General features: G+C 48.9%; 32 protein-coding genes across 32 annotated transcripts; 19 read left to right on the top strand and 13 right to left on the bottom strand.

Moving 5' to 3' along the window:
- Positions 1 to 82,822: 82,822 nt before the first annotated feature.
- On the top strand, positions 82,823 to 83,170 carry CLAFUR5_05943 (uncharacterized protein; the record flags this gene model as incomplete). Its single annotated transcript, XM_047905091.1, has 1 exon — positions 82,823 to 83,170. One exon carries the CDS (start codon positions 82,823 to 82,825, stop codon positions 83,168 to 83,170), a length of 348 nt encoding a protein of 115 aa, XP_047762323.1.
- Positions 83,171 to 83,668: 498 nt separating this feature from the next.
- CLAFUR5_05942 (uncharacterized protein) lies at positions 83,669 to 85,273 on the top strand (the record flags this gene model as incomplete). Its single annotated transcript, XM_047905090.1, has 1 exon — positions 83,669 to 85,273. One exon carries the CDS (start codon positions 83,669 to 83,671, stop codon positions 85,271 to 85,273), a length of 1,605 nt encoding a protein of 534 aa, XP_047762322.1.
- A 1,521-nt stretch (positions 85,274 to 86,794) lies between these two features.
- CLAFUR5_05941 (uncharacterized protein) lies at positions 86,795 to 87,720 on the bottom strand (the record flags this gene model as incomplete). The annotated part of the gene is made up of 3 exons (XM_047905089.1): positions 86,795 to 87,061; positions 87,151 to 87,375; positions 87,481 to 87,720. 3 exons carry the CDS (start codon positions 87,718 to 87,720, stop codon positions 86,795 to 86,797), a joined length of 732 nt encoding a protein of 243 aa, XP_047762317.1.
- A 1,006-nt stretch (positions 87,721 to 88,726) lies between these two features.
- On the bottom strand, positions 88,727 to 90,769 carry CLAFUR5_05940 (N-acetyltransferase eso1; the record flags this gene model as incomplete). The annotated part of the gene is made up of 1 exon (XM_047905088.1): positions 88,727 to 90,769. One exon carries the CDS (start codon positions 90,767 to 90,769, stop codon positions 88,727 to 88,729), a length of 2,043 nt encoding a protein of 680 aa, XP_047762316.1.
- Positions 90,770 to 91,642: 873 nt separating this feature from the next.
- On the top strand, positions 91,643 to 92,996 carry CLAFUR5_05939 (uncharacterized protein; the record flags this gene model as incomplete). The annotated part of the gene is made up of 3 exons (XM_047905087.1): positions 91,643 to 92,665; positions 92,721 to 92,745; positions 92,860 to 92,996. The coding sequence occupies 3 exons, from the start codon at positions 91,643 to 91,645 to the stop codon at positions 92,994 to 92,996; spliced, it is 1,185 nt and encodes a 394-aa protein (XP_047762746.1).
- Positions 92,997 to 93,149: 153 nt separating this feature from the next.
- On the top strand, positions 93,150 to 93,962 carry CLAFUR5_05938 (uncharacterized protein; the record flags this gene model as incomplete). Its single annotated transcript, XM_047905086.1, has 1 exon — positions 93,150 to 93,962. One exon carries the CDS (start codon positions 93,150 to 93,152, stop codon positions 93,960 to 93,962), a length of 813 nt encoding a protein of 270 aa, XP_047762415.1.
- A 100-nt stretch (positions 93,963 to 94,062) lies between these two features.
- CLAFUR5_05937 (Carboxylesterase Culp1) lies at positions 94,063 to 94,734 on the bottom strand (the record flags this gene model as incomplete). Its single annotated transcript, XM_047905085.1, has 1 exon — positions 94,063 to 94,734. One exon carries the CDS (start codon positions 94,732 to 94,734, stop codon positions 94,063 to 94,065), a length of 672 nt encoding a protein of 223 aa, XP_047762574.1.
- A 426-nt stretch (positions 94,735 to 95,160) lies between these two features.
- Positions 95,161 to 96,732, bottom strand: CLAFUR5_05936 (uncharacterized protein; the record flags this gene model as incomplete). The annotated part of the gene is made up of 2 exons (XM_047905084.1): positions 95,161 to 96,480; positions 96,532 to 96,732. 2 exons carry the CDS (start codon positions 96,730 to 96,732, stop codon positions 95,161 to 95,163), a joined length of 1,521 nt encoding a protein of 506 aa, XP_047762407.1.
- Positions 96,733 to 98,457: 1,725 nt separating this feature from the next.
- CLAFUR5_05935 (uncharacterized protein) lies at positions 98,458 to 99,234 on the top strand (the record flags this gene model as incomplete). The annotated part of the gene is made up of 1 exon (XM_047905083.1): positions 98,458 to 99,234. One exon carries the CDS (start codon positions 98,458 to 98,460, stop codon positions 99,232 to 99,234), a length of 777 nt encoding a protein of 258 aa, XP_047762550.1.
- A 408-nt stretch (positions 99,235 to 99,642) lies between these two features.
- On the bottom strand, positions 99,643 to 100,155 carry CLAFUR5_20045 (uncharacterized protein; the record flags this gene model as incomplete). The annotated part of the gene is made up of 1 exon (XM_059462896.1): positions 99,643 to 100,155. The coding sequence occupies one exon, from the start codon at positions 100,153 to 100,155 to the stop codon at positions 99,643 to 99,645; it is 513 nt and encodes a 170-aa protein (XP_059319006.1).
- Positions 100,156 to 100,595: 440 nt separating this feature from the next.
- On the top strand, positions 100,596 to 100,930 carry CLAFUR5_05934 (uncharacterized protein; the record flags this gene model as incomplete). Its single annotated transcript, XM_047905082.1, has 2 exons — positions 100,596 to 100,652; positions 100,709 to 100,930. 2 exons carry the CDS (start codon positions 100,596 to 100,598, stop codon positions 100,928 to 100,930), a joined length of 279 nt encoding a protein of 92 aa, XP_047762405.1.
- A 57-nt stretch (positions 100,931 to 100,987) lies between these two features.
- CLAFUR5_05933 (C-terminal-binding protein) lies at positions 100,988 to 101,779 on the top strand (the record flags this gene model as incomplete). The annotated part of the gene is made up of 1 exon (XM_047905081.1): positions 100,988 to 101,779. One exon carries the CDS (start codon positions 100,988 to 100,990, stop codon positions 101,777 to 101,779), a length of 792 nt encoding a protein of 263 aa, XP_047761627.1.
- Positions 101,780 to 102,044: 265 nt separating this feature from the next.
- On the top strand, positions 102,045 to 102,708 carry CLAFUR5_05932 (uncharacterized protein; the record flags this gene model as incomplete). The annotated part of the gene is made up of 2 exons (XM_047905080.1): positions 102,045 to 102,127; positions 102,231 to 102,708. 2 exons carry the CDS (start codon positions 102,045 to 102,047, stop codon positions 102,706 to 102,708), a joined length of 561 nt encoding a protein of 186 aa, XP_047761654.1.
- Positions 102,709 to 102,838: 130 nt separating this feature from the next.
- Positions 102,839 to 103,336, top strand: CLAFUR5_05931 (uncharacterized protein; the record flags this gene model as incomplete). Its single annotated transcript, XM_047905079.1, has 1 exon — positions 102,839 to 103,336. The coding sequence occupies one exon, from the start codon at positions 102,839 to 102,841 to the stop codon at positions 103,334 to 103,336; it is 498 nt and encodes a 165-aa protein (XP_047762409.1).
- Positions 103,337 to 103,404: 68 nt separating this feature from the next.
- CLAFUR5_05930 (Tissue alpha-L-fucosidase) lies at positions 103,405 to 106,133 on the bottom strand (the record flags this gene model as incomplete). Its single annotated transcript, XM_047905078.1, has 2 exons — positions 103,405 to 104,428; positions 104,482 to 106,133. 2 exons carry the CDS (start codon positions 106,131 to 106,133, stop codon positions 103,405 to 103,407), a joined length of 2,676 nt encoding a protein of 891 aa, XP_047762564.1.
- Positions 106,134 to 106,427: 294 nt separating this feature from the next.
- On the top strand, positions 106,428 to 108,439 carry CLAFUR5_05929 (Coronin-like protein crn1; the record flags this gene model as incomplete). The annotated part of the gene is made up of 2 exons (XM_047905077.1): positions 106,428 to 106,840; positions 106,906 to 108,439. The coding sequence occupies 2 exons, from the start codon at positions 106,428 to 106,430 to the stop codon at positions 108,437 to 108,439; spliced, it is 1,947 nt and encodes a 648-aa protein (XP_047761948.1).
- Positions 108,440 to 109,346: 907 nt separating this feature from the next.
- CLAFUR5_05928 (uncharacterized protein) lies at positions 109,347 to 109,877 on the top strand (the record flags this gene model as incomplete). The annotated part of the gene is made up of 3 exons (XM_047905076.1): positions 109,347 to 109,442; positions 109,496 to 109,615; positions 109,689 to 109,877. 3 exons carry the CDS (start codon positions 109,347 to 109,349, stop codon positions 109,875 to 109,877), a joined length of 405 nt encoding a protein of 134 aa, XP_047761946.1.
- Positions 109,878 to 109,957: 80 nt separating this feature from the next.
- Positions 109,958 to 110,500, bottom strand: CLAFUR5_05927 (Dimethylsulfonioproprionate lyase DddW; the record flags this gene model as incomplete). Its single annotated transcript, XM_047905075.1, has 2 exons — positions 109,958 to 110,271; positions 110,332 to 110,500. The coding sequence occupies 2 exons, from the start codon at positions 110,498 to 110,500 to the stop codon at positions 109,958 to 109,960; spliced, it is 483 nt and encodes a 160-aa protein (XP_047761876.1).
- A 1,479-nt stretch (positions 110,501 to 111,979) lies between these two features.
- Positions 111,980 to 112,570, top strand: CLAFUR5_05926 (uncharacterized protein; the record flags this gene model as incomplete). The annotated part of the gene is made up of 1 exon (XM_047905074.1): positions 111,980 to 112,570. One exon carries the CDS (start codon positions 111,980 to 111,982, stop codon positions 112,568 to 112,570), a length of 591 nt encoding a protein of 196 aa, XP_047761694.1.
- A 107-nt stretch (positions 112,571 to 112,677) lies between these two features.
- On the bottom strand, positions 112,678 to 113,439 carry CLAFUR5_05925 (Pre-mRNA-splicing factor cwc15; the record flags this gene model as incomplete). Its single annotated transcript, XM_047905073.1, has 1 exon — positions 112,678 to 113,439. One exon carries the CDS (start codon positions 113,437 to 113,439, stop codon positions 112,678 to 112,680), a length of 762 nt encoding a protein of 253 aa, XP_047762720.1.
- A 261-nt stretch (positions 113,440 to 113,700) lies between these two features.
- Positions 113,701 to 114,441, bottom strand: CLAFUR5_05924 (uncharacterized protein; the record flags this gene model as incomplete). The annotated part of the gene is made up of 1 exon (XM_047905072.1): positions 113,701 to 114,441. The coding sequence occupies one exon, from the start codon at positions 114,439 to 114,441 to the stop codon at positions 113,701 to 113,703; it is 741 nt and encodes a 246-aa protein (XP_047761729.1).
- Positions 114,442 to 114,851: 410 nt separating this feature from the next.
- Positions 114,852 to 115,325, bottom strand: CLAFUR5_05923 (MFS-type efflux pump MFS2; the record flags this gene model as incomplete). The annotated part of the gene is made up of 1 exon (XM_047905071.1): positions 114,852 to 115,325. The coding sequence occupies one exon, from the start codon at positions 115,323 to 115,325 to the stop codon at positions 114,852 to 114,854; it is 474 nt and encodes a 157-aa protein (XP_047762722.1).
- A 541-nt stretch (positions 115,326 to 115,866) lies between these two features.
- On the top strand, positions 115,867 to 117,106 carry CLAFUR5_05922 (Phosphatase 1 regulatory subunit SDS22; the record flags this gene model as incomplete). Its single annotated transcript, XM_047905070.1, has 3 exons — positions 115,867 to 116,130; positions 116,188 to 117,034; positions 117,087 to 117,106. The coding sequence occupies 3 exons, from the start codon at positions 115,867 to 115,869 to the stop codon at positions 117,104 to 117,106; spliced, it is 1,131 nt and encodes a 376-aa protein (XP_047762721.1).
- A 640-nt stretch (positions 117,107 to 117,746) lies between these two features.
- CLAFUR5_05921 (Polyol transporter 5) lies at positions 117,747 to 120,213 on the bottom strand (the record flags this gene model as incomplete). Its single annotated transcript, XM_047905069.1, has 5 exons — positions 117,747 to 118,473; positions 118,600 to 118,966; positions 119,024 to 119,363; positions 119,518 to 119,811; positions 119,875 to 120,213. The coding sequence occupies 5 exons, from the start codon at positions 120,211 to 120,213 to the stop codon at positions 117,747 to 117,749; spliced, it is 2,067 nt and encodes a 688-aa protein (XP_047762549.1).
- Positions 120,214 to 121,245: 1,032 nt separating this feature from the next.
- CLAFUR5_05920 (uncharacterized protein) lies at positions 121,246 to 121,545 on the top strand (the record flags this gene model as incomplete). The annotated part of the gene is made up of 1 exon (XM_047905068.1): positions 121,246 to 121,545. One exon carries the CDS (start codon positions 121,246 to 121,248, stop codon positions 121,543 to 121,545), a length of 300 nt encoding a protein of 99 aa, XP_047761901.1.
- A 1,128-nt stretch (positions 121,546 to 122,673) lies between these two features.
- CLAFUR5_05919 (Nonribosomal peptide synthetase anaPS) lies at positions 122,674 to 123,198 on the top strand (the record flags this gene model as incomplete). Its single annotated transcript, XM_047905067.1, has 2 exons — positions 122,674 to 122,807; positions 122,835 to 123,198. 2 exons carry the CDS (start codon positions 122,674 to 122,676, stop codon positions 123,196 to 123,198), a joined length of 498 nt encoding a protein of 165 aa, XP_047762185.1.
- A 1,266-nt stretch (positions 123,199 to 124,464) lies between these two features.
- On the top strand, positions 124,465 to 125,671 carry CLAFUR5_05918 (Efflux pump vrtL; the record flags this gene model as incomplete). Its single annotated transcript, XM_047905066.1, has 3 exons — positions 124,465 to 124,869; positions 124,998 to 125,270; positions 125,345 to 125,671. The coding sequence occupies 3 exons, from the start codon at positions 124,465 to 124,467 to the stop codon at positions 125,669 to 125,671; spliced, it is 1,005 nt and encodes a 334-aa protein (XP_047762477.1).
- Positions 125,672 to 126,002: 331 nt separating this feature from the next.
- On the top strand, positions 126,003 to 127,637 carry CLAFUR5_05917 (Succinyl-CoA:3-ketoacid coenzyme A transferase 1, mitochondrial; the record flags this gene model as incomplete). Its single annotated transcript, XM_047905065.1, has 1 exon — positions 126,003 to 127,637. The coding sequence occupies one exon, from the start codon at positions 126,003 to 126,005 to the stop codon at positions 127,635 to 127,637; it is 1,635 nt and encodes a 544-aa protein (XP_047761541.1).
- Positions 127,638 to 127,717: 80 nt separating this feature from the next.
- Positions 127,718 to 128,655, bottom strand: CLAFUR5_05916 (Dol-P-Man:Man(5)GlcNAc(2)-PP-Dol alpha-1,3-mannosyltransferase; the record flags this gene model as incomplete). The annotated part of the gene is made up of 2 exons (XM_047905064.1): positions 127,718 to 128,443; positions 128,497 to 128,655. 2 exons carry the CDS (start codon positions 128,653 to 128,655, stop codon positions 127,718 to 127,720), a joined length of 885 nt encoding a protein of 294 aa, XP_047761542.1.
- Positions 128,656 to 129,448: 793 nt separating this feature from the next.
- Positions 129,449 to 131,387, top strand: CLAFUR5_05915 (uncharacterized protein; the record flags this gene model as incomplete). Its single annotated transcript, XM_047905063.1, has 2 exons — positions 129,449 to 129,547; positions 129,612 to 131,387. 2 exons carry the CDS (start codon positions 129,449 to 129,451, stop codon positions 131,385 to 131,387), a joined length of 1,875 nt encoding a protein of 624 aa, XP_047761543.1.
- Positions 131,388 to 133,754: 2,367 nt separating this feature from the next.
- On the top strand, positions 133,755 to 135,901 carry CLAFUR5_05914 (uncharacterized protein; the record flags this gene model as incomplete). Its single annotated transcript, XM_047905062.1, has 3 exons — positions 133,755 to 134,056; positions 134,116 to 135,481; positions 135,554 to 135,901. 3 exons carry the CDS (start codon positions 133,755 to 133,757, stop codon positions 135,899 to 135,901), a joined length of 2,016 nt encoding a protein of 671 aa, XP_047761628.1.
- Positions 135,902 to 136,058: 157 nt separating this feature from the next.
- CLAFUR5_05913 (putative prolyl 4-hydroxylase 4) lies at positions 136,059 to 136,463 on the bottom strand (the record flags this gene model as incomplete). Its single annotated transcript, XM_047905061.1, has 1 exon — positions 136,059 to 136,463. One exon carries the CDS (start codon positions 136,461 to 136,463, stop codon positions 136,059 to 136,061), a length of 405 nt encoding a protein of 134 aa, XP_047762446.1.
- Between the last annotated feature and the right edge of the window lie 2,158 nt (positions 136,464 to 138,621).

Raw genomic sequence — 138,621 nt, 5'->3', positions numbered from 1 at the left:
ATAGTTATCGGCGGTAGTAGTACTAGATACTAGCCTACTAGTAGTAGGAAGTCGGGATAATCGGCTCGCTAAAGTAACGAAGTATAAAAGTAGTTGTCTAGTCCTACTATAGCGCCCGACAATCTCAGTTTATATAAGAGCTTAGCTAGTATAACTTCTATAATCTAGTACGGGCTAGCGTATCTTCTATCGAGCTTCTTAGATAGTCGAGTCGTACGGATATTCTTAGTACTTAGGTATACCTAGTCGCCTACTTTATAGTCTAGCGGGATGCTTCGGTAGTAGTTTACTACTTTAGCTTAGAGAGCTTATAACATCCGTATATTTTCTTAAAGGTACTTATAAAGGTCGTAAATCCGGCGTACGAAGGTTTTAGCCGATCGCGTATCTAGTCGCTAGAGAGTAGTTAGTCCTCCCTCTTTTCTAGCGCTTAGGTCTACGCGCTCTATAAACTTAGGGTTATAGCCTAAAGTAGCGTAGAATAGCGACATACTAGTAGTTTTAGAAAGGTAGTTATTAATCGCGAACTAAGCTAGACAAAGCTATTCTACCTAGTTATCTTGTGCCTCTTTAGTAAATATACGGAGATACTATTCTATTACTTAGTTAGTACGTTCCGACTGTCTATTAGTTTCTAGGTAGTATAAAGAACTTAGCTTACGACTTGTACGAAGTATCTTACAAAGTTTCTTCTAGAAGGTATTAACCTATTGTTTACCGCGGTCTAAAGTAATAGTATTAGGAAATCCGCGTCGGGAGAATATATACTTTAGTAAAAGTCTTGCCGTATTCTATATAGTTATCGCTCTAATCGGAATTAGCTCGACTTCCTTCGTCAGCCTATCTATTACGGTTATAATGTTATTATAGGTCATACTATCGAGGGTGCTATTAGGAAGTCCGACTACGAAGTCTACCGCGATGTACCTCTAAGGTCGGTCTAGTACTAGAAGTAGGTATAATAATCTAGGTAGCTAGGAGTATAGAGATTTCGTCGTACGGTATATACGGTAATTCGCGGTATATCTACGTACTAATCTTACTAAGCCAGGCCAATAGAATTCTCGTGCTACGAGTTTATAGATTCAAGCTCGTCCTAGATATCCTACTACTAGAGCGTCATAATTTATTCTAATAAGCCGAGTCCGTAGGGCCTAGTTATTAGGTACCTATAGGCTCTAACTATCGTACTAGTTTCGTATATATAACATATTACTATCTACCTTATAGTACGTAGGGTATATCTTCGCCTTCTATAAGAGTAGAGGGATAGTACTATCTTTCCGTAGTATCTTAATTACCGCCTTAAGTTCTTAGTCTAGGGCGTAAGTAGTCGTTATACGGTACTCGAGTTTAGCTTCGACTTCGGCTTTATTCGTAGTCTATACTTCCTAAGCTAGTACTAGCTATATTTATAGTACCTGTTCTAGTTCTAGAATAAACTCGATTACTTTAGGATTTAGGGGAGTCGTCTCTTCTTCTTTAGGCGTATCTTTAATAGTAGCTCGTATAGAGTCGATCTTAAGGAATCGCTCTAGCGGAAGTAATGTCTAATACTAGTGTTAATTTCTCGGATCGTCCACCCTCTACGGAAGGTCCTAGCTACGTCTCGTTAGGCTGTCTAGCTTCGTTCCTTATATTCCTAGGCGGTATATAATCTAGAAGTTAAATTATAATAGAAATTCTACCTATTACGCTTATCGGCGATTTAGCTACTTCGTAGTTATAAAATATTCGAGGTTCTTATAGTCGGTAAACACTTTGACTAGATCGCCGTCCTCGTCTACTTCGTAAGTAAGCTCCGGGCGCTACTCTTCGAATGCTTTAATAATCGCGAGTAGTTCCTTATCGTAGATCTCGTAATTACACTCCTAGGGGCTTAGCTTCTTCGAATAGAAAGCTATAGAATGTAATACTCCCTACTCGTCGTCTTATAAGAGCATACCTATATTAATAAAGTCTAAGGAGTTAGTCTCGACGACGGTCTACCTACCCGGTATATAGTATACTAGTATATCCGCCTTTCTAAACGCTACTTTTAACGCCTCGAATGCCCTCTAGCAATCATTAGTCTAGTTAATTCTACGGTTCTTATAATTACTAGGCCTATCTGACTTTGTCAGGTTAGTTAATAGGAATGTAATATAAGAGAAGGCCTCGATAAACCTACGGTAGAAGTTCGCGAATCCTAGGAAGGCTTAGACATCCTTAAGATTAGTTAGTGCTTCCTAGGTCTATATACATTCCAATTTCTCCGGGTCTATCTCGATACTCTAGGGTATAATAATGAGGCCTAGATATTTTATACGTTCCTAGTAGAACTCGGACTTATCGATATTAATAGTAAGCCCGGCATCTCGTAGCTTAATCAATACCTTTCGTACGTATTCGACGTGTTCCTCTCGAGTGTCGCTAAAGATAAGGACGTTATCTAGATATACTAATACAAAGTTATCTAGATGTTCCTATAGAACCTTATTAATATATAACTAAAAGGTTACGGGTCCGTTATAGAGGCCGAACGGTAATACGAGGCATTTATATATACCGTAGCGTATTACGAAAGCTATTAGCTACTCGTACCCTTCCGCGATACGTAACTTATTAAAGGCTACTATAATATCTAGTTTTATAAAGTACTTCTTTCCGTATATACGGTTAAGCGTTTCCTATATTAATAGAATAGGATAGCGATTCTTAATAGTAATAGCGTTTAGCCTACGGTAGTTCATAGATGATAGATAGATAGATTTGTCATTCCCCTGTTCTAGGACCCTATCCGGCCTATGCAGGTATATATCTATTGTTATATACAAAGGGAAACCCGAATAGGTGAAAACCCTTCCCGCCCCCGACTACTCCTTGTCTAGATTAGCTTTCCCTCTAAACGTACGTAGTCTATGTCACTACCCCGTTAGCCCCCGCTCCTAGCCGGTCTCGTCGCGCTACGTCGTGTCCTCTCTTCCTGCACTACTCCTACTAGGCGGTACTGTTCTAGCCAGCCCTTCTCTAGTATCCAGTTCGTAATGCGCCGTAGGTCTTCAGCGTTGTTAAGAAGTGCCCTAATCGTCCGGTTCCTCGCCTTTGCCATCCACTCCCCCCTTCCTAGCGACTACCTCGGACAGACGAGGAGTACGTGCCGTACGTTCTAGGAGCGATAGCCGTAGGGGCAGCTAGTATGCGTGTATCCTAGAACCTTCCTCTATGATAGGTACCCCTAGAGGCCGATGTGTTCGCTTCGTAGTTAGGTTGCTATGCTACTCTATGCCCTCGTAAGGCGGTAGTAGATGAGCTTCGGGGGGTGCTTGACCGCGGATTTTGTAGCTGACTATTCCTTAGGTTGTCCCGCTAGCTAAGGGCGTCCACTATGCCCTACAACCTAGTTGTTCCACCTCTCTTTCCATAGTTGCTCTACAAACGATTTCTCACCTTCCCATTATATTACTAGCTATTCGTCCCTTGCCCGGTAGTTCGGCTCGTTTCCGGGTCGAATGCCCTTATACGCTAGTACTGATTCGCGGGCCCTTACGACTGCACTAGCGATGACCTTCTATACTAGGTACTGTGCCGACTTGCCTAAGTAGGAGGTCCGTAGTCCCTAGATGTATAGGTCGATCGGCGGTATAGCGGTCTCGTACTTAAGCATCCTCGTTAGTATCGACTTATATGCCCCGGTGACCTTCCTTAGGCATTGGTTTTGGATCTTCGCTAGCGGCGCGACGAGTCCCTTCGATAGGCAGGCCCTCTCGCCTAAGGACCACACTTAGCTGCCATAGGTAAGGACTGGCCGTATAATAGCCGTATATAGAAGTCGTGACTGCCGGAAGTCCGCCCCCTATATAGACGTAGTGAGCCTCTAGCATAATGTTATATTCTGTTCAGCTTTCCGTAATATTGCCTATACGTGCTTCCTCTACCGTAGCGCCGGGTCCACCTATAGTCCGAGGATCCTGAGCTGAGTTGCCGGGTTAGTCGTGTGCCCCTGTATCTAGATAGAAGCTTATATATTGTGGAACCGTGGCCGGCGCGTAAAGTGTATCAGATTGTACTTTTCTGGGGCAAACCGAGCCCCGTGCCTCCTAGCCTAGTCCTCGTAGATCTTGTGCTTCTCTTCTAGTAGCCTACAGTTCTCCTTAGTCGAGGAAGACCACGCTAGGATGTTTGTGTCGTCTACGAAGCCGCTCGCAGCGGTGTTCTAGGATTCTAGGGCTAGGAGTAGCGTCGCTATAAAGAAGAGGAACAGAATAGGTGCTAGCGTTAAGCCTTACGGGATTCTAGTGTGGACTGCTTGAAATGGGCTTCTGTACTAGCCGACTAGGATCGACGTACTGCGGTTTTGGAGGTAGGACCTGTCATGGTCTCCCCACAGAGTGTACAGAAGGTGGGGACAGAAGAGTCTCAGAGCGCTCAGAAGTCGTCAAGAAGTGACAGTCCAGCTTGGTGTGTGAACGCCAAGAATCACATGCCCCGCAACATTCACTACGGGACCCAGCCCTCCAGATTCACCCCTCTACCAAACCTTGAAGCACGTGGAAGACTCGGATCGTAGGGCAGGTTGGAATAAGGTTTTGAGCAAAGCTGCTGAGCGCGGCTTCGCACGGGTTAGCCCTGTTGATGCGGGGACACGCACTCGCGAGGGTCGCGTATAAATATCTGGCCTTCCCCAGGCCTCTCTTGCTTTCTTCGTCTTTTGTTTTGTGTAGCAATCATACCATGCCCTTTTGCATCTGCACTTCGCACCTGCATTCTCGCTTTCACCCTTACATCTCACAGGCCAGGCTCTCGCCCTGACATCACAAAAGACCAACAAACCGTCAACCACTCGAGTCATCCTCATGGGTGACCACGCCACCGATAGAGGTGTCAACCTCGACAACCAAGACACTCCATTCCACTTCAGTGAGTGGACTGACATCCCCTTCTCGAACGCCGCTGCCTTCGGTGCCTGGGCAAACGCCAACCCCGACACCGCCTACGCTCTCATCAACCGCACCGTCTCCTCTTTCCGCGAGACCGCCCAGCAGGTCGAGCAAGCAAACAACCAAGCAACATACCTTCAAGGTATTGTGAACACCTTCCAGAACCTCGCCCCGCACGCCGACGACAACCGCCGCCAGCACTTCTCCAAGAAGGTCAACGACCCAGACGAGTTCGACGGCAACAAGAGCAAGTTTGAGGCATTTGAGACACAGCTCACCATCAAGCTGTTGGCTAATGCCGACCACTTTCCGCAAGAGAAGGACAAAGTCACGTACGTCTTCTCCCTCCTTCGGGGAGACGCCGCGGCTCAGGTACAACACTACATCGACAACGCCACGCAGACTATCGGCTGCCCGGACGTCCTCACCTTGATGCAGGACCTCCGTGCTGCCTTTGGTGATCCAGACCGTAGAGCCACCGCCCAGAACGCCATCCACAACCTCCTCCAGAAGAACAAGAGCTTCGCCGAGTACCTCGCGGCCTTCAACCGCGACATCGGGTTCACCGGCTACAACGAAGAGACCAAGAAGAGCACTCTCCGCCGTGGTTTGTCAGCAGAGCTTCTTCGAGCCCTCGAGGACAAGGACGTTGGTGCTATGAGCTTCCGTGAGCTCGTCGAGACCTGCCAGCGCCTCGACTCCAACATGAAACACACCGCCTCTCTCCTCGCTTCCCGTTCTCAAGGTCGTCAGCCTCGTGGTCCCGGAAGCCACTTCGCTGCTCCACTAGGCGCCGCCGCTCCTACGGCTCTCCCTCCCGTCTCTGTAGGTGACGCTATGGATCTCAGCGCTGGTGCCGCCGTCCCTCGAGTCCAGGGCCTCGTTAACGGTAAGCTTACTCCCGAAGAGAAGCTTCGCCGTCGCCAGGCCGGACTCTGCACCTACTGCGGCGGTCCAGGCCACATCGCAGCTAACTGTCCGCAGCTCGCTGCCCGTAACGCCCGTAACCCGGTTCGCGGCGCTGTCGGCGCTATCGAGCCTGCTACTGCTGCTCCCGCTAAGCAGGAAAAAGCCTAGGTCTTCCTCATCGACGCGATGAAGACCAAGAACAACGTTTACCGAAAGTGAAGAGAGGAAAGAAGTTGAGGATCAATACAGCACAGCTAGACCTGTACGACGAGACGGGCAAGGACCACGCTTGCAAACCGTTCGTCACGAATGTAAATATCGGCTCAAAGAAACTCTCTTCTTCCAATCTCACTCTCATGGACACTGGCGCACTAGGCGAGTCTTTTATGGACTATAAACTCGCGACCTCTCTCAACCTCGAACCCCAGGAACTTAAGTACCCTCGCACCCTTGAACTCTTTGACGGCACGGAGACTACCACTGGTAAGATTACTCATGTTGTACACACGTCAATCACCCTCGGAGGCAAGCGTATGTCGATCACCAGCTTCCTTACGTCCCTACCGCATCAGAAGTTTATCCTCGGCCTCCCCTGGTTCAGACGACACCGACCTATCATCGACTGGACTTCCCTTACTGTCAGCTTCCCTCCAGAAGTTCCTCCGGCACCTCCGCCTTCTCCGCCGCCTCAGCGCGGTCCTGAGTATACCAAGATCTTCCAGGTGAACGCCGCTGCCTTCACCACTGCTGCTAAGCAGCCCAAAGCTCAAGTCTTCGCCGCCTCTCTCCGCGATATCGACATCGCCCTCGAGAAGCTCGACAAGAAGCGTACACCTACCGACCCTGCTACGAAGGTCCCTCCTTGGGCACACCACATCCTCCACGTATTCGATGCTAAAGCCGCAGACGAGCTGCCTCCTCATCGCCCTCACGACCACAAGATTGAGCTAGAAGAAGGTGCAGAGACACCGTTCGGACCGTTATATTCTATGTCCCGAGAAGAGCTTATCGTCCTCAAGAGATACCTCGAAGAGAACCTAAAGAAGGGGTTCATTCGAGCGAGCCGTTCCAGCGCTGGCAGTCCCGTCATGTTCGTCAAGAAGCCCGGCGGTGGTCTACGCTTCTGCGTAGACTACCGAGGCTTGAACGCTGTTACAAAGAAGAACCGCTACCCAATACCGTTGATTCAGGAGACGCTCGAGCGCCTCTCTAAGGCCAAGTACTTCACCAAGCTCGATGTCATCGCTGCGTTTAACAAGTTACGAATGGCAGAAGGACACGAGTATCTCACAGCCTTCCGTACTCGCTACGGGCTGTTCGAGTCGCTCGTTATGCCCTTCGGCGTTTGTAACGGGCCTAGTACCTTCCAGAACTTCATTAACGACATCCTTCAGGAGTTCCTCGATCAGTTCTGCACTGCCTACATCGACGACATCCTAGTCTACAGCGAGACCAAGGAGGAGCACCGCGAGCACGTCTGTAAGGTCCTTCAGAAGCTCGCAGACGCCGGCTTGCAGCTCGATATCGACAAGTGCGAGTTTGAGAAGACCGAAGTCAAGTTCCTTGGTTTGATCATTACCGCAGACGGCATCAAGATGGACCAAGAGAAGATCGACGCTATCGTCGAATGGGATGCTCCTACGAACGTCAAAGAGGTCCAGGGTTTCCTAGGCTTTGCCAACTTCTACCGCCGCTTCATCCACGCATTTTCGGGCGTGGTACGCCCTTTGACGAAGCTCACGCGCAAGGGTGAGAAGTTCGCCTGGACCGACGAATGCCAGGAGGCTTTTGACTTGCTCAAAGCGAAGTTTGTTAAGAACCCGCTTCTACAGCACTTCGATTTCGAACTGGAGACCCGTGTAGAGACCGACGCATCCGACGGCGTGGTGGGCGGTGTCCTGCTACAACGCCGCTCGCCTGAATCCCCCTGGTTACCTGTCGCCTTCCTCTCCAAGAAGTTGACCGCCACGGAGTGTAACTACGAGATCTACGACAAGGAGCTTCTCGCCATCGTCAAAGCTTTCGAAGACTGGCGCCCCGAGCTCGAAGGCTCTGCTATGCCCGTCCAAGTAAGCTCCGACCATAAGAACCTCGTCTACTTTATGAAGAGCAAGCTGCTCAATCGTCGCTAGGCCCGCTGGAGCGAGTTCCTCTCCCGGTTCAACTTCGTGATCTCGTACACGCCCGGCAAGGCCAACTCGATGGCCGACGCCCTTACCCGCCGCCCTGGAGACTCTCCAGTTGATCGAAGAGGGGGCCGGCAAATCGCAGGGCAACAAGTCATCAAAGAGCACAACCTCTCTTCCGAGCTTCGAGAGTACCTATCGAACGGCCAGCCTACGCTCGCCGCTTCCTTTGCTACTCTCGTGCTCGCTCCTGCCTACCTTGACGAGAGTGACGATGAATCCGAGCCTGAAGAATACGCCTCGGACGCTGAGGACTTGAACGACGATGAAGAGGGCTTAGTAACGACCGACGGCTCATCCGAATCAGACTTTGAGGGGTTTGATAATGAGGAGCAGCCCGAAGGCATCATGGCACGAGTACGAACAGCGTACGATGCCGACATAGACGCCCAAGAGTTAGTTCAGGCCCTTAGATCTGGCGCGAGGACATTCCCGGGCTTCTCGCTGTCCGAGTGCGAGCTCTAGGAAGGTGTCGTCTACTTCCGTAAGAAGCTTTACGTACCGCAGCCCGAAGGCTCTAATATCCGAGCTGAGATTCTTCAAATCATCCACGACTCCGCCTCTGGGGGTCACCCAGGCGTAGCCAAGACCCACAAGCTCCTCGCTAGGTATTACTGGTGGCCGCATTCCTGGAAGGACGTCCGCCGCTACGTGCTGAACTGCGCTACTTGCCGAAGAGCCAAAGCTAACCGCCACCGTCCCCACGGTCTCTTGCACCCTCTCCCGGCTCCTGATCGTCCGTGGAAGCACATCACTATGGACTTTATCACCGATCTTCCTCACGGCAAGACCTTCAGCGGCGTGAAAGCAAAGGCCCTTCTAGTGATCGTGGACCGTCACTCCAAGGACCGGTACATGATCCCGTGCTGGAGCATGACCGCAAAGGAGACTGCTCGCTTGTTCTACGAATTCGTCTGGCGCTTTCAAGGCCTCCCGGATAGCATCACCTCTGACAGAGGCACCCAGTTCATCTCGCACTTCTGGAAGCGTCTGTGTGCTATCCTAGGCATCAAGCATAACCTCTCGACCAGTTTTCAGCCACAGACCGACGGCCAGACCGAAATTACGAACGCTATCCTCGAGCAGGTCCTTCGTTGCTTCGTCGACTACCACCAGAAGGATTGGCCTCAGCATATCCCTGCGGTAGAGTTCGCTACTCGTAACTGGGACTCGGAGACTACTGGCTACTCTCCCTTCTATACTACGAGAGGTTACCACCCTCGTACAGGCATGGAACCAGAAGAACCTCTCCCGCCTACCGAAGACGCAAACGAGCAAGCAGCAGACGAGTTCGCTACTATGCTCTCACAGATCCATGAAGAAGTTCACGACGAGATGGTGTACGCACAAGCAATCTACGAGGATCAAGCCAATCGTCGTCGCCAGCCAGCTCCCGACTACCAAGTAGGCGATATGGTCTACCTCAACTCCAAGAACATCAAGACAGACCGCCCCTCCAAGAAGCTGAACTGGAAGAACCTAGGTCCTTTTGAGATCACCGAGCGTATCAGTTCACACGCCTACCGTCTAGCTCTTCCTGCGAACATAAAGATCCACGACGTCTTCCATCCCGTACGCCTTCGGCCGTCGGCTGAGGACCCATTCCCGAACCAAAACCAAGACATGCCAGGTCCTCCCGATGAAGTAGAAGTCGACGAGCCTGTTAACCTACCTTCTGACGACTATGCCGTCCGCAAGATCCGGGGAATCCGCGTAGAGCCCAACGACGTTGAAGGACTACCGCCGATCAAGTATGAAGTCGAATGGCAAGGTTGCCCTGAGTGGGATACCTCATGGGAACCTATCCAACATATCATCTTCAATCGTCAAGCAATCGAAGAATACCACGCCCGCGCAGACGGCCCAGAAGTCAACATCGGCAGGCTCTTCGAATCTGAGCTTTTCGACGGGGCTTACCAATGGTGTATCGACCATGACATCAGGCCTAGGCCTGGTACTGAAGCTGAACATCCTCGATATGTGGAACTACTACGGCTTCGTAGGAACTCAGCTTTGTTCGGGGGGGCTACTGTCATGGTCTCCCCACAGAGTGTACAGAAGGTGGGGACAGAAGAGTCTCAGAGCGCTCAGAAGTCGTCAAGAAGTGACAGTCCAGCTTGGTGTGTGAACGCCAAGAATCACATGCCCCGCAACATTCACTACGGGACCCAGCCCTCCAGATTCACCCCTCTACCAAACCTTGAAGCACGTGGAAGACTCGGATCGTAGGGCAGGTTGGAATAAGGTTTTGAGCAAAGCTGCTGAGCGCGGCTTCGCACGGGTTAGCCCTGTTGATGCGGGGACACGCACTCGCGAGGGTCGCGTATAAATATCTGGCCTTCCCCAGGCCTCTCTTGCTTTCTTCGTCTTTTGTTTTGTGTAGCAATCATACCATGCCCTTTTGCATCTGCACTTCGCACCTGCATTCTCGCTTTCACCCTTACATCTCACAGGCCAGGCTCTCGCCCTGACAGGACCGTACGAAGTTAACAAGCCACTTAGGGAGTCCTTTCGACCTTAGGATATAGAGAAGCCGCGGGTATAACACGTAGTCGAAGGCTCCCGATATGTCTAGGCTAAGTAAGGAAGCCACCTTGTCCCTATTCTTATACTAGATGGCCTTTACCTAAGAGGTGATAAGTTCTATCGCGGATAGCGTCGATCGCTATAGGCGCGTACCTATCTAGGTGTCCGGGAGTAGGGAGTGTTCCTCTACCGCCTCGGAGAGTCTCGTTATAACCAGCTTCTCAAGCGCCTTCCTAAGAGTGTTAAGGAGCGCAATTGGGCGGTACGACTTCACCTACGTATAGTCTTCCTTCTACGGCTTGCGTAGGACCACTGTCGTCGATTGTTTAAAAGCTATCGGGTAGTATCCGGTCTGTAGGCAGGCGTTAAAGATCGCTACAACTGCTAGGGCTAGTTGATCTCTACACTTCTTTAGTAGCTCGTTTGGGATCCTATCCGGCCCCGGGGCTTTCTTCGCCGGCAACTTCCTTAGCATAGCGGTAACTTCTCCCTCGGACACCTCCTATTAGACCGCGATGCTAGGGGCTAGGGGAGTAGAGCTGTTTATGTTGCTTAGATCAGCCTCGACTAGGGGTGGGAAGAACTTGCTAGCTAGTAGACGCGCCTTGGCCTCGGGGTCGCTAACCGGGCCACTAGGCGATTGTAGCGCTAGGATAGAGAAGGAGGGGCCCTGTATAGGGTCCTGTCGGGCCCATTTCGCTAGCTTCCACATCCTCTCTAGCTTGCCGGCGATTTCTTCTACTATAGCCCTCTAGCCGACTGCTTTCTCCCTCCGTATTATAGCTTTCTTCTGTTAGTATGCCTCCCTATATACGTTCTAGGCCTCCTCGCTATAGCTGCTCGTCTACACCCGGCGGGCTCTCCTTGCTTCTCTTACTACCGCAGTGTACTCCGGCGTCCAGTATAGTTTAGACCATGTCGTTAGTTAGGTAAGCGGAACGTGAAGTGAGGTCGCTTTTCTTATTTCGTCTGTCAACCCCTAGACTGCTTCGTCTATCTCGTCTTTACTATTATATTGCTACTACGCGATCTGGACTAGCCTCTTAGAGTCATCGAGGTACGCCTAGATGTTGGCCTAGTGGGCCTTTCCCTAGTTTAGCTTAGGGGTTCTCGCTAGTGTACGTTGTATCTGTGTCGTAATAGAGGTCCTAACTGGTATGTAGTCTGACGACGCCTCGAGTTTATGTTCGATCCTATAGTAGGTTACCGTGTAGTAGTGGCTATCTGAGATCTAGGAGAGGTCGATCGTGCCTTAGAGTCCCCCTCTCTTCTAGGTGCCTAGGTCCTTCGGGGTATTGAGGGCAATTGCGTTGCTCGCTATTAAGTCGAGTACTTCGTCGGCTATAGGGTACGGCTACATAAGGCTTTCCTAGGAAGGGTAGTATATGTTGAAGTCTCCTACTACGATGTGGCACCCTTGTCTCTTAAGCGCACTGTCTAGGTGTCTACAGACCCCTAGGTCGCGGCTAGACCTCGAGGCTAGCGGTTGTATATATAGGTTGTATATCCAGGTGCTACCTACGTGGAGGGAGGTAATATCGCCCCCGCCTTCTTCGTCTACGTAGTACACTACCTCCTAGTCGGATTCTAGTATGTCCTTGCTGACATAGAAGCACGTACGGGGTCTGCCGTCGCCTCGTAGGCATGTCGTGTAGCCTAGTGACTTGTAGGTCGTTAGTCTCTTATAGTACGGGTTAATCTATAGCTCCTAGATTGCAAGGACGTAGTGGACGCGCGGGTCCGCCTCGTGTAGGAAATGGTTCTGGACTATATCCTTGCTATAGTTAACGTTATACTAGATGATGCTAAGCGTGTCGAGGCTAGTTATCGGCATCGATAATCATTTCCTCTATATCGTCCTATGTCCTACTGCCCTATACGTCCTAGTCTACGCCTATCGGCTATATACTAAAGGGGAGCCGGGCCTAGTTAGATTCCCTCGCCGTAGCTAGCAGAGCACGTGGCCTCCCGTACGCCCTAGGCTGCGCATCCTTTATATCGTTCTCGGCCCTAGGGCGCTTATACCCGACCGCCGCTAGTTAGTTCCGGTATAGGCTAGCCTCACGGTCGCCGTAGAATCTTAGGGCGACGGTTCTGTTTATGATTACCTTATTTTTCGCTAGTTTCCGCTATAGGCATTCCGCACTATACGATAGGTAGTGCCCCGGACAGTTCGCGTACCGTCTCGTAGTCGATATATAGTCCCTAGACATATAGTCTCCTATACAGTTCGAGCAGGCCTACTTGTTTGTACACGTATAGGTTTAGTGTCCATACTGTTAGCATTTGAAGCATTAGAGGACACGAAAGGATAAGGAGTGCTTTTCTACTGTCTTGAGGCTATATTGCCAGACTAGGCCTTGTTCTATCGCTAGATCCGCCGCTTTCGCGTCTTGTAGCCATACTATTAGCGCCGAGGCCTTCTTGCCTTCTGGCCATTTCCTATAGAGCCAAGTCGCCTTCTAGATTAGAGAGTTAAGAGTGACCGGGTTGTCCTCTTAGAGAGCGCGTAGGTGACCCTAGTTAGTTAGGTCAAACTCCTTAGACATGTCGTGGACTAGGATCGTAAATTGTTTCGTTAAGACCTTCGCTAATGCCGTAACCTTAGATGCCTACTGTAGCGATGCCTCTAGGTGCCTCCTAGTAGTAGTAGAGCTAGTATAGATCTATAGAGTGCCGTTAGACTATTAGTTCACTACGACCACCCCTAGTTAGTTGATTCGTTAGGCGAGCTCCTTATTCGATAGCTTCGCAACTTCGGCCTAGTCTTCCTTTGCTATAATGCGGATCGTAACTGTATCGTGCGTTAGGCGGGGGCCTAGTATCGATACCGCGACCGATGCCTAGCTATAGGGGTGTTAATTCCGGGTGGCCTTACTAATCGCCTAGGACGTCGTCCTTATTTCTTGTTGCCCTCGGTGATACGACAGTATAAGCGCCGTGCGTAGCTAAGTGATCATTACCTATAGAGACCGGTAAGGGAGCTAATCGTTAGTTTCTATACTTTTTACGTCCTCTATAAGTTGCTGCTAGTTGTCTTAGGGGGGCTTCGCCTATAGGGCCGTAGGCGCCGTTAGTACCGTAGCCTAGGCTACTATTGCCTAGGAGTTGCCTAATGTAGCTAGGCACCTCCGCGGCGTTTAGAGCTGAAGAAACAGGGTGAAGAGAGCTTCAAGCTATCTAGATTAAATAAGGTAGAACTCCCTTAGTCCTAGGGGTAGTGGCCTGCTTTTTATATCGTTAGAATGGCCTTGATAAGAGCTTTCGAATGTGTCGTATTTTGGCGCAGAGATCGATGATTCCCTCTTCCGAGTCCTTGATAGATCTACGGTAGTTAATATATACTCGTAGCCCTCCTCTAGGCTTTCTTACTACTAATACCGGTACCGGTGACTAGCTTGTTTTCTAACTAGCCTTACGTACCTTACCTTCTAAAGTCTATTCGAGTAACCATTTCTTAACGGCTTCATTCTCCTTCTCGGCTAGTCCGTATAGCTTTCGATATAGCGGTTCTTAAGGTCTACCGGGTTTAATATAAATCTCGTAGTCGATACCTAGTTAGTAAGGTAGGAGTCCCTCGTAATCCTTTACTAAGAAAGTATCTATAATGTCGTAGTATATAGGCGGGAGCTTCTCTTTAGGATTGTAGTTGAACTGCTTATTTAAGAACTAATCTAGGTTATTAGCTACTATAGCGCTTAGTTTCAGGCCCTTATCGTTATTATCGTTATCCTCGTACCCCGTAGGTATAATATAGAAGTACTCGGCCCTAGGCCGGTACGCGTATATCTCCTATACGCGCTACGAGACCTTCTAGTAATCTACCTCTTTATCTACCTCTAGAGCGGACATATTCAGCTCCGCCCCTCCGGCTATAAATCCTACTAATTCGCTAGTAAAGGGCTTTAGTCTATGTTTCGTTTGCTAGATTCTACCGATATAGTTTAGAGATTATACTATTATTGATGTCTTATTATATAGATAGTGACCGAAGCAGTAGTTAGATCTAAACGCTACCTCGCTAGTTTCCTAGAAGATATTCGGGTTATACGCGGAGAGCTACGGTAGTTTAAAGACGATGTCGTATTCGAGGTCCGTAACGTAATATAGTATTTACTCGTAATAACCGCCGATAACTACGTCTATAAGGGCTATATATATGATCTAACGCGCTATAGCCGATCTATCTCCTAGTATTAATCGTCTGTTCTTCGTTAAAGGGGTGAAGGGGGTTGTGTATTTACGTATAAATTTCTAATTAAGAAAGAGAGAGGTAGAGGTAGAATCTATAAGGCCGCGAGCCTTTTTATATTATATTATTACGGGTAATACTATATAAGGGTATAGAGCTAGTTATTGTTTATCTAGTATATATACCGATATCTTAAGCTCCTTACTATAGTCCGTCTCTTACATTCTTTATCTCTAAATATTATACTCTTTCTATCTTAGAAAGTTCGGTTACTAATCGCTATCTACTATACTTAGGTAGCGGTCGTGCTATTTTCCTATTACTATAGGTCGGTAGTACTAAGGTTCGGGTTAGCGTTCGCGTTGTTTCGTAGGCGTAGAGGGCGGTAGTCGCCGTTATAACTATATATCGGGTATTCGGGGTTCGTTAATACGTACGAGCCTATACGGTAGCGGTAGTACTTACCCTACTTTATAAGGGCCTCCCGCTACTTACGGTTTAATAAAGGTAGGGTCTATAAGTAAACCGGTAGGTCCTCCTTCTTCTTTATACCTACGTATTATAGTAGTCGCTAGACGATTATAGCGGTCGTACTAGTAGCTACGGCGCCTACGGTATTACTACCGCCCTATACGCCATTATTGTTCGAATTAGGGTTACTACGTAGGCGCTCCTTCTATAGATATAGTCGGTCGGTCTCGTAGAAGCTCTTATCTAATACTATACATTCCTTAATAATATCCTATATGTTGTATAAGCGTCTATCTACTTCTCTATCGCCGAAAGTCTTAATAAAGTACTTACGGTTTAGGCGGTTACGAAACAGTATTAGCTCAGTCTCGTCGGTCTACTCTATCTAAGTATATAGCTTCGAGTAGCGAGCGTAGAAGGTAATAAAGGTCTCGCCCTACTCCTACTTATAGGTAGCGATATTAACTATAGCCTTAGTTCCTTCGTTATAGGTACCGTACTAGCGCGTTATCTAATCTAGTAGTTCTTTACTAGTCTTGAACTCGTTAAATAATCGTTATCTAGGCACGGGGATCCTCGGCTTAATACTTCTCTAAGGGTCACCCTATGTCTATCTATATATAAAACGTAGGCCGTCTACCTCGGAGCGGAAAGTAGTTATAGTTAGCTTAAGAAGCACGCTACTATACTAACTGTCGAAGTGAGGGTCGTTCTCGTTCTTAAAGTGCTTTAGGTTAGGCACGCCCTTACTAACCTTGATACCGCGTATTAGGGTGCGGTTAATAGTAAATAGGCGTTCTAAAAGTTCGGTTAGGGGAGTCTATATACGGGTATTACCCGCTCGAGAGTCGCGACCGTTGTTATTATTAGGTCGTAGACGGTTTCTATTACGTCCTCGGTCGTTATTACTATTACCGTTATTATTATCGTTACTACCGCCTCCGCCGCCGCCTCTACTAGTAGCTTTACGATACTTACGGATTAGCTACTCGAGTAAAGTCTCGCGCGGAGGTAAATAGGAGGGTCGGCGACTAGAGCGGCCCTTACCTCTATTCTATATAGTGTCTTTAGTAGCTTAGAGTCGAGTCTTTAGATCGTTAACCTCCTTCTATAGAGCCTAGTTCTTAGCTTCGGCATCCTATACCTTCTTCTTCTCCTCTTATAACTTTGCTAGGTCGTAGTCCTTCTTACTCTTTAGGTCTACGGCTATCTTCTATATTATAGCTTCCTCGCTTTATAGTATCTTATAGATGCGGTCATACTCGGTATATAGCGTAGTATACTAGGTGTTCTAGAGGTTACTAGCTCGCTCTATTATATCGAGTTATCTACCTTTAGTAACCGCTATGTTCACTACCTATAGCACAAAGTCGTAGGTAGTCTTCGGGTACTAGGATACGAGAGTCGTAAGTTTGTCTAGTATAACATTCTAGTATTCGGATGCGAGAATATGCTCTACCTCGTCGAGTAATAGGTATACCTCGTCTAGGTCGCCGCCTAGGTTCTCTTCGAGCTTAAACTCGAACAGTTCTATAAAGTCAATCTTACTACCTTCTTCTCGCTCGAAGGCTTTCTAGTAAGCTTTATCAATTTCCTATTATAGCGCGATACTAGTTTCTACTATAACCCGCCGGTTATCGTCCTGTCTCGAACTCCGAGGAAAAGAGGAGAGGTCGGGGAAAAGAGATATATACTACTTACCTTTACCCTTAGGCTTTAGTAGCGGTAGTATACCGCCGTTTGTCTATAAAGTTATATTGTCTAGGTTCGGGGGAGGCGTAACGATACCTAGTTCCTAACTGTCTACGAGCGCGCGACTACCTACTAATAATATCGCCGCGTTACGTTCTCTAGGTATTTACGCGCTATACGCCTTACCGTATTCTATATTCTAATACGACTCTACGCGTTCTTCGAGTTCTATAGTTCTGTCTATTCCTATTATTACGCGTCCCTTACCTAGATCCGCGATCTAGGTAGGGAGGTAGAACAAACTATAAGGGCGCGCGTACTATAGGGTCGAATAACAGAGTTATTATTCTACGAAGCTACGAAAGAGGAGCGCGAGGCGCGGCGAAGTTATAAAGTAAAGCTAAGCCGCGCTAACCCGATACGGAAGGTCCGCGGTTCACCCGGGCCGACGTAGCTATAGTAAGGGGTCGCGGGCTACCCGTAACACTTAGTAAGCTTAAAGGTTAATGTTCGTAGTCAGATTAATTTAGAATTAGAGCGTACTTTTATACTTACGTTCTATACGAGCTACCTAATACTACGAGCTTCTAACGATACGGGAAGACGCGAATACGCGTAAGACTCGCGGCGAGGTTATCTAACGGGGTTAGTAAGCTCGTAGTAAGCTTAGGTAGTAGAGTTAAGCCGCGTAAGGTAGTTATATATACGGAGTGAAGTGAGCTTAAGGGTTGTAGGCTAGGAAGCTACGACGAAGGAAGCTAAAGCTTTAGGATCTCTTTTGTTATCGATTTAAGTATATAGGCGATTAGGCTAGCCGCCTTAGGCTAATATAGATATATTAGAGTCTAGTAGGGGAGGATATAACGTTCTTATCCGAACATACCGCCGGCTTAGCGCTTAGCTTTATATTTAGAGTTTTCTTAGGTAGCTTTTCTATATCTTAGATTTATACTCGCTAAGGTTCTTATACTCTACTTACGGAGCTACCGTAACACTACCCCCCCCCTCTTAAGACACGTTCGTCTCGAAGTGTATATCCTTAAACCTTTCTTAATACGTACGCGAAGGCTTTATTATCCTCTATGTCTATAGTGTCCTCTAGTAGCTTAACTATATAAGCCTACGTCGTTAAATCTAGTCCTCCGCGGTTAGCGCCGTTAGCCTATTCCTTACTATAGCTTATATAGCCGGTACGAGCGTACAAAGGTACAGCCGAGCTAGTATTCTCACTTAGACAATTACTAGAAGTAGGCACTAGTATAAGTCCCCTATTATAGCCTATAGTAATATTATAAGGCGTATAGTTAGTCGGAGGTAGAGCTATATCGCCGGTACTATAAAGTAGTCGTACGAATAAATTTACCTAAGACGCTAGATCTATAGCGTATATATCTACTTCGGCTAAGTGTCTATTAAGGTCGCGTAGCATCTCGTTTAGTACCTAGTCCTATAGCGGATAGAAGTTAACTAGTATAGACTTGTCTTAGCTATTATACTTAAAATCTACGACTACCTTTAGTATATCCTTATATATTACGCTCGCGGGCTCCTATATCGGCTTACGATATCCTTACCCTTTCACTAGTATAGTAATACCTCTACCCTTAGGCTTTAAATCTAGAATACGCTCTACTATCTAGGCCTAGAAAGTGTTTCTAGTATTATCGGTAACCTCGATCGGCGGGGATAGAATATTATCTTCCGGGTCTACTAGGTAAAGTAGGTTCGAGTAGAACGAGTTATATACGCGGATAGTGTCTAGTAACGTAATACGGTAAGCGTTCTTACCTAATATAGCTATAACGGTTACTAGGCCGAACTACTTAATATCTAGCTTCTTCGCGGGTCTAGAGGACTTCTAGTTCTTAGTATATATAGACGCGGTCGCCTACCTAGTATCGCGGAGGGACTATACAGTATATATTAGTATTGTCTACTTATAGTGCCTAGTCGTAGCGTAATAGCTTATATAGATAGATAGATAATTCATTTACCCGTTGTGGTGCCCTCCGGCCCATGCGGGTTTATGTCTATATATGTTACTGCATAAGGTAGGAAACCTATTCCTAGGTAAAAACCTCCTCTCCTTCTCTAATAGCTTCCTTGCCATGAGTTCTCAGTTTTCCTTCCATTAGGGTGCACTAGTGTCATGGTGGTTAGCCTCTGACTACCTTGTCTGCAACCCTAGAGTTGTCCCCCTCTTCCTGCTCTCCTCCTCCTTCTTTCTCTCCTCAATCCATCTCTCTGTTTCCCTAGTAAGAGAGAACTGCTCCAAAAATCCTTGGTGGATGATCCACCTTGTAATTCTCTGGAGGTCTCCCTTATTGCTGATCATGGCTTGGAAGTTTCTGTTCCTTGCCCTTGCCCTCCATTCACCTCTCCCTGTACTCCATTCTTTGCAAACCAGAAGTCTATGTTCGACATTCTGGGACAGGTAGCCGCATGGGCAACTCTTGTCTTCGATACCTGGGACTTTTCTCTGATGCAGGTATGCCCTGACTCCGATGTGTTCAGAGCGGATTTGTATTGCTATGCTTGCTTCTGACCTGGTCAGGTCTGAGTACAGTAGGTAGTTGTGGCTACCAAACTGTTGGAGTGCCTTTGGGGTTCCTGGCCTCTGTGGGGTTCTTGTCCATTCAGTCTTCCAGAGGAGTCCTGCCATCCTTTCAGCTAGAGACTGTTGCTTCTTCCCTTGGCTGGCTGCTGATCCTCTCCCTTGAGCCCTTCTGTCCTGTTCCTGCTGGGCTAGGTGCAGCTGTTCTGTTAGTTCTTTGAACTTCTGCAGGTCCTGCTGCTTCTGTGGGGCTGGATTGGGTCTTGCTTGTCTGTGCCTTCTTGTGCACTGGCTCCTGATTTTGTTGACTGCCTTCTGGATTACTAGCTGGGCTGGGTATGCAGACGTCTTTCCTGCATACTGGTATCTCAACCCTTGAAGGTAGAGCTTGGCTGGTGGGGAGCCAGACTCCATTTCGACCACCCTTGTTGGAGTTGACTTGTATGCTCCAAGCACCTTTTTCAGACAGGAGGCTTGGGCTCTGCTGATGGGATCTGCAATTCTTTTTGGGATCTTGTCTTGGGCTGACCAGATCTGGGCTCCATATAGCATGGCTGGCTTCACAATGGCCTTGTACATAACCTTTGCTTTCGCAAATGTGGCTCCCCATGTGGAGGCTGTAAGCCTGTCAATTGATTGCCTGTTGTTGTCTGCTCTTGCCTGTGCTTTCTTGACCTGTGGTCCCCAGCTGAGCTTTGGATCCATCCATATTCCTAGCACCCTTAATTCACTTGAGGGTTCTGTTGTGTGTCCCTGAATAGTGATTGGGGCTTGCATATTGTGTCTGTTTCTGGCTCTACTGAAGTGGATGAGTTGATACTTCTCTGGGGCAAATCTGGCTCCATGTTTCCTGGCCCATTCCTCACATTCCTTGTGTTTCTTCTGCAAGATTCTGCAGTTCTCTTCTGTGCTGTCTGACCAGGCTAGGATGTTTGTGTCATCTACAAACCCTGAGGCTGATGTGTTTCTGGAGTTTAGCTTTGCTGGCAGGTCTGCCATAAAGAGGAGAAACAGGATTGGAGACATTGTTGATCCCTGTGGGATTCCTGTCTCTGTAGGCATGCTGTCAGATTTGTATCTGCCCAGTCTTAGTCTTGTGGTTCTGCCTCTGAGGAAGGACTGGATAAACTGGACTGTCCAGTTGGGGATAGCCTTCTGTTTCAGGATGTGGATCAGCCTCTGGTGTGAGACATTGTCAAAGGCTCCTGATATGTCTAGTGAGAGGAGTGTGGCTGCTTTGTTGTTCCCAAAGTGCCATAGGGTCTTGATCTGCTCTGTGATAAGTTCCACAGCTGTTAGTGTTGATCTTTGTTTCCTGCCTCCCATCTGTTCTTCAGGAAGGATTCCATGTTCTTCAGCTAGGTTTGTCAGCCTTTCTGCTATGATCTTTTCCAGGAGTTTGCCTAGTGTGTTGAGCAAGGCAATAGGTCTGTATGCCTTTAGCTTTGTGTAGTCCTCTTTCTGTGGTTTTCTCAAGACCACAGTCAGTGACTCCTTGAAGTGTTTAGGGCAGTGTCCTTGGGCCATGCACTGTGAAAAGATGTTTGACAGTGCAGGGGAGATCTGGTCCTTGCATGTCTTGATGAACAAGTTTGGAGTCCCATCTGGTCCCGGGGCCTTGTTTCCTGAGAGTGTCTTAATGATGCTCTTGATCTCTCCCTCTCCCACTGTGCAGGATTGCTCTAGTGGTGTTGGATGCACACTGCCCTCCAGATCCTGCAGGTCAGCTTCTACCTGTGTGCCAAAGAAATGTTTCCCCAATGCCTGTGCCTTTCCTGGGAGAGTGTGTTGGATTACTCCTTCCTGGTCTTCAATGTTTGGAAACTGGGGCAGCATGTTTCTGTCCTGTGTGGGTTGTCTTGCCCACTTTGCTAGTTTCCACATCTTCTCAGGATTCTGGGTAATGGATCCAACTGTTGACCTCCACTCCAGCATCTTGTCCCTCTTGATCTGGGCCTTCTTGTCTCTGGTTGCCTGGTTGTATCTGTCCCATGCTTCCTGGGAGTGGCTCTGGGTAAGGGCTCTCCTGGCCTGCCTGGCTGCCTTGACCTTCTCTGAGCATTCCTTTGTCCAGAATGGCTTCTGGTACAGTGACTGTTTCTTTTCTCTGGTGTGGGCTGCCGCAGTTTCCTGCATTGTTCTAACCAGTTCTGCCACTGCTTGGTCTATGTCTAAGGCTGTTTCCAGTCTCCTGGTCTCTAGTCCAGCTAGCTTCTGTTCCAGGTCTTGTCTGATCTGTTCCCAGTTGGCTGCCTTCCAGGCCAGCTGAGGTTCTAGGTCTCCTTCCTGCTGTGTCTGTGTTTCAAACTCCACCTGAATTGGGAGGTGATCTGATGAGGACTCCAAGTCCTGGTTAACCCAGCATCTGGTGACCTTCTGCTGCAGGTCATGTGATGCAAAGCACAGGTCAATGGTGCTTGAGCTTGCTCTCTGTGACCAGGTAGTTAGGCCCTTTGGGGTAACTAGGTGCATGTTGTTGCTTTGGGTAGTGGAGAGGAGTCTGTTAGCTAGGAAGTGATGGGCAGGTGCAAAGTCTGATCCCCATGTAGGATGGTGCAAGTTGAAGTCTCCCAGCACGATGTGTTGGGAGTCACTCTGCAGGATGTCTGGCAGCTGTTGTAGTGTGCCCAGCTGGGTGCTGCTTCTGGAGCTGGGGGGTGGGTTGTATACACTGTGGATGTGGATGCTGCCTTGGTTGGTGTTGAGTCTGACTGAGGTGATGTCTCCCCCTTCCTGTTGGATTTGTTCCCAGCTGTCTGTTGCCATCTCTTTGCTGATGTACATGCATGTTCTAGGGGTGCCTTGTTTGGCTAGGAGTGTGTGATACCTTGGGTCGTTAGCAGTAGATGGTCTGTTAGATTTGCTGTTGATCCAAGGTTCATGGACTGCAATAACTAGGTGTTTCTTTGGGTCCAGTGCTTGGAGAAAGCTTCTCTGGACCTTGTGCTGGCTTTTGTTGACGTTGTACTGGATAGTGGTAAGATTAGGTGTCTCAATCATGACTCATCCATGCTGGTCTCCTGCTGGTCTTCTCGTGCTTCCTGCTGCTGGCTGCTATTTGGGATTGTGGTAAGGTTGAGCCTGCTTTGTGACGGGTCTCTTCCTGCAACCACAATTGATTTTGGTCTACCCATAGCAGGGTGGCCTTGGGCCTGTGTGGTCTCTTCTGTTCTGCCTCTTTTCAGAGGGTTGTAGACAGTCCTTAGGGGTTCTTGGGTGATTGTCCCTGTCTGGAATCTGATAGGGGTGTTGATCCTGGCTTCTCTTGCCCTCCTCTTTGCCTCAATCCTAGCTGTGCAGTCTTGGGACCAGGAAGGGTGTTTCTTTCCACAGCATGCACATCTGGCTTCACTCTTTGGGGCTGTGCAATTCTGTACTTTATGGCTACCAGCACAGTGGGAACAAGTGTCCTTTTGGCTTGGGCATCTAGTAGAGATATGACCATACTGTTGGCACTTGAAGCATTGCAGTAGTCTGTGGGTGCTTCTATGGATTTCTGTGTCCATTCTTTCGCATTCCCAGAAGATGCCCTTGTCAAGCACGGTGTTTGCCTGTTCTACAGTGCCTATCCAGAGCACTAGAGAAGACTCTCTCTTTGTGTCCTTTGTCTTTCTGTTGACCCATGCTGCTTTTGTGATCTGTAGCCCTGGGCATACAGCCTGGTTCTGGTCCTGCAGCCTCTTAAGGTCTCCTTCAATGTCAAACTTTGTGGTCATCCCATGGGCAATAACCATATTTTGTTGGTGTGAGACCTTAGCCGTCTTGCCTAGTTTGACTGTCCACTCCTTCTGTGTCTCTAGCCTCTTCCTGTCTTGCTCCTGTGCTGTGAACAGCTTAAGGACACCTCCCTTCTCTTTCCTGGCTCCAATGATGCCTTGTATCCCAATCTTCTGTATGATCTCCTTGCCTGACAGGCCCTCAATCTCTTTCTGCTCTTGCTGGTCGGAAATGTAGACCTTGATAGCTGTTTTCTGGGGGGGAGGGTTTTGGGCTGCAACTGCTGCCCAGGTTGGTTGGCTTAGTTTCTGGCCTTCCTGTGTCTTCTTCTTTGCTGCTGCTGCTACTGTCCTGTTAATGATCTGTCCTGTTTGGCTCCTTAGTGCCTTTAGCCCTCCAAGGAGCTCCAAAATCATCCCCTTAAGTGCTCTTTCTGGGTGCTCGCCATCTCCTGCCATTGCCATTGTTTCTGCCTTCCTGCAGACCTCCTTCCACTCGTTACTCTCCTGCTCCTGGTCGTTTCCTGCGATCGCTATCATCGTGTCACGCCGTTTTTTGACCGGTTAGACTATATACTTATGTAATAGCTTATATAGGTACTAATATAAGTCCTTTATCTAGTTCACGAAACGTTTAGCTTTCTCTATACTAATCCGCTACTTAGCTAGTATAAGTCGTCTAAGTAGATTATTACTATTAAAGTTGCCGGTTCGTAGATTGCGTCCTAGTTCTATAAAGAAGGGCGAAATACCGGTAGCTTCGGTACCGTAGTTATTCTTCGCAAATTCTACTAGTAGTAACTAGTCTACCTAGTTATTCTAGGCGTAGTTAATAAAGGGGCGTAGATACTTCTCTATTTCCTTATTAGTGTTTTCTAATTAGCCGTTAGTCTTAGGATAGAAGGCTATTAATAGCTTATAGTCTATTCCTACTAATTCGTAGAAACGCCGCTAGAAAGTAGATAACTATTAACTACCTCTATCGGTAACGATTAGAAGCGGGGCCCCGTATAGGCGGTAGTAGTCTCGTACGAATATATAGACGATAAATTTAGCCGTTATCTCTTTAATAGGTATTATATAGGAGCCCTTACCGGTACGATCCGTAGGGGGTAGTCCTACGACGGAGTCTATAGCGACCTTATTCTATAACTCGAAGAAAATAGGTAGGGGCTTTAGTAGTCCCGGGTATTACGTCTAGGAAGGCTTAGAAGATCTATACTTATAGCACTTAAAGATGTTGTTATATAGGTACTATAAGAGGCCGGGCTATATAAAATCCCTTAGAATTAGCTCGTACGTCTAAGCGCGCCCTAGATAACCGGCTAATAGTATAGCGTAATAAGCTTAGAATACGTTAAAGCGTAGATCGGGCTTATTAGGTACAAATACGTTATAGCCGCCGTACCTATTCTTAATATAGATTTGACCTCCTATCGCTACTACGTTATTATCGTCTATTCGATATTAGCGAAGTAGCGCGTAGGGCTTTCCTATATCGAGCTACCGTATTACTTACTACATTTCGGTAGTACCGTATACTATATAGATCTCTATTATAAGGTCGTTATCCTACCGGCCTAGGCGGATTTCTAATAGGGAGATACTTAGGAAACGATCTTCTAGTAGTAGGGTCTGTTCCTAATATAGTCTTCGTATGTTACGGATCGAGTCGTCTGGACCCTACGAGCCAACCGATTTCGGATCACGTGGTGCCGAGCCAACTAGTGGGCACTCCCGCTGCAGCTCGCTCGCAGCGATTTCTACGCTCGGTACGCCTTCTAGAGAAAGCACAGAAATGATGGAAAGCAAAGAAAGCAATACCCCTGGGCATAAGGGGATCTCCTTTGTATTTAGGAACGCTGAGAATCCCTTATGGCTTCGAGGCGTTCAACTCACTGTTTAATATCACTGTTTGGAATACACCACAACACAACCTCTGCCTCACTGCTACTTGATCTCTGCGAGACAAGACAGCTACTGCTTCATCACCCTCCCTCAACTTCCCATCGGCCCGAGAACAAACCCGATTGAGCTTGGTCTTCTGATCTTGTGATATCATTAGGTTATACCAAACCTAACAGCTTTGAACGCCCTCTACGATGGGAGACCGACAGAGTGACCGGGGAACACCCGCCCCCAGTGAAGCAAGCAGAGCCCGACGACCTCAGACCGCGAACGATGCTATCAATGCCTTGGCTACTCATACAGGCAACGACACCCTCAAGATTGGCAAGCCAGATTTCTACTATGGCGACCGAGACAAGTTCGACACTTGGGTTGCTCAGATGGACATGTACTTCTTGTTCAACTCCATGGCTGAGAACCTCAAGCCTGTCTTTGCCACTACCTTTCTTCGAGGACGAGCACAGCATTGGGTCAAACCATTCCTTAGGAAGTACCTGGACAGCAATGGAGAAGATAATGCCGACGGAGTCTTCAAGTCTTACAATCATCTCAAGCATGCTATGAAGAGCGTCTTTGGGGTCTCCAACGAGATTGCCACTGCCGTTCGTGTAATTCAGCACTTGACTCAGAAGACATCCACCGCCGAATACGCTGCCAAATTCCAGGAGTACGCACAACTTACCGATTGGGACGACGAAGCACTTCAGGTCATGTACCGACGAGGACTGAAGGAGCATGTCAAGGATGAGTTAATGAGGGACGGTCGGAGGATCGATGGCTTAGGCGACCTAGTCCAAGTCACGATTGATCTTGACGACAAGCTCTACGAAAGAGCTATGGAACGACGATACGACTCCAAGGTATCCGGAAAGGCCGGATACACACCAGGCTACGACAACCATAACAAAGGCTTCAACGACAACTACAACCACAAGCCTAACAACAAACCATATTACGGACCTCAACCAATGGAGCTCGACGTTACCGAAAAAGGTCGCAAGATCAGGAACAGCAAGGGGAAAGGAAGACCCCCGAGTTCAGGAAGAGAAACACGAACCTGCTATGGATGTGGCAAACCTGGCCACCTAGCAAGGGACTGCCGCGGTAAGAATATGGTGCGCCGCGAACAGTTCAACATGATGCAACCCCGAACTAGTAAATCTGAGAGCAGTGTTGGATCTCCGGGAGATACCGACTATACTCAGAGAGTGGAGGAGAGAGCTAGCAACAGAAGCACGAAGCCTCTCCTGGACCCCTCACGAGGACGAGGAGGATACCATGGGCAGCGAATGGAGGTCATTCCATTCGGACTGCAGAACCGACCACAACAGTTCAACATGATGGCACGAAGAGTCGATTACGAGATCGAATCCGAATCTCGAAATGGTCATGGAAGCCTTCATTGGCGATTCTGTTACCAAGACTCGTGTCAAGTTCACTACTCCGCAAAGGCTGGAGCAGGGTATTGGCCTCAGCAACCGCGAGGAACCCTGGGAGCGACGCATAGGCAAGACGCTACGCTCCGAGAAGTGGACATCGACGAATCCTGCTTCGACGACGACGACAAGGAAAACCAGGACCCAGGATGGAATGGATCGTGGTCACCGGAACCACAAGAACGTCAAGAAACCACCGGGCTGGATACGATCGAAGAAGACCAGGATCCGGAAGAATCAAGCCAAGAAGATTCCTCCGAAGGAGAAGAGAGCGACACTGACGACGACAACGAACAGTTGACCTTCACGATTGATGCACCTAAGAAGCTATTCGACATGATCGTACATCTACAGAGAAGGCATGAAGAATTCCTACCGAAAGTATCGGGACGGCGAATGCTACACCCAATTGAGTTCGACAAGACCCTCGACACGCTATGGGCAATGGTATGGACATACCCAGCTGTGAGCGTCACCGAGAACCTAGCAACAGCTGTCATCGAGAGACCACCGATAGGAAGCCATATGATAGGACCAGGATACCTTACACCGTCAGGAACATTCGTATCGAACGAATTACGACACGCCGTACAACACGTACGATCTCTCTACTCAGAAACGCAGAAGATCCAGGAACGTCACCGACTACAGGTGTGGACACAGAAAGGCTCGCGCCAGGTTCAAGCGGAGGCCTCGAGACACGAAGCACGACGTTCCACATACGAACAGGGAAAAGGATCGACTCCTCAGGAATGAGCGACCGAAAGGAGTTATGCAACACAGAAAAGGCTCAAGCATCGACTACAGTGTTTCGAACGAAGATTATCGTCAATGGGCATCGGACATATGCCATGATAGATTCCGGAGCGAGCGGGAACTTCGCCTCCGAATCATTTGTCAAACGACACGGGCTAGCTACCCGCAGAAAGAAAGAGGGTTATGAATTGATCGCGGTAGACGGATCATCCTTACCCAGTGTGGAGCGCGAGACGATACCGCTACCACTTGCAATCCAACAGCACCACGAGGAAATTACCCTGGATGTCACTGACATGGCCAGTCATGACATTGTACTCGGTACACCTTGGTTGAGAAAGCACAACCCAGTAATCGACTGGAGAACAGGAGTACTCAGATTTGAACAATGCGATTGCGTTATCGCTATTGAACCTACGCAGCGGCAGCGTTCGCTGGTGGATGAGGTAAGACAGCTAAACAGGATACAGCTTGCACCGACCAGAAGGACAGAAGAACCACCTTCGACTGGGATAGACACCGACTTGGGGCAGTTGGGTCACGAGATCACCGGAACGGATGGAAGTAACGCACCATCGAAGATGACTGGAAAATCGGAGCCAGACATCCCTCAGGAATATCGCAGATGGTCACGACTATTCCGAGAAGAGGAAGGCAAGAACGCCTTACCTAAACACGCACCATGGGATCACAAGATAAACATTCAGCCAGGAAAAGAGCCTCCATGGGGACCCCTATACCAAATGTCCGAGAAAGAGCTCCAAACCTTACGAGAATGGCTGAAGGAGAAGCTGGCCAAAGGATGGATACGACGATCCACCTCGAGCGCAGGAACTCCATGCATGTTCGTTCCAAAACCGAACGGGAAACTACGACTCGTACAAGACTACCGAAAGTTGAACGAGATCACAATCAAGAACCGATATCCGCTACCCAACATCGAAGAAGCACAAGACAGATTAACCGGATCGGACTGGTACACGAAGATTGACCTACGAGATGCCTTCTACGCGATACGAATGGCAGCTGGAGAAGAATGGAAAACCGCCTTCAGAACAAGATATGGACTCTACGAGTTCTTGGTCATGCCTATGGGACTGACCAACGCACCCGCATCCTGCCAGGACCTTGTCAACGAAACGCTTAGAGACCTGCTCGACGTGTGCGTCATTGCGTACATGGACGATATACTGGTCTACACAAAAGGATCCCTCCAGGAGCACACCAAGCAAGTTCAGGACGTCTTCGAACGACTCACCAGAGCCGGGTTCAAGACGGCACCCGAGAAATGCGAGTTCCACAAGAAGCAAGTCAAGTTTTTAGGCTTCATCATCAGCACAACAGGAATCACCATCGATCCTGCGAAAACACAGTCAATCAGAGAATGGCCAGAACCAAAGACAGTCAAGGAAGTACAATCGTTCCTTGGACTCGCCAACTACAACCGGAAATTCATCAAGGACTACTCAAAGACAGCAACACCAATGACGATGCTTACAAGAAAAGACGTCAGCTGGAAATGGGGAAAGGAACAACATGAAGCGTTCACGAAACTCAAGGAACAATGCGCTTCAGCCCCAACGCTTCGACTATTCGATGGTAGTAAGGAAGTCCACATCGAGACCGACGCGTCCGATATGGCAATAGGCGCATGTCTTACACAGACACACGAGGGGAAACGACACCCAGTGGCCTATTATTCCCGAAAAATGACCACAGCGGAACAGAACTACGACATCCATGACAAAGAGCTTCTAGCCATTGTTGCTGCCATGCAACATTGGAGAGTGTACGTCGAGGGCCCACCGAAGTTAACGATTCTTTCAGACCACAAGAATCTTACGTACTTCACGACGACGAAAGAACTTACCCGAAGACAAGCCCGCTGGTCGGAGCTGCTAGGACAGTACAAGTTTGAAATCAAATACACTCCAGGAACAGAGAATGGCCGCGCAGACGCGTTGAGCCGACGAAGCGACTACATGGAAGGAAAAGAACCAGTGCAACACAAGATACTTAAGACGAACCCCGATGGAAGTCTTAGTGCCAACACGAAAGAGTTCAACAACATCGTACAGATCCTAGGCGACAAGGAAGAACAGTTCCCTATATCGCAAGGAAAATACCAAGTACCGAAGGACCGAGAAGAAGAGTGTATACAACAACATCACGACGAGCCAACTTATGGACACCCTGGAACTACGAAGACGGTTGACCTTATACAACGTAGCTTCTCATTCCCACAAATGAGACAAAAAGTATTACGCTACATTAAGCAATGCGTACACTGCCAACAAAACAAAGCTGCGAGACACGCCAAGTACGGTCACCTACAGTTCAGGACACCACCGACGAAACCATGGGACGAAGTTACAATGGACTTTATTACAAAGCTCCCATTGTCGAAAGACCAAGTCACGAAACAAACGTACGACATGATACTGGTCATGGTCGACAGACTCACAAAATATGCACACTTCATTCCTGCATCGGAGACATATACAGCAGAGCAGCTCGGATACCTCGTACTAGACAGATTGATCCGATACCACGGATTCCCGGAAACATTCATCACGGACAGAGATAAGCTCTTCACGTCCAACTACTGGAAAACACTTATGGGAACGATCGGGATCAAGCACAAGTTGTCAACAGCATATCATCCAGAGACCGATGGACAAACAGAAAGAACGAACCAAACGCTGGAACAATACCTAAGACACTACATTAACTACGCACAAGACAACTGGGTTTCACTACTGCCAGTGGCGCAGATTGCACTAAACAACCACAAATCAGAGACAACTTCAACGACGCCATTCTATGCGAACTTTGGCAAAGATCCTAACCTGTTCGGAACACCTGGATCTCACCCACAAGCCGAGAGAGCAATCGTGACGACGGAGACTCTCAAGGAGGTGCACAAAGAAGCACGCAAAGCGATCGAAGATGCACAACAAAAATTGTCTCAGCAACGGCAAAACCAAAGAAAAATGGCACCTCTACTAAAAAAGGGGGATAAGGTCTATCTCCTCACAAAAAACCTGAGAACGAGAAGACAGACCAAGAAGCTGGATCATGTTAAGGTCGGACCATTTTTCATCGATAAAGTCGTAGGACCAGTCAACTACCGGTTACGACTACCACCTGACGCCAAAATCCATCCAGTCTTCCACATCTCCAAGCTGGAACCCGCAGACGCCAAAACACCTTGCCAAGAAAGCTTCCATTTCGAGCCGGAAGCAGAAGACGAATTCGAAGTCGAAAGAATCCTAGACAAGAAGGGTCAGAAATACCTTGTCAAATGGAAAGGATACGACGAATCAGAAAATACCTGGGAGCCAGAAGAAAACCTCACGAACTGCTGCCAGCTCCTGCGACACTTCCGCCAGGATCAACAAATAAAGAAGGATCGAACCGGAGGGTCCCAGAGACGCCAGCAAAGAAATCTGAGGAATCCAGGGACGGGTCGTTTGCCCAAGTAAATGGAGACAAAGCAAGCTCGGGACCCAGGGAAGCTACCCCCTCCGGAAGAGATGATAACGAGCGCTCCTCAGCCTCCGCCTCCAGAGCGTTGGCCTCCGCAACCGACACTGCATTATCCGCACGACGATCCAACAGCTCCAGCTGTTTCGCCAGCCGCTCCTCCTTCGCTAAAGCCGTTGATGTGGCCTCGCGAGCCCGCGCGACGATCTCGCGCTCCCGATCCATCGCAGCGGCAGAAGCCAGACGCGCATCTTGAATTTGGGACAGCAGCTTTGCGCGCTCCTTGCTCAACCTCTCCCATTCCGACGCAGTGATCTTAATGTCACAACCCTTCAACCCGTGGATGTTGCACTCGCTGCAGCGACCTGATCTTACGTGCACCTTGCACACCCGACCTAGACGACGACAATTCGAGCATGCCCGAGGCATGATTTCGCCGTTCGCGCGAATAAAAATTCCAAGACGCTTGCGATCGTCGGAGGAAGAGCGTTTTGAAGAGGACGCCTTTGGCATGGCGAAGGAGAAGAAACGGTCATAACGACCTACGAATAGAAGGGACCCCGCAAGCTTATGATTAGCTCGGGACGAGCTAGACTGGAAGGGGGATGGTGTTACGGATCGAGTCGTCTGGACCCTACGAGCCAACCGATTTCGGATCACGTGGTGCCGAGCCAACTAGTGGGCACTCCCGCTGCAGCTCGCTCGCAGCGATTTCTACGCTCGGTACGCCTTCTAGAGAAAGCACAGAAATGATGGAAAGCAAAGAAAGCAATACCCCTGGGCATAAGGGGATCTCCTTTGTATTTAGGAACGCTGAGAATCCCTTATGGCTTCGAGGCGTTCAACTCACTGTTTAATATCACTGTTTGGAATACACCACAACACAACCTCTGCCTCACTGCTACTTGATCTCTGCGAGACAAGACAGCTACTGCTTCATCACCCTCCCTCAACTTCCCATCGGCCCGAGAACAAACCCGATTGAGCTTGGTCTTCTGATCTTGTGATATCATTAGGTTATACCAAACCTAACATCGTAGATCGTCGTCGGTAGTAGGAACGGCTTAGGGCTAACGAGTAAGCGTATCGGGTTTAACGTTTATCTTACCGAGGATATAGATAATCTTAAAGTAGAACTACGATAAGAACTCGGACTAGCGTACCTACCTTCTATTAAGGATCTTCGTACTTACGAACTACTCGAGGTTCTTATAATCTAGATATACTAGGATAGGCTTACCGCTCTTATCCCGAAGGTACTCGAAGTCCGTATTATCGTCGGTATAATCGATATCTCCTACTATAAGCTCTAGCTTCTATTCCTTAAACGCCTTTACTATAGCTAGGAGTTCCTTATCGTAGATGTCGTAATTATACTCCTATAGAGACATCTTCTTAGATATAAACGCTACGGGCCGCTATACGCCGTCTTTACCCTTCTACGATAGGACTACGGCTATAACGTAGTCCGAGGCGTTAGTCTCGAGCTTTGTTTCTTATCTAGCGACGAAGTAAGTAAGGACTACCTCGTCTTCTACAAATGCCTACTTTATACTATTAAACGCTCGCTAGTAAGTATCGTTCTATACCTACGGTACGTCCTTCTTCGTAAGCTATATAAGTAGGTATATAATGCCCGAGTAATTACGAATAAAGCGCCGGTAGAAGTTATAGAATCTAAGGAACGATAAGATGTCCGTAGGGTTACGAGGTGTCTCCTACTCTTAAATAGCTATAATCTTTTCCTTGTCTATTTTGATGCCGTCGGCTCTAATAATAAGTCCGAGGTACTTTATTTACTATATATAGAATTCGTACTTGTTAATATAGAGTTAGAGCCCGGCTTCTTAGAGCCTAGCTATTACCTTATCTATATAGATAATATACTCCTTAAGCGTATCGCTAAAAATTAGGGCGTCGTCTAGATATACGGAAGTGAAGTCGTCTAGATACTTATATAAGGAGTCGTTAATATATAACTAGAAGCTTCTAGGAGCGTTATATAACCCAAAGGGCATAACTAAACATTCGAATTGTCCGTAACGCGTCGTAAATACGGTTTTCTATTCGTCGCCTTCCGCGACCCTTAGTCGGTTAAAGGCTATAATTATATCTAGCTTTATAAAGTACTTCTTACCGCTTATTCGTTTAAGCGTGTCCTATATAAGTAGAATTAGGTATCGAGATTTTACGGTAACTACGTTAAGCCCTCGATAGTCGATATAGATACGTAAGCTACCTCTAGGCTTACGGACGATAATAACTAGTACTATAAACGGTAAGTTACTTCGCTAGATATTACTCCTCTCTAGTTAGTTATCTACCTATACCTTTATAACTTCCGCTTCCTTATTCGATATTAGAAACGGACTTTTAAACGGTAGCTTATAGTCTTTCTTAAGCTTAATCTTATAATCTAGCCCGGGTCGGTACGGAGGTAGCTTTTCTAAGTCTACCTTAGAAAATAGAGCTTTCTAATATTAGTACTCTACCGGTAGCTTAGATAGATCAGCCGGCTTCTCCTTACGATATAGATAGATAGAAAGATTATTTATTTGCCTATTTTAGTGCCTCTTAGCCTATATAGGTCTCTCGCTATAGAGTATATTTATGTAGGTAGGAAACCCGAGTAACGGGTAAAAACCTCCTTCCCCTCTCCTTAGATTTGTCCTTCTCTTGTTCTTCCCGTTTTCCTCCCTTTAGGGCGCGCTAGTGTCATAGTTATTACCCTATGACTACCTTACCCGCGGCCCTAGTTCTGCCCTCCTCTTCATTCTCTATTCCTCTATCCTCCTCCTTATCTCCTCCTCCTTTCTCTCTTCCTCCCTCTTCTCAATCTATCTCTCTGTTTCTACTATAAGAGAGAACTATTCAAGGTAGTTCTCCGACAGGATCTACCTTATTACCCTTTATATGTCTCGTTTGTTCTTGTTGAGAACATACAGGCCGCAGGACAAGCATGTAGGTGTGGGTGTGTCATGTGATAGATCACGTGACTAGGGTTTGCCAGCCTATAGGCTGGCAAACATCCGGACACCTAGCATCTACCTACACCAACACCGGCGATACTGTATGTAGATACACGCTATCCCATTGGGTCCTTCTTCGTCTTTTGTGTAATCCGCCGTCTTCCACTGCTGCGCAACTCGTACCTGTTTAACAGGTTATGAGCCCGGGTTAGCAACTCGGTGTTTCACCCTCGACAAAGTCGTATTGGAGTTATTCCTCTTTAGAACAAAAGGAAGGCAGACTGGAGGCCGCACCCGCCTTGCACAGGAAGCTACAGCCGTGCTGTAGGTGCATATAAGACGTGAAAGAGCCTAGTGAGGCACTGTCAGACTCCGAGTCAGGGAGCCTGTGCCAATACCTTAGACAAGTGGGCGAGCTTACTGAGAAGAGTCGCTCTCCGGACATCGCGTTCGCATCGACTAACTGTTCATTCTGAGAGAGCCGCAGTGTCTCAGAAACCCCCTCTGCTGAGAGAGTTACGCTACAGTGTCTCAGCACTAACACGATCCTTACCGACCGACTTTCCTCCTCTTCCCGGCGGATAGCCATCCTCTCCGCTATCAACCTCGCGTTCGGTTTATCCCATTTCGATCCGATCGCGTACGACCGAATACATCCTTTTACCTGAGGGCAGCCAACCTGTCCCTCAACTTACAAAAAATGGAGAACGAGATCCGGCATGCGAAGGAGTTGTGGGAATGGGCTGAAGCTAAATATAAGAGAAGACTTCTCGCTACTGGAAGAAGTTTGCTTCAGCAATACACCAATTTCGTGATGACAGAAGACCAGTCTATAGATGACGCCTGGCAGGAGCTTAGCTCAATTGCAAGGAGGGCTGTTTCAATCTCGCCTCAGTTCCAAGACATCAAGACTGAGGACAGAAAGATCCAGCAACTCTTAGCAGCTCTGCCAGACTCATTTGGCTCAATTCGCGATGCAATTGATGCCCAGGTGAATCTCTCACCACAAGACATTCTTGCAATTCTTAGGGAGAAGCAAGAATCAATGATTCATCAAGGGACAGCCATGTTTGCTAAGAAGGGTTTCCAGGGCAAGCTCACGTGCCATCTCTGCGGTGGTGACCATTTTATGAGCAAGTGCCCACACCTTTCTGCAGCTCAGCAGGCTGTTAGGAACAAGGACAAACTAGCTAGGGTTACCTACCCCGCTAAGAGACAACCGTCACCACCTCGTAGGAGGTCATCATCACCAAACCTTCGTGATGTCCTCAAGGTGATGACGGACCTTGCAAAGCAGATGAAGGAGAGCCGCAAGCCAAAGGCCTCCTCTAGTAAGCCTGCAAGGGCCCATGCGACCCAGGAAGACGCATCAGACCCTGAGATACCATCAGAAGATGATGATGTTGATGAGGTTGCCCATTCCACTGTGGAAGCCAAAGGCAAGTACCCCTCGTCCGAGTGGTTGCTTGACTCTTGTGCATCATCACATATGACTGACCAAGATTCACTATTCAGGACACTGAAGCCTCTTCAAAAGAGGAAGTGGATCAAGGTTGGGGGTGGCTATCTACAAGCTACACATATGGGAAGTGCAGTAATGGGTGGTCCTTCTGGAAAGCAAATTGTCTTAGAAAATGTCCTGTTTGTTCCTGGCCTTGGAGTTAGTCTTGTTTCGTGGAACCAGTTCAGCCAACAGTTTGCTATCCAACCACCCAGTTTCACCCTAAAATCCTTGTCTGGTAAACCCGTTGTCCAGACCAAACTTCGAGGAGGAGTACCGTTTATCCACTCGATCTCGGAAATTCTTGAGCCACAGCATGCTGGCATACTCTCTCAAGAACGTGACGGTACCGCTATGGCTAACACTGAGTCCGAAGATCAGTGGGAGCTATGGCATAGAAGATGTGCACACCTTGGCAAGGGACTGCTAAGAAACCTGCATAGAGTCACTGACAAGAAAGATCCCATTCCTGTTCCTTCTGAACACCAGAATTGCAAGGTCTGCTCCCTTGCAAACATGAGGAAGTTCAAAGGACCTGCCACAGAGAGGAAAGGGGAGAGGCTGGCCCTCATCTCCATTGACATCTGTGGGCCTTTTCAGGGCGCAGTCTCTAGGCTAGGATACAAATATTGGCTTGAGATTGTAGACAACTTCTCTAGGAAGAAGTGGGTAATCCCTTTGAAGGCCAGGAGCGACGCTCCTGCAGCCCTACGGGATTGGAAGGTCCAGGCAGAACGGCAGTCAAGGTGCTTTCTGTCTGCGATCCGCAGTGATGGTGCAAAGGAAATTCTCGCCTTGCTAAAAGAGTGGGAGAAGGAGTTTGGCACTCAGATGGACACAACTGATGCCTACAACTCTCTTCAAAATGGACCTGTGGAAAGGTCAATTCAAGCCTCTAAGAACACAGTCCGGGCTATGCTTGAAGACTCTGGCATGCCAGTTGAGTTCTGGCCAGAAGCTTTGCAAGCACAGACTGTGATCAGAAACAGACTGCCTAATGGTCCGATCATTGATGGTATTGCTCTTTCACCAGAAGAAGCCTTTACTGGCCAAGTACCGTCAGTCGACCATTTCCGCGTCTAGGGATGCAAAGCTGTGGTCTATGTAGACCCAAGAGCCCAACCTCAAGGCTTGAGGAGAGACAAGTTGATGAACCGAGGAAAAGAAGCCGTGTTTGTGGGCTACTCAGAAAACACCACAAAACAATGGCTGTTCTGGGATCCCGACATGAAAGCAATAAAAGCGCATAGTCACGTCGACTGGTTTGAGAATGAGAAGGGGGGAGATATGGATCTTGGTATCACCTTCACTAACCAGCCGAGTCGAGCGCCACAGCGCAATCCTGTTGGGAGGAAGCCCTTTGGGGCGAAATTTTCCGATAGGGGATTATCAGAGACACCGTTACGAAGGCCAGGAGAAAATATTGAGGCGGTTTCAACACTGTCGAAGGCCGATAACGGTGGATCTATACAGAACCTACCCAAGTCATCAACACCACAGCAACCGCTGTTTGTGCAACTTCCCCCTCCCCCAAAGGACATTGGGGAATACCAGAAGTTTGGAGATCAGGGTACTCCAATGAAAGAAAAAGAAGATGTCGTTCAGTTCGACCCATCCGAACACCCAGCGCCACCTCAGGTTACAGGCAACAAGAGGTCAAGGGGGGACGGAGATGATAACTCTGAAGAGCATGAGGCTAAACACCATAAGGCTCTTATCGCCCAGATGTTCCATCTAGACCCTACAATGAGCTGGGTAGAGGAGATTCTGAACGACGTGGAAGAACATGCATTTGCTGCTGTTGGGCAGGCCATAGCCTATCAGCAGGAAGTGCCAATCCCAAAGTCCTATAAGGCAGCCGTAGGAGACCCCGAATGGGGACATATGTGGAGAGAGGCAATCGAGAACGAACTTATTGCCTTAGCAAGCAACAACACCTGGGAAGCAGTTATACCGCCAAAGGGTGCGAATCTAATTACTTCTAGGTGGGTCTTTGATGTGAAAAGAATGATTAGTGGAGCCATTGAGAAGTTCAAGGCAAGACTAGTTGCAAGAGGGTTTTCACAGAAATATGGGGTTGACTTCGAAGAGACCTTTGCACCTACTATTAGACATGATACTCTCCGAGTATTCATGGCAGTAGTATGTGAGAGAGATCTCGAGATGCACCTAGTGGATGTGAATAATGCTTTTACCCAAAGCAGCCTTCTTGAAGACATCTATATGATCCCACCCCCAGGAGTTGAAGCACCTCCAAACATGGTGTTCAAGGTCCTACGAAGCCTTTATAGGCTTAAGCAAGCAGCTAGAGACTGGAACAAGCTCTGTGTTGCGAAGCTAGAGAAGATTGGATTTACCCAGTCCTAGGTAGATCCATGCCTACTTATCCATACGGATAGAGACCTTATGGTCCTTACCCATGTGGATGACATACCCATTGTAGCTCCGAAGCTGTCAGATGTTCAGTGGTTTAAGGCTGAGCTTGGAAAAGTGTTTAAGATTAAAGATCTTGGTGAACCTACGAAGATCCTTAGAATGAGGATTACAAGAGACAGGTCCTAAGGCACTTTGAAGCTTGATCAAGGACACTATGTCCACGCTAACTTAGCCAAGATGAACATGGCTAGAGAGAAGGCTACGCCAACCCACTCACCTATGGAGAGCTACGAGCATTTAGTGCCTACGGTACCTATGGATGAGAGGTGCAACAAACAGGATTACTAGAGCCACAATGGTACCTGGATGTGGCCAATGACAATGACAAGGCCAGACTTAGCATTCCCCCTTGGAAGAATTAGCTCATTTGTTGCTGATCCCTCGCAGCAGCATATGAAGGCTTTGAAGAAGCTCTCCCGATACCTGCGGTCGTACCCAGACCTAGGTCTTATGTATAGAAAGGGAGGGGGCAATCTCCAGGGATACTCGGACTCTGACTACGCTATGGACAAAGTGGATAGAGTCTCAATTCTGGGATACGTGTGGTTCCTTTGTGGATCACCTGTGTCCTGGATGAGTAGGAAGCAGAAGTCTGTTGCAACATCAACAATGGAAGCTAAGTTCATGGCTATGAACGCAGCCGCAAAGCAGTCACAATTTCTTGCTGCTGTCCTCAGGGAAATGGGGTGCCCAGAACTGGTAGGAAAGAGCTCTTTCCAGCCGAGTGTAAGGGCAAGCAAGGGCACTGTTGACGAGCTAAGGCCAGTCAAGCTCATGGGTGACAACCAAGCCGCTTTGACACTTGTTAAAGATGCCCATGTGCATGAAAGGTCAAAGCATATTGATGTTGCATGTAACTATGTCAGACATCTCTAGTGGCAGAAGAAGATTGTAGTGGACTACTGCCATATAAAGGACATGGCTGCTGATGGGTTAACAAAGCCCCTCAATGGCCAGCAGTTCCAAAACTTTGTAAGGCAGCTCCAGCTTGCGTAAAGGGATTGTAGGAGACCATGTGGCCTGAGTGGGAGTGTTGAGAACATACAGGCCGCAGGACAAGCATGTAGGTGTGGGTGTGTCATGTGATAGATCACGTGACTAGGGTTTGCCAGCCTATAGGCTGGCAAACATCCGGACACCTAGCATCTACCTACACCAACACCGGCGATACTGTATGTAGATACACGCTATCCTATTGGGTCCTTCTTCGTCTTTTGTGTAATCCGCCGTCTTCCACTGCTACGCAACTCGTACCTGTTTAATAGTTCTTAATAATAGCTTAGTACTACCTATCTCTTGCCTTTACTCTCTATAGACTCCTCCCTCTGACCTACTCCTTATAGACTAGGACTATGTGCTCCGGGTTCTAGGATAGGTAGCTATATAGACAGCTCTTAGATTTATATCCTAGGACTCTTCTTTAATACAAGTATACCCTAAGCCTAATGTACTTAGAACGGATCTAGTAAGGAAGGAATTGTATTTAGTAAGCTAGCTACGAGATAAGGTAACAAGTCTTAACCGCGCTTTCCTACTTATCTAGTACTACCGTATAGCCTCGTTTCGAGAGGTTAGCCCGGAGTAAAAGCTTCCCTCTACGCCCTCCCTCCCTATTTGCTCCTTAAGCCAATATCTACCTCTATAGGCCTAAGCCCTTTAGTGCTCTCTATTAACCGACATACGTATCCGTCCTCTCGGGCTATATAGACAGTATTAGCCGTCGCTACTAGTATATACTACGCCCTAGGTTTTGACGCCCTTCGCGTTACTATAGCCTATCTCTAGAAAGCGGCCGTCTATACCTCGTAGGTTTGCTCGGGGCACATACTACGCCGGGTAGCGTACTCCTTACGTTTCTACCTACTAACTAATATAAAGTTCCTTATTACCCTACCCTCGATCCTCCCCGATTATAGAACTAATCTACTTATATTATACGTCTTTTCCCCGTCCTAATAGCCGTCTTTTCCTTACTTAGGCTATCGTCTTTTCCTCGTCGCAATCTACTATATTAGACTGGGTACGTTATGTAGCGGGATAGGTAGTGCCTTAGGCAAAACCCTCGTTCCTATACCGGGTGCTTAATAGGCCCTTATAGGCTTCGTCGCGTGTCTACCTACCTACCGTATTACTCGCTAGTAACACTAGATTGTTTCGTAGTCCGCTCGACGCCGTTATATAGTCCGCTTAGTTGTTGTTCTGTAGTCCGCTCGTCTAATGTTCGTCGCTTAGCCCGCTCGGTTTGCGGTCTCCTAAGGTGAAAATTCTGTACTTATACTAGAGGTGTCCTATCGAGCGTATAGGCCACGGTTCCGCGCCCTTCTTATACGTAGAAAGAAGAGGGACTCGCTCCCGACACGAGTACACGCTCGTCGGATAGTTTTTATACCCGTTTTGCTAGTAGTCCTCTATTCGCCGCGGCTTCGCCTACTTTACGCGCCCGTCGCGCCTACGACGCTCTACCGTAAGAATACTTAGCTCTCTCGTAGTAAGACGAGAGGTTCGTAGCCGACACTACGTATAGGTAATTCTCGTCGTCGACCCTCCTTACGATATAGCTTCTCTATAAATATATCGTAGTCTATAGCGTTTATCGCGTACACCTCCGCTTTGTACTCCTATCGACCCCGGAGGGCGCGATAGTAGTCCTTTTTAACGTATATCGTATAAGCAAAAGCTAAGTTACTAGCTATAACCTTACGAGCCGTTATAGCGTATAGGCCGAGTACTTAGGCCGTGACCGGGTCCGCTATACTCTTTATAGCGTGAGTTTCTCGCGGGTTAATATATATCGTATAGACCTCTATACCGTATATACGACACTCCCTACGTAGCTAGTAGATATTAATCTACTTAATATCGGGCTCTCCTCCCTAACTAATATCTCTAAGACCGACTTCCCCGATAGCTAAGGGGACCGGTATGTTAGTAACGTCTAGTCGCTCTAGCGTATTATAGTCGGGTATTAGGAAGGAGTCGGTAATACGTAGGGAGACGACTAGTAGTATAACACCTTCGTATACGGAGTGCTCGCTATAGTAAGGGTTATTAAAAGTGATTCTAGACCTATACTAATCTTTATAGAGTATATACTTAGCGTACTATATAAGGCCTAGTAGTATATCGTACGTAGTATCGGATACGAAGTTTTAAATACGTTCTATTTAACCGCTAAGATTTAGTATAATATCCGCGGCCTTAGTAATAATCGTAGGTACTTACGACCTATCGCTAAGTCTAAGCGTATATAGTTCGACGTTATATATTAGAATGTTATGTTTACGTATAAAGGAAGTGTTTACAATTTCAGTATTAGTACTATTATTAAGAAATGTATTTATAGTATATCTATTTACCCTACCCTTAGCTATAAAGTAATATTAGATCTTAGGTCCTCTATCTACTTCTATAAAGGAGGGCGTATTCGATCGGGCTTATAAGGAGAATACCTATATCTTATATATATACTAGTATTTCTTATAATGTTCGTAGGGATACTTATATTTATCCTAATATAATACTTTCTATATTAGACTACTATCTATTACGCTTAGATAATAGTCTAGGCGTTTTCCGACGGTATTACTACCGGTACCGCGGTAATACCGTTATTACTAGCTCGCTTGTAAGGGCGTTCGTATAGGTCGAGTAGATACTCGGCTATACTAGGACCGTAGTTAGTCCGGCGGTAACGAAGATTACCGTCTATAGCGATAATTCGAGTACGCTTATCCTAGGTAAGCGCGGCTAGGTTCTTAAAACGCTTAGGTCGCTAGTTCTAGTATAGTAGAGGCTAATTAGTATATAGAGAGCGGCTAAGAGGTGCGGACGCGTTAGCTAGTAGAGCTACTAGTAGTAGTTATACTACCGTAGGTATAGCCGGCGGCTTAGTACTAGGTAGCTTCCTATCCTTCGGTTCCTTCTCGTTAGCCTTACGAGGAAGATCGATCTCGAGCTAAGCTAGCTCGCTCTCTAGTCGTTAGTACTATACTAATAGTAGCTTAACCGTCTTAAAGTCTTAGCTAATAAGACGCGTACGGTATTTTAAACTAATCTTAGACTTAAGTTCCTAGGCTTCCTACTTACGGCTTATAGTAGGTAGGAGACGCGCGCGCTCCTTCTAGTAGCGGGAGTAGAATACTAAAAACTTGTCGGTCTTAGTTATCTTAAGGGCGTTTATACTATTACGCGCGGTACTCTCGGGGTCGTAGTTACCGAAGTTCTAGTTAAGGAACTTTAAAGCCTTACGGACTGTCTTAAATAGCTTACCCGTAACTTGTCTACTAAAGGTGATCTTCTAAGGTACGTAGTTATAGAGTATCTATTAAGCCAGTCCCGTTATATACTCCTAGATAAACCTTAATATAGACGGTACGTCCTTAAATACGGTTACTACGATCTTATTACCTACCTAAATTATCTACTCGTCGAGGTTTAGTAAGTCTTTACTAATGTTCTCTCCCGAGAACTTAGGCTTAGGTATATCGACTCGGATAAATGTCTTAAAGTCCTTAGTTATAGTAGGATTATAGCGTACTACGTCGATACTAGTATCCGCTAGGGCCTCGATAATTTTGAAGCTATTATTATCGACCTCGTTCGTAGTAGCCTTCTTATACTTATTCTTATAGGGTCGAACGTCTTCGAAGTCGGACTCGGAATCTAATAACAATAGATCTAATAAATTAGAGTTATATAGATTATTACGCTTTTTCTTACGCTTGTCCTTCTTAGACATCTTAGCGGGTAGTTCGGTAGGTATATTAGGCTTGTTTACTAACTCGTTAGGAGCCTTGTCTCCTTATCGGCGGCGTAATACCGAGAGTAATTACGTAGAGCGCTACTTAGACTATTATCGGCCGCGTATACCGTTAGCGTCGGCGACTTACTATCGGAGGTCCTTAATTATCTACTAAAGACTAGCGATGTCCGCTACCGTAGGCGCGGTATCGTCTAGTACGAGGTCCTCGAGTACCTTTACCTTGTCCTTAAGTATAGCGGCCTCCTTATCTACGATCTTAGTAGCCTTCTCGGCCGCCTTAGTATTATAATACTATTGATCAGCCTCCTTCTAAAGGCGCTTTGTCTTATTCTAAAGACGTTCTGTCTCCTTCTAAAGGCGCTCCGCTTCTAGCTTATAATTATGCCCCTCTTAGGCCGTACGCTAGAGTTCCGAGTATACTTCCTCGTACTTATTCTTATTTAGCTCGTTAGCTTTCTATAACGCCGCCCTATCTAGGATAGCTTAGCGATAGTTAGCCTCGAGTCTTCGGAGCGTATATAATATAGCTTCCGATTAGTTTTGAACTTAATAACGTAGGGAAGCCGAGTAGGGTATACTTAGCTAATCGAGAGGAATACGTAAGGTCGAGCTTAGGCCTTAGCTATCCGTAATGTCGACCGCGAAGTCCTAGCGAGTCTAATCCTACTCTCCGTTAGCCTTCCAATAGGTAGTAATGTCCGAGTCTTAAATAAGATCCGTAAGGTAGAAGTAGTCGGGAATCTCCTATATCTAATTACCTTCTTCCTCCTCTTCTAGTAACTCGTCGAGGATCGCCCGCTACTATTCGGCGTACTTAGTAGGATCGAGTCTAACTATCGTATCGCCTAACTACGTATATTTGTCGGCTCGGGTAATAAGTTCTAAGTTTTAAGTAAGTCTAGCTAGTCGACTAATACGCTAAGTATTGTCACCGCTATAGCCGTTTACTTTAGCTATAATATAAGTTATACCTTAAGTAGCGGCTTCTAAGAAGAGAGTACTACGCTACCTATTACTAGTACTAAGGAAGTCGCTATATATCGCGACTTCTAAAGATACGTAATATCGCGGCTTCGAGTACGCGGAGTCGCGGCTTCTTTTATAAGCGGCGCTATATATAGTAGCGTCCTTATTATAAAGCTATCGAAGTGTTATAAGGCTATAGTAGGCGAGTATAGTAGTAGTTTATTAATGAAGTCGATAGCTAAAGAGAGAAGGTAGTTCTAAGAGAGAGGGGGCTTCTTAAGGAAAGCGGAGGTCGCGCTCGGGCCGAGCTTAGTCATCAATGTCACGTGATCATGAGTCACGTGACCAGATCCGAATCCTATACTTACGGAGCTACCGTAGAAACTATTATAAGGCTATAGTTCAGATACTATTAACTAGTACCCTCGCTAACTAATACTAAATTATAGGTAGATAAGTATAGTCGGTCGTAGAGCTATTAATAGCGGGCTTATATAACGATTTACTCTATATAGGTAGGTACCGGCGAGTAGTCCTTCGGCGGAATATAATATTCTAAGAGGAGGGTAAACATAGTATAAAGTACGTATAAAATATAAGTACTCGTATAGGTAGTAACTATCTTATCGTTCTAGCGGTAGTAGTAGTACCTCTTATCGTAGTTAGGTCCCCCTCCCCCTTTACTACGCTACTCTCCTCTTCTATACTAAGAAATAAAGTTTAAGCTTTTTATAGCCTCTAGCTAAAGCCGGCTAAAGGTAGCCTAGAATATATACCGCTATCCGCGCTTTAATACTCGTTAAACGTGTTTAGATAGACTAGCTTAGCCTAATTCTACTATAGTAGTACTATAAGTAACGTAAAGTACTAGTAAGCTGGGAATACTAGTAAGTGTTAAGATGTAGCATCTTAAAGGGAGTTAATAATCAGGAAGTGATCTAGTAGCCTAAGGCATCTACGATGACTTAGCTTATAGGGAGATACCTTCTCTCCCCTTTAGCTTAGATAGACATCTAACACAATCAACATATTAGTTCCTAATATATTGCTACATGCTCGTGCTATTAGTCAGTTAAAGATTGATCTCTTACTCCACTCCGCTACTATCTACCCGTACCTATTTAATAGGTTATAAGCCCGGGTTTATATAGGAATAAGAGCAACCTATATTAGTATAGGTTACTTGTATCCCTTGCTATCGTAGCAGAAAACATCTGGGAATCAGAAGTCTACCCCGTCTATCCTATCAAGGAGCTTAGTTCGATACTAAGTAATAGGTAACCTAGACAAGGACTCTATACGGCTTACTTAAAGCCAATACCTTGAAGATACTCTATAGGTAGAACTGCATCGAGATACTATTAAGAAGGACTTCAAGTAAGTCATTTGAAGCTCTGCTAGGAGAGACAGACCTGTGTCCTAGCCCCGAGACCTCATACCGCTCCTTTACTTTACTAAGTAGGCCTTAGTATCCACACCTACGAACTTTCCTATTCTATACTAGAAGCCTTAGTAGGATCTGAGCCACTACTTTGGAACATACACACCTTGTTTCATTACATCCAATTTATTATAGATCTATACTAAGAGAAGACAGAGGAGAAGGGAGGCAAAATCCTAATTCTTAGGAGGGACAATTAGAAGAGATAGTTCAACCTTCAGAGATATAAGATAGAGAGCTAATTAGCATTCTTTGCAATTGATGACCTAATAGAAGTGTCTTTTGACAACATTAAGGGCAAGACTCTAAAACTCTAAGAAGAGGCTATAACTAAAGAGATCCTTAATACGCTAATATAGACAAGATACAATATAGTATACAACTTCAGTATCCTTAGTAGGATTATAGAAGAAGATGAATTTGAGCTTAAGGGCTTATATAAATCTAGAAGAGCTGCTAAGAAGTAGGTGTATCTCTAGAACAAGTATAGCTAGGTGCTACTAACCTATACATATGAGCTCACAAAGCAATTTGTGACCTTTGAGATAAGTAAAGAGTTCACTATTAGATCTGTATAGACACACCTAGTTTCTCTTAGAAAAAGGATTGATAATGTTGACCTAGAGGGTCAGTATTATAGGAAAGCTAATGTGAGGATGACCTAGCTCTTAAGCTCACTACTACCTAACTACTATATAGCTAGGGATACTATTATAGCTCAGCTAAAGATAGATTATAAAAGGACCTTAAAGATCCTTAAAGCTTAAGAAGCTAGGTTAGATCCCTCTAAGGCTAAGTATAGTATAGTAGCCACCTAGGTCAAGCCCTTAGGTCTAGTAAGACCACTCTCCTGCCTTCTCTATAAGAAGGATTATCTGATTAAGGACTGCCCTAGTTTGCCTAAGGCAAGAAAGGTCCTTAGATCTCATTCCTAACTACTATCTTCCTAGAATATAATATATATTAAGAAGAAGAGAACTCTACTACCCACTTCAAGGAGGACACTAAGAGAGAAGTCCTCTATAGAAGAACTTAAGAAAATGGTAAAGAAACTCAGCTCTAATATACTGTCACTCTAGAAGAACTAGGCCTAGTCTTATACCTCTAAAGCAAAGAAGACTAGAAAAGGTTTTTCCGCCCAAGAGTCACGTGACTTATGTAGCTCATCCCTAGAGACAATGTCTAATGATAATAAGTATAATGAAGTGGCTTACTCAACTGCAGAAGTCCAAGGCAAGTTCCCCTCGTCAGAGTGGTTACTTGACTCCTGTGCTTCATCCTATATGACTGACCAAAGCTGCCTCTTTAGATCTATAACTCCCTTGACAAGGAAGAAATGGATCAAAGTGGGAGGTGGGTTTTTATTGGCCACTCATATTGGGAATGCAGAGATGAGTGGGAGAGCTGGCAGAAAAGTTGTTTTGGAAGATGTCCTGCTTGTACCCAAGCTAGGAGTGAACCTGGTTTCATGGAACCAGTTTAGCAAGCAGTTTGGTGTGCAACCTCTATCATTTTCTCTTGTTTCCCCCTCTAGTGAGACTGTTGTCCAGACAAAGCTCCTTGGGGGGGTTCCATTCATTGATGAGATTTCTCCTCTCCTACAAGAACGGGCACATTACTCATCATGTGCACCACCAATGGAGAATGCCTTTGTGACTGCTCAATCAGAGACCGACCTGAAGCAGTGGGAGCTTTGGCATAGAAGATTTGCACACTTTAGGAAGAATTTGCTCCAGAATCTTCACAAGGTAACAGACTTGAAAGAACCCATTCCTATCCCTAAGGATGGCTTTCACCAGTGCAGAGTATGCTCAATAGCAAAGATGAAGAAGTACAAAGGCAAAGTTACAGAGAGAAGACCTGAAAGACTTGCCCTTGTATCTATTGACATATGTGGCCCACTACCAATCTCAAGACTAGGATTCAAATACTGGCTTGAGATTGTTGACAACTTCTCTAGGAAGAAGTGGACCTTTCCTCTTAGGAAAAGAGAAGATGCTCCAGTTGCTCTCTAGAACTAGAAGATCAAAGTAGAGAGGAAATTATTAGCGTAGCTAAAAGCAGTAAGACTTAACAATATAAAAGAACTTATTATATTAGTAAAGCAGTAGGAGAAGGATTTAGGGATTAGGCTCGAGCCGACTAAGGTATACAACTCTCTATAGAATAGACGAGTTGAGAGGTCAATACAAACCTTAGAGGACTCTATAAGGGCAATGCTTAAAGAGGCTAAAATGCCGGTTGAATTTTAGTCTAGAGTACTAGAGGCCTAAACTTATATAAGGAACAAACTGCTAAATGGCCTAGATTACGATAGGTTTAAGGTTTTACTAGATAAGGCTTTTGATAGTATCAAACCGACTATTAACCATTTAAAAGTTTAGGGATGCAAAGCTATTGTCTATATAGACCTAAGATCCTAACCTTAATAGGCAAGAAGTAACAAGCTAATAAATAGAAGTAAAGAAGTAGTGTTTATTAGGTATATTAAAAACATAGCTAAAGCCTAGCTCTTTTAGGAACTAGACATAAGAGCTGTTAAACAATATATATATATATATAGATAGATAGATAGATTTGTCATTCCCCTGTTCTAGGACCCTATCCGGCCTATGCAGGTATATATCTATTGTTATGTACAAAGGGAAACCCGAATAGGTGAAAACCCTTCCCGCCCCCGACTACTCCTTGTCTAGATTAGCTTTCCCTCTGAACGTACGTAGTCCATGTCACTACCCCGTTAGCCCCCGCTCCTAGCCGGTCTCGTCGCGCTGCGTCGTGTCCTCTCTTCCTGCACTGCTCCTACTAGGCGGTACTGTTCTAGCCAGCCCTTCTCTAGTATCCAGTTCGTAATGCGCCGTAGGTCTTCAGCGTTGTTAAGAAGTGCCCCAATCGTCCGGTTCCTCGCCTTTACCATCCACTCCCCCCTTCCTAGCGACCACCTCGGACAGACGAGGAGTGCGTGCCGTACGTTCTGGGAGCGATAGCCGCAGGGGCAGCTAGTATTCGTGTATCCTGGGACCTTCCTCCATGATAGGTACCCCTGGAGGCCGATGTGTTCGCTTCGCAGTTGGGTTGCTATGCTACTCTGTGCCCTCGTAAGGCGGTAGTGGATGAGCTTCGGGGGGTGCTTGACCGCGGATTTTGTAGCTGACCATTCCTTAGGTTGTCCCGCTGGCTGAGGGCGTCCACTATGCCCTACAACCTGGTTGTTCCACCTCTCTTTCCATAGTTGCTCTACAAACGATTTCTCACCTTCCCATTGTGTTGCTAGCTGTTCGTCCCTTGCCCGGTAGTTCGGCTCGTTTCCGGGTCGAATGCCCTTATGCGCTGGTACTGATTCGCGGGCCCTTGCGACTGCACTGGCGATGACCTTCTGTACTGGGTACTGTGCCGACTTGCCTAAGTAGGAGGTCCGTAGTCCCTGGATGTATAGGTCGATCGGCGGTATAGCGGTCTCGTGCTCAAGCATCCTCGTTGGTGTCGACTTATATGCCCCGGTGACCTTCCTTAGGCATTGGTTTTGGATCTTCGCTAGCGGCGCGACGAGTCCCTTCGATGGGCAGGCCCTCTCGCCTAAGGACCACACTTGGCTGCCATAGGTAAGGACTGGCCGTACAATAGCCGTATATAGAAGTCGTGACTGCCGGAAGTCCGCCCCCCATGTGGACGCAGTGAGCCTCTGGCATGATGCCATATTCTGTTCAGCTTTCCGTAATATTGCCTGTACGTGCTTCCTCCACCGTAGCGCCGGGTCCACCCATAGTCCGAGGATCCTGAGCTGATTTGCCGGGTTAGTCGTGTGCCCCTGTATCTGGATAGAAGCTTGCATATTGTGGAACCGTGGCCGGCGCGTAAAGTGTATCAGATTGTACTTTTCTGGGGCAAACCGAGCCCCGTGCCTCCTAGCCCAGTCCTCGCAGATCTTGTGCTTCTCTTCTAGTAGCCTACAGTTCTCCTCAGTCGAGGAAGACCACGCTAGGATGTTTGTGTCGTCTACGAAGCCGCTCGCAGCGGTGTTCTGGGATTCTAGGGCTGGGAGCAGCGTCGCCATAAAGAAGAGGAACAGAATAGGTGCTAGCGTTGAGCCTTGCGGGATTCCAGTGTGGACTGCTTGAAATGGGCTTCTGTACTGGCCGACCAGGATCGACGTACTGCGGTTTTGGAGGTAGGACCGTACGAAGTTGACAAGCCACTCAGGGAGTCCTTTCGACCTTAGGATGTAGAGAAGCCGCGGGTGTGACACGTAGTCGAAGGCTCCCGATATGTCTAGGCTAAGTAAGGAAGCCACCTTGTCCCTATTCTTATACCAGATGGCCTTTACCTGAGAGGTGATAAGTTCCATCGCGGATAGCGTCGATCGCTGTGGGCGCGCACCCATCTGGGTGTCCGGGAGTAGGGAGTGTTCCTCTGCCGCCTCGGAGAGTCTCGTTGCAACCAGCTTCTCAAGCGCCTTCCCAAGAGTGTTAAGGAGCGCAATTGGGCGGTACGACTTCACCTGCGTATAGTCTTCCTTCTGCGGCTTGCGTAGGACCACTGTCGTCGATTGTTTAAAAGCTATCGGGTGGTATCCGGTCTGTAGGCAGGCGTTGAAGATCGCTGCAACTGCTGGGGCTAGTTGATCTCTACACTTCTTTAGTAGCTCGTTTGGGATCCCATCCGGCCCCGGGGCTTTCTTCGCCGGCAACTTCCTCAGCACAGCGGTAACTTCTCCCTCGGACACCTCCTGTTGGACCGCGATGCTAGGGGCTAGGGGAGTAGAGCTGTTTATGTCGCTTAGATCAGCCTCGACTGGGGGTGGGAAGAACTTGCTAGCCAGTAGACGCGCCTTGGCCTCGGGGTCGCTAACCGGGCCACTAGGCGATTGTAGCGCTGGGATAGAGAAGGAGGGGCCCTGTGTAGGGTCCTGTCGGGCCCATTTCGCTAGCTTCCACATCCTCTCTGGCTTGCCGGCGATTTCTTCCACTGTGGCCCTCCAGCCGACTGCTTTCTCCCTCCGTATTATGGCTTTCTTCTGTTGGCATGCCTCCCTGTATACGTTCCAGGCCTCCTCGCTATGGCTGCTCGTCCACACCCGGCGGGCTCTCCTTGCTTCTCTTACTACCGCAGTGCACTCCGGCGTCCAGTATGGTTTGGACCATGTCGTTGGTTGGGCAAGCGGAACGTGGAGTGAGGTCGCTTTTCTTATTTCGTCTGTCAACCCCTGGACTGCTTCGTCTATCTCGTCTTTACTGTTGTATTGCTGCTGCGCGATCTGGACTAGCCTCTTGGAGTCATCGAGGTACGCCTGGATGTTGGCCCAGTGGGCCTTTCCCCAGTTTGGCTTAGGGGTTCTCGCTGGTGTGCGTTGTATCTGTGTCGCAATAGAGGTCCTGACTGGCATGTGGTCTGACGACGCCTCGAGTTCATGTTCGATCCCACAGTAGGTTACCGTGTGGTAGTGGCTATCTGAGATCCAGGAGAGGTCGATCGTGCCTTGGAGTCCCCCTCTCTTCCAGGTGCCCAGGTCCTTCGGGGTATTGAGGGCAATTGCGTTGCTCGCCATCAAGTCGAGTACTTCGTCGGCTATAGGGTGCGGCTGCATAAGGCTTTCCCAGGAAGGGTGGTGTATGTTGAAGTCTCCTACTACGATGTGGCACCCTTGTCTCTTGAGCGCACTGTCTAGGTGTCTGCAGACCCCTAGGTCGCGGCTAGACCTCGAGGCTGGCGGTTGCATGTATAGGTTGTGTATCCAGGTGCTACCCACGTGGAGGGAGGTAATATCGCCCCCGCCTTCTTCGTCTGCGTAGTACACTACCTCCCAGTCGGATTCTAGTATGTCCTTGCTGACATAGAAGCACGTGCGGGGTCTGCCGTCGCCTCGTAGGCATGTCGTGTAGCCTGGTGACTTGCAGGTCGTTGGTCTCTTATAGTGCGGGTTAATCCATGGCTCCTGGATTGCAAGGACGTGGTGGACGCGCGGGTCCGCCTCGTGTAGGAAATGGTTCTGGACTATATCCTTGCTATGGTTGACGTTATACTGGATGATGCTAAGCGTGTCGAGGCTAGTCATCGGCATCGACAATCATTTCCTCTGTATCGTCCTGTGTCCTACTGCCCTGTGCGTCCTGGTCTACGCCTATCGGCTGTGTACTAAAGGGGAGCCGGGCCTGGTTAGATTCCCTCGCCGCAGCTAGCAGAGCACGTGGCCTCCCGTACGCCCTAGGCTGCGCATCCTTTACATCGTTCTCGGCCCTAGGGCGCTTGTGCCCGACCGCCGCTAGTTGGTTCCGGTGTGGGCTAGCCTCACGGTCGCCGTAGAATCTTGGGGCGACGGTTCTGTTTGTGATTGCCTTGTTTTTCGCTAGTTTCCGCTGTGGGCATTCCGCACTATACGATGGGTGGTGCCCCGGACAGTTCGCGCACCGTCTCGTAGTCGATGTACAGTCCCTAGACATATGGTCTCCTGCACAGTTCGAGCAGGCCTGCTTGTTTGTGCACGTGTAGGTTTGGTGTCCATACTGTTGGCATTTGAAGCATTGGAGGACACGAAAGGATGAGGAGTGCTTTTCTACTGTCTTGAGGCTGTATTGCCAGACCAGGCCTTGTTCTATCGCTAGATCCGCCGCTTTCGCGTCTTGTAGCCATACTATTAGCGCCGAGGCCTTCTTGCCTTCTGGCCATTTCCTATGGAGCCAAGTCGCCTTCTGGATTGGAGAGTTAAGAGTGACCGGGTTGTCCTCTTGGAGAGCGCGTAGGTGACCCTGGTTGGTTGGGTCAAACTCCTTAGGCATGTCGTGGACTAGGATCGTGAATTGTTTCGTTGAGACCTTCGCTGATGCCGCAACCTTAGATGCCCACTGTGGCTGTGCCTCTAGGTGCCTCCTAGCAGTAGCAGAGCTAGTATAGATCTGTAGGGTGCCGTTAGACTGTTGGTTCACTGCGACGACCCCTGGTTGGTTAATTCGTTGGGCGAGCTCCTTGTTCGATAGCTTCGCAACTTCGGCCTGGTCTTCCTTTGCTGCAATGCGGATCGTAACTGCATCGTGCGTTGGGCGGGGGCCTGGTATCGATGCCGCGACCGATGCCCAGCTATGGGGGTGTTGATTCCGGGTGGCCTTGCTAATCGCCTGGGACGTCGTCCTCATTTCTTGTTGCCCTCGGTGATACGACAGTACAAGCGCCGTGCGTAGCTGAGTGATCATTACCTGTAGAGACCGGTAAGGGAGCTGATCGTTAGTTTCCATGCTTTTTGCGTCCTCTATAAGTTGCTGCCAGTTGTCTTGGGGGGGCTTCGCCTGTAGGGCCGTAGGCGCCGTTAGTACCGTAGCCTGGGCTGCCATTGCCTAGGAGTTGCCTAATGTAGCTAGGCACCTCCGCGGCGTTTGGAGCTGAAGAAACAGGGTGAAGAGAGCTTCAAGCTGTCCAGATTGAATGGGGTAGAACTCCCTCAGTCCTAGGGGCAGTGGCCTGCTTTTTATATCGTTGGAATGGCCTTGATAAGAGCTTTCGAATGTGTCGTGTTTATATATATATATATATATATAGACTTCTTTAAGGACTAGCCTAGAGGTGATATAGGTCTTAATGTTCTAATATTGAATCTACTAAGCAGTATACTAGCTAGGAAGCCCTTAGGAAGGCCGAGGAAGAACGTATCCTTAGGACAATCTACCTACTATTTAGGCGTCTATTAAAGTACCCCCGAAATAGATTAGCTAATTAAGAGCCCTAAAGTTGCTTAGCCAAGAAAGCTGTTTATATAACTTCCCTAACCTCTAGAGAACGTAGGGGAACTTTAGAAAATCGATTAGCTAATTAAGAGAAGCTCCCTAGATCCCTAGGAAATAGACGTTACTAGGTCATAAGTGACGGTGCCTAAATCATCACTTGGAAAGAGAAAGGCTAACTATGATGTTAAGGGCTATAACATAAAACAGAAAGCCCTAAAATCTATAGTCCCTAAGCCCGAACTAACTACTAAAGTGGGAGAAGCAATAGACCTCTTAGAGAACCTTGCTACTTTTTACTAAGCTTTCTTTATAGCTATATAATCAGTAGACAGTTCAATACTATAGGATAGCGAATTCCTAGAAGAAGTTGAGGAAATGGCCTTTATAGTAACTATAGAAGCTATTATATATAAGCAAGAGGTCCTAATTCTCAAATCCTATAAGGATGCTATAAATGATAAGAAATAGGGACATCTTTAGAAGGAAGCAATCCAAAAGGAACTAGATGCTCTATAGAGTAACAACACCTAGGAAAATTCTGTTCTACTAAAAGGAGCAAATCTAGTTATATTAAGATGGGTCTTTAATATTAAAAGAAGCATTAGTAGAGCTATTGAAAAGTGCAAGGCTAGACTAGTTATAAGGGGCTTCTTACAGAAGTTTAGTGTTGACTTTATAGAGACATTTGCACCTATAGTAAGACAGGACACCCTTAGGGTGTTTATAGCTATTATGTATAAGAAGGATCTTCATCTTCACTTAGTGGATGTGAACAATGCATTTATAGAAAGCACTCTCTATAAAGACATCTTCATATTACTACTACTAGGAGTTGAGCTTCCACTAAACATAGTGTTCAAAATCCTCAAAAGCTTGTATAGACTTAAGCAAACAGCTAGAGATTGGAATCAACTCTGTGTATTAAAGCTTAGAGAGATTAGATTCATATAATCAGAAGTAGATCTATACCTACTTATCTATAAGAAGAGAGAGATCATAATCCTTATATATATAGATGACATTCCAATTACTATACTAAAGTTAACAGATGTTCTCTAGTTCAAAAGAGAACTTAGCAAGATCTTCAAGATCAAAGATCTAGGTAACCTAAAAAGATCCTTAGCATAAGAGTCACAAGGGACAGGAAGAGAGGAATCCTAAAACTTGACTAAGGACACTTTATTAGGGACAGCCTAGCTAAGATAGGAATAAACTATAAGAAGGCAGCACCTATATACTCACCTATAGACAGCTATAAGGCCCTTAAACCTTCAAGCTATATAGATAAGAGGTATGACAAAGCAGAGTACTAGAGTATTAATAGTACTTAGATATAGCTAGTAACAATTACAAGGCTAGACATTGCTTTTGCCCTAGGAAGAATAAGCTCATTTGTAAGTAACCTATCTACCTACTATATAAAGGCTTTGAAGAAGATCACTAGGTACCTAAGATCATACCCTAATCTAGGACTTCAGTTCTTAAAGTCTAGAAAAGGACACCTTATTAGATACTATAATTCTGATTATGTAATAGATAAAGTAGACAGAGTCTCAATCCTTAGGTATGTCTTCTTCCTCTATAGGGCACCAGTTTCTTAGATAAGTAAGAAGCAAAAGTCTGTAGTAACATCTATAATAGAGTCTTAATACATAGCTATAAATATATATACGAAGCAGTCCTAATCCCTAGCTTTACTACTAAGAGAAATAGATTGTCTAGAGTTAGTAGGAGACTGTTCCTATCAACTAAGAATCACTAGAAATTAGGAGACTATATCAAATTTGAGACTAGTCTAATTAAGAGGTGATAATCAAGCTGCCCTCACCCTAGTAAAAGATATACATGTTTATAACAAGTCGAAGCACATTAATATTGCCTATAACGCTATTAGGAAACTTTAGTAGAGGAGGCTTATCGCTATTAAGTACACCCTAACCTCTAAGATAGTTATAGACGGGTTTATAAAACTAAAGACTAGTCTACACTTCTAGAGGTTTATAAGCTAGCTAAACCTGTTATAAAAAGGTCTAAGTACTATTAATAGGAAGTAAGTAGACTATAACCTCCTATACGAGATAAGTAGGAGTGTTAAGATATAGCATCTCAAAGGGAGTCAACAATTAGGAAGTGATCTAGTAGCCTAAGGCATCCACGATAACTTAGCTTATAGGGAGATACCTTCTCTCCCCTTTAGCTTAGATAGACATCTAACACAATCAACACATTAGTTCCTAATATATTGCTATATACTTATGCTATTAGTTAGTTAAAGATTGATCTCTTACTCCACTCCGCGACTATTAATCCGTACCTGTTTAATAGGCGTTATTATTATACCCTAGGGTATCGAGATAGACCTGGAGAAATTAGAATGTATATAGACCTAGGAAGTACTAACTGATCTTAAGGATATCTAAGCCTTCCTAGGATTCGTAAACTTCTACCGTAGGTTTATCGAGGCCTTCTCTCGTATCACATCCCTATTAACTAACCTAACGAAGTTAAATAGGCCTAGTAAATATAAGAACCGTAGAATTAACTAGACTATTAATTGCTAGAGAGCATTCGAGGCGTTCAAAGTAGCGTTTAGTAAGGCGGGTATACTAGTATACTATATACCGGGTAGGTAGACCGTCGTCGAGACTAACTCCTTAGACTTTATTAATATAGGTATACTCTTATAATACGACGAGTAGAGAGTGTTACATCCTATAGTTTTCTATTCGAAGAAGCTAAGCCCCTAGGAGTGTAATTACGAGATCTACGATAAGGAACTACTCGCGATTATTAAAGCATTCGAAGAGTAGCGCCCGGAGCTTACTTACGAAGTAGACGAGGACGGCGATCTAGTCAAAGTGTTTACCGACTATAAGAACCTCGAATATTTTATAACTACGAAGTAGCTAAATCGCCGATAAGCGTAATAGGTAGAATTTCTATTATAATTTAACTTCTAGATTATATACCGCCTAGGAATATAAGGAACGAAGCTAGACAGCCTAACGAGACGTAGCTAGGACCTTCCGTAGAGGGTGGACGATCCGAGAAATTAACACTAGTATTAGACATTGCTTCCGCTAGAGCGATTCCTTAAGATCGACTCTATACGAGCTACTATTAAAGATACGCCTAAAGAAGAAGAGACGACTCCCCTAAATCCTAAAGTAATCGAGTTTATTCTAGAACTAGAACAGGTACTATAAATATAGCTAGTACTAGCTTAGGAAGTATAGACTACGAATCAAGCCGAAGTCGAAGCTAAACTCGAGTACCGTATAACGACTACTTACGCCCTAGACTAAGAACTTAAGGCGGTAATTAAGATACTACGGAAAGATAGTACTATCCCTCTACTCTTATAGAAGGCGAAGATATACCCTACGTACTATAAGGTAGATAGTAATATGTTATATATACGAAACTAGTACAATAGTTAGAGCCTATAGGTACCTAATAACTAGGCCCTACGGACTCGGCTTATTAGAATAAATCATGACGCTCTAGTAGTAGGATATCTAGGACGAGCTCGAACCTATAAACTCGTAGCACGAGAATTCTATTAGCCTGGCTTAGCAAGATTAGTACGTAGATATACCGCGAATTACCGTATATACCGTACGACGAAATCTCTATACTCCTAGCTACCTAGATTATTATACCTACTTCTAGTACCGGACCGACCTTAGAGGTACATCGCGGTAGACTTCGTAGTCGGACTTCCTAATAGCACCCTCGATAGTATGACCTATAATAACATTATAACCGTAATAGATAGGCTGACGAAGGAAGTCGAGCTAATTCCGATTAGAGCGATAACTATATAGAACACGGCAAGACTTTTACTTAAGTATATATTCTCCCGACGTAGATTTCCTAATACTATTGCTTTAGACCGCGGTAAATAATAGGTTACTACCTTCTAGAAGAAACTTTATAAGATGCTTCGTACAAGTCGTAAGCTAAGTCCTTTATACTACCTAGAAACTAATAGATAGTCAGAACGTACTAACTAAGTAATAGAATAGTATCTCCGTATATTTACTAACGAGACACAAGATAACTAGGTAGAATAGCTTTGTCTAGCTTAGTTCGCGATTAATAACCACCTTTCTAAAGTTACTAGTATGTCGCTATTCTACGCTACTTTAGGCTATAACCCTAAGTTTATAGAGCGCGTAGACCTAAGCGCTAGAAAAGAGGGAGGACTGACTACTCTCTAGCGACTAGATATACAATCGGCTAAAGCCTTCGTACGCCGGATTTACGACCTTTATAAGCACCTTTAGGAAAATATACGGATGTTATAAGCTCTCTAAGCTAAAGTAGTAAACCGCTACCGAAGCATCCCGCTAGACTATAAAGTAGGCGACTAGGTATACCTAAGTACTAAGAACATCCATACGACTCGACTATCTAAGAAGCTCGATAGAAGATACGCTAGCCCGTACTAGATCATAGAAGTTATACTAGCTAAGCTCTTATATAAACTAAGATTGTCGGACGCTATAGTAGGACTCGATAACTACTTTTATACCTCGTTACTTTAGCGAGCCGATCATCCCGACTTCCTACTACTTAAAGGCTAGTATCTAGTACTACTACCGCCGATAACTATTATTAACGAGCTAAGGGCCCCTTTGGACCCTAAGATTTACGCGTCGAATCTCGTTAACCTTTAACGGTTAATTACGTAGTAGGGGTATATATAGGTACTACTAAGATATATATAGTTAGGAGGCGACCTTAGTAGGAAGCTAAGGATTTACAAAGAATCTCTCTATAAGGCGAAGATACGGGAATCTGAAAATTTCAGATTTATTATCTTTTTTTAGGATTACTATATATATTTTACGGCCCGCGGACCGATAAGTATATATACCTACGCGTAAGCTATCCTAGGGTTACTAGGCGCGCCCTTACTTACTAGGGTGGTTAGTCATCTATATTTTAGTAGTCAATAAGGGGGGGGTTCAAGTATATACCCGGTGGCATTATTAGTACATTTTAGTAAAATCAAGGTTAAGGTCGACTCGAAGTCGAAATCTTAAGATATTAAGGCACCTAAGGTCAAGGGTCTTAGCAATAAGCAAAGTAAGTATAACGTCACGAGTAAGGTTACGGTTATAAACAGGGTCATGAGTTTTAGTTATGTCTTTATCGAGGTTCGAGCCGTTTACTAGTATTAGAGCTGGCCAAGAGTTACTAGAAAGTCTAACGAAGGCCTATAGGCCTTATAGGGAGGCCACAATCTTAGAAGGGATAGAAGACTCGGATAGCGACGAAGATAACACCCCGGAGGCTTTAGGCTCTAATAAGGGCAAGGAAAGAGTACGACGAAATGACTAAGAAGAGGATAACTTAAATAAGGGCACTATAACGTTAGGAATGCCCTATAGTCCGGATACAATAGCAGCCTTATTTAGCCGTCTTACTATTACTATAGAAAATGTAGGACCTCGCTTCCCTACTCTAGGGAGTCCGGAAAACCCTCTCTTTAATAGTAGGAACGCTACTGAATTCTAGGAGAGGTTCAATGATCTTATAGACTAGTATCTACTAAGGCTATTAATTAAGAAAGACAACTTCTAGGGTCGTTTCGAGCGTAACTACAAGACTACTATCCGACGTTTAGTAATAAGGTTAGAGGGATAGCAAGTGAGGCGGAGTACCTTTAGGAGGTCCTTCTTAGCTAAATTTTCGAGATTCGATACCTATTCGATATTAGGAAGTCGAGAATATCTAGAAGAGATAGTCCGGGCCGAGCAAGGGAAAAGCCCTAAGGAATAGGATATAAAGGAGTTTATCCGTCTCTTCGTAGCCTCTAGTGACCTAATTAATCCCGAAGACCTCGATAATAGCTCCCGTAGCCGTCTTCTACTTTAGGGGCTCCTAGAATCAGTTACTAAGGCAGTTTATAAGAAATGTAGGCTCTATCCGAAGTAGCCTAAGAAGTTTCGGCGCTTTTAAAAGATACTAGACGAGGCGACAAGTATCGCTAATAGTAAAGAAGGATAGAAGGCCGTATATACGGACTTTCTACTTACTTTACCGTAGCTTTATCGGTTAGTTATAAAGCAGATGCCGCGCTTGATCCCTAAGATTAATATACTTAATAAACTAGCTATTTCCGCTACTATCGACGATGACCTTATTTAGAAAATAGTAGAAATGAGTATTCGGGCTTACTAACGAGGTCGCGCGGCGGAGGTTAGATCCTTTAACCCTAGTGAAAATCAAAGGTCTATATAACTAGAAAACCCCGATCGCGTGCCTAAACTATAGGTTTACTTAATATAGCGCCCGTAGTTATAGAACCGCGAGTAGTCTAAAGCGCTTAATAGGTACTATTATAACTATAGTAGTACGGAACATTAGGCTAATAGGTGCCCCGCGATGCTATTCCTTATCTTATAAGGGTATGTCTTTTTAGCGACGAATAACTAGTAGTACCTAGGAAAGAAGACCGATCTAAATCCCTCTAAGTTCAACTTCCGACGGGACTATAGCAAACCTAAGCTCCTTTATATACTTCCGTAGCTTAAGGAATACTATAGCCCGATTCTATTTAATAAGGACATGAAAATCCCTACACTTTAGAAACAATAGATAGGTCGAGATTATACTAGTGTCTTAAGCGTAAAGCTTCCTAACTACTCTAAACCTCTACCTAACAACCGACACCTTATAGAATACGGCCCTTAAGATGTTAGATCCGGGTAGTAACCGACGGCCGCTAGTAGTTACTAGATCTAGTTTAAGGAAGAAAAAGAACCGGTTCTATAAGGGGGTAGGATTATAAACTACGACGAGGTTAAGGTTAAGGCCTACCTAATCTAGAGTAACAAATCTCGAGGCAAAGCTCTAGTAGGAATTATAAAGAACCCGAATCCTCGAACTAGGTCTAGTATATAGGTATTAAGGGTACGAGCCGAGGCCGCTAAAGCTATACGATAAGAACTCGAAGAGGAGATCCGGTAGGAAGAACGCGGTTAGTAGGAGGTAGAGATAATTAGAGACGCCGGTTCTAGGGCTAGTAGAAGCTAGTTAACGGTAGCGTTAGGGGAGACTCTTAGAAGAAGGGCACCTAAGCCTCGAGCTAAGTTAAGGCCCACGCCCTCGGAATAGCCGGTAGGGCCTATTAATACCCTATTCGTATAGCGTAAACGGCTATAGAATAGAAAGACGATAAGGATTAATAACTACGTCCGATAGTACGGTACTAGAGATAGGCCCGTTACTAAGGAGGAGGGAGTAACCTATTAGATTGATTAAATCCTTTAGACTACGTTTCTTAACGTTAATACCCGGGACTAGTTTCGGTATAGTCGCTAGTTTAAGACTACCTTATTTAGGAGAGTAGTAAATACCCCTAATCTATAGTCTAAGCTTACTACCGTCCGTAAGTAAGCTAGCTAAGAAGGGACTAAAGTCCGTACGAGTTATGTTACTACCTATAAAGACGAGGTAGAAGAGGCTAATAAAGAAGTCTTTCGGGATGATTATTAAGCTCGCTTTATAGGTATGTTCTTAACGATATTATGTAGTAAGGATACTGTCCCTACCGCCGAGTTGTACGAGAACATTAAAAAGATCGGTCTCTCTAGTATACTAGACAATTTTATAATAGTACCTAGCCCTTAGGTAGTTACCGAGCTTAGGACTAGTAAAGGTTAGACTCGAGCCCTACTTAACGAGGGATCTAAAGTCAACATTATTAGCCCGAGGATAGTATATAAGTTTAGCTTGCCTATCGTACCTAGCGCCTACTTGTCCTTTCGAGGAGCGGGTAGAAGAGTAAAGTTTAAGGGGGTAATTTCAAAGCTTAATACTTAGGTATTTAGTGTATACTACTAGATCGATATATTTGTCTCCGCTAATCTAGATTCGCCTACGATCCTTAGCCGCCCTTAGTAGAGGAAGGTACAACTAATAGGCCGTAACTATAATAATAGATTATAGGAGGGAACAATCGCTAGTAGAAAAGGGAAAAGTATAATGTTTACGGCTATTATAGGTACTAATAAGTACAAAACTCTTTAAGAACTTCTATAGTCCTCGAAAAATACGAACGCGGGTTGATTTACGGTACTTATCCCGCTATAAGTATTAGAAGTCCGGTTTTAAAACAAGTCCGCTTTTCGAGTCTAGTCGGGAAGACCTTAGTAAATATATTAGGGGCGGAGTGTTCTAACAATACGGCGTATCGATATCGATAAGAAGGTATAACGAAGCTAAAACCCAAGCCTATAGACACGACTATCTTCGACTACTTTAAGAACTACCGCGGCCCCGTATTATAATAAAGAGAAAATTTCCTCTACCTTAGCCCGTATTCGAAGAAATTGCTAGGACTACTCGGGAACCGCTAATACTTAAGCGCTAAGGTAACTACTAACGCTCTAGGAGAGTAGGTTATTATAAATATATACTCCGTATAGGGCGACTAGTATACGGAGATAGAACTTATTATCTAGTACTGATCGATCTTAAGGAGGAGAAGCCTAGTACTAGAGCCTCTACGCGTCGAAACACGACACAATCGAAAGCCCTTATCGAGGCCATTCTAACGACCTATAACGTAGGCTACTACCCCTAGAATTGAGGGAGTTCTACCTTATTTAAGTTATATAGCTTGAAGTTCTCTTTACCCTATTTCTTTAGCTCTATAGCCCTAAACGCCGCGGAGGTGCCTAGCTATATTAGGCAACTCCTAGGTAATAGTAGCCTAGGCTACGGCACTACCGGCGCCTACGGCTCTATAGGCGAAGCTCCCCTAAGACAACTAGTAGCAACTTATAGAGGACGTAAAACGTATAGAGACTAACGATCAGCTCCTATACCGGTCTCTATAGGTAATAATCACTTAGCTACGTACGGCGCTAGTCCTATCGTATTACCGAGGGCAATAAGAAATAAGGACGACGTCTTAGGCGATTAATAAGGCCACCCGGAGTCAACACCCCTATAGCTAGGCATCGGTCGCGGCTTCGATACTAGGCCCCCGCCTAACGTACGATACAGTTACAATCCGTATTATAGCAAAGGAAGACTAGGCCGAAGTAGCGAAGCTATCGAACAAGGAGCTTACCTAGCGAATCAATTAACTAGGGGTGGTCGTAGTGAACTAATAGTCTAACGGCACTCTATAGATCTATACTAGCTCTACTACTACTAGGAGGTACCTAGAGGCATAGCTATAGTAGGCATCTAAGGTTACGGCATTAGCGAAGGTCTTAACGAAGCAATTTACGATCCTAGTCTACGACATACCTAAAGAGTTCGACCTAACTAACTAAGGTTACCTACGTACTCTCTAGGAGGACAACTCGGTCACTCTTAACTCTCTAATCTAGAAGGCGACTTGGCTCTATAGGAAATAGCTAGAAGGCAAGAAGGCCTCGGCGCTAATTGTATAGCTATAAGACGCGAAAGCGGCGGATCTAGTAATAGAACAAGGCCTGATCTAGTAATATAGCCTTAAGATAGTAGAAAAGCACTCCTTATCCTTCCTTGTCCTCTAATACTTCAAATGCTAATAGTATAGACACCAAACCTATACGTATATAAATAAGTAGGCCTACTCGAACTATATAGGAGACTATATATCTAGGGACTATATATCGGCTACGAGGCGGTACGCGAACTGTCCGGGGCACTACCTATCGTATAGCGCGGAATGCCCGTAGCGGAAACTAGCGAAAAACAAGGCAATCACAAACAGAACCGTCGCCCTAAGATTCTACGGCGACTATAAGGCTAGCCTATACCGGAACTAGCTAGCGGCGGTCGGGTATAAGCGCCCTAGGGCCGAGAATAATATAAAGGATACGTAACCTAGGGCGTACGGGAGGCCACGTACTCTACTAGTTACGGCGAGGGAATCTAACTAGGCCCGGCTCCCCTTTAGTACATAACTAATACGCGTAGACTAGGACGCGCTAGGTAATAGGACATAGGACATTATAGAGGAAATGATTGTCGATAACGATGACTAGCCTCGACACGCTTAGTATTATCTAGTACAACGTCAACTATAGTAAGGATATAGTATAGAACCATTTCCTATACGAGGCGGACCCGTACGTCTACTACGTCCTAGTAATCTAGGAGCTATAGAATGACCCGTACTATAAGAGACTAACGACCTATAAGTTACTAGGCTATACGATATACCTACGAAGCGACGGCAGACCCCGTACGTGCTTCTATATTAGTAAGGACATACTAGAATCCGAATAGGAGGTAGTATACTACGTAGACGAAGAAGGCGGGGGAGATATTACCTCCCTCTACGTAGGTAGCACTTAGATACACAATATATATATATATAACCGCTAGCCTCGAGGTCTAGCCGCGACCTTAGGGTCTATAGACACCTAGACAGTACGCTTAAGAGACAAGGCTACTATATTATAGTAGGAGACTTTAATATATACTACCCTTCCTAGGAAAGCCTTATATAGCCGCACCCTAAAGCCGACGAAGTAATCGACTTGATAGCGAGCAACGTAATTGCCCTTAATACCCCGAAGGACCTAGGCACCTAGAAGAGAGGGGGACTCTAAGGCACGATCGACCTCTCCTAGATCTCGGATAGCTACTACTACACGGTAACCTACTATAGGATCGAACATAAACTCGAGGCGTCGTTAGACTATATACTAGTTAGGACCTCTATTACGACATAGATATAATATATACTAGCGAGAACCCCTAAGCTAAACTAGGGAAAGGCCCCCTAGGCTAACATCTAGGCATACCTCGACGACTCCGAGAGGCTAGTCTAGATCGCGTAGTAGCAATATAATAGTAAAGACGAGATAGACGAGGCAGTCTAAGGGTTAATAGACGAAATAAGAAAAGCGACCTCACTTCACGTTCCGCTTACCTAACTAACGACATAGTCTAAACTATACTAGACGCCGAAGTGCACTACGACGTTAAGAGAAGTAAGGAGAGCCCGCCGGGTATAGACGAGTAGCTATAGCGAGGAGGCCTAGAACGTATATAGGGAGGTATACTAATAGAAGAAAGCTACGATACGGAGGGAGAAAGTAGTCGGCTAGAGAGCTATAGTAGAAGAAATCGCCGACAAGCTAGCGAGGATGTGGAAGCTAGCAAAATGGGCCCGATAGGATTCTATATAGGGCCCCTCCTTCTCTATCCTAGCGCTATAATCGCCTAGTAGCCCGGTTAGCGACCCGAGGCTAAGGCGCGTCTACTAGCTAGCAAGTTCTTCCCGCCCCTAGTCGAGGCTAATCTAAGCGACATAAATAGCTCTACTCCCCTAGCCCCTAGTATAGCGGTCTAATAGAATATGTCCGAGGGAGATGTTACCGCTATACTTAGGAAGTTACCGGCGAAGAAAGCCCCGGGGCCGGATAGGATCCTAAACGAACTACTAAAGAAGTGTAGAGATCAACTAGCCCTAGTAGTCGTAGCGATCTTTAACGCCTGTCTATAGACCGGATACTACCTAACGGTATTTAAACAATCGACGATAGTGGTCCTACGTAAGCCGTAGAAGGAAGACTATACGTAGGTGAAGTCGTACCGCCTAATTGCGCTCCTTAATACTCTTAGGAAGGCGCTTAAGAAGCTGGTTATAACGAGACTCTCCGAGGTAATAGAGGAGTACTCCCTACTCCCGGACACCTAGATAGGTACGCGCCTATAGCGGTCGATACTATCCGCGATAGAACTTATTACCTCTTAGGTAAAGGCTATCTAGTATAGGAATAGGGACAAGGTAGTATCCTTACTTAGTCTAGACATATCGGGAGCCTTCGACTACGAGTTATACCCGCGGCTACTCTATATCCTAAGGTCGAAAGGACTCCCTAAGTAGCTTATTAACTTCGTACGGTCCTACCTCCAAAACCGTAGTACGTCGATCCTAGTCGGCTAGTATAGAAGCCTATTTCAAGCAGTCTATACTAGAATCCCGTAAGGCTTAACGCTAGCACCTATCCTGTTCCTCTTCTTTATAGCGACGCTACTCCTAGCCCTAGAATCCTAGAACACCGCTACGAGCGGCTTCGTAGACGACACGAACATCCTAGCGTAGTCTTCCTCGACTAAGGAGACCTATAGGCTACTAGAAAAGAAGTATAAGATCTACGAAGACTAGGCTAGGAGGTATAGGGCTCGGTTTGCCCTAGAAAAGTACAATCTAATACACTTTACGCGCCGGCCACGGTTCTATAATATATATACTTCTATCTAGATATAGGGGTATACGACTAACCCGGTAAATCAGCTTAGGATCCTCGGACTATAGGTAGACCCGGCGCTACGGTAGAGGAAGTACGTATAGGCAATATTACGGAAAGCTAAACAGGATATAGCATTATACTAGAGGCTTACTACGTCTATATAGGGGGCGGACTTTCGGTAGTTACGACTTCTATACACGGCTATTATACGGCCAGTCCTTACCTATAGTAGCTAAGTATAGTCCTTAGGCGAGAGGGCCTACCTATTAAAGGGACTCGTCGCGCCGTTAGCGAAGATCTAAAACTAATGCCTAAGGAAGGTCACCGGGGCATATAAGTCGACACTAATAAGGATACTTAAGTACGAGACCGCTATACCGCCGATCGACCTATATATCTAGGGACTACGGACCTCCTACTAAGGCAAGTCGGTACAGTACCTAGTATAGAAAGTCATCGCTAGTATAGTCGTAAGGGCCCGCGAATTAGTACTAGCGTATAAGGGCATTCGACCCGGAAACGAGCCGAACTACTAGGTAAGGGACGAATAGCTAGGAATATAATAGGAGGGTAAGAAATTGTTTATAGAGTAACTATAGAAGGAAAGGTAGAACAACTAGGTTATAGGACATAGTAGACGCCCTTAGCTAGCGGGACAACCTAAGGAATAGTTAGCTACGAAATCTGCGGTTAAGCACCCCCCGAAGCTTATCTACTACCGCCTTACGAGGGTATAGAGTAGTATAGTAACCTAACTACAAAGCGAATATATCGGCCTCTAGAAGTACCTATTATAGAGGAAGGTTCTAGAATATATAAGCACTAGCTACCCCTACGGCTATTACTCCTAGAATATACGGTACGTACTCCTCGTCTACCCGAGGTAGTCGCTAGGAAGGGGGGAGTAGATAGTAAAGGCGAGGAACCGGACGATTAGGGCACTTCTTAATAGCGTTAAGGACCTACGGCGCATTACGAACTAGATACTAGAGAAGGGCTAGCTAGAATAGTTCCGCCTAGTAGGAGTAGTATAGGAAGAGAGGACACGGCGTAGCGTAACGAGACTAGCTAGGAGCGGGGGCTAACGGGGTAGTGACATAGACTACGTACGTTCAGAGGGAAAGCTAATCTAGACAAGGAGAAGTCGGGGGCGGGAAGGGTTTTCACCTATTCGGGTTTCCCTTTGTATATAACAATAGATATATACCTATATAGGCCGAGTAGGGTCCTAGAAAAGGGGAATAACAAATCTATCTATCTATCTATCTAGTATACGGAGATCCTGAAATAGGGCCAGATCAATAGGTAGGCTTAGAAACGAGACGTAGGGTTATATAGACCCGGTATTAGGATGCCGTAAATATGTACTATATATAAGGGAAAAGCTAATAAGAAAAGACCTATTAATATAAGCGTTTACGAGAGGTCTTAGTCGAAAGTAGATAGTGATATAGATTAGAAGCGGACGGCCGTTTACTAGGAATCTCTAATACTAGTAGAGTAAGGCCCGTTCGATAGGAGGTATCTTATTAAAAATTTCTCTAGTATTAAGCGCGGCTCGAGGATTATACCTAAAAGGCTCGCTAGTATTAAGGTTAGTATCGCTCTCTCGGCTAAGGAAAGACAAATGTTTAATAATATACTCTTTAACCGAGAAGGTGTCCTAGCGTAGGATTTTAGCTATATACGGCAGATTAGACATAATATTATACCTCCTTAGAAGATCATAACGATTACGTACAAACCGTAGTAGGCGCGGAACATTCGGTTATACCTAAGCTTACGAGCGATTATAGAACAGATAATCCGCGCTCGAATTAAGAACAGAATTCTTAAGTATAGTCAAGGTGCTTATACGAATACTTAGCTCTTAGTAGCGAAGAAGGTCGAGCTAAACAGTAAAGCTATACTATATAGGTTGATGAACTCCGCTATACTCTTAAACGAGGTGACGATAAGGGATACGAACATTCCCCTAGATACGGACGGGTTCTCGGAAGACTTTACTAGGTATAGAGTAGCCTCTTTAGTAGACTTGTTTTCGGGGTACGACTAGATTACGCTTAATAAAAGTAGCCGAGACTTAACGGCCTTTATAACGCCTCTTAGGCTTATATAGTATATAATGTTACTATAGGGTACGACGAACTTAGTTGCTTAGTTAGTACGGGTAGTAACTAAGGTGTTAATAGACTATATTTCTTACCGAGCAAAACTATTTCTTAACGATATCGGCGTAAAAGGTCCTACTAAGGACTATAGTAACGCTAAGGTAGAGCCTAGCCTTCGACGATAGGTCGTAGAATATATTATATCCCTTAATCTTGTTCTTACGGACCTAGAGAGGGCCGGAGTAGTAGTCGTAGGAGAGAGGTCGTAGTAGCTTTATAAGACCCTAAAGATCGTAGGCTATATTACTAGCCCGAGCAGCCGCTATCTAGATCCTAAGGTAGTGGCTAAGATCTTAGACTAGCTAACCCTAAAGTACGTAAAGGACGTTCGAGTTTATATTAGGATCTATATTTACTTCCGGATTTAGGTCCCCTAGTTCGTAATCGTCGCTCGGCTAATATATAAGCTTTTAAGGAAGGACGTCGAGTTTGTCTAGACTAAGAATAAGTAGTTCTCGAAAGAGAACCTAGTAAGATTCTTAGTAATAGTACTAGCGTTAGTAACTATCTCCTACGCCCTAGGAGCTAGTAGGATCTTCGTTTCTATTAACGCGAGTAGTATTAGGTAGGGTTATATAATATCGTAGGAATTACTAGATAATACTCGACGAAGATACCTAGTAAGGTATAAGAGCGGTACCTAGAACGTAAACGAGGCTAAGTACGATATAGGAAAGCGGGAGTGCCTCGGAGTACTAAAGGGCCTTAAGAAGGTAAAGCGCTACCTCGTAGGAGTAGACTTTATCCTCGAAGTTAATACTAAAACGCTAGTATAGTAGTTAAATCGGCTAGTATCCGACATTCTAAACTCTATAATAGTAAGGTAGGTTACTTAGATCCGGCTATTTACCTTTGAAGTAAGGCATGTCGATAGGAAGAAGCACTCCGGACCGGATATACTGTCTCGTAAACTACCTATAGCTAAGGAGCTTACGGAACCTAACGATAATATTAATAAGATAATTAACGACAAATTCTTCCGTTACGCCGAGCTAGTTAATACTTTCCCCGTTATTCTAGAGCGTAAACGACTCCTCGAACCCTAGTATAGTAATAATTCCGGGCTTATAGCTTATATTCTAGTATATCGAATACGACTAGAAGGGGTCACCCGGGCTAAGTATCGAAACCTCGTTAAGAAGAGTCCTTGGTACTACTTAAGAGATAAGCTCTTATTTTATTAGCGGCGAAGGGGTATACCGATATAGCTAGTAGTAGACGATAATAATACTTAGAAAGAGATCGTAATATACTAGTATAAAAAGTATAGTTACCGGAGTATAGAGCTAGTATATAATCTTGTTACTAGCCGGTATTACTAGGAGGGCTACTTCTCCGACGTATCGAATTAGGTAAGGACTTATACTCCTTATAACTTTCGCGAAGGTAACTAGAGAGTAGGAGAAATGTACTTATTGACTTAGTAGATTATAGGAGAGAGGTAGTACTACGATCCCGTCTACGTATATAGAAACGGGTACTTACTTATCGCCCGAGAAGCTCTAAGTAGGTAGATTAAGGCGAAGGTTGTACGGAAGCCTCTAAATTCGCCGGCGATTACTAAGTTTCTATACGAGATAGTGTTTAGCCGGTAGAGATACTACTATAAGATTGTGCTTAATAACGCTAGTGTTAATAAAGGGGAGGTAGAGAGGATACTTATTAGTATAGGTATTAAGTATATCCGGATCTTACCCTACTATCCGTAGTTAAATATAACTATAGAAGTAGGATATCGACCTGTTCTAGCTACATTAGCTAAGCTTACTAAGAACACCTTTAAGTCCTAGGAACGATAGATTACTACGGTACTTTAGACTAACAGAACTACGGTATCTAGAATTACGGGTATAACTCCGGCAGAGGTCCTATATAGCTATCGTACTATTCTCCCGATCGAGGCAGAATACCCGATATAGGCGAACTTTAAATAGGGATCTATTAGATTAACGGAGGAGCTATTAGCTATTCGGGCGCGGTAGTTATAGGTACGGGATATAAGTCTTTAGGAGTTATAGTTACGAAGAGTAAGGCTTCGTGCCCTAAGTAAGGAATACTTCGATACTAAACGTAGTATTAACTTCTAGGGGTTCTAGGTCGGAGATCTTATAGTCAAGTTCGACAAGCTATATAAGGATGACCTATCTAGAAAGATTAGTTACCGCTAGCTTAGGCCGTATCGTATAGCTAAGGTATACTTAGGATTTAGTATATACGTCCTTAAAGAGCTTAGTAGTACGAGGTTAAAGGGTATATAAGCCCGAGAGAACCTGAAGCTAATCCTATAGTTAAGACCGGACCCGGAGCTTAATCTTCCTAAAGCTAAAGACATTATAGTACTAGAGAATAGGGTTAATATCGCGAATATTAAAAAAGGCGATCTTCCGAACAAGAATAGACCTACTACGTCCGAATCTAACGACGAAGAGGATGATAATATACTTCTAATAGGCATTAATAGAGCTACTATACTTCCGGAACTAGAATCTAAGCCGACGAGACTATAGGTACGGCCTTATAACCTTACTACGGAGGAGATAGCCAAATTCACTAGCATTTAGGTTAAAGGAGTGTTTAGGGCAGTGTCCTTAGGCTATATACTATAAAAAGATGTTTGATAGTATAGGGGAGATCTAGTCCTTATATATCTTAATAAATGTTAAATAGGTACGGGTAGATAGTAGCGGAGTAGAGTAAGAGATCAATCTTCAACTGACTAATAGCACGAGTATGTAGCAATATATTAGGAACCAATATATTGATTGTGTTAGATGTCTATCTAAGCTAAAGGGGAGAGAAGGTATCTCCCTACAAGCTGAGTCATCGTGGATGCCTTAGGCTACTAGATCACTTCCTGATTGTTGACTCCCTTTGAGATGCTATATCTTAACACTCCCACTCATCTCGTATAGGAGGTTATAGTCTGCTCACTTCCTATCAATAGTACTTGGACCTTTTTATGACAGGTTCAGCTGGCTTACAAACCTCTAGAAGTGTGGACTAGTCTTTGGTTTTATAAACCCGTCTACAACCATCTCAGAGGTTAGGGTGTACTTAATAGCAATAAGCCTCCTCCACCAAAGTTTCCTAACAGCGTTATAGGCAATGTCAATGTGCTTCGACTTGTCATGAACATGTACATCTTTCACTAGGGTGAGGGCAGCTTGATTGTCACCTCTTAATTAGACTGGTCTCAAATTTGAAACAGTCTCCTGGTTTCTAGTGATTCTTGGTTGATGGGAACAGTCTCCTACTAACTCTAGACAATCCATTTCTCTTAGTAGTGAAGCTAGGAATTAGGACTGCTTCGTATATACATTCATAGCTATATATTTAGCCTCCATTATAGATGTTGCTACAGACTTTTGCTTCTTGCTTATCCAAGAAACTGGTGCCCCACAGAGGAAGAAGACATACCCAAGGATTGAGACTCTGTCTACTTTGTCCATTGTATAATCAGAATCACAGTATCTAATAAGGTGTCCTTTTCTAGACTTTGAGAACTGAAGTCCTAGATCAGGGTATGATCTTAGGTACCTAGTGATCTTCTTCAAAGCCTTCATGTGGTAGGTGGATGGGTCACTCACAAATGAGCTCATCCTTCCTAGGGCAAAAGCAATGTCTGGCCTTGTGATTGTTGCTGGCCACATCCAAGTACCATTAATACTCTGGTACTCTGCCTTGTCACACCTCTCATCCATGTGGCTTGAAGGTTTGAGGGCCTCATAGCTGTCTATGGGTGAGTGTGTAGGTGCTGCCTTCTCATGGTTCATTCCCATCTTGGCTAGGCTGTCCCTAACAAAGTGTCCTTGGTCAAGTTTCAGGATTCCTCTCTTCCTGTCCCTTGTGACTCTCATGCCAAGGATCTTTTCAGGTTCACCTAGATCTTTGATCTTGAAGATCTTGCCAAGTTCTCTTTTGAACCAGAGAACATCTGTCAACTTTGGTGCAGCAATTGGAATGTCATCCACATGTATAAGGATTATGATCTCCCTCTTCTTATAGATAAGTAGGCATGGGTCCACTTCTGACTGTGTGAATCCAATCTCTCTGAGCTTTGACACACAGAGTTGATTCCAATCTCTGGCTGCTTGCTTAAGTCCATACAAGCTTTTGAGGATTTTGAACACCATGTTTGGTGGAAGCTCAACTCCTGGTAGTGGTAACATGAAGATGTCTTCATGGAGGGTGCTTTCTGTGAATGCATTGTTCACATCCACTTGGTGAAGATGAAGATCCTTCTTACACACAATAGCCATAAACACCCTAAGGGTGTCCTGTCTTACTGTAGGTGCAAATGTCTCCATAAAGTCAACACCAAACTTCTGTGAGAAGCCCCTTGCAACTAGTCTAGCCTTGAACTTTTCAATAGCTCCACTAATGCTTCTCTTAATATCAAAGACCCATCTTGATGTAACCAGATTTGCTCCTTTTGGTGGAACAGAATTTTCCCAGGTGTTGTTACTCTGTAGAGCATCTAGTTCCTTTTGGATTGCTTCCTTCCAAAGATGTCCCCATTTCTTGTCATTCACAGCATCCTTGTAGGATTTTGGAATTGGGACCTCTTGCTTGTATGCAATGGCTTCTACAGTTGCTGCAAAGGCCATTTCCTCAACTTCTTCCAGGAATTCGCTATCCCATGGTATTGAACTGTCCACTGATTGCATGGCTACAAAGAAAGCTTGGTGAAAAGCAGCAAGGTTCTCTGAGAGGTCCATTGCTTCTCCCACTTCAGTGGTTAGTTCGGGCTTAGGGACCATGGATTTTGGGGCTTTCTGTTTCATGTCATAGCCCTCAACATCATAGTCAGCCTTTCTCTTTCCAAGGGATGATTTAGGGACCGTCACTTGTGACCTAGTAACGTCTATTTCCTGGGGATCTAGGGAGCTTCTCTCAATTGGCTGATCGATTTTCTGAAATTCCCCTACGTTCTCCGGAGGCTAGGGAAGTTGCACAAACAGCTTTCTCGGCTGAGCGACTTTAGGGCTCTCAATTGGCTGATCTATTTCGGGGGGGCTCTGATGGACGCCTGAATGGTAGATAGATTGTCCTAAGGATACGTTCTTCCTCGGCCTTCCTAAGGGCTTCCTAGCTGGTGCACTGCTTGGTAGATTCAATGTTGGAACATTGAGACCCATATCACCTCTAGGCTGGTCCTCAAAGAAGTCTGCATGTGTGTGTTGTTTAACAGCTCTCATGTCTGGTTCCCAAAAGAGCCAGGCTTTAGCTGTGTTTTCAACATACCTAATAAACACTACTTCTTTACCCCTATTCATTAGCTTGTCACTTCTTGCCCATTGAGGTTGGGATCTTGTGTCCATATAGACAACAGCTTTGCATCCCCAAACTTTCAAATGGTTGATAGTCGGTTTGATACCATCAAAAGCCTCATCTGGTGAAACCTTGAACCTATCGTAATCTGGGCCATTTGGCAGTTTGTTCCTCATATAAGTTTGGGCCTCTAGTGCTTCAGGCCAAAATTCAACCGGCATTTTAGCCTCTTCAAGCATTGCCCTTATAGAGTCCTCTGAGGTTTGTATTGACCTCTCAACTGGTCCATTCTGTAGAGAGTTGTATGCCTCAGTCGGCTCGAGCCCAATCCCCAAATCCTTCTCCCACTGCTTCACTAATGCAATAAGTTCTTTTGCATTGTCAAGTCTTACTGCTTTCAGCTGCGCTGATGATTTCCTTTCTGCTTTGATCTTCCAGTTCTGGAGAGCAACTGGAGCATCTTCTCTTTTCCTAAGAGGAAAGGTCCACTTCTTCGTAGAGAAGTTGTCAACAATCTCAAGCCAGTATTTGAATCCTAGTCTTGAGATTGGTAGTGGGCCACATATGTCAATAGATACAAGGGCAAGTCTTTCAGGTCTTCTCTCTGTAACTTTGCCTTTGTACTTCTTCATCTTTGCTATTAAGCATACTCTGCACTGGTGAAAGCCATCCTTAGGGATAGGAATGGGTTCTTTCAAGTCTGTTACCTTGTGAAGATTCTGGAGCAAATTCTTCCCAAAGTGTGCAAATCTTCTATGCCAAAGCTCCCAACGCTTCAGGTCGGTCTCTGATTGAGCAGTCACAAAGGCATTCTCCATTGGTGGTGCACATGATGAGTAATGTGCCCGTTCTTGTAGGAGAGGAGAAATCTCATCAATGAATGGAACCCCCCCAAGGAGCTTTGTCTGGACAACAGTCTCACTAGAGGGGGAAACAAGAGAAAATGATAGAGGTTGCACACCAAACTGCTTGCTAAACTGGTTCCATGAAACCAGGTTCACTCCTAGCTTGGGTACAAGCAGGACATCTTCCAAAACAACTTTTTTGCCAGCTCTCCCACTCATCTCTGCATTCCCAATATGAGTGGCCAATAAAAGCCCACCTCCCACTTTGATCCATTTCTTCCTTGTCAAGGGAGTCATAGATCTAAAGAGGCAGCTTTGGTCAGTCATATGGGATGAAGCACAGGAGTCAAGTAACCACTCTGACGAGGGGAACTTGCCTTAGACTTCTGCAGTTGAGTGAGCCACTTCATCATACTCATCATCATCAGACATTGTCTCTGGGGATGAGCTGCATAGTGACTCTTGGGCGGAGAAACCTTTTCCAGTCTTCTTTGCTTTAGAGGTATAAGACTGGGCCTGGTTCTTCTGGAGTGACAGCATGTCAGAGCTGAGTTTCTTCACCATTTTCTTAAGTTCTCCTATAGAGGACTTCTCTCTTGGTGTCCTCCTTGAAGTGGGTGGTGGAGTTCTCTTCTTCTTGACATGTGTTGTATTCTGGGAAGATGGTGGTTGGGAATGAGATCTAAGGACCTTTCTTGCCTCAGGCAAACTAGGGCAGTCCTTGATCAGATGATCCTTCTCACAGAGAAGGCAGGAGAGTGGTCTTGCTAGACCTGAGGGCTTGACCCAGGTGGCTGCCATGCCATACTCAGCCTTAGAGGGATCCAACCTGGCTTCTTGAGCTTCAAGGATCTTTAAGGTCCTTTCATGATCCATCTTTGGCTGAGCCATGATAGTATCCCTGGCTACATGGTAGTCAGGTGGCAGTGAGCTTAAGAGCTGGGTCATCCTCACATCAGCTTTCCTGTAATGCTGACCCTCTGGGTCAACATCAGCAATCCTTTTTCCAAGAGAAACCAGGTGTGTCCATGCAGATCTGATGGTGAACTCTTCACTCATCTCAAATGTCACAAATTGCTTTGTGAGCTCATGTGCATGGGTTGGTAGCACCTGGCTATACTTGTTCTAGAGATACACCCACTTCTCAGCAGCTCTTCCAGATTCACATGAGCCCTCAAGCTCAAATTCATCTTCTTCTGTGATCCTACTAAGGATACTGAAGTTGCATACTGCATTGTGCCTTGTCCATGTTGGCGTATTGAGGATCTCTTTGGTTGTAGCCTCTTCTTGGAGTTTCAGAGTCTTGCCCTTGATGTTGTCAAAAGACACTTCCATTAGGTCATCAATTGCAAAGAATGCTGATTGGCTCTCCATCTTGTATCTCTGAAGGTTGAACCATCTCTTCCAATTGTCCCTCCCAAGAATTGGTATTTTGCCTCCCTTCTCCTCTGTCTTCTCTTGGTATGGATCCATAATAAATTGGATGTAATGAAACAAGGTGTGTATGTTCCAAAGTGGTGGCTCAGATCCTGCTGAGGCTTCTGGTGTAGAATGGGAAAGTTCGTAGGTGTGGATACTAAGGCCTGCTTGGTAAAGTAAAGGAGCGGTGTGAGGTCTCGGGGCTAGGACACAGGTCTGTCTCTCCTAGCAGAGCTTCAAATGACTTACTTGAAGTCCTTCTTGATAGTATCTCGATGCAGTTCTACCTACAGAGTATCTTCAAGGTATTGGCTTTGAGTAAGCCGCACAGAGTCCTTGTCTGGGTTACCTATCACTTAGTATCGAACTAAGCTCCTTGACAGGATAGACGGGGTAGACTTCTGATTCCCAGATGTTTTCTGCTACGATAGCAAGGGATACAAGTAACCTATACTGATATAGGTTGCTCTTATTCCTGCACAAACCCGGGCTCATAACCTATTAAACAGGTACGGGTAGATGGCAGCGGAGTGGAGTAAGAGATCAATCTTCAACTGACTAATAGCACGAGCATACAGCAATATATCAGGAACCAATATGTTGATTGTGTTGGATGTCTATCTAAGCTAAAGGGGAGAGAAGGTATCTCCCTACAAGCTGAGTCATCGTGGATGCCTCAGGCTGCCAGATCACTTCCTAATTGTTAACTCCCTTTGAGATGCTACATCTTAACAGTAACTATCTATTAGCGAGAGTGTTAGGCTTGCCTTTTCTTTTGCTATATCTATTTTAGTAAGGGCCTTACGGATATAATAGCCCTAGTCGAGTTTTAGAGTACCGTTACGCCTATCGCGAGTGATCTTTAGTCCTAGTAGTTTCTCCGGTTCCCCGAGATCCTTAATCTTAAAGTGTTACGCAAACTACTTCTTAAACTATTAGATATCGGTCAACCTTAGTACTATAATATATATGTCGTCTATATAGATAAGTAGTATAATGTCTCTCTTAGTATAAGTTAGGAGATATAGGTCTACCTCGGACTAGTAGAATCCTATTTTAACTAACGTAGCGATATAGAGCTTGTTCTAGTCTATAGCTACCTACTTTAGGCCGTAGAGACTCCGGAGTACCTTAAGGACCGTATTCGGTAGGGTTTCGACTCCTAGTAGGGGTTTTATATAGATGTCTTCGGCTAGGTAGCTTTAGGTAAACGTATTGTTAACCTCGACCTAGTATATCTCGAGATCCCGCTCGTAAACTACTACTATAAAGACCCTTAGGGTGTTATAGCGTACTATAGGTACGAATATCTCTTCGAAGTTAACGCCGAATTTCTATAAAAACCCTCTTACGACAATTCTTGCCTTGAACTTTTCGATTACTCCGCTAATAAGTCTCCTTACGTCGAAGACCTACTTAGAGGTAACTATATTCGCCCCCCTTAGAGCGATAGCCGTTTCCTAGGCGTTATTACTTAATAACGAGAGTAGCTCGGTATTAATAGCGTCCTTCTATAAGTAGCCCTATTTAAATTCCCTACCGTAGCCTTATATATCTTCGGGATAGGTACTTCCTATTAGTAGGCAATACCGGGTCCGAATATAGTAAAGGCGTGTTCTTAGACTTCGTCGAACAGTTCCTCTACCGTAGCTATAAATATACGTTCGTTAGTATCGGTAAGTCTATTATTCACCTATAGTAGTTAGTAGAACAAAGCTATTATAGCTTTGTAGTGCTTAGCCTTATAGTCCTAGTCCTAGCCGTAGTTATCGTTAGGATCCCTAGTCCTTTTCCTCCGGACGATTAGTTCCGGTAGCTCCGGGGTTTCCTCGATCTTCTTATAGTCCGCGATATTATCTAGTCTACCGGGAAGTTAGATATAGGGCGGCCTTAAGACAGTTAGTCCTTTGTCCTTAGCCGTAGCGGGTTTAGTCTCTACGTAAGGAGCGGGGATTAGCTAGGTCGGTTCTTCTATAGAGGACTCGGCTACTTTAGTAGTAGAAAGTTAGGGTATTTTATACCCTATCTCGCTTACGTCACTCTCGTTAGGCCTAGGTATTATACTACCCGAGGATCGTGAGATTGCTATCGGGGTATCCGCTAGTCGCTAAACTAGTAGTAGTCGCGAGACCGCCGGTAGTCGACCGACTAGCCTTCGTTCGGGTACCTTACTAGGTTAGTTCGTAAAGGAGATACCTAAATCTAGATCTCCCCCCTTCTCGTTTTCTAACTAATCTACTTAGCTATACTGCCTAATAGCTTATATATCTAGCTTCTAGAACAACTATTACTTAGTCGATTAACCGTATCTAACGAAAATAGCTTCCTTACCCCGGTTTATTAACTTATCCTATCGTAGCCCTTTTTAGATATAATTTCGGTTCTACGTAAACTACTACCCTATAACCCTATACTCTTAGGTGATCCACCGTCGGTACTTTGCTAGTAAATGCTTCTTCTAGCGAAAGTTAGACACCGTTAAGTAACGGTCCGTTCGGTAGTAGGTTATATATAACCGCCTATACCTCTAGCGCTTTAGGCTAGAATTCTACCGGCATCCCCGATTCCTCGAGTATTACGCGGATCGCGTTCTCCGATGCCTAGATTGACCTTTCTACTACTCCGTTTTGTATAGAGTTATAAGCATCCGTCGTATCGTATAAAACCCCCAATTCTTTCTCCTATTCTTTTAGAACTATTAGTAGCTGTTATAGTCTCCCTATAGAGTGTATAGAAGGTAGGGACAGAAGAGCCTTAGAGTGCTTAGAAGTTGTTAAGAAGTGACAGTCTAGCTTAGTGTGTAAGCGCTAAGGATTATATACCCCGTAACATTTACTACGGGACCTAGCCCTCCAAATTCACCCCTCTACTAAACCTTGATAGATTCACTTCGGCTCGTAACTATATGACTTACGGTACTCCCGCGAGCACCCGCGACTACGCTAGACCCTAGAAGAAGCACGTGGAAGACTCGGAACGTAGGGCAGGTTAGAATAAGGTTTTGAGCAAAGCTACTAAGCGCGGCTTCGTACGGGTTAGCCCTATTAATGCGGGGACACGTACTCGCGAGGGTCGCGTATAAATATCTGGCCTTCCCTAGGCCTCTCTTACTTTCTTCGTCTTTCGTTTTGTGTAGCAATTATACTATACCCTTTGTATCTATACTTCGTACCTATATTCTCGCTTTTACCCTTATATCTTATAGGCTAGGCTCTCGCCCTAATAGTAGCTTAGGTGTATTATTACTCCGTACTACTCTTACGTAGCATTTCGATACTTTCTCTATAGTTAGCCGCTATTATCGTAGTACTTACGGTACGTCGGATTTGTTCTTAAGCGGGATCATCTACTTCTTTCTTAAGAAGTTATCTACGATCTCTAGCTAGTATTTAAAACCTAGCCTAGATGTCGTATTTTCGAAGGGTCCGTAGATATCAATAGATATAAGCGCAAGTCTTTCGTTCTTTCGTTCTACGATAGCGCCTTTAAACTTCCGTATATTCGCGATAGAGTATACCTTATAGTTATACTCGTCCGGGATAGGAATCGGGTCCTTCTTATTACTTACCCTATAGACGTTCCGGAGCAATCCTTTACCTAGGTATACGAATCTTCTATACTAAAGCTCCTACTAATCCTCGGTAGTTACCGCGGCTAGAGCTTCCTCGTATAGTACCTCCGGTAGTCTATTATCTACCTAGTTTAGGGAGTCGGATATCGAAGATACTACCGGTACCCCCCCTCGTAGTACTGTTCGTACGATATGCTTTCCGCTCTTATACTTAAGTATAAAATTTAGAGGTTCGATATCGAATTGCTTACTAAACTGCCTCTATAAAACTAGATTAACTCCGAGATTAGGAACGAACAAGACTTTCTCTAGCGTAATTTGTTTCCCCGTTAGGCCTCCTATAGTTACTATTCCTTTATAGAATATATCTAGGTACCCCCTACTAACTTTAATTACTTTCCTTCTCGCTAGTTTCCTAAGCAATCTGAATAGAGACTTATTATCAGTTATATATAAGGAGGTATAGGAGTCTAGTAACTATTCGGAGGCGGGAAACTTGCCTTTTACTTCGGTAGTAGAATAGGCGACTTCGTCGTCGTATATTTCCTCGGTATCGCTTTCTCGTAAGGTATAGGCTCGTGTCGCCTTTGCCTTTATCTTGTTGTCGGATTGGCTTCTCCTATCCTTCTACTGTTTCTTAGACTTCTTAAGGCCGTTTTAGGCCTTCTCTAGATCCCGGACTAGCTCTTCGTAGGACTTCTTTTCCGGTTACTTCTAGGTGTTCTTCTTTTTAATAAACTCCTTTACGGAATCTAGTTCCGGGCATAATATAACTAGGTAGTTACTATCGTAGATAAAGTAGCCGCTCTTACCCCCTTACCTCTAGGAGTATAGAGCGGTCTCGCCCTTACTCTCTTAGATCTATAATTCGTAGGATTTAAGCAAGGTTATAGCGGATTCCTAGTCTAGGTTTAGCTAGGCTAGGATAGTGTCCCTAGTACTAGCGTAGACGTCCGGGAGGCTACTTAGTAGGTGCTTAAACCTCCGGATAGGGTCCTTATAGTAGGTCTCTTTACTATCTGTTTCGGCAATCTATATAGATAGGTTACCTAGATATGTCTACCCTTGTCTAATTGTCTAATCGTCCGGGAGCTTAAACGATACTAGCTATTTTATAAGCGCTACTACGTATGCCTTATAGACCTTGCTATACTTCTTCTATAGAAGTTTCTAGATCTCTTTCGTATCTCGTATATCCAAGATTTCTTAGTTATCCTCCTCGGACAAATATACTAAGATAGTATATCTCGCTATACCGTTCGCCTTCGAAGTGATCTTAGGCGTAACGGATTCTAGGAGATTAGCAGACAAGTCGTCGATGACCTAGAATACCTCCCGGCTTTCGAGATAGTCTCGTAGTATAACGAACTAGCGCTTCTAGTTCTTACGAGTAAGGGTAGGGCCGACCTTCCGGAGGCCCTCGTAACTCGTTAAGTCTTCTATAGCGAAGGTAGCCTTAGATATATAGTAAGCTCTACTTGACTACGGTGGTTAGAATAAGCTTAGACTCCCCGAGTCTATTAGTAGCGTTCCGTATAGTAGACTCCCCGAGTCTATTAGTACGTTACCGTACGGATTCCGGGTATAGGGTATAATACCCTACGTCGTACTTCCTTAGTATATCGATGTCCTATAAAGTAAACCCGGACTTATAACCTATTAAATAGGTAAAGTATGTGTGTATACGGAAGTCAGGACACGTAATAGGGAAGGAGGAAGGACTAATATAGTATACGAAGGTATATAGTAGAATAGTATTTAGTACTAAAGGTATCTCTACTATTAGTATAGAGACTACGTCTCTTATACCTATATAGAGGAATATTGCTCTAGTCCTAGTTCTGTTTTACTACGCCTTATCGGTTTTACCTATATCTTATCCTACGACGGTAGTTCCTCTAAGTCGCTCCTACTATTCGTACGGTGTTATAGTAGTATTACCGTACTATTATCTCGACTAGCTTAGTATATACTAAGTTAGTCTTAGTACCGTACGACATACCTACTAACCTATATTTGTAATAACTAGGGTCAATAGTAATACCGTTATAAATAAGTTGTCTCGAGCTATATAGACTTAGGTCTAGTATAAGCTAGCTAACTAGGTAGTATATTTCTCGAAGGGAGCCGGTCGCGGATAGGCTAGTTATAGATAGACTAGATATAGATATGTTACTAGACAATAATAAGGCATTAGAGGATAATTAGACTTTCGTACGGTTATAGAGTAGTACGGGTAAGTAGCCGTATAAGATAGATAACGCTTAGAGGACTAAGACGCGTTTTAAGAGGGGAGGTACTATTACGGGTAGCCCGCGACCCCTTACTATAGCTACGTCGGCCCGAGTAAACCGTAGACCTTCCGTCTCGGGTTAGCGCGGCTTAGCTTTACTTTATAACTTTGCCGCGCCTCGCGCTCCTCTTTCGTAGCTTCGTAGAATAATAACTCTCTTATTCGGACCCTATAGTACGCGCGCCCTTATAGAACTAGGCGCTTATAACTTCTAGATCTTCCTAGAGTATTCTCTAATAGTCCTTCGCTCGGTTAAAGGCCGTTTTAAGCTCGGTAGAGCGTAAAACAAATCTCTCTACCTAGTTCTTATCTACCGGATCCGCGTCGCGTTTACCGAGTAGCTTATCCGCTATATATACTACCTCGCTAAGGGTAGGCGCGAATCCTCGCTAATCGAGGTCGAGGATATATCGAATAATCGTCTATTCTTTAGTTAACGTAAGTTTATACTAGATAGGGCGGGTATTAACGCGAGGAGTAATTCCGTAGTACTAGCTAGTTAGCGTCGAATAAGGTACGTAATATACTATAGCTATACGTAGGAGACTCGGAAATTAGCCCTAACGATAGGTAGAGAGGGTAAGAGTAACTCTGCCTTCTTTATGTATTACGGCCGCTCCGTAAGTAAAGGATTCGAATCTGATCACGTGACCCTGAGTCACGTGACCCTGAGTCACGTGACCCTGCTGACTAAGCTCGGCCCGATGCTAACGCCCGACACCTCGGCCTTTAAGTATAGGCCTCGTTCTTAGACTCTCTTCTCTCTTTAGCTATCGACTTCGTTAATACTATACCCTTATACTCTCGTACTATAGTCTCGTAACATTATTAGACGATTATATATTATGTTATTAAGATATAGTACGATAATTAAGAAGTTAGTCGTACTAAGACAAAATTCCTAGCTCACTAGTGTCCCTAGCTTACTAGTACTTTACGTTATACTTAGATACTATAGGTAAATAATACATAGGATTGTCAAAAACGTTAATATAGTAATAATACGATAATATAGCGCAAATAGATAATAAATAAGGTATTCCTAGCTATTACGCGTGCTTACTATAAGGAATATAGGACGGCTCATCTACGGACCTAGGCCCGACGGCATAGCGCGCAATATTGCATAGAGCAATACCAAGCTCACAGCCGAGCAAAAGCCGATCAGTTGTGCCACATAAGAAGCCACGCCCTCGGAGCCTTGCTTTTCTTTGCGTGAGGTCGGCGCACGGAGGACAAAATGGCCTCGCTCAGGATGAATGAGGCAATCACACGCACACCGCCACGAGCCAGAACACCACTTCCTCGGGCTCAAGACTGTACGAATTGGTACATGTATTTCCGTGCCATCTGAACCCGGATTGCGTTCCTTGACGAGACATGCACTTCCTACCTCAGCAAGCAGGTAGCATGCCTGCGCTTGCCGCGACCTTGACGCTGCGCGCTGCTGCTCGCTGATGCTCGAACGGGAAGCGCTCACTATGTGGAAAGCAGCCGACTGGACGAGGATCCCTCCGATGTGGCTTTCGCCAGGACTGTTGTGTGCCTCACGGTGGTGGGCACGACCTCGCAAGTGCTTCTGACGCCCAGAGCAGACTGAATATGCCAACAGTAGAAAGTGCACCCACTATGGTCCAACGAGCACACCCGAGCAATTGTAGTGCTTCGCCTTTCCAAACGAAGATCACTTCCACCTAGCACTTCACTTGCTTATCGTCGTGCAGACTCAGGAAATCGCGATGGTCGACTCGCAAGGATCATGTGCCCGAAAGATCCACTCGCTTACTCTCGCTTTTTGGACTTTGAGGAGCTCCCTCCGGTTGATGTGGCATGGACACGTCGCTCGTCAACTGTCAGCATGTCGTTTGAGCGAGCTCACCAAGTGCGTTGCGGCTAATCGACGATGGAGCGGACGATGCCTACGCCATGCGGAAACTCAAAGGCTGCATGTTACAGTTTGGCTCGCGACCACGTCACTGGTTCGCTTACTCTATGTACGATTTACCTTGAACGGCCTTCAGTGAGATGTCCCGTAGCAGGGTATGCTAACACGAACACTGGACGAAGTGGGTGGACATCGCTTGGAAATCCTTGGGATCATCATAGCTGCGTGATAGGTCTCCATCTCCTCGAGAGCGATGGTATGTCGTGAAAGAATGCATGCATCGTGTTATGGCTGAGCGCGGTTGGCATCGCAACAGCACGTTCGCGTTTGCTCAAAGGCTTTGCAGATTGGACCTTCCAGAGCTGGGCGTTGCGCCCCTCCATGTATGGAGGAAAGAGCGTACGCGAAGAACGCACTTGGACCTGGCTCAAGTTTGCACTCTTACCGCCAACTGAACACTTTTCACCATCAATACAGCACACCCTAACCAATAATGATACCGTGCATAGCTCCTGGAAACAGCAGACTTGTTCGCATGCTCAGGTGAAGTCGGCTGCCAGAATCACCGCCCACCGCCCGCGACCTGGCAGAGTGTCATGGATGCTGCGAAGATGTCGTATCAGCGGACAGCGGCATACCCGCACATCGACTCATCTGAGGATACGCCGAGTGAACACAGCTCCCTCTATACCGCTTGGCCAACAGCTTCGCCCTTGAAAGACGCATCCGAAGGCGCTTGCGGTCGAAAGTCTCGCTCAGAAGAGCCTGGATCTGCTGAGCGTCAGCAACATATACTCGCCGGCTGCTCTAATCCCGAAAAATCTGCATACTCCGGAACCAGACTATTTGCCATCACCGAACATGGAAGCATCGCAACGCTGAGAACCATGCCCTCCAGTTGGACGTTCCAGCAGCGGCTCGTTGGCGAGCAAGCCAAAGGGCAGTCAGACAATGATTAGGCATCGACTACCACGAGACTGAAGCGCTGTGCCTCGCTGGATGACTCTCAATTATGCCAGATTAGAAATGCAAACTTGCCCGGCGCGTTGAGCTCTTCTGATGGAAGTGAGGATCACGGGAGAGGCTCGACCCAACTGTGCTCAAGCTCGGTCGCAGGGCCGATGCTGCCAGTATGTAGTCCGCCGGAACGTGTCAAGACACCTCCTGGTGCTCCAAGGTGGCCCCTTGATGATCGCGCAGCCTGGCCATCACGAACAAGCGAGCCTGGAGGGATTGATCAGGCACGATGTCGCAACATCACACCGTTATTTCAACCGCGGAGAATGCCATTCCAGCGAGCGATGTATTTCATAAGACGTGCAAATCGCCCTTCGGTAGCTACGCAGGCGACTTTACCAGCGCACTTGACTACCCGAGTCTGGAGGCCTCCCGCCAGCGGTCATTCGACGGCTTATCTTGCTGATATGGATGCCCATCCGTTAGGAGTTGTAGCAGACATGCCAATTGCAGTTGCTATGAACCCCAATGGGCCACATCCATCTTCTACCGAGAAGCAGTTGGCGTCAGAGAGACTGGACACAGTCCACCCAGCCGATGATAGTAGCAGCCGGTCCGACACGCGCAGAGCAAATGCTAGGGCTACGCGGACGTCGTCTATGGAAGTCAGTCCTTCAGAGCGCAGCTTGAGATATGCAACGATGAATGCTGTCCCTGCCTCACCAGAAATGATCATCTCCTGCGCCGCAAGACGCACCGCAGCTATTCCAAGATCAGCAAGATCGTCAAATGCATGCTCAACCAGCCCGGTCTCAACGTCGAGAGTCATCGCCACAGACACCGTGAGGACCGATGAACTGCTGAGCAGCTTTCCGGCTCCACCTGTTCCATGGGACGCAGCCAGACCTGGCAGACTTGCAAGGTCAACACTTCCCCAAAAACGACCTTCCTGGTCAATATTTCCACGGAGTGCACCACGTACAGATCAAGACATAGCCCCAGCTAGCAAGCAGCCTAGATCCGCGATCTCTTGTGGGGTTTCCTCTGTGGTTCAAGGGCGCTCGATCGCATCTAATGCCGGCTCGTCTTCGCCTCAATGGCGCGGAGAGTCGTGGAACCGGGACCGCCACTCTGGTGTCCCTCTCAACGGCGTAGCGACCACTTCGCTGCATAGCTTCGACCGACGTAGCGAGCGACAATCCGGCGAGAGCGCTTCGGCACAGGCGTCTTCTCTTAGAACTAGAGCTCTGCATGGACCGGCATCGGACAGAAGCGAGAACCAGCGTGCGATTGTGAACGGTGCCCATCGTTACAATCGTGGCAGGGCAGTACCTGGCGAACTCGCAGTCTTTGCGCCGTCAGTCGATACGGCGAAGTCATTGACACCAGACCAACTTACAGATCCTACGCCTGTGATTCAAGGGCCATCATTCTGCAAACACAGGCTTGCAAAGCTCAAAGCCCGACAACTGCACATCCCATCGCCTCACGTTGTTGGTCTCGCAACGTTCGACGGTAGCAATGGTGCCTCCGAAGTTCCTTCATCACATAGCATTGATGCGCCAAGCACGGGTGTGCACACTTCGACTCCAGTGCCGAGCCCAACACGCCAACCTGAGATGCACATTGGTGGAGCTCCGACGACCGGTTCAGCTACGGAGACCTTGACGACTGCGGCCTCTGATCCGATGCTTGTGTCGAACACTGGGATAGGCCCTCCTGGGGAGGTAGCTGCGACTTCCGGCGCCGCCAGTGTCACAGCGTCTGGTCGAGCTAAGTTGGTGCAGCGGCGCAACGAACAAGGCACGTGGCGTACGCGTATGAGCAAGACTACCTGCTGGCGCTGCGAGATGGCGGCGGTGCAAGAGTCGTGGTGGCATAAAATCAAGTATGCTCTGCAGTACACTTGTCTCTGCCATTACAGAGGATATTACAACGAGGAGGACCGCGAGTGGAAGCACGAGCGAAAGCGTGCTATTTGGCGGAGTAGAGGGAGTCGTGTGGGCATTGGGCCACACGGTGCAGAGGACTCGGCCGGCGATGCGCGACAGGGGACCTTCGCGCCTGTGGCCGGAGACAATGTGGTCGATGGCCGGGGTCGTTGATCGCTCGGTCTTCATGCTAAAGCGGTGCGTGCGGTGGCAACTCAGACCTTCAGAAACCTTATTCGTGTTTGAAAAGTGGACACCGGTCCGACACCGACGTTTGCTCTTTGTGGAGGGAGAGAACAGAGTGTTCGATTCGGCCAGAGTCTCACCTGACGACACAGCTAGAACTCAAAGTGAAGAGGAAGAGGAGAGACCCTATGAGACGGTGTGTGTCAACCTGGAAGCCAGTGATAGCGGAGCTTTCTCCAATGAGTACCCCGAGCATGGCCCTTACGAGCTCCACAGTGCCACGTAGGATGGCTGTTCTTTTTCCTTGTACATCCGCAGCCTGGTAGCTCTCTTTCTCTCACCCACCTTAAGGCTTACGGTGGCTGATAGCTTGTTACTAAATTGGCGGTCCATGCACGGTGTCTGATCCTCGCCTTCAACAACCACACCTCAACGTCCGCACCAACCACAGGCAAGTCCTAGCATCAAGTTCCCTGCACACCGCAGATCGCAAGTGCAGTCATTCACTGTATGGATCCACCCAGCGCTCTCGTATTTCCAAGTACTCCATCCGAACTTCAAGGCGACGAGGGCAGCATAATCGCTCTGCTCTCGTTGTATGTCGTAGCAACACACCCATGCAACAAGGTGATGTCACTTCTGCCATTGAAGCCTGCTGGGAGCCCCTGCCATGATGCTTGCAACTCGGGCTACGGGATCTGAAACAAGCTCACATGCTGGCTGCGCTAATGTTGGCACCACGCACGTGCAATGTCCACGCGATGTGTGCGGACTCTTATACCATTGGTAAGCGAAGCGGGCGATCCGACAGATGTGAGGGTCATGCTTACAAGGAGGACAAACCCACCCCACGAGTCATGCGCGATTCTTGAAATTCTCCAAGTCCTCTAGCGGAAGGCGACGTAGATTTGAGGTGTCTACGGCTACAACATAGGGGAACAAGTCCAACGATTCTAGGGCAACATTAGCCGCTCTTCAAGATACGCTTATTCAATTATCGATACGATACACGGGGAGGACGACAAGTTGTACTTACGATTAGAGCCCGGACCACCAAGCTTTGTTAGTGCTGAGAAATACGCGTACCAAGTTTGTCCTCCTTATACACACAACCGATGTGAGGTCTGAGCGTAGAACGGATTGGGAGAAAGGTGTGTTATCATGGTAAGAATTGGAGAGGCGTCGCCGGTGGGCGCCTGCGGCGTATACGAGTGATGGTGCCAAGGTCATGGCCGGAGATGTGCCGGGTACTGGGTGTGTTGTGCTTGAGGTGATGGTGGTAGACATGGGCATGATATCTGGTTATCGTTGTTGGTAGTGCTACAGGTGCTCTACGGATAACCATAGCCAGCGAATGCCATGCATGACTCCTGTACTTGTGGAAAAAGAATGGTGCAAGTCTACGTGCGTATGTCCAGGACAGCTTGTCCTTTTCAACGCAGCACATCTGTCCTCCTAGTACCGAGCTGCCAGACGTACTTCGCCGATACCACTGAGCTTGGTTCTCATTCAACCGTAGGGCCATAGTGGTTGGGTGAGATCGCGCCAGCCATAAGGGTTGAAGACCTCCTCCACTGCGATACCACGCTCCCTCAAGACGCCCCAGATGTCAGCTGTCACTTGTTGCACGCCATAACCTCCATTGTGGCAGATTTGAGCAACTTTCAGACTCGACATCACATCGATTATCATGCTCATTTTTCTCACGAAGCGCTTGTCCCATGCTCTTGCGCGGATGACACCTCTTGAGGTCAAAGGACCAGCATGAGCCACGTCCTACAGACAAGGAAGTGTTAGCTACAGTCGTGAAGCATGAGGCTATGTTTTGAGAGCGCATGTTGCACAAGTAGAGGAGGCGTGCGTACCAGCCGGAACTGAACCTTCTTGGTGCGCCTCGCCAGGATGGATTGTGCGAACAGCCCGAAGTGTCGTGTTCGACTCAAGCTCTCGAAGTTGAATATGTTGACGTATGCGGCGTGGGTCCGATTGATGTTCGTCGCTCTGGCATAAATGACTGGCCCTTCACGATCTTGATCGAAGATAGAGTTGCGCAGGTGTGGCAGATGCTGGTATTCTTCACTGCCACTCATCTGAAGAGGTCAGATGTTAGCCAAGGTGTATCAAGAGTAAGAATATAAGCCACGTGAATGGTCGCCTGGTTTGGGGATGTTGCTCTGGCATCTTTTCTTGTTTACATAGATAGACAGCGTGAAGTCGTCGAAAAACCTTGATCGGCCAAATGCATCCAGCGCGATGGCGTATAAACGAGCATTGATCGCTATGCGGAGGAAGTCCTTGAGGTCGGAGTACTGCTTGATGGTCAGGTCACCGCCTATTGTGCGAGGATCTGACTCGAGACAAATCCTGTAAATAAGTTCCAGGATTTCATTGGGAAGGCCCTCGAAGGATTTCGGCTGTGGATTTTGCGATGCCATGGTGTGAATACTGAACGAGTAATGGAGTCGAGCCGCTGTGAGTTGTGCTGAAGTGTTTGTGTCGATGATGGCATGACAAGTAGAGGCATATCTTTGTCGGCTGTCATCGTGGCTTCTTGCTGCTCTGGCCATGAGCTGGAAGCGATAGAAGTCGCCATACACGACAACCGACAGGAGCACCCACTATTGAGCATAGAGCCTTCCGCGGAATGCTGATATGTAGTGCAATACAGTCTCGTTCAAGCGCACTTGCCAAGATGTCATATTCAGCAGTGGCGGCTGCCTGCTGCGGATTGCAACAGTAGCGCGACCCAGGAGACTGCGACTGCCAGACCTAGTAGGAGCTGCCGCTTTGCTCTCATGCAACATCGAAAGCTCGAGCCATGCAAGTGACGACTACCAATCGCCTCGGGGCAGTAACAATGGCGGCAGCGATGAAGCCAGCACGGTGTCGTGCCGTAGCCACACGTGAATCAGTCACCTCGTCGCAGCAAGCTTCAGCCTCACGGAACATCCTTTTGTATCCGCCTGGGAACATGGTCCACCTCGCCAACCCCTGCCGATAAGACTACAAGGATCATGCTGAGCTTCCGTCTCACGCAAAACCCCGTGGTTCTTGCCGGCAGTGTCGAAGCAACCACAACCCCGAGATGTGCGCGGGGGCCCGGTATCGGTCAACCCAACGATGGCTCCATGTATCTCCGCGGGTCGGTCACAGAAATTGACTCTGAAAGCATTGGAGGTGCACTACTGTAGCAGTCGGATAACAGACAGACTTGGTGGCTGCCGGGCGTGCTTTGGTACCAACCATCGGGGTTGAAGTTGCTGCGAAATGTAGAATGGACAAGACTCCTTCGGTACGTTAAGTCAAGCCTCCCGACAGACGTGCAGCAACTTCTGCCAGTTCGTATGCGACTAACAGGCTCCCGCCGAGGCGACTCCCAATTGACTTGAGCATCGTCTTGGGTACGAATGCATCACCAATGCATCATAAGACTCTCATCCTTCATCCAAAAGCCAACTTCTTTTGTCCCTTTTCCGGCCCACCGACACTAGCCGGCGGCCGTCCTCTGCCTTTCTGCTTCGTCTTCGCAGAATGTTGAGTGACTTGCGTTGTCAGCTTCGGGGGCGGTCTGGGTGGTGTAGCCTGCTCGTTCTGTAGATCCTGAGCGAAGTGGAAGTCCTCGTGCTCTGTTCTGTCGAGTTCTGGTATGCGCCTCTTACATCGATCGCAGAGATAGACATCTGCGACATAGTCCGCTTCTTCTACTGAAATGTTGGTCGTCGGTGGTGCTGTTGGAGGGAGAGGATTGTCACCTTGAGCTGAAGGTGGGAGTTCTGATGATTCGTTGTCTAGGCGTTGGTGGTCGTGATGTTCCTCAAGAGGATCAGCAAGCTCTTCACTGTCGGCCGGTCCTGGTGTTCCTGCGCTCTCGTGTTCATAATCGCTCCCCATGCTGTCCGTCTGTCTGGCAAACAAAGTCGGAACACCACCGACCTTGACCTTTCGCTTCTTACGAGCTGGACCCCGATCATTCGTGATCAGCCTTCCAATACTTGTCGCATTCAGTGCCTTAGCTTCCTCGCCTCGCACCAGAAACCCACCAATGCCTTTGTTGTTCGTCACGCCATCTTCAAACCCTCCGACTGAAAGCGACAAGTTCGCACAAGGCCAAGCACGACCATCCACAATGACAGCAGCAAGCAGTCCCTTTGCAAGATTGAACAAAATCTCCTCTGTAATGCCTTTTCCCATGGGTATAGGTGCTGATTTACTACGAGTCTGTGCCCCCTGCCGGTGGTGTAAATTGATCGTCTTCGGTCGTCGTTTGTTCTCCAGAACGCCTTCTTCAACAAGACGACTGAAGATGTCAGCGACGAAGATTCGCAACCACTTCGAAGCAACGTCCATGCTGTTGATCGATGGCCGGAAAGACTTGGCCGAAAGCATCGATTTGATCTGTGTTCGAGGATTCACTTCGCTGTCGTCTTCGCCTCGAATGACGCCGTATAGCCAGGCTCCAGTGCTGTCGCCCAGCTGCTTTTTCAGTTGCTCGACTGTCATGGGCAGTAGCTCGGATACTGTATCAGTATTGAAAGCTGCTACAACTTCATCGCCAAGCTTGCCTCCTAGGTTACGGATTTTGGTGAACTTGAAGCCAGACAAGAAGTGCTGCACAGCTCTGTTCCGTATCACCGTCTGCGCATTCGGTTTCTTATGGCCAGAGCCGAGTTTCGCTAGCATCTTGTTCCTGCTGAGGCCAGCCGAACATGTATACTTCAATTCTTTGTAGATCTTTGCCCTCACGTCTCGCACAATCTCAGAGGCAATCAGCATCACCACATCATCCCAGTCCGGATCGTCTTCTTCCGACTGCTCATAGTCCAGATCCACCAACGCATCAGCCGCCCAGTCCAACACTGTGGAAGGTGGTCTTGGAAGTGGCTCTGATGGGTCATCATAAGGAGCGGGACCTCGCAGCTCTGGATACCTCTCCAACAAAATCCCATGTACCTGTGCGCTCAAATCCAAGAAGACCTCATCAATACTCGCCTTCTCCACTTTTTGCTTATCTGCCGGCAGACAGCCCTTGATCAGAGCCAAGATCTTACGACTTTCAATCCGATATGGATCAAGACTGACCTTCCTCGTAGCAATTTCTTTGAACGCATCGTCAGCGTACGACCAAGTTGTATCGCCTTCCTTCCACGTCGCGACGTGCTGGCATATGATGTCTGGACACTTCTCCTTGGCCTCGGTGATTGTGACATGCCTGTCGAGGCCGTATGCTCGGGCAGGATAGTTGATGGCAATCAGACCTTGCCATTGTTGTACCGCTAATGGTTGATCGGGCGAGATGTCCAGCCGGACCATTTCGCACTGCGCGTAGAAGGCATCGAGATCGACATGTGCTATCACGCGGAGTGGGCAGTTCGTGGCCGAGTGTGCGAAGGTGGAGAGATGTTTGTACGTATACTTGCTTCGGCGCTTTCGTCTCGTCGTCGGGGAGAAGGGTGAAGATGTGAAGGCTTGCGAGGAGGATGCCATCGTAGGCCAGGAGACATGTTATCGTATCTCCAGCGGTCCGATAACCATGTATGCTAGCATGTCGGCCGTGAGACGCTCATTTGATGTTGATGTTGCTGTAGCCTGTAACAAGCGCGTCGAGGCGCGTACATGTAAGATTACATGTAAAGTGGCCCATTCACCTACAGTACGTCATGCATGAAAGAGGTTCCCGTCCTTGAAATATTGATTCGTTCCTCCATCAATAGGGTAGCGGAGATCGTTTTGGTGAAGCCTTATCGCGTTGGCGGGTATCGATCATGAAGAACATGGAGCTCGTCCACAAGACTGACAGAGTGCCCGGAGCATGTAGGCCTCGTGTCCAGGTTCGCCGACTGGCTGTGTAGATGTCGATGTCGATGTGGTGGCGATGTAGGAGGTACAGGTAGGTCAGAAGCGGCGATTGTTCAGACCAGAACACTAGAATAGCTCTAGTGCATAAGGGCTGAAAAGTGAGATGAGAGCTGGCTCACATGCAACATGTTGATCGTCCCTTCACAACTACATCCACTGCAGCCCATCCTGTCCTCCGCACATGCATGGGCTTCTATAGAAGATGCACTAGGCATCGCGCCTACACATTGAACAAATATCGCCAAACGTGACAGCTGCCTCGACTTATCCCGCACGTCTTCCAGCAGACGGCAGTGCATGCAGCATCCAGGCACCAGATGCGCAGCACAGCTTGATCAGCAGCGCGTGCTACAGCTACCGGCAGGTATAGCTTCTTCCTGATAGGGTAACTCTTCCACCGGCAAGGTGACTGCACAAAAGTGCGGCCTCACCTTCTTCACACACCGAAAATCTCCTCTACTCACAGACAATACCCGTCTTCACCACTCACCTGCAGACCACATGCCACCAGCACTCGGGATGGTCTCACCGCCATCACCCTCCCAGCATACCGCTACCACCAAGCCACCACAAGCCACTCCAGATAAGATGACCAACGGCACGTCGGAACATCCCGAAGAGGCCACGGACAGCAAGGAGAAGGAGACCAAAGACGATGACAGCACAAAGTCAGAAGGCGACGAGGACGCCGGCATCGAGCGTGGCATGAAGCTCGACGTCAAGAGCCTCTATCGCGAAGACTACGATCATGCTTGGGAGGATTGGACACCCGACCACGAGAAGATGGACGCCGAACGCCTCAAGAACTCGAGATTCGCAGTCGTGGTCCGCCATGAGATGGACACCGCCGCGGATTCCGGCCTACGACTCCACTCCATCACGATACAAAGCCCTCTGCTCCGGAAGATACTCGACAAGCTCTTCCACGGCTACAGAGACATCTCCACCAAGCTGAAGGAGCTCACATTCAGCTGCCCATTCCACGAGTTCTACTTCCGCTGGGATCGGTACATTGAGCTCACCGAACAAGAGACCGACGACACCACTCGAAGTCACATCGCGCTGCTGAACAAGACGATCAAGCCGGAGATTGAGCCTCATGTTGAGCTTGGCAAAGAGCTCAGAAAAGAGGGAACGATCACTTTTGACTACCTTTGGATCCTGTTCCAACAAGACGCCGAGGTCTGTGCTCAAATCGCAAAGCAGAACCGTCTTTTCAACCTTGTCCGAGCATCCTACCAGAAGACACAGGTCGGTGTTGTGTTTTCGATGACCTGCAAATTCGTCAGCTTCGATGGCGATCGTTTTGGTTATCAGAACCACACTTTCCAGATCAAGGCCTTTGAAGGTCACAGGCGTGTGTCAGAGCTGAGTGTTTTACCGCTCGATCTGCACTCGAGACGAGACGCAATCGTGACACAGACAACAGCACGAGGCCGCACTTTTGTGAAGCTCCAAGGCGTGAACTACAAGTCGTACTATGGGTTCGTGGAACCGGCGGATCCTCGGAGGAAGAGACAGAAGGTATGACTTGCAGCTGCTTCTGTGACGATCATTATGCTAATACTGTTGTGGCCAGATTGATGGCGGTCGGGTAGTGATCGGTGAGTAAGGTCGGGCACAGAAGCCTTGTTGGGACACCTGAGATACGTTCGGGACGTTCATGGCTTCTGACCCTACTACTTTGAGACACATAGACTGACCTACCTTGCCTTTAGATGCGGCTGGATACAACAACGAGAACGTGGAGGATGAGCAGCATCTCGAGACACTACAGGACGCATCAGACAAGTTTTCCGACACAGTCAACAACCAGGACCTAGACCGCGATGATGACTATTTCATTTTCCTTTGACCTGGACGACGATCGAGAACTCCGCCGCCATCGAAACGTCATCTTGACCGACAAGATGAAGAGTCGACACCTCTCGAGCTGGAAGAGCACCACTATCGCCTTTGTGATTCACTGCTACGTGGCTACTGCCTGACTTCGAAGCAATGGGTTCTGATGCAAGTTGATGGTATACGCGACATCAAGTGGAATGCGGCGTCCTTCAAGCGCCTAGTCCTACCCAATGACTACAAGGAACTGATTCTTTCCTTCGTTGAGAGTCACCGCGAGCGCGCCGAAGACTCCTTCGACGATATAATCGAAGGGAAGGGGCAAGGAATGATCATCTTGCTCTCGGGTGTGCCAGGAGTGGGAAAGACGCTCACTGCAGAAGCAGTAGCAGAGGAAATGCAAGTACCACTCTATAACATGTCTGCTGGCCAGCTTGGGTTCGACGCAGATACCGTCGAAGCCCGACTCCACGACGTCCTCAAAGTCTGCACCAAATGGGGCGCAGTTCTCCTCCTCGACGAATGCGACGTCTTCCTCGAGCAGCGACAGATCACAGACATCCACCGCAACAAGCTCGTCGCCGTCTTCCTCCGCCTCCTCGAGTACTACCAAGGCTGTCTCTTTCTAACAACAAATCGCGCCGCCACGACAGACCTCGCCTTCAAATCACGAATTGACCTCATCATCGACTACCCGAAGCTCACCTTTGAGGCTAAGCGACAGATCTGGCATACGTTTGTTCGATCTTCGGAGGACTTCCCGCAGAACGACAGCGAGATCACGGATGCTGAGCTTGATGTGCTGGCGAGGATTGATATCAATGGGAGGGAGATTAAGAACTTGGTCAAGAATGGAAGGCTTTTGGCTAAGCGGAAGGGGCAGAAGTTGGGGGTACAGCATTTGAGGACTGTGGTTAGTGTGCAGAATGCTGTGCCGAATATCGAGAGTACGGAGGAGGTGTATCCGGCGCTGGACTAATTCGAAGCAAAAGGATGAAGGAGAGCTCCTCCTCGCTCCCAGGACCATACCATGGCTAACATCAAAGCCCCCGCTTGAGCACCTTCCACCAATACATTCCTCACCCAAGCTTCTCAACAATGAACCCACTCCCACAATCCGCAACACTCTGACTAAACCCATAAAACAAATGACTTCCCGAAAACACATTCCCCGCATCAAACCCCATACACACCCCATCCCCCTCATAACAAATATCCCTAACCCGTCCCGTCCCATACCAACCCTCAGGAACCTCATAATCCGACGTAGCCAACAAAGCCCCACTAGCCCCCGCCGTGCTCGTTCCGCACATGTCATCAACATTCCCCCGTCTATCCGGTAAATGATACGGATTCCCGATTTGTACGACCGCGCTGATCGCCTGTCCTTGCCGCGAGGTAGGTGGGAAGGCCTGCAAAGCGCGATTCACGACCGTGGCGCCTTGGGAGTATCCTAGCAGAACGTAACGCTGCTGCGGACAGCTTGACAGGCCGGTTTGAATGAAGCGCGCGATGTCGGAGGAGCCGATGGAGGTCGTTTGTTGGGTTATGTCCGGGGCGGCTGGGTAGACTACGTTGTAGATTGAGCCGTTGGGGACGGCGGCGAGGACTTGGTCGATCATGGTGCGGAAGCCGATGGATTCGCCTTGTAGTTCGCCGGTGCCGCGGGCGTTGATGAGGGTGTAGTCGTTACAGGCTGCTGAGGCTAAGGCGAGGGTTGATGCGAGGGTGGCGAGGGTAAGGGGATGCATCTTGAAAATATCCGAATGGATATTTTGTGTCAAGGTTAAGCAAATGTGAGACGAGGCGATGTTGTGGGTCTATATGCTTGTTCAGAACAAGTTATTTTTGGCGTTATATTGCTTCGCGAAGACTATGCCTCGGGGTGTCCCTTCGCCAAGCTATCAATCTGAGATGCTACTAGTATGGTTCACAGCTACCAGGTGTAGTAGCTTCTGTGAGATCGGCATCGTGCAGTGATCTGCGCGGGAAAAGTACCGATGAGGCAGGTACTAGAGCACTCGTATGGGAATTTGCCTATTCTGTGTCACCGAAGCACTACTCGTGAGACATACATGAACAAGCTGGTTCATCGTGGCTCATTAAGGTGCTACCCATGCTGTAAATTAGTAGAAAGTGCAATCCTTGTCCAACTCGACTTCCAGCCAGCCCCTTCTTCACACCACAACCTCCCACACAGACCTCCGATCAGCCCTAATCTTATTCACCCCAATCTTCTCCTCAATACGCTGCTGCACAGTCCAATGTACCTTCGGATCATGCTCCTGACAAACACGATACCTCCCCATATTACACCTGACCTTCTTAATCCATCCATCCGAGTTTTTCGGCTGCAGTCTAACCTTCACAGGCCACAACTCCAGGACCCACCAACCCTTTGCATCAACAAGCTGATCATTAATTTTCTCCATTGAGTCGAAATAATCCTCAACCTGCTCCGGAATCCAATCACTCGACAACTTCCGCTTCTCGTGGTCCTCGTAGAGTTTCACATGGTGCATGCCCATCGGCTCATCGTGCTTGACAGGTTCCAGAACAGAAGCGCGCCTGATGATCGCGCCCAGCCCGCCGTTCGCTTTCCTCTCCAATAAGTCTTTGTGAGGAGGCGCACCGCTAGGTTTAGGGAGTTGTGAATACTGCGGCCAGAGAGTATGAACATCGAGCCCTTCTTCCGCAAGCCGTGGTGCCTTGAAAATTATCCCAGTATCGCAGTCGAAGCATTGTCGTATCATCCAGCGGAGTGGGATCTGTGAGAGTTTATGGCGGACTTCGTTCTTTACAGCGCCTCCACCAACATCAGCATGGCATCCTGCGAACCATACTTCTAGCACGTCTGTGCGGGCATCTTGCTCGAAATCCTTCTCGTTGTCCTCGGCTAACACCTTCCAGCCGGTGTAGTCTCTTTGCCTGTATCGACTGACTTTGAATTTCGCGCGACGCTCGTCCAAAGCCATTGCATGGCGGAAGTGCGAGGCGCGGCATGTTGGCGTGCTACTTAGTGGCAGCTTGCGAGGGATGAACCCGATACTGCCCACACTGTCGAACACACCGATGAAGTGAATGCTCACCGTCACGCAGAAAGTCTTCTTGAAGTCGGCACTCATCTTCCACCCTTCGTCGGAATCATCCTTGTAGTACTCGTATGCGAACGGTACTTGTGCCGAATTGTGCGCTGGCAAGAGCCCGACTTTGTGAACCATCCCCGCCAAACACCTTGCTGTGTACGCCCCCCTGCTGAATCCAAACAGACTGATCTTGTCTCCTTCTTTGAAAGTCTGCATGAGGTATTTGTAGGCGTCTCGGATATGGACACCCAGACCACTTCCCACGGCCATGTCGAGACCGGCGTTGATGCCGTTGGAGAGACCTCCGCCATCGTAGGTTCCGATTCCGGATTGATAGTAAATCGATTGGGAAGGGTCCGATTTCTTAAGGCAGCTCACGAAATGTACGATGTTACTGTTGTCGGAGTCGAACTATAGATTATGTTAGATGAAGTCTCCAAAGATATCAGCCTGTTGGCTTACTTTGTCGCCAGTGCCGTCAAGGCACACGATGATGTTCCGGCCATGGTGCTTGTAAGCATTTGCGTCCCTTACAGCGCGTATTTCTCTCGGCAGTTGAGGAACAGCTCGTTCATGATTCGATACGCCATTAGATACGCCATTAGAGATATGGTTGATGTCTGGGGTTGATGCTGCCGGATAAATGACTTCTGTCTCGCTCATGATGATGATGACTACTGGGGAATACTTATTAGTTAAAGAAAGGCGTGCTGAACACGAACAGGTGGACAATGGAAAGTCACAATAGCTCCAGAGGCCATGAGCTGTACAAAACACCCTCTGCAGCGCAAGGTGCAACACTTATGTCGAGCACGACGTCTGTTCCCCACCGTGCAACGCGCAGTGATGGACGCCAAAGTCAAACAAGCAGTATTGGCGTATCACAATTGCAGCGATTGGACTCGTCGGCATGCCGTGCGCCACCCGTCCGTTCCACTGCAGGCGCTCATCCTCCGATGTCCGCATAGCTTGCGTGTTGGAGAAAAAGTACCAATAGCGAGCTCGATTCGTACAGCAAGATCAACGTTGTACAGTAGCGTATTCTCTGGTTGCGGTGTGTGGAGGCTCGTGCACATCAATGCTACTGCAGGTTGCCGATCTTGAGCGCTTCAGGATAATGCAGTCGAGGATTTGAGTTCAGGAACTTCAGGTTACATGTTGAATAATCTAATGCGCGTGGAGGACGACGAGCTGTCTCAATCGCGATGCCAGGGAAGGTTGTCAAGAAGTACTGCCAAGAGATGGTATACTGCTTGCGATTGAGCGTAGACAGGCCAGAATGTCCGTTGCCACAATGTCGCTTGGTGAACGAGGAGCCTGAAGCCGAGCCAGACACCGAGGCTCTTGATCGTGTTCAATCGAGAACATCATGTCTTGTTCTTCGGGGCATAGTCTTGTTCCTCGGAGATTTCTTCTGCCATCATAGCTGTCTCTTACAGCAAGCTTTGTAAGGTTCAAAGTCGTCGTTCTAGGTGTAGTTATCATACGTGATGGAGGCCAAAGGAGCATGATGACGCCATGGTCATACCATAAGACATCGTGCCCGTTTTTGGATAGCAGTGAATGTCTTCGTACGGCACTGTCGGAGTTGTGGTGACGAGGTAAACATTCTTTGGTTGTTGTTGTTCCGACGGCTTTCGGCAACTCTGGGCGGGCCGACCGGCAATGTGGTCCCGCTGTCGCGATCCGGGCGTGCACATGGGCAACATCCCATCATCAAAACTTGAGGCCACGTACGCCAAGAATCAGGTGACTGATTAGTCACCTGCAGCCTCTTCAAGAGCAACACTTGTCTATTCTAGATAGACACATGCAATACACAACCTGCTTTTGAAACACCCTATATGAGCCCGTACAATAACTTCCCACACTTCTAACGTGATACCCGCCAGATTCTCATGTGTCCACGTCACTCACGCACGCGTCGGACCTCACTTTGCCAAAGATCAATCGACTGTGCATTGCATCGCTCGCAACACTGCATCGCCCGGTGCGAGGCAATCCTCTGCCGTCACGACCATCTTAGTATGAGCATCTGAGCATTGGGCTCGAGCCATGAAGAGCAACGGCCAGGGCATGATCGCAGCTTCTTCACCATCGCTCAGTCAGCCCTTCCAGACGCAAGAGCACTACATGTAGGTCTTCATGATCGCTGAGCAGTCCCCGCCAGACACGGGTGCCGTCCTTTAGACCCTGAACACAGCCGGGCGCATCCACAATGGTCATTTTGGACACGACTGAGCCACGAATGTCATGACCGAGCACACGCGGCCAATCCCTGCTAGTATGTCTGCTCTAGTACTTCTTCATCGACGCGTCTCTATATAGGCTCTCTCGAGGTTGGTATCCGATGATGGTGAGCCAAATCACAATCTCTGGACGTTCAACATGCCTTCCATCAGCAGCTTTCTTTTCTTGATCCTCATAGCGAAATGTACCACCGCCAGCTTCATCATCGCCAACACGACCAGCTGCTACGGAGAATTTTTCGTCGGCGCATGCTTCACCTCCGTCCAGGTCATTAGCCCCGGAGTAGACTTCAACGAATCATTCACCTGCGACAAGCTACACCATGCCCAGAGCGCTCGATACATAAAAGCTGGCACCGCCGGCCCACATTCATCGAACTTTACAAGCACAGGCGACGTCTGTGGAGAAGGAAGACTCTACTCCCAGCGAAACAACACCGAGACCAGCACGAACGGCACCTTCGACATCTTCAAAGGTTCCGACGCTAGTGGTGACAGCATTGGCCAGTGCGAGTATACTGGGGCTAATATCACCGAGAGCAAACGGAGATGTAGCCAGCTTATGGGGACTATCTTCTTTGAGGGGGCGTATCATTGTAATACATCTGTGTGCGGGGATAACGATAGTACACCATCATTCACAGCTGCGAGTACGACATCCACAACTTCCCTCTATTCGACCATGTCTTCCAGCACCACGACGGACATCACCGCTACATTGTCTAGCGGATCTGCTACAAGCTCAACCACCGCTGGAAGTGGCAAGTCCTCGGCAAGCAGTTCTGCGACGAGCTCTACTCCTGAGGCCACTGAGACAACGAATACAGACACCCAGACGACGAGTCCTGGTTCTACGTCATCAGTCGAAGCCACGACTACTGGTAACTCCAAGCGTAACGTCCACGAACAACACTAGGCTGGGTAATTGAAGCTGTTTCCTTCGAGAGATCTCGCGACTCTAGCATCACTCCTTTCCCTTCTCGACTACGGGCTCTACTTCTACGACAATAGCTTGAAGTCTTTCGATCTCGGGAAACGGGTCCATGAGGCGTTCGTCGCAAGCAGGAGAGTATGCCTAGGTCACAACGAGACCGAGCAAAGCGTCGCTGTGACGGGCATGAGGGCTCTATGAGCTATTGAGGTTGGTGCCAAGAATAAAGGAAGATTCCGACGGCAGCGCTGCGCAGGACACGCCTGGTCTTTCCTCGCCGAGGTGAAAGCACGGTTGCGATCAAGGATCGGGCGTTCGCGAAGCAGAGATGGACAGGGGGCCTGCAGTAAGTCTCTCATATGCGAATGCGAGCAAGCCGGGGTATCGCGCTAATCATGTGTTACAGCAGTCAATAGATCTGGCGAACGTACATAGTGTAATGCCTTGCCAATGACACGTTTGACATGTGCCCTCCATCATACCACCGCAAACCAAAGCAGGAGTCTCTTTTCCAAGCCCCTTCAGCTCACACCCACGCATACGGAACCGCCGTCCTTTTCGCCTTCTGCGGATTCCCCTCCGAGTGGGTAGGATAATTAATACAGTTTGCCTGTATGGAAAACAGCGAACCACCTTCTCTTTCACACCCCCTATACTGAAGTCCGGTCTTACAGCACACATTGCTTCTGTCTTGAAGTCAATGCACGCGCAATTCCCGCAATTGAGAGTAACTTTGGTTCGCCCGTCGATGCACATGTAGACAGCGTTCCCGGTGGTCCCGTGGTAGCTGTCGACGTACTTGTCGCAGTATGGTCGGTCATGCGATGTTGAGCATGGTTTTCCACTTTGTGCGTTGACGGTAAGAAGGATTGTTGTGAGGAGGGTGAGAGTAGATAATAACTTCATGGTGAAGTGTCGCAATGAAGTTTGTCCAGGAAAGTGTTGTGGCTACGAAGAGTTGTCGAGCGGCACCCTCGGAGTTTGGGCACGAGCCCTTCCGCGGCAAATCCGGGCTTGGGACAGCAGGACCTCATCCCTTCCATTCCCGACGACATTCACATCCACATATCCGATATCTACCATGATCACAAGTTCTGCACGCTCACATACTCCGTTCCATCTTCCAAAGAAAATGTCGGCGTTTGCAGAGCCAACACGCCCCGGGACAGCGATGTACCGAGTCATAGCCCGATCTCGGGCCCGCCTCATAGGCGAACGCTCCATCATGTACCTGCATGAGAACCACGACACGCGGGCATGGTTGAGCTTTTGATGTAGGAGGTAGCAGGTAAGGCATATTGAGCTTTCTGTCTAAGCTTTAACGTTACATCCCACACCTTATCAACATGGCAGACGACGCAGTCCCTACGTACACCCTCATCCAAGCCGACGGCTTGTACCCAGTAAGCAAGAGCCATTGCAGAGACATAGCGCTGCATTCACTAACACAAGCATCTAGGACGACACTGTCGAGCAGGAGATCTTCGCTCCACGACCCGGCCAGAACTACAAACTCGAGTTCATATCCACAGGTCTCTGGCCAACTGGCACCTCCGAACTCGCCAAGAAGCCATGGAGTGCTATTCCAGAAGACGTGCGGAACAGGATAGATGGGATCATGGTCTTGAAGATAGGTTTCACTGAGCAAGATGTGGAGCTATTCCCGAAGCTCAAGGTGTAAGAGCCCAAAAGTGATACATAGTCAACGCAGACGCTGAGATTGGGCAGCATCGTACGCATGGGCGTAGGCTACGACCGCCTTGACCGAGACGCGCTTGCAAAGCGGAACGTAACAGTCTGCAACGTTCCAGACTATGGAACTGCAGAGATCGCCGATCACGCGATTGGGTTAATGCTATCGATGCGTCGCGGGATCCTGATTCACAACGAGCGGCAACGAGCGACGCCGCCAGCGCCCTGGATGCCGATAGAGACGCCCTTGGTTGCTAGGTTACAGGGCCACATATTCGGGGTGTTCGGACTGGGTCGCATCGGCACGGCGGCAGCACTGCGAGCCAAAGCCTTTGGCATGCATGTCCTGTTCTACGATCCTTACCTGCCGAATGGCGTAGACAAGAGCTTGGGTATGGAGAGGACGAAGGATATCAATGAGCTCTTCAGGAGAAGTCAGGTGCTGAGCTTACACTCGCCGTGCACTCGTGAGACACGGGACTCTATTGGCTACGAATTGCTCTCACTCCTGCCGCGCGGTACAGTGCTGGTCAACACATCCCGAGGAGAGGTGCTGAACTTGGACGGAGTGGAGAGGTGTCTGAAGGAGAACATTATATCTGGCGCAGCCCTGGATGTCCTGCCGGAAGAGCCTATTCCTGAGGACAGAGTGCATCCTCTTATCCAAGCGTACCGCAACAAGGAGCCGTGGCTAGAAGGCAGGATGGTTCTAACGTGCCATACTGCATTCTACTCGCCGGAGAGCTTTGTCGATATCAGGATCAAGAGCTGCGAGACGCTGAGAGATGTGCTAATTGATGGAGGCAGGTCCAACATCATAACGCCAGAAATGGAGTAAAGCAATGTGGCATTGCATGCATTGATCCACTTCTTCGCAGTCGCTGACGACTTGGCATACTTCGCTTCGATTCAGCTCCGTCTTCTTCGATGTTACGCCGCAGTGCTGAGAGGCACAGCCCGCGCCAGCTTACACATGTTTTTGCAGTCTCGACTTCTTTCCACGATACTGCAATTGCCAGTCCGCCATCCTGCTACAGCCCCATATTGACCATCAAGGATTGTCTGTGTGTCTTTCAATCGACTCAATTCAGCGGGTGCGCAAGATGCGCTTGCTCAACGTCCACACCTTCAAAGTGCACGACTACGAAACGGGGCCGAGGCCGCCATACATCATTGCTTCCCATCTGTGGGTCAAGTATCGAGAGATGACCTACCAAGAATGCGAACGCCAACAAGTCCAGCATCAGCTCGGTTACCAAAAGGTGCAATCCTTTTGCAAATTCGTCAAGTCCCTGCCCATTTACGTATGGACCGACTGGCTGTGAATTGATACATGCTGTATTGACAACTCGAACGCTGCTGAAGTATCCCGAGAGATCGATTCAATGTTTCATTGGTATCGACAAGCGGTGCACTGTATCGCATACCTGCCGGATGTTGATGCCCAACACCCACTCGAAACGAGTGCCTGGTTCAGACGAGGCTGGACTCTGCAGGAGCTTCTCGCACCGTCTGCCATTATTTTTTTGGACTCGGCTTGGTCTTTCCTCGATGAAGTCGTCATTTACCGGCGAAGCAGCTGGTAAAGTGTTTGGTTGGACTGGGCCCAATGTCCAAGTGCTGAACAGAAGGACATCACAGCGCACTGGCATCTCGGAAGATATACTATGGAATTTCAACAAGTCGAAACAGCTCAGCATCAACCAGAGAAAACAATGGATGACTGGTCGGATCACTACTGAGGATGAAGACATGGTCTATGGCTAAATGGGAATTCTCGGCGTCTTCATGCACGCTGAGTACGGCGAGGGCGTTAAGCAGGTTATCGTGGACCGATCCGACAGGAAGCTGGCCTAGAAGTATGGCGACTTAGACTCTGTTCCAATGAGTGAGGGCTATGAAGCATCAGATGAACGCACAGAAGCGCAAGCACCACAACGAAAGCGGCGAGCTATGGTGGCACAGCCGGGCGAACAAAGCAAAACATCACTTTAGCATCCATGCCGATATCATTGACCTGGCAAACATGATCACAGAGGAGTTCAGCTTGGTCGGCGAGAGCATGCGAGTGAAGGAACTCGGCAAGAGGATAAAGACACGAACCGGCGAGGTGTACATCTCGACAGATCATCTGCCAAAGTCTCGGCAGGACGACTGGAAGCAATCAGAACTCAGAAGACGTATCCATCGACGATGGAAGTCGAGTCTTGTTGGCAGCGGTATCTCTCAGGCAAGGAACATAATGTCTAGAAAGCAAATCCGACAAAAGGTAGATGCCGATCCTGCGTGGCCGGAGGCATTGGAGCCAGACGATCAACAATTTACTGCTCTCCCGACCCAGCCCAAGTATGTCACGAGACTCACGGCAGAGAGCGGTACCATCGACGACTGGTGATGCGGCTCATTCTGAACTTGAGTGGTACATCTGGTGTCTGGAGTTACAATCTCGCACTTGAAGACCACCTAGCACCAGCACAACACAACACCCACAACACCCAAGCCCAAGACAGTCCACACAGCCGGCGAAGAAGCCTTCCCAAAGCCTGCTCCAGTCTGCTGCGCAGGAGACCCAGCACCAGCACTCATCGAATCCGTGCCATTCCCACTACCCATATCAGCGTCAACCCCTCCATATGGAATCTTGAAACCCCAAGTATACCGATCCGCCATTACCACAGCCTCATCAACCGTGATCTCCAGACTTCCGTTGCTCAACATTTTGCTCGGCACGACTGTTCCGCTCATGTTACCGCCAACTCCCACGATCTGGTCTCCGTCGATGTAGGGGACTGGGGAGTCGATCACTAGCGTGCCGTTGGGTGGGTACATTGAGTGAATGTAGAATGCATTGCCGTTCTGCGTGAAGCGAAGGTTCTCGCCCTCCTCTGGCGTGATGAACCAGTACGTCGTGTTGAAGATTGCTTCGCCGTGCTCATGGATCCACTTCCCAGCATCGCGGAGGTAGCGCTGTTCGATTTCGATGATGGTGCCGTTGGCTGTTGGTCCGACGTCGAGCAGGAAGTTCCCGTTTTTCGGTACGAGGTCGACGAGACTGCGAACAATATCGATAGGTTTGAGGTATGCGTCATCTGGTGTTGCGCGGTTGTATCCATAACTAAAAGGATCCATGCCCAGACTACTCTCCCACTTCCTGACCTGAACCGCTTCATAGCGCGCATACTCCGGCGTGTCAAAGTCACCCGGTAACCCGCAGCGATTGTTGATCAGGACTTGCTTTCCTTCCCTCGCGGCGTCGTTGAAGTATTGCGCTGCGAACTGGGCTGTGAGGTTAGGCCCGCCGATGTCGCACCACATTATCTCGGTCCCCATGTCGGCGAGGATGAGCATTTCGGGGAGGATCGGGTCGGAGACGAAGTCGTCGACGGGGACGTAGCCGGTGTAGGGAAGGGTTTCGTTGGTGTAGGGGTTGGTGGCGTTGCCGCCTGGCCACTCGCCGAAGCCGAAGGGTTTGTAATCCGGGTGGAACCTGGGAGGGTGGTTAGGAAGTGCGGAAGGGTTTGAGTGTGGTGATAGACTTGCCATTCGGGGAGGGAGAAGTATGTTGCCTTGTGGAGATGCGGCTGGTACTGGTCGGCAGCGTCGAAGAGCATCTGCAGCAAGTTTTTGTGTGGGAATTGTGCCACACTCGTACGATTTGTGACGGTTGATGGAATATCGAAGAGGGCGTATCCTTCATGATGCTTCGAGACCTGCACAAAGTACTGAGCACCCGAATCCGCGAAGAGGTCCACCCAGTCCTTAGGCTCGAACGCATCAGTTGTGAAGTTCTGGATGAAGTCGTCGTAGACGTGCTCAGGGCCATAGGTCTCCAAATTGTATTCGTAGAAGTGACCTTGCGTGCGGTTCTTGCCTTGATTCATGTACCACCAGTACCACTCAGCATACTGTTCTTTATTGCCAACGTTACCCCAGCCAGGTACAGAGTATACTCCCCAGTGGATGAAGATGCCGAATTTGCCGTTGGTGAACCATGGCGGGCTCTCGTGGGCATATATGCTGTCGTAACTAGCGTCGTAGTCCATAATGCCTCGCGTAGCGTTGAACGTCGAACTGGTCTGAAGGCCAGCGCCGCTGAGCTGCACCGATGCTTCAGCTGCAGATCCAGGCTGGACGTCGGCAGCGGCATCCACGCCAACTTGAACGATCGCTTGATCACCAGGTCGCAGTCTGTTGATGACGCCCGGGATGACGGTCTCGAGACCTTCTGCGGAGACGGTGACCTTGACCGTGTCGTTTGCCAAGATCCATTGACTTCCGACGTTGTTCACACGAACTTCCACAATTTGAGTCTTGTTGGTGCCCTCGAACCACAAGTTGGTGCTACGGGCAAGCTGTGCTTCTAGCTCGATGCCTGTGCCTGTCGCGGGTACCATTGAGACTGCGAAGATGTGAAGCCTTGTGTTTTGGGCAGCAGCACCAGGTCCGTTGGCTGCACCTCTGGTGACGTTCGGCAGTTGGACGCTCGCGACTTGCTTGGTAGAGTCTAGCCAGTTGATGGTCTGGCATAGCATGGATCGATTGCAGTCGATGCTGCTGTTGGCAAGATAGTATGGGAAGATAATGTCGCCACCGTAAGGATACGGCCAAGCCCAGAATGGGTCGACGAGAACGGGTCCTGAGTCCGTGCTGTTGTCCGTATATGTGACATTGACCGTTCCAGTCGCGATGGCGGTCTCGGCTGCTGCAAGCATGTGTATGCTGAAGTATCTGCCGGCGGGAGGATTAATAATCTGAGCTTGAGCGAGGACGTTATCGTTGCCGGATTCCTTATACTGTGGAAAGATGTAGTCGACGCCAGAGTAGGAGAAGTTTGGATCTGGTAGATAGTGTGCTGGATAGCCCGAGTGTACGCCATCAGAGTCAGCGTCCCCAGGTCGCATTGCGAAGGCGCGGTTGTTGGTAAGGTTCGAGATGTCGACCGGTATGGAGGCTGCATGTTGAGCACCTGTATTCTTCGGATTCACAACGAGGCCGCCTCGGCCATATACCAATGGCAAGAGGCCAGACAGTACTGTAGCATAAGAAATGCAAAGAGAGCGATACTTGTACCTGCATGTCTTCCGACGTACATGTTCTCTCCACCGGCCAGATAGAAAGTATGGTAGAAGGGCATGCCTATCGTTGCCCTGATAGCGACAGTGCAGAGTGCAGTGGTAAATACGAGATATCATATATGGCAGTCGAGCAGGGTACGTACAGGTAGGGAGCACGGAAGGTGGTGCGACAGACGAGTGAAGACATGCAGGTGGAGGTGCCAGCAGGTGCACGTGCTGCGCTGGGTTGGCTGACAGCCGTGGACGTCACACGCGCGACAAGGCCGGACGTTGCCACTTGGAAGCTGGAACGCAGATCCCTGTCAAATTGTCAATTCGTCCTCGACCCTCGACCCCCGCGAGCTGCACAGCGACGGCATCGACTTGAATATCAATTACACATCACAAAGTACGGCATTTGGTGCTTCCACTATGAGCGGGCGATTCGTGCGGGCAAGCAAATACCGGCACGTGTTCGGACAGACGACCAAGCGTGAGCAATGCTACGACAACCTGCGCATCTCCAAGAATGCCTGGGACACGAACTTGGTCAAGGCGAACCCCAGGTACCTGTCGGTGAACTGGGAGTCGGGCGGTGGCGGCGCATTCGCAGTGATACCGTTGGAGGAGCGAGGGAAGCTGCCAGACCAGATCCCATTGTTCAGGGGCCACACGGCGGGCGTCTTGGACACAGACTGGAGTCCGTTTGACGACTCCATCATCGCATCCGCGTCGGATGATGGCAAGGTGTTCCTGTGGCAGGTCCCCGAGAACTTCACGCTGCGAACAGATGCAGAGCAGCCTGAGGATGTGAAGCCAGTTGGCAAGCTGAGTGGACACTCGAGGTAAGCAATGCACGACCAGCATGACACTGGACACGGACACGCTCTTTAACAACCATCGTCTATAGGAAAGTCGGGCACGTGCTCTTCAACCCAGCGGCTGAGAACGTCCTCGCATCCTCCTCCGGCGACTACACTGTCAAGATCTGGGACTTGGAGAATGGCAAGCCGAAGCTGACGCTCAAGGGCAACGACATCTTCACTTCACTGTCATGGAGCGCCGACGGCAGTACGCTAGTCACCGCTTCGAGGGACAAGAAGCTGCGATTCTGGGATGTGCGACAGGAGAAGCCGGCGCATGAGCTGCCTGGTCACAGCGGCGCAAAGAGCAGCAGGGTGGCGTGGCTGGGTGATCACGACCGTGTCGCGACCACTGGCTTCAGCAAGATGAGCGAACGACAATTGGCACTATGGGACAGCAGAAACCCATCCGAGCCCGTGGGCGGCTTCATGGGACTCGACTCTGGCTCCGGCGTGGGCATGCCCTTCTGGGATGATGGCAGCCAGATTCTCTATGTCGCTGGCAAGGGAGACGGCAACATCCGCTACTACGAGTTCCAGAACGACAAATTCGAGTACCTCTCCGAGCACCGATCGCCCGAGTCACAGCGAGGCATCGCTTTCTTGCCAAAGCGCGGTGTCAACACCCACGAGAACGAGATTATGCGCGCATTCAAGACCGTCAACGATGCATGGATCGAGCCAATCTCCTTCGTGGTGCCAAGAAGAGCAGAGACATTCCAGGACGACATCTACCCGCCGACACTGGGCACCGAGCCTGCTGTGTCGAGCGCGGAATGGTTCGACGGAAAGTCTGGCCTACCGCCGAAGCTCAGCATGGAAGATCTGTTCGAGAACCGTGAGCCTCAGATGATGGCACAAGAGAAGAAGTCTGCTCCTACACCTACACAATCTGCGCCCGCGCCAGCACCCGCGCCAGCACCCGCGCCAGCACCCGTGCCAGCACCCGCACCAGCTGCTGCTGCATCAGCGCCGAAGGAACTGAAGGCCGAGGAGACTGCTCGGCCCCCAGCCCCAGTACCCGTCACGGCCCAGTCAGGTGCATCTTCGCCAGTCAACCGCGGTGACATCAAGTCGAACCAGGCTTCGATGTCTGCCATGGCCAACAAGTTCGCTGACAATGGCGAGCCTGACAACGACCACGACAGTGACGGCTCGTTTGAAGAGATCCAAAAGCCAGTAGAACGACCGTCGGTGACAGCAGCACGGCAAGAAGGGAAGGTCATGCAGTCTCCTGCATCTCAGCCATCCTCTGCAAAGCAGCCATCAGACCCTGTCTCACGACAAGAAGCCAAGGTCGCATCAGAGCCTCTGGTTCAGCCCAGCAAGACATCGTCGGCTCCAGCAGCAGAGCCTAAGAGCCTAGCTAGCGGCGGTGTCTCTGCATCGACGGCATCTCCTGAAAACGAGAAAGCAGACGAGTCCGCATCGCGATCCGTTTCGTCCTCGACACCAGCAGCCGCAGCAGGAGGACTGAGAGACGTGCTGAACGACATCCGAGGCATGCTACAAAGTCAAGGCAAGCAAATCGAGAATCTCACCGCAGAAGTTGCCGCACTGAAGGCCAAGGTTGGGGAATAGGAGCCTCAACCTGCCCTTCCTCGTGGTACGCCACCTCCAAGTACGCCCTCAAACCTGAGCAGCACGGCTCGTCCTGGTACGCCGCCTAGGTGGGTGCAGCCAGCAACAGCAGAGACCATCAGACGTCTCCAAGCGTGCTCGACGGACAGAAGCGCCAAAGCTGCCAAGGCAAGCAATTCGTTATATGGCCGGGTGTTGGATAGAGCCAGGACATTGGACATGTCGCCAGCCCAGGAACAGATGCAGTGAGACATGACACGGCTGACATGTACACTATCGAGACTACTTTACTCACAAGTCTCGCACACACTCGTACAGAGCTCTTCGCCTACGGAGAAAGAGACGATGTCGTCTTAGACACCACGCTTTCATCAAGGTCAATGGCGTGCTCGCCTCCCAATTGGTCACTGCCATTCCGGCGCTAGCACATCGTTGCAACGAGGTATATGTCTTTCCTGCGCTCTCACATCTTCTCTTCTGCTTTCCAAACCCTCGAAATGATCTTTCTCTGCAAGAAGTTGTCTCTTGAAGATGCTTCCCAACTTCCTCACATCCGAAGCAGGACGGACTGGATCTGCACACTTCCCCACTACGATCTAGACCAAAGACAGCTCAGAGCTCTCCCCCCTTGGCCCTAGTTTGCGATTCCTTTCGATCTGCGGATGCTTCGCTGCGAGTTTGTATGGTTCGGTGCAGTCGGCGTAGAACAGAGTCTGGCCCACGATGAGGGGTAAGATGCGTGTTGAGTGCTGTGCCGTGTAGCTTGAAGGTATGCATAAATGGACAGCTTGTCCCCTGCTTTCGATTTTGTTCCTGAAAGCCATGTTTCGTAGAGGTTTGAGAGGGAGAACAATTCTACGAGAAGCTTCAGCTTGAGAATTGATCAGATATTGTTAAGACAGTCAACATGGCATCGGGAAGCTGCATGTGTGGAGCTGTGGGCTACAAGTATGAGGGCGAGCCAGCGGTGACGGCACTCTGCCACTGCATCGATTGTCAAAAGGTAAGGTCCAAGCACTTGAACGACACATCATACCTGTCCTAACACCACCGCAGTGGACTGGCGCCGCCTACACCTCCAACGTAGTCGTCCCACGAACCAGCTTCAAGGTCACCAAAGGCCAGCCAAAGGACTACGATGCCGTTGGCGCATCGGGAAAGATTAACAAGCATTGGGTAAGAAGAAAATCCACCAAACAACATCCCTAGCATACCCTGCAACTATCTATCTGACACATACGAAAAATAGTTCTGCTCAAACTGCGGCTCATCCCTCTACACCGAACTCGAAGTCATGCCGGACATGACTTGTGTCAAGAGCGGCGGTCTCGATGGCGGCGCGGCTGATCACAAGATTGGCGTGGAGTTTTACACAAAGGATCGTTTGGCGTATTCCGCTCCTGTTGCTGGCGCGGATCAGAAGCCGGAGTTTTCTTAGATACGATTCGTACAGAGAGCAGTTGCCAAATTTATCCAAACATTCCTACCCCTACTCGGTCTCAACCTCAATTCACATAATCACGCAGCATTCTCCTTTCGACTCCACGCATCCTCCGCCTTATCGCCCGTGAATCTATACACCACATCCCTGAACCCATCGCATGGGAAGCCCCAGATGAAGACAAGCTCCTCACTCTCACTAGTATTCCAGAACCCATGCTCGCTATCACCCGGAATGAACAGCGCAGCCCCCGGTCCGACCTCATGATCAACCCCATCGATCTTGACAAGTGCCTGGCCTGACAAAATGTAGTAAAACTCAGCCTGCTTATGGCGATGCAGAGCTTCGAAAGACTCTTGCGTGGCGGTTTTTGGGGGGAAGTGGGCGATTCCTGCACGAGGTTAGAGATGGTTGAGGAGGCGAAGCGATAGGAGGCAGTGGGGTTTCTTACCTAGGTTGAGGCCATCGGTAGGAGTGTCGGGAGAGGAGAAGATCTGTTTCCAGCCGCCGGTGGCGCGCTTGGAGTTGTTGGAGAAGTTCTCGAGGGGCATGGCGTCGATTTGTTTCTTGTGGAGGACGAAGCCTCGGGGTGCTGGGGCTGGGGTGCCGATTGAGCCCATGATTGTTGATGTTGATCTGGGGACGTTTGTGAATGTGGTGGGCTGAGAGGGGTGTCAGTATATGTGGGATGAGACTGCTACTGCGTGTTTAAGGTGAGCTGACATGTAAAGTATCTGGTGAAGTGGTAGGCTGCTCCTGCTGTGTTACGGAAAGAACGTTGAGGGTGCTACAACAGGTCTTCTTGTAGCTACTGATAGCTGTGCTGGCAACACATATACTCTACGGTCCCTTGCACCTCTTTCGCTGGCGGTGACATGCTACCGAATGCTCTGATCCGTGGTAATGGTAGTGTCGTTGTGTTAGGATGCCCGAACAGGCAGTTTCGCAAGACGTCGCTGCTCTGGGGAACGACTTCCGTGGAGTGTCCGGGCCGCCAGCTCACGAGCCTTTACGGTATTCATCGACGATAGGTATTCCTATCTGACCTTGAGGGTGTACCAGACTGAGGAGCCACCATGTGGCAATGTCATGCTACCTGTACGCCGCCTGATTCGCCCGTGATGCGACGTCAGAGGGGTAGCCACTGAAGCGCACAATATTCTGGAGGTTCACGACCAAGAAGATAGCGTCGTAGCTGAGCTACTCGTTGAGTGATTGCTGTACGACCTCCTCCAATGCGCCTCTTCAAACGCAAGTGTGCTTATCCAGAAAGAGAAATCGGCACGACTTTACCATTATTTCAAGTGGGTCTTGCTTGCCAAGGCCGTTGCAGACAGCATCCCTGTGGCCATCGATCTTGCTGCATAGAGCGAAGACCTCAGAATGCATAGTCGCGTAGCTGTCGATAGCTTCAGTGATGGCTCTGAGCTTTAGCCAACCGTGTAGATGGTTCTTGACGAGAGGAACTCAAGTTGCATGCTTGCGTCGACCAGCCTCGCATGCCAGCTTTGCGGCGTCGAGACATTCTGTGTACCATGCATTGGAGCTCAGAAGCCATGACGAGATTGTGGCGAAGATGCTTGGTCCTTATAGAGCTCGAAACGCCTGTGATAGGACAATCGACGCCTGGAAAGATGTCTCATCAGATCGTGAGGTCGACGTGCAAGATCATGCATGTGAATGGTCGATGCAGCTAAGCGAAGCCATGCCGCTTGGCCCTCTGCTGTGATGATCTATTCGATGTATGGTCGGTATTGTGATGATGCTCATGATGATGATGAGGCTTTTCCGTGCAGGACTCGAGTTCAACCTGTGACTATGGCCGTACCAGTAGTTGAGCTCGAGTACTTGAGTCACCAAGTCCTCCGCGATCAGAAGAAGAATCCGTTCCATTGACAACATGAAGCTCCTCCTTGTATTTCAGCTTTGCTCTTTTGCTCTGCCCACGTGCAGTACGACGGTCCCTCTGGTACCAACGACGATACTGTCGAAGTTCAAAGATGAAACGCCCGCGCTGGCAGCACTGCAAGGAGTGGGACAATCAGTAGCCTCTTCGCTCAGCGAGTTGAAGCGCTAATGCATCGGATCCACCAGGTACAATGGCTTGCTGTTCGAAGCAATCAGTGTGTAGACGCCAATCGCCTGTAGAGCATCATCGACTGATCAAGCATCGGAAAACAGATCGCGTCACTCAAGGCATCGGCGGCGCCATCGTAAATGGCGTCGTACCACCAAGCTGCTGTACGGTCGGAGCCTACACTACCCGCACCACCCTGCCGGAGAAGAAGATCCCGAGTATGACTCGCCACTTTCCGGAATCTGACGTCGAGTATTTCAGCCTGAACTCCTTCTACTTCGGCTGCACTCTCGCCAACGGCGCAGGTGCCGCTACGGCGTTATTCAATTGCACTGTCAAAGTCCAGGGGTATCTTGACGGGGTCCGGGTGGTGGAGTCGAAGCCCTTCAAATTCGTATCGCCTGCCATCAGTAGGGCGCCAATGGTCCACGCCATATTGAATGACAAAAAGTTCGAGAAATTGCATTATGTTACACTCAGCTCGACGTACGACTTGGCCAGAATTCCGATGAATCTGGCTGGTGCCACGCTGATTGATGATGTCTCACATACGAATTACAGGCGTGTATCGAAAACTCTCAAGCCGAGACAACCAGGAATGGTGGCTGAGTGACGTGTGAAGGTCGTGAGACTGTCGGGGCGCAAGGGATCTGAACAGTACCTGTGTTGATTGGCGAAGGACGGTGCAGGTTCCTGGTAGCATGTGTCTGCTGGAGTCGACTATCGCACATACTTGTCCATAAAGCGACGATGAAAGTCGGACCGAAGCAAATCGTTCACGAACCGCTTCTCCTTCCCTCTCTCCTCAGTGCCTCTGGCCTGGTTCTTGAACACCACATCATCATCCCACCTCCGCTTGACACCATAATCCTCCTTCTTCCCATTCAGAAGCGGATTACCCAGCGCAATGTATTTCTCCCGCTGCTCCTCGTCCTTCTTCGCCTGCTCTTCCGCCGCCTTGGCTGCAGCTTCCGCGCGCTCTGCCTTGATCTTCGCAAGTTCGCGCATCAGCTCCGCCGTCTCGTCCTCTTCCTCATCTTCTGATTCCGAATCTGACTCTTCTGACTCCTCTGAGTCTGCGTCTATGTCTCGAGTCTCCTCCAGTACCCGCCGCTTCTTCGCTTCGTAGTCCTCTTCTACTTCAGCCTCCGCTCCACCGCCCCCGCTCGCATCTTCCAGCTTCCTTTTCGCGCCGCCGCTCTCGCCTTCGCCATCCTCGATCTGAAGTGCTTCCCGCTGTGCTGGCGCATCCTCGTCGTCTTCTGTGATCTGGCGTCCTTCTTTCTTTGCGTAGTGCTTTGCTTCCGCGCGCAGTAGTTCTGCTTTCAAGTCGCGCTTTGCTTGCTCATCTGGTGTGCCTTGCGCTGCTTGTCGAAATTTGAGGGTCTTGTGTGCTGGTAGTAACCGCTGGTGGTAGGCTTCGCCACGAGCTGCCTCCTTTCCGCGCGCTGGGTCGAATGTCGGTCTGTGAGCGGTCGTCATGTTGTGCTTGGTGAAATGAAGTGCTGTGTTGTGAGGAAATGCAAGTAATATGTAGAACATGAGCAAAGATGTGAGTGAAGTCCGGCTAAACTTGCCGAGCGGCCGATGAACTTTACAGGGGTCTTCAGGCGCGACTTCCTTTTCGGACAGACATCAACATCTGACATTCACCTCACGTCGACATGTTGAAGCGTAAGTCATGCCGCTACGAAGAACTATCCGTTCAAAGAATCTAAGTGCAGTACACAACACCAATACCGACTACCCCGTCAAATGCTCCACCCTCAACCCCTCCACCCCAACCCTTCTCACACAACCCTCAGCCAAAGCCATAATATCCCCTTCCCTATGCCGCCAGCCCTTGACAAGCCCAAGATACGCATGCAGCATCTCATGAACCAAAGTTCCGAGAACTTCCTCCCTGCTACCATACACCAACAACGTATTATTCAGCTGAATCTGCACTTTGTGGAAACGCTTGAGAGGACCAGGCGGCACTATACAGCGCCCTTTGACCAGCTTGTCTCTCCACAAAGGGGTGGCGCGGAATTCTTCGACCGTAATGGCGATGTGATCGCGGAGGGCGGAGTTGAAGAGGAGGGTATCGAGTTGGAGTGCTGCTTGGAGAAGAGTGTCGAGCTGGCGAAATGCCTCTGTCTCTCCGCTGAAGAGCTCTCTTAGACGGGTCTGAGCGGTTTGTTGCGATGCGGTTAGTGGCGTTGAAGACAGAGTGTCTTTAGTCAGGAGGGGGAACAGCTTGGCTGGATGAGTCTTGCGAGGTTGCTGGAAGGGGTTCTTCCAGGTGTTTCGTAGGTCCTTGAGGTTGGTGGCCGTCTCCTTCTTACGTTGCAGAGGCTTGGTGACCGTTGTCTTCGGTGCAGGAGATTTGCCTCCTGGCCTCCCATTTGGGAGAACCTCCAGGTCTCCTTCGTGACGGTAGCAACAGCCCATACAGGACATGAATATGCCTACGCAGCAGATGTCCATGCAATTGCCGCACATTGTGGTTGGTATTGCAGATGGCTAAGACTGATTGCAATGACAGGTCCTTTCGTTGAGAAGAAGACTTTCGTTTGTGGAACCCATCACGGCGTCGAAGATGGGTGTCTCGATGCTGCACAGCGCGATGTTCACCAAAACTCGTGCGGCGCTGCTATGTGCACTGCTATCTGCATGTCGACATGGAGTGACGTCTGCAGGAGGCAGCCGGGCTTCACGAAAGATGTGAATACTACGTAGGTGGCCAACCAGTAGTTCATGCCAATATTTAACTTGGTGTTCAAGTTTTTGTCCTGTAGACAGCAGTGCCTCAAACTGCACGAGCCTCATGAAGTTGCTCTGCGTGGCAACACCGTTTCGGCTCGGCGCCATGTCATCGCCAGCACCTTCTACCACATCCACTCACCAAAGCTTCATGCCACCGAAGCCGACCTAACCTGACTCCAAGGCAAGATAGCACTCCCCTTCCTCTCCTGCCTCCCCTGCTGCATTTCCGCAATACTATCCCTCCTCCCCGTAGCCTCGTCGTCATCCAAACAAGCATCCAACATAAAGGGACTCCTCGATCTCAAATACGGACCCTTGATCAACAGCACAAACGGTACCAAGCTGAGTACCAGTCCAATGATACCCAGCATAGTAGAAGCCCACTGAAAGCCCACATTCTTATACAGCGCCGGGGTCGCCAATGGCAGAAATGCGCCAAACGCATTCCGCCCAAAACCCACAGCTGAGAGGGCTGAGGCGGCGTATTTTTCGTACGCGTCTGCTAGGTAGTTCGTGGCGGAGAGGTAGATGTAGTAGACTCCCACGCCGAAAGCGCCGAGCGCAATGGTGCCTGCAATCCAGTGGACATCCTCAAAACTCGTCCAGCCGAACCAGATCATGGCGACGGAGAAGAGGAGCGATCCAGGGACTGCAAAGTATAGTCGAGCTTCCGGGACCGGTTTACCGGGACGTTCCTGGTTCCGTTTGGCGGATTTGAAGTAAAGGGAGTCTTGGATTGGATTGAAGCACGTTGCGATGATGGCTCCGACGCTGATGGCAAGCTGGACGAGCGCTACTTGGAAGACGCCAAACCCGTAAATGTCACCGAAGACGATGGTGGCTCTGCGAAAGGTTCCGGCGATCTGGCAGTGCGGAGGGCAATGCGGCGGCCCATGTGGACCTCTGTAGGCAATCTGATGGAATTGAAGCAATGTCGGCGACTATCGACATGTAGCTGGTGTGAGCGGAGCACGATGATGTTGATATCTTGGCGTGTATATGTGAAAAGTGAAGTTGATATTCATTGTTTCGCATGGAGTCCCCCACGCGACCATGTGCCCCACTTCCTCGCGACGTCAGCCACGCGAGCACATGCATGTCAAAGAAACGACGTCTTGATGCTGCAAACTCCATACAACATTCCTCAAGGACGCAGAGACGATGGCTGATCAACAAAACGGAACTTCGGGGCACCCACCACCTCTCCAGAATGGCACCAACGCCAGTACGAACGGCACGCACGCCACGGCGAGATCAGCGTCAGGGCGGGATGGCAAGCTGCGGGTGAACAAGCAAGACAAGCAAGCAACTCTGGCCAATCCTGAAGCTCTCGAAGACTCCGACTATTCAGATGAAGATGCTCCCCCACCCGATCAGATCGCCGCCGACGAAGATCTGCTGGAGGGCGTAGACCCGGAAGAGGAGGTGGCTCTTACCATACCAAACGTGTCGCTATTACACACGCTGACAGACTCACCCCAGGACATCGAACTTCTACACTCCAAAATCACATCGATACCCGCCCTCCGCCTCGAACGCTACAAGAACATCAAGCGACTATGTCTTCGCCAGAACCAAATCCAGCGCATCGAACTACCCGAATCGAGTCGGCCACAACTCGAAGAGCTGGAACTGTATGACAACCTCATCAAGCACATCGACGGCGTGGAAGACTGCACGGCACTCACACAACTCGACCTGAGCTACAACAAGATCAAGCACATCAAGCACCTCGCCAAGCTCACAAAACTCGACCACCTCTACTTCGTACAGAATCGCATATCCAAAATCGAAGGCCTCGAAGAGTTGACGCAGCTGACATATCTGGAGCTTGGCGCGAACCGCATCAAAGAAATTGACGGGATCGAGACATTGACGAAGCTGGAGTCATTATGGCTAGGACAAAACAAAATCACTGAGCTCAAGGGCCTCAGCACATTGAGCAACCTTCGCAGTCTCAGCATACAAGCCAACCGCCTCACATCACTGAACGGCATCGAATCGATACCGCAAATCACCGAACTCTACGTCAGCGACAACAAGATCACATCCCTGGAGCCCTTACGACATAACACGAAGCTGGAAATGCTCGACTTCCAATCAAATCCCATCTCATCCCTCGCCGGTTTGGAGGACTTGAAGGAGCTTGAGAACGTGTGGGCATCGAATTGCCAGGTTGACAGCTTCCAGGAGATAGAAAGAGCACTGAAGGACAAGGAGAAGTTGGACGAGGTTTACTTCGAGGGTAATCCGGTGCAGAGGCAGAATCCCGTGCTGTATAGGAACAAGGTCCGGCTGGCTTTGCCGCAGGTTACGAAGATTGATGCAGGTGAGTGGCAGGTTCGAAGCACTCTGGGGAGATATGTGCTAATGATGTGCAGCGTATGTGAAACAGACATAGCGAGGGGCTACTTCGAGGCTAGACCCCAGTTTCCCTGCGACATGCTGACTTCACAATGAGCCGGGCCCAGGTGCATAATCATAGGCGATCCGTCTAGCCTGAAGGCCACTCCTGTCGAGACCTACTGTGCCTGAAGTCCAATTACCATGGGATTGACTATACATACGTGTAACACCTACCCGCGACTTGCGCGGCATGACATGACGATAGCTTGTCCGCCTTGCGTACGACGTGAATGTCTGTACGCACGCTGTTGGCTCAGCTATGGACGGGTCCAAGCGACTGCGGGTGGTGATGCAACGGCAAATGGCTTATATCGAACCCCTCGGCTGGGGCTGAAAGGTGGGAGATCGATTTCAAGGCTCGTGAGGAACTATGAGAGACTAGCATGTCATGGAAGCGTGGTGCAGCAAGATCCAGATGGCAGTCACTGAAGCAAGATTCATCATGAACGAAGCCATGGTTGTAAACGCGGTGCGGTACTCAGACACATGTGGCAAGCAAAGGTATTGGTCACACCACATGCCGTGTCAAGTAGGGTGGAAAGGAAACCAGAAGTGTGTGTTCGGGCATGTATAACGACCATCTGCAGCTACCACTATAGCGCTTTCAATCCATCTCTTTTCAATTCGTTACCAACCTAACTCACCACCGCAATCGAACCCGACCTCTCCGCCTCCTTCTGCGACTGAATAATCGGCGGCGGCTCCACCACATTCTTGTTAAACAACAGGTGTCGCTTAATGAAGTAAGGCAGCCAGACGTTCAACTCATACCCAATAAACTTCTTCGTCGGCACGCTGAAGACTTGGTCGATTTCCTCCAGTGTCAACTGCTTCGTCTCTCTCAAAAAGCAGAAGATCATAAACCAGGCAATCAAGTTGAGTGCAGCGTAAAAGCCGAAGGCACCAGTAGGAGTCATGACAGTCCTCATACGCGGGAACGTCAAGGACAAAATTCCGGCGAAAGTGTTGTTGATACACACAGCCCACGCCATTCCCTGCTCACGCTGGATGGTCGGGAATACTTCAGCCGAGTACTGGAACGCCACAGGTCCTTCGCCGAGCGAGTAGCAGATGGTGAAGAGGTAGATGAACAGCACTACGGGGCCGATCTGCGCGCCACGGCTGGCGGTATCAGGGATCAGGAGGGAGAGACCTGCGGCGAGGAGGAAGATGCACATGCCGGGGAAAGTCGCGAGGGTCAAGGTGCGGCGGCCCTTGGTGTCGATGAGGAAGAGGGTGGGGATCGTGAAGACGACCTGGACAGCGCCGTAGCCTAGCGAGGCGTAGAGGGCTTGGGTAGCGGTGTAGCCGGCTTCTTCGAAGATGGTGGAGGAGTAGAAGGAGATGATGTTGATGCCGCACCTAAACAGAAGAGTGTTAGCCATACTCGAACACGACGTGCCAATCTCTCAGCAGCCGCGACTGAGCTGGGGATGCCGCGCGCATGTTCCAGGCAGATGATGCCTTCTGCCCTTCGAATTTACTCACATTTGCTGCGCGATCATGACCGTTGAAGCTCCGTAGTTTGCACGCCTGATGCGTGGGACGGAGAAGCAATCCCATAGACGCTGGAAGTATCCAGATCCGCTTGCGACTTTTAGCTCTTCTTCGTAGATGATCCAGGAGTAGTAGTAATCGCGGGCGGCGATGATGGGGTGGGCGCGGAGCTTGTTCATGGATCGGAAGGCTTGTGGGTGGCGGCCCTTCTTCATGAGCCAACGTGGTGATTCGGGGCAGAAGAAGATGCCGACGCCGAGGATGAAGGAGGGGATGAATGCGGAGCCGAGTTGGAGTCGCCAGGCGATGTCGCCGGTGTCTTTGACGATGACGTTGGCGCAGAAGCCGAGGAAGATGCCTGGGAAATGTCACCGTCAGTGCGGATTCGTCGAGCGTTTTGGGGTATATGACTTACCTATAACGACCCATAACTGCCAGAACATAACCAGCGCACCACGAATCCGGGCCGGTGCCATTTCTGCAGAGTAGATAGGTACTGTGGCGTTCTTTGCGCCAATGCCAATGCCCATGATGAATCGAGCAGCAAAGAGTCCTTGCCATGACTTTGCGAAGCCGGAACCGATGGGGGTTGCTGTCAAGCAGAGTGCGGTGACGAAGATCTCACCGCGACGTCCGAGGTAGTGGTTGAGGGGGTCGACGATGAAGGCACCGATCAGACCTGCTGTGAGGAAGATGATGGCGTTGATTAAGCCGACAATCCACTCATCGCGACCTGTGCCGTCGATGCCGAATTCCTGGGATCGCGTTAGCAGACGTTTCTTCCTCGCATGACCACGAATTGATGTGTTGAGGGGCAAGTTGGAAATGCGTTGATGCCAGGAGGATCTCGCTCCAGCATGTAACCCACATCCCACGCTTCACAACCTCACCACTCATGAATTTGCTTACAGTTGGAAACGAAAGATTGGCTCCATTCGAACCAGTCTGATCCCATCCTTGTGTAGCAGCTCCAATGGCACAGAGCGAGATGGAATACCACAGCATAGTAGGTCCATGCCACTTGTGATCACGCTCATATGCCAACGCCGACTTCTCTCCCCCGTCGAGCGCCGCCATTCCATCGAAGCCGTCTGGGTGGCGTGCAACCAGCGCTGCCTTGGCGAAGAGTTGGGCATGTTCTGGCATACCGTGCGATTCGGCGAATACACGAGCATCGTCGGCGGCTTTCTCCGCTGACACGCGCTATACGTGGGTAAGCACTGGCTGCCAACCCTCGGCGTCTTCTTCTCATGTCTTGGAGCTCACCTTGAGAGGGTTCTCGACTATATTGAGTGCGACTGATCCGCGGCGACCAGCTTGTTCCGACAAGTCATTGTATTCCGGTGGACTCGCATTCTTCTCATGGTGGGAGGTGTAGTCCTCGCTCTTTCCAATCTTCTCAGCCATGGTGGCGGTGTTGGTGGGTGGAGGTCCAACGGTGGAGCCAAGGTGTTGCAAGACGCGACAAGCTTCAAGAGAGGGGAAGCGAAGACGTTCTTTCGAGGTGGCACTGGAGCTTATATCTTCTCCCGGCCAAGCCCAAGTCGGACCTTCTCGTGCCGCACGTTGCCCTGTCCTCAGATGCGGAGATGGGTCATACACCATGCTTCGTGTTGCCTCGACCTCGCAGCTGAACGTCGCATTGGTTACATCGGCGGCTGAAGGCGCTTCGCAGGCAATCGGGTCGCGTTAAGCTCCACTCATATCTCTTTAGCGTGCCGCAAGGGGGCTAGGTCGGCCTCGATCGGGTTACTGGGCTTGGTTTTTGCCTCGAGGCCCTGCGTGGCCCAGCATGGCCCGCAGGCATTCCCCGTGGCACACCATGTGCAGGAAGAATCAAGATCCGTGATCGTCGCACAGCTGAAACTTCTTTACCGACCTTGCTTGCTTGCGAGCCCATCGTCCAGCAGGTCGAGGGTCGTGAGGTTGAATAACATATCCAACAGAGCCCATCGACTGTTGCAATCCATGTTCAAGCGACGCCGAGGCCAGAATGAGCCTTGTTTGAGCTTCGCCTACGGTGGTGACCGCCTGAACGTCGGCTCCAGACTGTCAATTCTTGCCCCATGGCACAGCTCCACATCGAAAGGGTTGCTCGACGTGAACGGCCACAGGGTGCGAGACCAACAACAAATGCCGCCGGTGCAGATTGCTCGCTGATGGTGTGCAAATGCATACAGAAAGAGTTCGGCGCGGTACCGAAGCGACTGGCCAAGCTCGTCTATGTCCCTTGCACGCCTTGTCTTTCATCAGTGTGATCCGCGGAGTATGGCCGCTCCTGTCGACGTTGAACGGACTGCCACATGAGCCGCGTAGCAGAAGGCCCCACTGCTGAGGTGAGAGAATGTCACTAGTGCCATGTGGTCTTCACGCCTTGGAAATGAAGCCATGTGGCTATAGGTTTGGCGTGGATATTCTCGAAACCTCGGGACCGATGTAGTGAAGCAAGTGGAGGGAACGAAGGTTTACGAAGGTTGGTGGTGGGTATGATGATGAGCAAGGAGTGATGCTAATTGAATACCGGACTTCTGCTTCAACACACCGTTGCATCGTGACACGCAACGCCGACGGAGCTCACCTTACACATGGTCTTGTTCAACATGTCACGAGCCAACGCCGACAGATGTTCCCTCACACATGGCTTTCTTCAAGGTGGAGACCACATTGACGGTGGAAAAGTCGGCAAGGGGTGGACGTCAAAGCAACGCACAGAGTCAGTACGAAGCCACAAGAATCTTTCGAGGCGATGAGGATCGGACATACCTTGTGCACGCCTCTGCCAGTGCCCCAGCCCTTGATGGTAATCTCAGTCAACATATCGCGATTATACTGACCAATCTGCGCCACAAAGGTCTGCAGAGCGGTCATGTCTTCGACAATGAGTTCCAGCTTATACAGATAGGAGCCGACTTCCTCACGGATTTGCTTGCAAGGTAGGAAACGGCCCATTCGGCACAGTTGTTCACCAGGGAAACGATCGTCTCGCCACAAGCAAGACCACGATGTGCAAGTCCCGATGCAAACAGCCCAGCTTGTTCGGCCAGAGTACCGTATGTCCATCTCAGGTATTTCGATGATACCGAAGGAGCCGAGTACACATGGGATGGTTGGTGTAGAGCAGCTAGTGCAACGTTGTCGCGGTAGTTGGCCACGGACCTGGCGAACAGACATCGCAAGGGCTCGATGGGACCAGATATTGGTGGGCCGAAGTCTTCTGATAACGGAGCTTGTTGGTTCGACATTGTCGTGGACAGGTCGTGCTGGCTGAGTCTGCAAAGGTAGAAAGATCAAGGAAGAGTCACCGAGGGCTCGCGACAAAGTCGATCGCCGCCGAGCGCTTCGACTCGTTGACTTTGGTTCAACACGCTGGCGTGTAGCGAAGTAGCTTTGTCCTATTGATGAAGTCGAGGTTACAGCGTGTCGCTATATAGTTGATCGACGGCCAGACGTAACTTAGGCTGCATTGTAGAAGAAAAGTCGATACCCACGCGAGACATGCCGCCATGTACCGATCGATGAACTCATGGCAACCTAAGAACTATGACTTAGTCCACACACGGGAGTCTTGCAACGACTCAATGCGGCAAGATTAGCGTAGCGCTAGAACTAGCCCACATGGTCGATCGCTACCTCGTCACTCCAATAGTTTGTCGATAGGATCGCATCGTGATCGTGATCGTGCTTAGCATTGCTTAGACTTGACGTCGTTGCGCCCGCATTGCGATGCATATTGCAGAAGCCTGCGCTCTCTTCTCCCAAGTTTGGGCAGCTAAAACCATGTCGACAAGCTCAGCGATACCGGGGCTCCATCGCTGCCCATGCGTCTTACTCGCCTTTCTTGTATTCCTCTCGAATCGTCGGGGAGGGGGCTTCGTCAAAGTCGAGGTCGAGGTCGCCAATGCATCGCAGAAGCACAGGCAGCAGATCCAATTTGGCGTTGACAGAGACAGTACCATCGAGGACAACTTGACAAAATGCAGCGCACTCCTAGGGGAAACTCACCGGACCGCGGTGCCAGAATCTCATCTACCTCATGCCACACTGTGCATTTGTATGTCAGCAGGCATGCCAGTCTCGCAGACCTCATACGTCGCCTCGGTTACGGAATTCGACCAAGCGGTGCAGTTCTCCAGCCCAGATACTCAAGATCCTCAGACGAAGAATGCGGTACTGCAGCACATCTATCAACAGCTTGTCACGTAAGATACACGGGCTCCCATGTCCAGCATCGAGCTCGTGAATCTGCGAGACGACACAACGTCCCACCGACTGTCGTCCGTACCCTTGCCGCGGCCAGAGTTCGATACGTACCTTGCATTGTTTCGGAGCACAGTCCAAATTCACAGCAAGGACAGCGCTATTGAGTCGTGGGACAAGGAATTCACCTACTCTGAGCTCGATGCTGCCTCGACAGCTGTAGCGACTGCACTGCGGAGTCTGGGTGTAGTTCCCGGAGATAACGTGCTTCTGGCATTGAAGTGGTCGAGCTGGGCTCCCATCTGCGTACTTGCTGTGTTCAAAGTCGCGGCGGCGTTCGGCTTCGTGGAGCCGCACACAACGGCTGCACGGGTGGAAGATCGCATGGAATAAGTCAAGAGACGGCTCGTGCTGTGCGATTCCTCGAATTACCATACGCTCTCCGCATGCTCTCTCGGTGCAGTCATTGATGTTGGAAAGTCCCGCATCTTCCTCAAAACATGAACATCAAGAAGCGCGTGCCGAAGACCTGGCCTACGTGCTCTTCACATCTGGTAGCACCGACAAGGCCAAAACGGTGCTCACCTCGCAGCAAGCGCTCGCAGCAGGAGCACTACACCAGGCAAGGGCACTGGGGATGTCTGATCATTCGCGAGTGCTCGGCGATGGACCATTGTACTTCGCGCGTGTGATGCCGAAATTGCTCTGCTCAATTGTGATAGGCGCCTGCCTGTGCACACCGCAGTCTTCCCAAGGTATCGTTGAAGCTGCGAATCAGCTGCGCACAGACTTCCTCATGCTTCCCAGGGCCAGGCCGTACAATTTGGTGAATGAGGATATCGAGGCCTTTCCTTCGTACAAATATGTCGAGGTAAAAGGGCGATGGTATACGTCCTGTATCTGTGTGAGACCGACTTTGCCTCATCGCATGTCACATCGTACTGTCCCATCAGATCCCATCTCGTCCAATATGATCCAAAAACGTGGGAATGGTCACGGAGTTTTAAAGCCATGCCCTGTGATCAGTACATGTAGTGGAATGCAGGTGAAACTGAGAGATTTGATCGGCTTGAGGCACAGCCTAATCGGGAAATCCTGTGAAAAAGCCGTGTTGAGTTACTGTGCTGTACAGCAAAACTCATGTTCACTAGTGTGCCGATGTCGATGAGGATCTTGCGCCAACTCATCGATTAGATCTCCCGTGGAAGCTTAACGTGACGATCATCCTCTGTCTGGTGACTGGTGTTCATTCTCTGATCAACCGTTTGGCTCCCGAGCAGAGAGCCGTTCTCATCTTTCGACCATGTTAATAAGTCCTTGCGACAGTCGCAGCCACGTTGATTTCAAGATGAAATCCCTTTTGCCTGTTAGCCAGAGCGCCTAGGACTTCCGTGGATCTAATAATTCACCTTGACGAACTGTCCCGGATTGATATCAGCTTAGAATGTCAGATTTTGAGAAGGCAGAAGCATCCGATGCACCTGCTTCTGACCATGAAACAAATCTTGTAAGTCTTCAAATCCACAAGCCACCACCACCCCGAAGCTCACCTTCGACATACAGATAACATGGCCTGGGCCCAATGACCCGGCAAACCCCCAAAACTGGCCATTCAAACGCAAATGGATCGTCACAGCTCTCGTCTCCCTCATAACATTCATGACCCCCATCTCATCAACCATGATCGCCCCAGCAGCAACCGAGCTTTCACGAGACCCTCATCTCACCTCCTCCTTCGACCTCCAACTCGTCTTCTCAATCTTCTTCATCGGCTACATCGTTGGTCCGCTCTTCCTGGCGCCCCTCAGTGAGATCTACGGAAGGATGATTGTGTTGCAATTGGCGAACATCTTCTTCTTGGTCTTCAACCTGGCCTGTGATTTCGCGCATACAAGGGGCGAAATGCTGGCTTTTCGATTGCTGTGTGGATTGGGAGCTTGTGCGCCGGCGTCGATTGGTGGAGGGGTGTTGGGGGATCTCTTTCGCAAAGAGGAACGGGGTATGGCGGTCGCTTTGTACACTTCAGGTTTCATTGTTGGTCCGTCATTGGGGCCGGTGTTGGGAGCGTGAGTCTAATTTCTTCCTCTTCCTTTCTTCACAAGGGCTGATTTCTCTTCCATAGCTGGGTCGCCGAGAAATCCACTTGACGCTGGAACTTCTACTCCATAACGATCTTCGGCACATTCGTTCAGATCCTCATCTACTTTAACCTCCCGGAAACCTTCGGACCTCGGATCCTCTACTGGAGGGTCTCCAAACTACGCCGTGAGACGGGAAACAGTCGCCTCAGAACAGAGTGGGAACTCGAAGATCATACCACTGTCAAAGTCTTGAAGCAAGCCTTCGTCAGACCTTTCATACTTCTTTCTACGCAGCCGATCGTCCAGTTCCTGGCGCTATACCTAGCTCTGCTTTACGGCATCTTCTTCCTGGTCCTCTCGACCTTCTTCCGCGTCTTCACAGAAGTTTATGGCCAATCCCTTGGCATTGCAGGTCTGAACTACATGCTCTGATGCTCGGTCAAATCTCTGGAACTCAGCCGGGCGGGTATATTCTCGATCTCACCTACAAGCGCTTCTCCGAGAAAGCCCCCGGAAAGCCAGAACATCGCATTGCGCTGGTGTTTCCCTCGATTGTGCTGGCGTCCGGTGGCATATTCATGTACGGGTGGTCTGTGCAGGCCACGCCACATTGGATCGTGCCAGACATAGGAGGCTTCCTGTTCTCCTTTGGGGTCTCGGTGCTGTATACTGGGATCCAGGCGTATGGTGCATCCGTGCTGTGGTTTTTTGGAGAGAAGCTGAGAGCTCGCAGTCCGTCTGCGGCGAGGAAAGGGGAGATTGAAGGTGATGTCCCCTCACTCTGACATGTCGTAGACACGCATCATCGATGCAATAGCAGCGACCGTGAAGTGAATGTCGATGGAAGGAAGAGAAGCTGTGCACGGTGTTCGGACCGCCACGCTCCAGGACTCCAGGAGAAGACTTCATCCGACACTTGCATCCGTGCACGTTGCCGCCATGTCCGCAACGAATTGCCGACGTGGAGAGGAGAGACTGTTTATAGTCAGCTCACTGCCGATATCGTTGCTGCTCTGCATTGTTTGGGATTCGTGCCAATGATACTGAGCATTGTTTCAATCCACAACACGCAAAATCGAGAAAGCTGACTGAGGCATTCGCTTGCAATTGGTCGCCATGGACTTCGTACGCCCCTTCACGTCCCAGCTCGCGAGCGCCACGCGGATGCAGATCCGTCTGGTTCAAACTCCACGAACCGCGTTACGAGCACAGAAACTCGCTGGCCAGAGGAGATCGTTCAGGACCAGCGCAGTCTCATGGCGCGAGGCATCTGGACGTCCTCCAGCTAAAGTGCGCGGAAAGTCGAAGGTCTACGCTTCGGCCGATGAGGCGGTCGCGGATATCAAGTCTGGATCGACACTTCTTTCAGCGGGCTTCGGTCTGTGTGGCACAGCAGAGACCATCATCGCAGCTCTTGTGCGACGAGGGCCAGACAGCCTGCATTCATTGACTGCGGTATCCAACAATGCCGGGACCGCGATTGGTGGTGGTCTTTCGCCATTGATTGAATCCGGCCAGATCACTCGTGCTATCTGCAGTTTTCTGGGTAACAACAAGAAGCTGGAGAAGAAGTACCTTAACGGTGAAGTCGCAATCGAGCTCACTCCACAAGGAACCATCGCCGAGAAGCTGCGATGTGGAGGAGCGGGTATTCCTGCCTTCTTCACACCAACTGGTGTCAACACTTTCATCCAGACTGGGCAGATCCCTGCGAGGCTGAAGGGCGGCGAAACGATTGAAGATGGCAAAGCCCGCGAAACTCGCATCTTCGACGGCCGTGTCTACAACATGGAGACGGCCATCAAGGGCGACGTGGCTATCCTTCGAGCGCACAAAGTCGACAAGGCCGGCAACGTCCAGTTCCGGTACACGACCAAATCATTCGGACCCCTCATGGCCAAGGCCGCAGCAGTCTCCATTGTAGAAGCCGAACACATTGTAGAAGTCGGCGAGCTCTCACCAGATCAGATCGACCTCCCCGGCATCTTCATCGACCGCATCGTGCAAGCCACCGAGGAGAAAATCATCGAAGTCAAAACCCTCCGCCAAGACACCGACATCGAAGCCGAAGGGCAGAAATCAGACGCTCTACGACGACGGAACCTGATCGCCAAGCGAGCCGCAAAGGAACTCAAGCCCGGCTTCTACGTCAACCTCGGGGTCGGGATGCCTACATTGGCACCTTCATTCCTACCACCAAATTCCAACGTCTGGATCCAATCTGAGAACGGGATTCTGGGTATGGGTCCCTACCCGACTGAAGGCGAGCTTGATGCCGACATCATCAACGCCGGCAAGGAGACCGTCACGCTCGTCAAGGGCGCCAGCGTCTTTGACAGCAGCGAATCGTTTGGCATGATCCGTGGTGGACACGTCGACGTCAGTATGCTTGGTGCTCTGCAAGTTGGCGCAAACGGCGATCTGGCCAACTACATGATCCCCGGCAAGGTTTTCAAGGGGATGGGAGGTGCTATGGATCTTGTGTCGAACCCGGATCAGACGAAGATTGTGGTCTTGACGGACCATGTGGACAAGTATGGTGCGCCGAAGATTGTGCAGCATTGTACTCTGCCTCTGACTGGAGCGAGGTGTGTTAGTACGATTATTACGGATCTGGCTGTCTTTGATGTGGATCGTAAGAAGGGAGGGCTGACTTTGGTCGAGACGGCACCGGGTATTGGTGTGGATGAGATCAAGCAGAAGACTGGTGCGAAGTTCGAGGTGAAGGAGCCTTTAGGTGTAATGGAATAGATTGGGATAGTCAGACCTGTCTCATGATCTCTTCTATATCCTCCACATGTACAAAAACCGACACCATCTATACCTCTTCTTCAAAGCTTCGCCTTCGGCGCACTCTCGAAACCCGGCGCATACGTCGTCCCCCTCCCCTCCCCAAGCCCATACACAATCCTATCCACCTGCTCCAACAACCACAAACTCCCCTCATTCCCCGCCACCCACCTTCCCCCGGGCACCTCCTCCTCCCCTTCCGCACTCCCATCCTCAAACGCCTTTCTGAGCCCAAACACATGACTAACAACCTGCGGCCCCACCCCACTCTGCGCCCTCAAGCACGCCACCGCAATCACAGACGTGAGCACCCTCCCCACATTCGGAATCCCCTCACCCGCAGCACCCGGCGGATCTGAGAAGAGACATCCGTATTCTGACTCGATAATGTGCACCGGTAAGTCAGGATGCGATTGCGCTAGTTTCTTACTCAATTTATGTGAGAAAGGGTGGTAAATACTGTCCCACAACCCATCGCCCCGGGCTAGGACGTCCTCGATGTTGGATTTGGAGAGGTGTCGGCGCGGTTTTCGTTGGGCTAGTTGGGACTGGATTTCTGCAGGAAGACTGGAGTAGAATGCACCGAGGACGTTGATGGTACGGGGCACACCGTTGAAACCGATGCATTTCAGGCCGATTTCGCGCATCAGTTCGGCGGCGTAGAGGGGTTGGTTGGGGTATTTGGAGGAGGTGTGGGTGGGGGATGTGGCGAGGTTGTAGAGGGCTAGCATTGATTCTGGGGAGTTCATGGTCATTGTTGCTGCGGTCTGAGAGGAATGTCAGTGTTTTGTTTTTCTGTGTTGTATGAACATGAACATACCGAAGCAGAAAGCCATACTGGCAATCCGACCTTCTTGGACGCGGCATCAAAGGCGATCCGCTCGTAGATTGAGGCGACGTTCTTGGGTGCTGGGACGGTGTTAGGGCGGGCGTGGGCGGCGTTGATGAATTGCTTCAGTGGTTCTGATAGCTTCGACATGGTGATGGAAGGCCAATCGCACTAAGGTCGAGCAGGTGAATGGTTCATGAAGCCAACATTGAATGCTTCGCGATGGAAGTGATGCCAACGTCAGATGGAGCCCGCGTCTCGTCTCGGGCGGAGTACATGTCGGCTCGGTGTCGGCTCGTCGTTCTGGCCAAACGATAGTGCTCCTACGATAATAATGATATTTATGTCCGCAGCACCCGCTTATCCGATGGCAAGGCATTCATTGTTGATCTAGAGAGCATGGGTGTGCATAATCGTCGCTTCCTATCGTTCAGTCCTGGTGCCCAGCGTCGTACATTGGGTTGTGCAATAGTTCTAGCTCCCTCGATCTACATCAACGCGCGTGATGGATGAAAAAGATCGTTAGCGGTCACTGCAGCCACAAGGCGCATCGATGCTAGAATAAAACAAGGACGCGTCTGATGCCCAGGAGGAAGGAGCCGAGCTAAGGCGCTCACCAACGCCGAACATTTGACTCCGAGGTTCGGGAGTCACGGTGTAGTTCTACCGTGTACCGCACCGCGAGCCAGCACTCGCCCGCGGCTTTGTTTCTGCCTGCTCATTCCAATATCAAGCGACTACACTACTACGAGCAGCACCAGCACTGCATCCTTGACCACGACACAGCCTCGTCACCCCTGGGTTGTCAGCTTATGACGGCGGTATTCACTGCATTGTAGATGCCCTTCAGCCTGGCCTGGTGGTTTTGGTTGCGATCTGACCAGGTCTTCCTTCCGGAGCACATCAATCTCTGAGGCGTCTGCCAACAATCATCCAGACCAACATGGCGGCGCCTCCAGCTCCACCAGCTGCTGATGCGTCATCGGCACTATCAGTCACCCCATCATACAGACGCAACGGGAAACTGTTCAGCTGTGAGCCAGTACGCAATCATGGGGCTGACTAATGTATATGCAGCAGAAAACCATACTGACGTCCTTATCTAGTGTCGGCGCGGTAAGCTGCGCTGCGATCATGCTTCTCCTGTCTGCGGTCGTTGTGCTCGAAGGAACAAGGCTGCTGATTGCATCTACCACCCTGCACCATTGACAAAACCTCGACCTAACCCAGCTGTCGGACCGCAACGCACATCATCGTCTGATTCGTTTCGGCAACCTCATCTGAGCCCATATCCCACCGTAATTGACAGGCCGCTTAACGGGATTGTAAGTCCGCCATCGAGCAGCAGTACCCCTGCGTTGGACCACCACACTTCACGCGTAGCGGATAGCTCGTCGCTGAAACGACACTCCGTAGCGCAATCACCACTTTCAAACCCAATCGCAGCAGGATCGCCACTGAGCCGTGTACCAACATGCTCTTCCAGCAACGATGACAGGCGAAGAACGGCCTGTGGTGGATACGCAAGTCCGGAGACAGCCATGTCGTATCGAGACAGGAGGACAGGCTTCCTCGGCCCAACAAGCTATTCTGCGGTGTACACGGAGAATCCAACTATACTCGAGACACCGGGCATTGAGGACGCTCCGGACGACTTTCGAGCAATTCCCTCCGACAAGATTCAACAAGGCGCGGAAGTTCTCTCGACGCTCAGAGACATCCCAGTGTACAGAAGGTTTACCCAGCGCTTCTTTGACCTTTCTGATGGCATCTGTGTGATTCAACCTATATTTCAGATCTGGATCGATGAAGTGTGGAATGAGTTTGGTCATGTCCTCGAAGAAAGCGACCCCACGCAACTCCGAAATTTATCAGAGTTGGTGTGGCATAACACGCGAAGGCCTCTTAAGGTTCACGGGAAGATGACCGCGCGAGAATGGGCAAAGGCCGCATCTGGACGAAACCTCAAATGGGAGGTCGTTGGTGTGATTTTGTCGTTGGTCGGGCTCACAGCGATCAATCTCAGCAACTGGGATACAATCTTCGACTCTATCCGGGAACGTTTCGTCGATCGAGCTACCTTTGCAGAACGCATGCGCCGGGCATCGGAATTCTGCTTGTGCTTCTGCTACGAGAGTGAAGTTCTCAACGATATCTATGTGTGCTTCATGTTTGAGGATCTGATCCTGGTCGAATGCTTGAAAGGCGATGCACATTACGCTGCTTGGCAAAGGACCGGAGAAGTCTGCGACGCAATTGTGGCTCTGGGGTTACATCAAGGCAACCGCGTGGACGCAGAGACGCCGTTCTTCTTGGCTGAGCTACGTAAAAAGCTGTTCATATCAGCATACGGCCACGACAAGGTTGTTGCAACCTTTCTAGGACGTCCACCGAGACTTTCACAACGGTACTGTCATATGGAGTACCCCTTGGATCTGTCTGACGACGAGCTGTTCTTACAAGGCGATGAACTTGATGCAGTTTTGTCGGCCCTTGACGAGGGTGGTTGGAATACAAGCGGTAACCTCAACCGTGCAACGTGGCTGAGAGTCTGGTTCTGGCACTGTCAACTCCGCGAGGACATCTTAGAAATCGCTCTTGGATCCAATGAGGAGGGACTGGCGCTACAGGCCGACCAAGTGCGAAGAAAGATGGATCGCATGAACGCGTCTATGCCTGACTTCATGCGAATCCCGCCCGAGGAGATGTTGAAAGGCTCCGAGACGTTCAACCAGCAGCTGAACCCGTACGCAAAGGCCGACAAAACGATGCGTCAGGTCAATGCAGTTTTCATGCTATGTATTCATACGGGAATGGTGCACACGGAGTTCTTGCTGCAGAGGGCGCTCATATGCCGACTCCGAGCAGACACAAAACAATGATACCCGTTTCAGTACGAATGCTAAAGCTCGTGCTACTAGCACAGTCGAAACGCGACTACTTCCGGGACTTCCAGGGTGACCTGATCTACTTGCTCGCACTTCACGGTTTGCCAGCTGCAGGTGTTCTGGCTGTTGAGATGCTCAAGCAAGAGCAAACAAAACAATACACGCCGGATATCCTCAACAGGTCAGAGACCGTTCAAGATCTCAGCGTCTTTATCTCTGCCCTCGCAGCCGTCGGTCCTGGAGAAGGAAATTTCTCAATCTGTGACCAAGGGCGCCGTGCGTTGAAGAAAGTGCTCGACCAGATTCTTTCGCCGAATCCGCCTCCTGCAGTGTCAGCATCTGGCGAACCACCGGTCTTCGACGACTCCCCGCTGTATTTCCCGATTGGTAATGACGCAGGGTTCCTCCAATGGCTCGATACTGTTGAGTGGGATAAGAATAGCTGGATCGATTCGAGTGCGACGAATGATGAGCCTCAAGATGTCCAGACGAGTATCATGTCGATGAAGTGATGGCGAAAGGAACGTTTACACAGATGTCGCCCATCTGTGGCTGCAGAGCAACAGATGCTGTCAGCGCCTTCTCAGACGCTGTATGCAGAAGAAAGTGAGCACCAGGGCCGGGTGACAAAGTCGACAGCCGCCGAGCGTTTCGACTCTTTACTGAAGCATAATCCTTGGCTTCAACACGCTGGCGTGTGGCTTAATAGTGGAGGGTACGGCGCGTCGCTATGCGTTTAGTTCACGGACGTGCGTCTGTCTGGCAGATTCCTAGAAGGGAAGAATCAACACCCAGCGCGGCAACACACCATGTCACCAGCCCTTGCACGGAAATTGCTTTCGTGGCTGGACATCTGATACCGTCAATGCTCCAGGTCGTCATGCAAGGACCCACAAGAGGTACATTCATTGGACGCTGAAAATTCTCCGGATCGAGCTGAATTGTAGCGCCAAGCCACCCTCGCTGCTGTAATGGCCGCCATGAAGCAGTGCTGCAGCTGTCAGACCTATGCACGAGCGGCGACATCTGTTGTGCGACCAACAAAGCGTGCAAAGACATCTCAATCTGCACAGCCTTCCAACAAGTTGACGGAACCCCAGGTCTTCAGCGATCCACAATGATCGGCTTGCCAATAAGGTCGGGCGGCCCGTCTGCCGAAGCCATGCTTGCGGTGTTAGTCCCTCGTGCTCCACGCTGCTTTGTCTTCATTAGGACTGCACAGCTCAAGTCAGCGAGGGGCATGCAGCCACCAAGGCATGCATCACTCCATACATTTGCGAAGCTATGCTCACAGACTTCGTATATCGATGGTAGCTTTGTCCCATGCATAATCCATCAAGCTACATGTAGCAACAGTGTTGCTATACAGGAAAGGTTTGCGTAGCGGAGCCTGCATTGGATCTCTGTCTGCATGACGTGGCCATCTTGGTGATGAGATGTACATCGTGCTGAGCATGCCGAATATACCTCATTGCAAGCCTATCCGCCCTTCTTGAGTGCGAGACTGCGACGAGCATCGCTTCCTGAGGTGCAGTGGCTATTCCAAAAGGCTCCTCGCTCTGCGCTGAAGCTATGCTGATTCCCTGTTTGGGAAAGATTACTGCAGAGCGTCGTGTATACCACTTAAGCTTTAACATCCCTCCTAGCTGATCTACAGAAGGTACCAACAAGTCGGCAAGGCCGGCTGCTGCTGCGAGCACTATCTCAGAACTGGTTGCTATTCGTACCTATGGATGGCAGCTCTGTCGTCGACCAGGGGGGACAACGATGCCAAACGGATGGTCTTCCCGTGGATGGACTACCCATGTCTTACACCACAAGTGGTACGGCAGCTCCGGGATCGTACAGCCATGCAGATAGTGGAGTATGAGCAAGCCATGCCGATCATGCCGCGCCATTAGCGTCTCTCATATGGCGTCTAGTGGTAGCGAGTGGACACCATGCGAACTGCAATCTCTCTGGTGCAAGACTGTCGGGGCTACTCTGAAGCTAGTGGTGACATCGACAGCTGCCAGGATGCAGCTGCTGCTAGAGCAAAGTAGTTGTGCATGCTTCGCACTGTCTCCAGAGTGATCAAGCCAGACATTGATGATAATCTTCGTACCCATTTCCCCTCGGAGCGGCCAGTAGCACCTCGAAATGGCTGGCAGGCTTGAGCTGTTTCGAATTGACCAACGCAGGGACCGACCTCTTGACATGCAAGTGGCGTGCCATCATCCACTTTCACAGGTGGGTTGACAGATGTAAGTGTGCCGAGCTCGCATTGAGCTGAGGTAGACAGAGCTATAAAACTGCTGTGAGCTGCTTGAGCAAATCGTTTCTACACATACGACCTGACCTTCCAGCAGAGAATCACATCACATGTCTGAAGCGACTGTCATCAACAATAGTACTTCTGGCAACATGGACCCCGGAAACGTTCACTCTCACATTCAATCGGATTTCGCATCCACGGAGTTTACCCCAGAGAAGCTCGCCATGATGCGCTTCAACTCAAGCCTCCTGGACTGCGACGATGTCTTCTCTGACCCAGGCCATAGTGGAGCTGGCAAGTCAGTAGGCTTCCGCGGGAGCCACAGCACAGCCAGGGCTGAGGGACGGAGCTCACTTGCTCGTTCAAGCCGACAGGTCACGAGCTCTGCCAGACGCACAAGCTCCTTCATGTAAGTAAATGTCTTGCCAATCAGGGTATGGAGGTTGTGAGGCTGATAATTTTGTTCAGGCACGCTCACAAGAACAAGATGTCGGCAGAGCTGACGACTCAAGCTGAAAGCAAGTTCTTCAGCTTGATTGAGCTCATGACCAGTGCCTCTCGCGAGGCGTCTTCTTTGAAGGAGTATTGGTCCCGGCTGATGTCAGACCGCGAGTCTTTCGACCGTGAGCGTGAAGAGTTGATCACGCGCATCGAAGAGATCTCTGAGACTCTGGAGGAGAGGGAGAGCCAGCAGCATAACCACGGCCGCGAGCTTGGTGAACGCAGAAAGGAAGTCGAGAAGCTTCTTATCGAACTCTCTGCAGCCCTGAACGGCATCAACGAGCAGAAGAAGAAGGTCCATGACCGCGATCACGACCTGGAGCGCAGCCGCAAGGAGTTGTCTGAAGTCCACATCTCCAGCTCTCGCCTTCAGATCGATCATGATAAGATCAAGTCTGACTTGGAAGGAGCTCTGACGCGTCTGAGGAACTTTGAGAGCGAGCGCGACCACGCTAAGGAGGATGCCGAGAAGTACCGTAATGAGCTACGCAACTTGACTCGTGAGCATACAGAGTTTAAGTCTAGGCACACTGATCTCAACACTCGATTCGAGTCTTCTCGCAAGGAAGTGACTACACTCATCGACCGCATCAAGGGATACGAAAGGGAGCGTGACACTTACCTCGTCGAGAAGGATCGTCTGCAAGAGGAGCTGAGGAAGATCACGACTCGCCATGATGAGACACACCGCGAGTTGACAGATGTCACTGACCGTTACGAGAGACTCCAGCGTGAGCTCAAGCAGGTCAAAGAGTCCATCCACTTCATCGAATCCGAGCGTGATGACCACGTCTCCACCATCGACCGCCTCAGAATCGAAGTCAGGACCAAGACCACCAACATCGAGGATGTTGAAAGCCGCTTGGCTGATATTGTGTTGAAGCACGAGCAGTCCAAGCGGGAGTTGACTGGCAAAGAGGACAGACTCAGAGATCTGCAATCCGAGATTGAAGAGGTTCGCCGCCACCTCGACCACAGTCGCGAGGAAAACCGCACCATCATCATCGAGAGGGACGCACTCAAGGATGACCTCGACAGTGAGCGCCACAAGGTCACCGAGAGCCACCGCAAGCACCACACCATCCAAGAGACTCTGACCCACACTGGGCATACCCTGTCCGAGGTGCGCTCCGAAGTTGCCAGCTACATCGAGAAGATTCGAACCATCGAGAGCGAGCGTGATGATCACCGCCACAAGCACGACCACCTACAAATTGAGTTCACCCAACTCAAAGAGAAGATCTCGATCCTGCAAGGCGAGAACCGTCAGCTAATCGACGCGCGGGATCGTGCTCGGAAAGAGACCGAAGAATATGCCCTTCGCTATGAGGAAGTAAGTCCTGCCCATCACCAGTCTACTGACACATCTTCATGCCATACCCGAGCACTGCTGACAGTCCGACAGGTCACCGAGACGATCGAGAACAAGGACGTCGGCGTAGGCGAGCTCGAATTCGAGATCGAAAGTCTGCGTGCTTTGCTACGTGAGGCGCGCGAGCAGAAGGAGAGAGCCATATCCGCACGCTCCACTGCCGATCGTGAGCGAGATGAGTTCATGACCAAGTATGAAGAGAAGTGCAGAGAGCTGGAGCGTTGGGAGGAGAGCAAGTCAAGCTACCTTCACTCCCATGGACATTCCCACAGTCAATCTGGCGGCGGGTCGCGATCTACTACGTCGAGGATGGTTTCCAGTTCGTCGAGGAATGGGTTCTCGTCGTCGTCGCACAAGCATGAAAATGCGAACATTGAGTGACTGAGAAACAAAACGATGGGGTTGAGGCGACGGTTGAGTGTGGTGTCCTGTATGTGAGGAACAAAAGTAATGAGTGTAATGTATCTTGGTAGTCATAACGGTGGCGTTGATATGGATCATGTTGTTGACCAGTACTGACACATCAACCTCGTCAGCGCTATGCAACACTCCCCTCAGTCCCGCCGACGAGCTCCCTTGTGGTCCAGATATTCAGGCCCGTCTTAGACCCATCCGGTACAGGCAGCCCGGCATGCAGCATCCTCTCATCTCCCATGCCATCCGCATGCAAATTGACCCAAAACAACGCACTACCAGCGATAGGATTCACCGTTAACCCGTCCTTCTCACTACAATCCACGATCCTACACCAGCGTGAGTCTTCGTAGTCCCAGTGGTATATGAGATTGGGGAAGTACGTCCCGCACGACGTACAGTTAGCCTCCAATGTAGCGAAGAAGGTCGTCTCTCGGTTGCCTCGATCGACATCGTCTTGGAGCCAGTCGTAGTGTGGTCCGAAGTGTTGAGAGCGGAGGTAGCGGGTTACTTGGAGATGCTCGATCATGTCGACATTGGCGTACCCTTGGTATTCAGCCGTATATGCGACTTACGCAAGGGACAAGAGGTGTTGGATCTCTGTAGGGGTGATGAAGTTTTCGATGTGTTGGATCAAAGGGTCAAAAGATAGTGTTCGCACGGTATAGCGAGGCTCTTCACAGACACTGCTAGGGGTGATGGATGCGCCTTCTTGCACCAGATAGGTATACAATGATGTCCACACAGCAATCAGACCGACAACAAGCAATGCGCACAAGTCTGAGAGAGATGGCGCCGCTCGTGAAATCTGGGTTACGATGGCCATGATGAGATGCAGCAGCAGAGGTGGAAAGACCTTGAGTGCTACAAATATCGCTCAAGTCGATCATCGGCTAAAAATGTGCTGCGAGGCGGCAGAGCCAAGCCTCGTAGAGTCCGACGAAGGCTCTTTATTTGATCTATCTACTACCGTATCGACTGCGCGGGCGCAATCTGTTTCTTAATCTAGTATAGTACAGATCCGCCTCTTTGTTTCCGGGGGAGACCCCTTGGACCCCCTGTCGCGATCCGAGCGTGCACATGGGCAACATCCCATCATCAAAACTTGAGGCCACGTACGCTAAGAATCAGGTGACTGATTAGTCACCTGCAGCCTCTTCAAGAGCAACACTTGTCCATTCTAGATAGACACATGCAATACACAACCTGCTTTTGAAACACCCTATATGAGCCCGTACAATAACTTCCCACACTTCTAACGTGATAGTTATGAGCCCGATTAGCGCTCACTAACATTCGCTGCGACAAGGAAGCCCCAAAGCAGAGTTTGCATCGTCACAGCACTACTGCTACAACCAGTGCAGTAGTATCCCCTAGGCCTAGTGAACCCGCGTGGAACTTTCACCAGCCTACAACCCATTTTGCAGTTATGGCCACTACCGAGACGCCGGTGACTACCGGTGCCCTACCTCAGGGTACCGTGGTTCTGAAGAGCCATGACCAATGGGACAAGTTTGACCGTCAGCTAGAGCTCTACGCAGAGTCTTTGAATGTCTGGAAGTATGTGGATCCTCACCAACTGAGTAACGAGCCAACAGAGCCTACTCACTTGACGTTTGAGGAAATCCAACAAGCGTACACGGCAGGAGACGCTACGTCAAGAGATCTCATCAAGCTACGACAAACAGACGCAGACCGAAGGCAACGGATGTACGACATCTTTGCTGCTGCGCGATCAAAGCTCATTACCTACCTCATCCGTACGACGACAGAGCTAGGGCAAGAGCTAATGCACGGCCAGAACACCCTCAGAGCGAAATACCAGGCTCTCAAGGATCAGTATGGTCCAGACGATATGCTGCGTAAGCGGCAGCTCACGCTTGAGCTGTCTAGGCTTCAGAAGGCTAGCGCACGCAGAATCGATGACTGGTGCTCAGACTGGTTAGTTTTGCAGACCAAGATGCTTAAGTGCAACCACGCCGAGTACGACGACCTTAGTAGACACTTCCTACTTGCTATTCAGCAGAAGCAGGCTCCAGCCTACGGTGCTTCTCTATACAACGAGTGGAAGCGTGACAAAATGTCACTACAAAAGCTTACTGAGCGTTACCTCGAATGGATACGCGACACCGCACCAGCAACAACCAACGGTCGATCAGTCTTCGCAACCTTCTCCGGAGAAACCTCAGCAGAAGCAGAGGATGAAACAGCACCCACAGGTGCTGGTCAAAAGGAGGGTGACCGTGGCAGCAGCCGTGGTGACAACCGTGGCAACAGCCGCGGTGACAAGGGTCGTGGCAGCAGCCGCGGCGACAAGAACAAAGACAAGGACAACAACAGGCCAAGCGGCTGCTGGAACATCACCGGCGAGCCCAAGGACACCTGTCACAAGGGCCTGTTCTCATGCGATGTGATCAACCCCGACAAGCGCCCAGCAAAGGATCAGCGCTCAGAGCAGTGGAAGAAGTACTGGAAAAACTTCATCAACTACTGCTTGAGCGACGACGGCGAGCTTCTGCTTGGCGTGTTGAATCGCAACAATCGCAAGGACCAGGAACGTGACAAGGCTATTGCTGATGCGAAGAAGGCATCACCAAGCGATAAGGGCTTTGTTGGCCTTACTGTTCTTTCTAGCTCAATTAGCAAGTTGAGCGTCAACTTCAGGGATTGCTGGGTGTATGATAACT

Source organism: Fulvia fulva, chromosome 5, assembly GCF_020509005.1.
Source record: "Fulvia fulva chromosome 5, complete sequence".
Lineage (NCBI taxonomy): Eukaryota > Fungi > Ascomycota > Dothideomycetes > Mycosphaerellales > Mycosphaerellaceae > Fulvia > Fulvia fulva.
The sequence above is the reverse complement of the archived record's forward strand: the minus strand, read 5'-3'. Positions and strand labels throughout refer to the sequence as shown.